Source organism: Brassica napus, chromosome C1 (genome assembly GCF_020379485.1).
Source record: "Brassica napus cultivar Da-Ae chromosome C1, Da-Ae, whole genome shotgun sequence".
NCBI classification, from domain to species: Eukaryota; Viridiplantae; Streptophyta; class Magnoliopsida; order Brassicales; family Brassicaceae; genus Brassica; species Brassica napus.
In genome coordinates this window covers 44922789-45037932 of record NC_063444.1, presented here as the reverse complement: position 1 = coordinate 45037932, position 115144 = coordinate 44922789, and the positions used below count along the sequence as shown (strand labels likewise).

Below are 115144 nucleotides of genomic sequence, written 5' to 3'. Positions count from 1 at the left end.
TAGAGTGGCCCTCCCTCTGGATTTCTCTGTAGGTGGGTCTATGCTGTGATGTTTCTTAGAAGTGTTGCTCATTAGCATCTGGGACTCTGTTCTCTCCCCTAGGATAATACGATCCAGGTCTGTGATCATACTCATGTCTTCTTGGGTCGTGTTTTGTAGCTCTATAGGAGACATTCTTTTCCTTCCAGACTCTGTGCTCCCTGTTCCGGTCCTGAGATAGTCGGTTGAAAGCAGAAGGCCGGTCATAGTGTCGAGTAGAGTCTGATGTTCGTGATCGGTAGTGAGAGGTAAACTCTTCCTTGCTTCTTGAAGCTGTGAACCGGAAAGGTTTAGCTTGCCTTTTTGTTGTTGATTCAGGAACTCTCCTATTAGCTGTTTCCTCAAGTATGATGTTTTGTTCTTTTTCTTTAGCTTTTTTCTCTGCCCTTGCATCCAGACAGTCTTTAATCTCATGTTCCAGTTGGAAACATTTTGAGCAGTGTTTCTCTAACTTCTCATATATCAGCGTGGCGGTTACTTCTTCTCCAGTTGAATAGTCGATGACAGAGGATGTTATAAGGGGTAGTCGGCCGTTTATCTGAACTCTCATACGTACCGAGGTGGGAGTAATCTCGTAGGTTTCAAAGATTCTGATATCCTCACTAACGCTTTTGATTGTACCTTCTTCCCAGAGATGTAAAGGTATACTTTGAACTTTAATCCAAAAAGGTATCAGCGACGGAAAGGAAGGTGATATAGTAGGCTCCCATCGTTGGAGTATGACCATCCATGTAGCATAGTGGTATGGTCTTTTCTCAAGAACAGCTAGTAGGTCTGATTTCAGTTCAAACTGGAACTGAAACATGCCTTGTCCGAGGTCTGCTCCTATAGGTCTAACTTCAGTGTTCCAGTGTTCAGTGAAGAATGGGATTAGAGACCAGACCTTTTGCACCGAAGGGTTCGTGACTTTCCCAATCAAAGTGAGGGAGTGCTTAGCTATCAGGTTCGTGGTGTCTGGGGCTTGAATCCTGACTCTGGCCTTTCGTGGTGGTTCATGGCTATCCAAAGCTACAGCCTTTCCTTTTTCGGCTGTTTAGAGACGTCTTGCCATTGTTATGCTTCGGTCCTTTTGGGGATTTAGAGGTTTGTTCTAGATTTTGGGTGTCTCCTTGCTCAGTACACACTGAGAGATTGTAGAAAGGTTGGATCCGTTTAGAAAATCTTTTCTAGGGAAACCTCCCTTAAAGATTATAAGCTCCTGGTCTCAGCCCCTTCCATCTTGGGCCAACGCGTTTAAGTGCTTCGTCATAACAAGACTGCTTGCCATTGAAGGGAAACCAGAGGATGTCGGAGCTGTCGCCGGCGGTCCCTCCGACCCGGGTCGGGGGAAGAACCCGGTGGTTAAAGAGCTGTTTCGATTAGTGGCTGGTGGGTAAAGCGTTAAACATGAAAGAATTTGAAAAAACCCTCGAAAGTTTTCTGCAAGAGTTGCCTAGAACGGTAAAGTCTGGAGGGTAATTGCAGGTGGTAAGAAAAGTTTACTGGATAAAGACTCTTCTTGACTTACGTGCCTGGGAGAAAAGTTCCGTTCGTATAGTCCCTTTGAATTTTGCACTTGTATATTCTTGTTTGACCCGTATTCGTAGCCTAACTCTTATAGGTGGAGATTCATTGCTAGGAAAAAAGGATAAAGCGAGATGCAATGAATGAGAAATCATGGAAGCATTTATGAAGGTTGTTACGTAACGCTTTGGAAGATTACAAAGGCAATTAAAGCTTGACACAGAGGTTTTTCACGTCGATTTGATTCACTTTTTTTTGAACACCCGTCGATTTGATTCAATCAATTCATCATATCTCCTCCATATCTGGTGTAGATCGAAGAGGACATGAGCTTTAATTTTTGGTCACGCCATCGGGGAAGACAGCCTCTCTTCGTTGGGCCAATTAAATGTTTATAAGTCCATTAACATGTGAACAAACGAAACATAACTCGATTAAATGAAACGCAGAATTTTACTTATCTGAACACGTGTCAGATCCAAAACGCATGATTTTCTGACGTGCCATCTTAGGTGGCAGCATAGGAGAGAAGCAAACATATTTATATATATATATATATATTAATTATTAATTTATGATTTTGATAAGACTATATATTCACATAGGATTTTCTAAGAAAATATTATCTTATTATTTTATCAATTTGTATTATAATTTTACCTGGCTTAATTCGGAGCCAAAAAACATTTATTAATTTAGCGTGTTTATTAATATATCGAGTATTAGTTTATAGAGTTTCTACTGTATGATAGGAATTACTACATGTGGCAACACAATTTTGAATAAAATCACAAACATATTTAAAACGAACAAAAAAAGACCAAGAAAATTACATATTCACAAAGACAATAACATATTTTTATAAAGTAATAAAGTTAAAACCAACCATGGTAATGTTTGACTAATGTTTTTCTTTAAAGAGATGTAGTGACAAAGAAATGTCAAAAGGTTGAAGGTCATGCATTTTACCCCTTACGAAAGTTATAGCCAATATTCACACAAATTCAAATTTTCTGATAGACAGAAATACATTCATGCAGATGTAAACATTAGTCAAAAATTTACGTATTCACAAAGACAATAACATATTTTTATAAAGTTGAAAAGTTAAAACCAACCATTGCTAATGTTTGACTAATGTTTTCTTAAACAGATGTAGTGACAAAGAAATGTCAAAAGGTTGACGGTCATGCCTTTCCCCCTTACGCAAGTTATAGCTAATATTCACACAAATCCAAATTTGCTTCTTGTGCAAAACATCAAATATATATGACATCAGTGGTGAGGTCATCACCACATTCATGCATATATATAGATCCCGAGAATGCCATCAGATTATCTATCTATCTCCCTCTCTCTTCTCTAAGAACGAAAATGGAAGCATCAGCTGCGTCAGTAACAGTTTCAGTAGCTATAGCTGCTGTATTGTGGTGGATATGGAGAACTCTAAATTGGGTTTGGTTTAAACCAAAGATGCTTGAGAGTTACCTGAGAAGACAAGGTCTTGTCGGAACTCCTTACACGTTACTTGTTGGAGATGTGAAAAGGGAATATAGCATGACGACGGAGGCAAGGTCCAAACCCATCAAACTAACTGATGATATCGTCCCACGTGTCTTGCCCTTCCCCTCTCACATGCTCAAGACTTACGGTAGGTTTCTTGATTCCTATATTTATTTGCTAGGAACATATTAAAGAACAAAAGGTTTTAATTTTTGTATCTGTATGTGGTTGGAACAGGAAGGACTTTTTTTACATGGCGTGGACCTATACCAACCATCACCATTACGAACCCCGAGCAAATCAAGGAAGTGTTGAACAAGATTTATGATTTCCAGAAGCCAAATACATTCCCCTTGAGCAGACTTGTAGCCAGTGGACTCTTTAGTTATGACGGTGATAAATGGGCTAAACACCGAAGAATCATCAACCCTGCTTTCCACCTTGACAAAATCAAGGTATTGCTTTCATTTTTCTATAGTCCCTAATCACATTAGCGTACTTTATGTACATAGCTGGTTCTAGACACACTCTAATGAAACATTCGGCTAAAGAGTTATTATACATAGGTTACATGATCTTCAAATTATCAAAAAAAAAATATTATTAAGATTGACCTAAAAATATTTATGACTTTCTAATCTCAGATTCGGCCTTGTTTAGGTATGATACATGTATGTATGTTGGTTGCTTTGGATCTGATCCAGTTTGTGCCTTGCGTTTCTGTGTATAGAATATGGTACCTGCGTTCCACCAGAGCTGTAGCGAGGTAGTTGTCAAATGGGACAATATAGTCATGGACAAAGGGTCATCCTGTGAGGTGGATGTTTGGCCTTGGCTTATGAATATGACTGCAGATGTGATCTCTCGTACTGCTTTTGGCAGCAGCTACAAAGAAGGACATAGGATATTTGAGCTCCAAGCAGAACTATCTGAGCTCATCATACAATCTTTTCGTAAAGCTTTCATCCCTGGATATAGGTATTGAAAACCTCAGCTAACCTGGTTATAAGACTAGGCCTCTAGATTTTGACTAACCATATTTTTTTCTTCTCTCAAACGATTAGGACTTTATTAAAATCAAATACGGTTTAACACATTACATGAAATATAGCTTACAACACATACATTTTTAATTTTAAGAACTATTTCAAACTGGAAAAAACAATGATACGTGCTAACTAACTCATCCGTGGAATAAACTGATTCACTAACTTTATCCATCTTCGTTCTCAGTTTTATAACTTGATTACCCATGTGGTTTCATATCTCTGTTCTTTTGTCTATGTAGTTATCTCCCAACCAAGGGTAATAGAAGGATGAAAGCAGCAGCTAGAGAAAGCCAAGCTATACTGAGAGGGATCGTTGACAAAAGGTTAAGGGCGAGAGAAGCTGGGGAAGCACCAAGCCAAGATCTGCTAGGTACACTTCTTGAATCGAATTTAGGACAAGGTAAAGGAAACGGAATGAGCATTGAAGATGTGATAGAGGAGTGCAAGTTGTTCTACTTTGCTGGACAAGAGACAACTTCAGTACTTCTAGTTTGGACAATGATTCTGCTAAGCCAACACCAAGACTGGCAGGCTCGTGCTAGAGAAGAAGTCAAGCAAGTTTTTGGTGATAAAGAACCCAATGCAGAAGGCCTGAACCAGCTCAAAGTTGTAAGTAGAACAAAATTAAGAAAACAAACTTGAAGTGACTTCAGTACTCTGGTTGTATTATGATTATTTTTGCTGAATGTTTCCAACAGATGACGATGATATTACAAGAGGTCCTTAGGCTATATCCTCCAGTAATCAATATGGCTCGAGCCATTCACAAAGAGATGAAGCTAGGCGGCGTGACGCTACCTGGTGGTGTCAACATCACTCTACCTATTATGCTAGTCCAACGCGACATCCAGCAATGGGGTAACGATGCAGCAGAGTTCAAACCCGAGAGATTCAAAGATGGCATCTCAAAGGCAGCAAAGAGCCAAGTCTCCTTCATTCCATTTTCTTGGGGGCCAAGGATATGCATAGGCCAAAATTTTGCCATGTTGGAGGCAAATATGGCAATGGCATTGATTCTACAGAGATTCTCCTTTGACCTTTCTCCTTCCTATGTCCATGCTCCTTACACGGTGTTCACCCTTCACCCACAGTTTGGTGCTCATCTTATCATGCACAAGATATAGTTCCATTCCATAACACGTGTGATGTCTTCATATGAGCTTATTATATGTAAGAGAAATAAGATTAGTCAAGTTATGTTCTAAAACCATGCTTTTAAGTTGAAAATGCGTCTCTGACTATTATGTCCTTTCAACCTCTGAGTTTCCTTGTGGGTTACGGCAGATATTTAATCATCTTTGTCTCTATTCTCAGTGGAACTTGGTATTAAAACTCTCTGTGGATTCTCTGTTTCAAAATAAAAGAATATGCCTTTTGGACAAGTACACGACATACACAATTGTTGATGTGCCCTAAACCACATGCAACTTCTACTGCCACTTTCACAGGACCACTATGGTATGCATTATATTTTGATTTTATTCACATGATGCAGCATCCTCTATTGTCTTATTTTATCAACTTTATGTGTTTGCATTATTGTTGTGTATAATAATATATATGTATTAGACTGAAACTCAGCAAAAACTGTATAAATAACTTATGGTCCTCTGTATATTTTTTTTTTGGTAAAGATCCTCCGTATATTTCTGGTGTAGAAGATTGAAAAGGATGTTTTGGTGTTATGCGTAAATAGATATTTTCTTTTATTTGATGTAACAGGCGACAAAAACTTATTAGCGTAATGATTAATGTTAATTGATAAGGATTTGTTTTTAATATTGAACACTGATTGAGCTATGAATTAGGTTCGTTGATTCTTTTTGAAGGCTACCAAACAAAACTAGAAAAAAATCTGCATGTCTGAGATATTTCGACTCTTGCAATTACCACATTTGAATAAAGATAAAACGAAATGTTTTTCATAAAACAAGAGTTATGTTTATCATGTGGTAAACTTTCTCCTTGGTACTGTTTTGATAGTCTTAAAACGGCCATGTGGATGAAAACAAGTAAACAAAAAAACTACTCAATCTTAGTGAATTTTCTGCTCTACTTGTTGATAATGTTAGTATTAGTTTAGATGATTAAGAAATTTTGTAATTAACGTTTTCCAATCAAAGGAGTAGCAAGAAAACTGAAACTATATTTGCGGTTTACCTTAAAAATGAATATGTCAATTCATACCCAAAACAAATGAATATATCAAACAACACGATCTAGTATTTAAAATCCGTACTAAAAAGAACCTCAAGAATATTAAAAATATTAAAAATATGTCAGGTCGCCTAAAAGTTTGGGTTGACTTCTATGTTATGCTGAAAGCTAAGCCTAAAATCTTTCTGCAAGTTTGATATATTATATGAACTTGTAACATGTTATTTTAAGCAATGATCAAATGTATGGAACAATTTTTGGTTACGGAGGCTTTTATCAGTTTGTGCTGTGATCCAGAGATACCGACTTTAGTCACTTTACACGTTTCCAATACAATGTAATTATTAAATAGCTTAATGACTTGGTATTCCCTATATATTAATTGAATAACATTTGAAAAGATGTAACTTCAATTTTGTATTAATTAAAATAGGTCCCAATGCATAGGTGGCACTCAATTAAGTAGTCAATTACATTCAATTGAAAAATAAGTAGGTCCACATTCGATTTTTATATGTTGTTAGATACATAAGTTGGTCAAACTATATGATATAATGATATGATATGTTATTTTCTTTCCTTAAATCAAACCTACGGAATTACCATAAATGAATAATATATATATGACAATTAATGATTTTAATAATAAAGATTTGATAACAATTTATATCTCCTCCATCATTTTTTGTTTAATTTTATTTTATTAAAATAAATTAAACAATCAAATTAACTATAAAAGTAAAATTTAGATTTTTTCGTATATGTTATATTTTCAATTTTTAAAAACGACAATAAATAACTAAAACTATTAAAATTATTATGTTAAAAATTAATGATAAATGGTTTAACATTTTTATTATAAGAAGATACACATGATTTTAAAACCATATGAGTAAAAAATATCATTTAATAATAAAATAAATATATATATATATATATAGATTAAACACTATATACCATAGGATTACATAAATATTTTAATATTAAAAGTTTCAATGAATTTTCAAGAACATTTATAAATTATAAACATATTAAAGATTTCAGATTGAAAATTTTGTTACGATGATTTAAATATTTTGTTATAAAATGATATGAATGATCATAGAACCATATGATTATAAATTCTTATTTAATAAATAACTATATAAAATATACTATTCTTAGAAAAATAGGTTGGTCCATCTTAACTTATATTACACTTTTTATTAAAATAACTATCAAATTGATAAATAACGTACCAAAAAATGTTTTGCACTTTCCTTAAATAAAAACTACGAAATTACCTAATATGATTAACATATATGTGAAAATTAATTATTATGAATAATAAATATTTGATAACAATTTTTGTATCTTAGTTCTTTTTTAAAAATTTATATTATTAAAAGATATTAAAAATCACATTAAATATATAATAAAAAGCATTTATATTTTTTTATATGTTATATTTTGAATTTTTCAAAACGTCTATAAATTATTAGAAATTTGAAGATCACCACTCTTAAAATTTTGTGATCAATAGATTATTTTTTGTCATAATAAGTTACAAATGATCATAAAATTGTATTAATATGAACTTTTATTTAATATTATAAGAAGATATACATGATTTTAAAACCATATGAGTAAAAAATATCATTTAATAATAAAACATATATATATATATATAGATTAAACTATATACCATAAGATTACATAAATATTTTAATATTAAAACTTTCAATGAATTTTCAAAAACATTTATAAATTATATACTTATTAAAGATTTCACATTGAAAATTTTGTTATCGATGATTTAAATATTCAGTTATAAAACGATATGAATGATCATAGAAGTGTATGATTATAAATTCTCATTTAATAAATGACTATATAAAATATATTATTCTTAAAAAAATAGGTTGGTCCATCTTAACTTACATTATATTTTTTATTAAACTAACTATCGAATATTCGAATTGATAAATAATCTACCAAATATTGTTTTTGCACTTTCCTTAATTAGAAGCTACGAAATTACCTAATATGATTAACGTATATATGAAAATTAATTATTATGAATAATAAATATTTGATAACAATTTTGGTATCTTAGTTCTTTTTTTAATTTTATATTATTAAAAGATATTAAAAAAAATCACATTAAATATATAATAAAAACATTTATATTTTTTCTTATATGTTATATTTTGAATTTTTCAAAACGTCTATATATTATTAGAAATTTGAAGATTCTTACTCTGAAAATTTTGTGATCAATAGATTATTTTTTTTGTTATAATAAGTTACAAATGATCATAAAATATAACGCATATAAATTTTTATTTAATAAATATTCAAACTAAATAATATATATATATATATATATTTATATATATATATATATACTAATGATTTAAAGCAACAAGATTGGCTGATCAATTTAGTTGTCCAGTTGAAATCTTTGAAAAGTACGTGAAAGATTAAAGTCAAAGTAAATATGGATTTAGAATAGTAGTTATATTTTACTAACCAAAATACAGAAAAAAAAATCAAACCGAATCGAAACCAACGCGATATCTGGATTGAACACCTCTAATCCAAATGAAGCCAAACTATTGTTTCATTCTCCAAAATATAATAAAAATAATAATTTAATTCCGCGCAAGGCGCGAATCTTATCCTAGTATATTTTTATTATTAGAAAAGGTCACCACAACGATGAAAGTGTGATGCAAAATGAAAGATTAACTTTAGTTGAAATGTTTAAATATTGCCACTTGACACCTTGCCCTACATTGATATATTAAATGATACTATTTATGTGGCTTAAGATTTGAGATTCTTTTAGATCCGTGATATTGTATGCCTTTTTCATGCTTTAGTTAATGGACCGACTTTGCATCTCACCCATATGTTAAAATACCTCAAACTATATTATTTTGAGTACAACTGTATATATAAACAGATAACTCAAGTTGTAAAATAAATGAATTACTCAAAAAGAAAGTTAGGAACGAACGTTAATTTCTATAATTGACATTTATTTTCCACAAGTATCATAATGTTTTATATAATCATTTTTCTTGAGACTGAGTCAGAGAAACCAATGAGAGACATGCAATTTTTTTTTTCCAAAAGGCTTGAGACATGCAAATCTTATTTGATGATTTTAATGTCGCTTGCGGAAATCGTCATCCTATAGTTGCTTGACACTTGAGTCTTCTCATTATTTATAATAATTGTAATCACGATATTTGGTGTAAATGTTAAGATTTATACCGGGCTTTTATGATTTTTTTAAGATTGTGAAAATCCACTCGTTACAAAAAGAAGAACGCAAAAAAAATAATAATAAAACAAAGTTAACGAGGCTGATAAGTGAAGAAAAATAATAGCTGGATTGAAGGAGAGATGGAAAGGAGCCGATCCTGGATCATCCGATCAACACGCGAGATCACCCCTTCTTCTGAAGTGGCCACCTGCTTGAAGATGCGAGAGGTCCTCTCTCACCAGATGCAATAAACAATAACATGCATCAACAATTTGATCACCACACGCAACCGAAGAGAGACAGCTATAATATCTACCACATCAAGCATAGAAGATAGAGCAGCTTGCCAAGCGCTTCCAGAGAAGTGAGACCAGAGAGGTGAGACATATGGGCACAAGAAAAACAAGTGTTGTTGGGATTCCTGTCCATAAGAGCACAGAACGTAAAGCGTAGGAACATTCATGCCCCACGAGGAAAATCTATCTTTTGTAAGAAGCCGGGAGAGTATTGTCATCCAAGCCACAAATGAACATCTTGGAATCTCTTCTTTAAACTATATCAGATCAAACCAAGGGACCTCAAGAGCTCTCTCCCTGATATGGTGCCATGTTGCTTTAGAAGAAAACTTTGGAACGAAATGGTCAGCCCCATCAGGCCAAAGATACTTGTCTTCACCCCTATCCGAGTGAGGTGGGGTCATGGTTGAGAGCACAATCTGCAAAGTTTCGGCCACTTCAGATCTTGCCGGAGGAAAACCTCAATTTCCATCTACCGCTGCTGAGATAACCGGAGATTCAAGGTTGATCCTTAGATCATGTGGACCTTTAGCGCACAAATCCAAGATCAGTGGCCCTAGATCTGTCCAATAGTCGTACCAAAAGCTTGCGGTACATCCATCTCCAACACTACATCTCAAGAACTCTGCCACACTTTCTCTTGCTCTGATCATGCTCCGTACATTTGGAGAGACTCTTTGAGAATCTGCCATGGTCCAACAGCAATGGTTAGTGAACACATTAGCCTTGAGCAAAGCAACCCATAGGGAGCCTCCATCAGAAAAATAATTCCACACTCTTTTCAACTTAAAGACCATTTGAAATTCCTCCAGCCTTCTCAAGCCCAGACCCCCCCCCCCCCCCTCTGCCACACTTTCTCTTGCTCTGATCATGCTCCGTACATTTGGAGAGACTCTTTGAGAATCTGTCATGGTCCAACAGCAATGGTTAGTGAACACATTAGCCTTGAGCAAAGCAACCCATAGGGAGCCTCCATCAGAAAAATAATTCCACACTCTTTTCAACTCAAAGACCATTTGAAATTCCTCCAGCCTTCTCAAGCCCAGACCCCCCCCCCCCCCTCCTTCTTTGGCTTACAAATACTAACCCAGCTTACTCTAGCTCCAGCTGCCAATGTAGTGCTATTTTCCACAGAAACGCAGAGCACAACGAGTAAACTTTTTCATAAAATGCTTAGGCAGAGCAAATACAGAACTCCAGAAGTTTACCATCTCATACACTATTGAGGATACTGGTTGAACTTTCCCTATGAATGACAAAGTCTTGGCAGTCCAAGAGTGCAATTTAGTGGTGATGCGTTCGAGAAATGGCTGGAGAGTGGCGAAGCTGATTCTGCTAGGATTTAAAGGCAGACCCAAATACCTAGTAGGAAACGTTCCTATGCGGAACCCCGAGATATCACTGATCACTGAAGCTTCAATCTCAGAGTAACCCCCATTTTTTTCAGACTTTTCAAGATTCATGTCTAGGCTTGTCCACTCTTTAAAAAACAGATAGAACCTTCTTAATACCTAATATGGAGTGCCTAGACCCATCAGAGAAAACCAGCAGGTCATCTGCAAAATGCAAGTGTGTGATCCTTGGTTCATGACAGTTTGGGTGCACTCGAATGTCTCTTTCATCTACTACTTTTCTAGCAGTTTTGATAGCACTTCCATGACCAAGATAAAGAGGTATGGAGAGATCGAGTCACCTTGTCTCAGACCTTTATTACCGGGGAAGAAGCCAGCGAGCTTGCCATTGATGGAAACTGAGAAGCGAGGAGAAGTTATACACTCTTTTATCCAAGTGACAAATAGAGGAGGAAAGTCTTGGGCCACTAGCAGTTTCAAGATGAAATCCCAAGAGAGAGTATCAAAAGTCTTCCTAATGTCCACTTTCAGCATACAACATCGCTGACAACGTGGGGATTTATATGTTCTTATCAATTATGAGACAGGAAGAACATTTTCACCCAGGCTTCGACCTTTAAGGAAAGCCGCTTGATTCTTGGAGATACAAGATCGCAGAATGGGTTTCAATCTATTTGTTAAGATCTTCGTGATGACCTTGTACACTATGTTATAACAGCTGATAGGCATGTATTCTTGGAGTTTACAAGCTACATTAGATTTTGGAATCAGCACAATTGTGGTTGTATAAAGGTCCTTGAGTAAACGACCATTCCTGAAGAACTCCCCAATTGCAGCAATAACATCAGACCCCACACATTCCCATGATGATCTAATGAACTCTACTGGATACCCATCTGGTCCTGGACTTTTGTTCAGAAGCATTGAGAAGATTGTACCCTGAATTTCTGCAGCTAAAACATCCATCTTCAAGTATGCTTGTTGAAGCTCTGAACTATTGAAGGTTAGCAGCTCTCTAAGACCAGCAACATCAACCGGGGAGAAAGACATGTCAGTCTCTCCAAGAATTCCCTGAAAATATGAGGCAGCATGCGCCTTTATATCAGATGTTTCACCAATAAAATTGCCCTGCCCGTCTTGGAGAAAGTGAATATGATTCCTCAAATTTCTTTGAGTTATTGACCGGTGGTAAAAGGTAGTGTTTCTGTCTCCCACATCTACCCATCTAACTCTTGACTTTTGTCTGTAGAACTTTTCCTATGCATTCAAAAGTAGGTTTAATGTTGCTATTTCCTAACGTTCCTCACCAGCCACTACCAGGTTTGGCCTAGTAAGGAGAGCTCTCTGAAGTAGCCCCACCTTTCATGTTTGCTACTTCACCCTTTGAGAAATACCGCTGAAGTTCTTTTTATTGAGGTTTCTCATCAGTGTCGTCCCAAAAAAATTTGAGGCTTAAAGCATGTAAAAAGTAGTGTGGCCTTTATAGTAAGTTAGCAAAACAATTATAGCAAAATGAGTTATGGCCTAAAACCATAGGAAAGAAGATCATTAACTTCTCCTATGTAACCATTTGAGCTGCAGTTAATTTTGAAAAATATGGTGTATATTTTATTTTTCTAATATGTGGCCTAAAGTCATTGCTTCACCTGCTTTAATGCAGGGACGGGCCTGTTTCTCATATCTTTTTTCATCATTTTCATTGTCCTTACCAGCTTGAACTGAGATGATCCCATGATAGACCCCAGATTCCACGCATTAGAAACAACTGATGCATAGTCTGGATGGTCCATGATATGATGTAAAAACTTGAAAGGCTTCTTAAACGGTCGTCTGACAGAGGAAATTTTGACAAGGAGAGTGATCAGATTGCCATGGATCCAAAAAGTCTGCATAGGAGCCTGGAAATCTTGTCGCTCATAGCTGATTTATAAGGCCATGATCAATTCTCTTCGAGATAGGGTTTTCCTCATTATTATTCCACCAAATAAAAGGAACCCCTTTAGATTGAGCCTCAAAGAGTTCGAAGACCTGCAGAGCAATGTTCATATCCTCCATACCAGCATCATCAATAACTCTTGTAGGATAACCGTAATGGTGTGAGAGTCTCAGAATCTAGTTAAAATCGCCTACAACCGCCCACATAGAATTTGACATGGCCGGTGGCCCATGAATTTGTTTTAACTCTTCCCACAGAGCCATCCTCTCCCCCACCTCGTTAAAACCATACACAAAAATGATTGTAAAGGTCAAACTCTGCGCCAAAATATGAGTGCCACATGTAACTGCATGACCAGAAGCCTTGTATATAAATACTGAGACCGAGGGGTCCCAAACCACTACGATCCGACCAGAATTATTTTGCCCATAGTTCCCAAAAAAACTTCCAACCAAACGGGATAGCTCTACGGATTCTGACTTCATTACTACTTTGAATATGCGTTTCAAGAAACGCTCCAAAAAGAGGTCTGTGAATATTAATCCAGTCTTTGACCATGTTGTGGCGTCGATCACTGTTCAGTCCTCTAACATTCCATGCAAAAAACATTGACATATTACTTATATGGATTTTTTAGCCTTGTGGCCGCTCTTCCTGCCGTAAACCAGAAAGAAATCATCGTCAGGAGCCCGACCAGACTGTTCAGAATTTCCCACATCAGATGAGGCATTATCTCGCAGCATGTTACCACTCCCGGCCGCAGACCCTGGATCAAACTCTAATTCAAAATTATCTGGAATATCGTGACAACCAGCATCGCCAACCGGAGTTTTTATTGAGCCACCAACAGTAATGCCCTAGACAGGAGGAAGTATTGGCTCCTGAGCTACAGCGGGGACCTCCCCTTCTTCCACTGCGGGGACCACCCCTTCTTCCACTGCGGGGACCTTCTCAATATTATCCTTCACTACATCGAATACATGAGGGATCACTTTGTTAGCCACTTTTGCACGCCTCGGCCTGGATCTGTTTCTAGTATGAAAACCTTCTCGAGCTGGACTCACTTATCTCTTCCTAGTGGAGTCAGATCCTGGCTTCGCGAAGCGGCATTTTGTCTGGAGGTAAACATACTTCTTACATAGGTCGCATTTCAGAGGCAGCCACAGGTAAGAAACTGAAATTTCATTTTCTTTACCATTCGAGAAGCCTGAGATTATCTTGTTTGGCAATGGTTTTGTCAAATCCACTTTCACATAAAGCTTTGCAACTTTAAAATTTAGCTTACGTTTTGTTTTGGGAGCAACATATATTGGTTTTCCCACAGCTGTAGCAAGCCTACTCAGACTCTGCTTATTGAATAGCAGGCAAGGTAGTTCTCTGAGTTCAATCGGAATCACCGCAGATGTTATCGGAGCTTCCTCAGGAGTAAACTCTGGGGACCAAGGAGCAATGAACACTGGGAAGCCTGCCACATTCCAACACGTATGACCTAGCAGGATTTCTCTTGTTTTGAGGTTTGAGATGCGCATCAAAAATTCTCCTTCACCGACGTTATGGACGAATATTCTAGGACCAGCTCTGGCCCATAAGGCGTTAACTACTCCAATAATACGTCCCATTGTAGGCCAATCCCCATGAAATCTGGCGTAAATAAATTCTTTGAATTCCTCTTTGGCAGGTGTGATGTTCTCGTCTTGAATCAGAACAAATGCCACGCCAGAGATATGTTCAGTCGGAGTTCCTAGTTCTTCCAACTGACATGAAGCTTTAAGGAGACTAGTGTAGTTCTTGACTTCCTTAGCTTCAGCAGTGTCCCCAATGGAAGAAGCCTCAGGGGGAGTAACTGTCGCATCCAATACAGAGGCTGAGACCGGTACAAGTTCAGCACAAGCCTCCTCAACACTAACGGGAGTAATTTCAACTTGAAAAACTGAGAACGATAGATCCATAGGACCCGTAGAACTGGGAGAAATGTCATCTACTGCAACCGAGCCTGAAGGATCCGAAGAGCCTAGAGAGCCTGGGAGAAAATCTGTTGAGGCCTTCAGCGAGTCAACTGCTAGCGTCAACGGCGGGGATTCGTCCAATGGAACCATGGGAGTGGCTAGTGCTGCATCAACGCAAGGAGCACCGTCGACATTGGATTTGTTCCTTAACGATTTTACGGTAGCAGCAGGTCTAGAGGCACCGAGAAGACGCGCCATCTTCGAGGACCCATGAAGGGAGTTTTTGTGTTTCTTCTTTGGAGGCATAGCCGGAAAGCAAGAGAAGGGGGGAGGTGAAGAGTTCTCGTCGGCACGGCGTGAGGCCGACCAACGGCAGAGTTAGGGTTTCAGAAGCTTTATCTCATATCGCCTTTCCTATCGGGAGAGAGAAAAAGCCTCCTCACTGAATCTGTGGCTGGTTTTAACTATAGATCCGATAGTAGTAATATTATTATTAAGAAACTAAAGTAATCGTAATTACTAGTAGTAAATTAATAATACTAGTATCTTACAGCATCTCCAAAAAGACACTTTATTATGAAGTTTCCAAAACTCTATATTAGAAGTTTAAAAGTGTTCTTCTCCAAAAGCAAAACTTCACATTTAACTTCAAAACTATTTGTATTTTATCTTATGGTCCTTATATTTTTCATAATTAATTTAAATTCATAAAATTTTCGTAAATAACTAAGCACATATATAAAAATATTACAACATTATTAACTAATAAAATATTATATTAAAATACACATTTTAAATATAAATAACATAATTAATTTTAAACTTCAATAAAATACCATATTATTCCATAAAACTATTTTTGTAATGCATATGTGATCAACTAGTGTATTTCGAGGTAAAATTTTTTAATTTGTAGATCACAAGCTAAAAATTGTTGAAATCAGGTGATCTTAAACTTGTAAATACATTAGATCTGAACAAGAAATTAAAAAAAGAAAATAAATATTGCTAAAAGACTTAACTTATATGAATGATATTAAAACTCAGTGTCGATCTGAATAAAAAATAATCTTACGAAATAGACATCAAAACAACAACCATCTTTGGTTACATAAAAATTGTTTGGATAATATTTTGGAGATTTTGTAGGTTCTGGATCAAATTTTCATGACTACTAGTGTTGCAATATTTAAATTTATGTAATAGTTATGTACTCATGTAATTTTTGAAAAAAAAAATTTGTTGTTAAGTTTCTTTTGTACTGTTGTTGTCTAAATCTAGTTTTAAAATATTTTAAATCTTATTTTAAAGTTTCATTTAATTTTATGTATAAAACTTAAATTTATTAAAAAAATTGAAATTTTTCAGAGATATGAATTTTTTTAGTATTAATACAATAAACGAGAAAATATTGAAAAATTACAAATGTGATGTGTAATTGTAGGAACTAAAATGAAAATAAAAATATGAAACTTCGAGAAGTGAAACTTCAAATATAGAGTTTCATTCCTCTTTGAAGTTTTGAAATTTCTTTTTGAAGAACAAAAAACTTCGTATTTGAAGTCATAGAACGTGTTTTTGAGACTCTGAGGCAGCTTCTAAAAAAATCCAAAAAGCTATGTACTAATTCAATTGCGCCATGTGTATAAACTTCAACGATGGTTAGGGGGGTAAGTTATACGGCTCCATTTATAAACATGTGGGATTTATCAAGCTTTAATCATATTTATTGACTGAAACATCAATGACAGTGATCAAGTCACCAACTTGACTGCCCACCCATTTTTGCTAAAATTAGAATATTACCAAGAAAAATGAACTATTTAGGGGGGTATTGAACCATATGATAAAAAGAGTGGCTAAAATTCGATTTATGAATAGTTGGATGGCTAGAATTTAAATAGTAAAAAGTGTCGCCCAACGGTAGGTTGCCTCACAACGGGTCTATCTCAAAAAGAACACCGACAGTGGACCTAACGGTAACAAAACAATCCTCAGAGTTTGTAAAGAACTACGAGAATGCCATCGTCTCGTGACCTGTCCCTCGTACGCAAATAAGTACCACGAAAATTGCTAAAATTAGATTTAAATAACCAAACAAACAAAACAAACATTTGTGAGTGATCTACAGATCTTCCCTCTAATCTTCCTCTCCTATCGCTGGATCTATAGATCTTCTCATCTCCCCCGAAGAAGAAGCCTTTTTTTCTCTGTGAAGTGCATTTAGGGTTTCGATCGGGTTTTGGTTTCTGGGTTTTTGTGATTCCAAGAATCGCCATTTTTTTTCATTGGTCACTGTAATTTGTTTATTGAGATCTCCTCTGAGATCATTCATATTAAAAAGGGTTTCTTTTTCTGGTTAAGGGTTTCAAAGTTGCTGAGTTTTGGATTTTGAATCTGAGGAAGACGATAGGGTTGTTGAGCGAACGGTAACCTTCCCCGGTTTGGTTTGGTCTAACTTACTCTTCTTTCTACTAATTGGTTGCTGAGAAAAATCACTCTGTTTTTTTATCATTCTTCTTGACTCCTCTGTTTCGTCGAATCATCTGTAAAGACTCGACCTTTATTATCTATTTCGAAGAGGATGCAGCAAGTTCAAGGGAAGAAGGTTAGTCTCTCTCGCTCTGTTTCTCTCCAACTTTGTATCTGTTTCGTTGTTGAATCTGATTAGTTTTCCTCTGTTTCTTTATGCAAAACAGAGCATGAAAGAGATCGACTTTTTCACCGAGTACGGCGACGCCAACCGTTACCAGATCCTCGAAGTCATCGGGAAAGGAAGCTACGGAGTCGTGTGCGCAGCCATCGACACGCACACGGGAGAGAAAGTCGCCATCAAGAAGATTAACGATGTCTTCGAACACATCTCCGACGCTCTCCGCATCCTCCGCGAGGTCAAGCTTCTCCGCCTCCTGAGGCACCCTGACATAGTCGAGATCAAAAGCATCATGCTTCCGCCTTCTAAAAGAGAGTTCAAAGACATTTACGTCGTGTTTGAGCTCATGGAGTCGGATCTGCATCAAGTCATCAAAGCTAATGATGACTTGACGAAGGAGCACCATCAGTTTTTTCTTTATCAGATGCTTCGTGCCTTGAAGTATATGCACACAGGTGGCTTTTACTTATTGCTTTCTCAAATTTTGGTATAGATAGTAGAGTTATGATTAAACGGATTGTGTTTTGTGTGTGCAGCTAATGTGTACCATCGTGATCTTAAACCGAAGAACATACTGGCTAATGCGAACTGCAAGTTGAAAGTTTGTGACTTTGGACTAGCGAGAGTGTCCTTCAATGATACGCCTACCACAGTCTTTTGGACGGTTTGTCTCCACCTTTCTCTTTGATTATTTATTCAGTTGTGGTAATCTCTCCAGTGTGTTTGAATGTACTTGTGTCTTTCTTTGTTTCAGGATTATGTTGCCACAAGATGGTACAGGGCACCTGAGCTCTGTGGCTCATTCTGTTCCAAGGTACTTGTGTGTGGTTGTGAATGTTACAGATATAACTGAGTTGCAGTTTGTAGATGCTCAAGAGTCAAGACACTGAGTTGCAGTTTGTATTCTTTTGTGCAGTATACTCCAGCGATTGACATTTGGAGCATTGGCTGCATCTTTGCGGAGGTGTTGTTAGGGAAGCCTCTGTTTCCTGGAAAAAGCGTGGTTCATCAGCTAGAGCTCATCACAGATCTTCTTGGCACACCAAAATCAGAGACCGTTGCTGGAGTATGTTTCATTTTTGCTTCCTCATTACCAAGTTTCTATTTTTGTTTGCTGGAGTATGTTCATTTTTGCATAAACTAATGATATATTATCTGTAACGCAGGTTCGAAATGAAAAAGCTAGAAAATACCTGGGGGAAATGAGGAAGAAGAGTCCAGTCCCCTTTACGCAAAAGTTTCCTAACGCAGATCCTTCAGCATTGCGCCTTTTGCAGAGACTGTTGGCTTTTGATCCAAAGGATAGGCCAACTGCTACAGAGGTGCCTTGCTTCTTTCCTTTCTCTTCTTGTTCATATCTCAGTTCCTCATGTGGTGATGTTAACATTGTGATGTTATTTGACAGGCGCTGGCTGATCCTTACTTTAAGGGCCTTGCTAAGATTGAAAGAGAACCTTCTTGTCAGCAAATCTCGAAGATGGAATTTGAGTTTGAACGAAGAAGGTTAACAAAGGATGACATTAGAGAGCTGATATACAGGGAGATACTAGAGTACCATCCTCAGTTGCTCAAGGATTATATGAACGGATCTGAAGGCTCTAGTTTCTTATATCCCAGGTTCTTACTTCACCTCTCAAAACCATTTTCTCATTTTTCATTTTCGCTGATAGATTGATTTTGGATATGGCAGTGCCATTGGTCATCTGAGGAAACAGTTTGCGTACCTAGAAGAGAATAGCGGCAAAAGCGGGCCAGTCATACCTCCAGAGAGAAAGCATACTTCACTTCCACGGTATTGTTTTCTCTTATGTGCAGAATGATTCAGTATGGCACTTGTGATTAATCTCTTCATGTTCATCTTTGTAGGTCTACAGTCCACTCCAGTGTAGTAAGCTCCAATGCTCAACCTGGCTTGAATGCACCAGACAGTCGACGTGTTTCTTTCGAGCCTTCAAGAAATGGAGTGGTTCCATCAACTTCAGCTAATCCAACTAAACCTTTACGACCTCCTCCAAGAGTACCATCTGCTAGACCAGGCCGTGCTGTGGAATCATCATCTGTAACTTATGCGAACAACAGGAACCTCAAAGAGTCGTCCCATGATGCAAGGACATCTTATTACAGAAGCACAGTACCCCCTCCACAGACCGCATCTCCTAACGGTTTCTTCCATCCTAACACCATGAACCAAGAGAAGCGTGGTGGTTGTGGTACAGAACCTGCTTCTCAGCCAAAACCGCAGTTTGCCCCAACACAATGCAACTCCGCAAAGCCAGCTGAGCTGAACCCGAACCCTTATGTCGTCCAATCACAGCACAAGGTTGGTATTGATGCTAAGCTGTTGCAGGCACAATCCCAGTATGGTCCTGCAGGAGCTGCCGCTGTTGCAGTAGCAGCACACCGGAGCGTAGGCACGGTTGGGTATGGCATGTCTTAGAATTAGCAGTTTGTTGGTATCAGGTGATTGATCCCCTCGTTAGTCGTTATGTAATGCAAGTATTATTGGATCAAGCCTGATTTGAACTCATCTGAGATTGTAATAATAAAAAAAAGTTTCAGTTTTAACCTCACCAAACGTCTCTATGGGAAAGCCAAATGTGCTCTTGGAAACAGCTCTGCTAATCCTGGATCGACCAGGTGATTTCAGTTTTCAAGATTGGTCCCATCTCTCTGGGCTAATAATACAGAACAATGGCCAAACAATTGTTGTTGGTTCGTAGATATTCTAATCCGGAAACAATTGTCTGTCACACAACATTATTAGTATATTATAATACTCTTTTAAGGTTATGACTAACCAAAATTAGACATAATCGTCAAGCAGCGTATACTGATGACCACCATATATATGAGAAGTCAACGGACTTAAACAAGCCTCGATAGATTCATATTCCGGGTGAGTCTTATCGCTGTTAAAGAACGTGTGAAGCTCATGCTTGACCTCAATCCAGCTACTAGCTGCTGTCTTCTTCATATTCTGTTCTTTCATTGCGTCTCTAAGGGCAAAAACTCGTTCGTATCCACCGGCTTCCATATAAAGATTAGACATTAATATATAACCGCCGCTATGCTCTGGCTCTAGCTCATATAACCGCTTTACAGCCAATTCCGCCAGGCCTATGTTGTTCCCGTGGAGACGACAAGATGCTAATATTGACCTCCAGACAACAGGATTATCCCCCACAGGCATTGTTACTGCTAACTTATATGCTTCCTCTAGCTTCCCTGCACGGCCAAGCATGTCTATCACACAAGTGTAGTGATCACTTGTTGGGACAATGTTGTACACTGTCTCCATCTCCGCCAGGAACCTTCTCCCGTCGCTAACAAAGCCTGAGTGGTTACATGCTTGTAGCAACGCAACGAATGTGATTTCATCAGGTCTGACACCTGCTTCGCACATGCGCGAGAATATATCCAAAGCTAACTCACCGCAGCTCTGGACACCGTAACCGTTAATCATAATGTTCCAAGAAGCTGAGTCTTTATTCCTCATCGAGTCGAAAACCGTCTGCGCATCTCTCAAGTCCCCGCATTTCGCGTACATGTCCACCAATGAGTTGTTGATGAATTCATCATTGGAGTTTCGGTTTAAGAGTCCGTTGACGATCATGTAGCCATGAATCTCTCTTCCCTGGTTCAACGCAGCTAAACGACCGCAAGTGGGGAGAACTGTCGTCAGTGTAACGAGATCTGGTCGGATTCCGGAACAAAGCATCCTGTTGAACAGAGCTAAAGCTCCATCATGATCACCACAGTAGTCATGAACACACAACACCGAGTTCCACGTAAAGATGTCTCTCTCGTTATCCATCGCTTCAAAGATCTTGACTGCTTCCTGTAGCCACCTACTCTTTCCATACATATCAATCAACGCATTCGACACAACGGTTCCAGAATCAAACCCCGTTTTCACTGCGAGGCCGTGGATCGATCTACCGTTATCAACATCCACTAACACGGTGAACGCTGACAAGACGCCGGTGATGGTATGCCTACTCAAGGCAACACCTTCTTCACGCATTTGACTAAAAACTCTCAAAGCATCCTCAAACTTATATATCTGAGAATAACCAATAACCAAAGCGTTCCAAAGCACACTGTCATCTCTCTCAGGCAATTCGTCGAACACCTTCTGCGCATCCTCCATCAATCTAAACTTCAAATAAGAACTCACTAACGCACTCCCTACATAGCGATCCGAATCAAACCCAAGTTTAAAAGCTAATCCGTGAACCTTCTTAACATCAGAAACCTCCATGGCATCACTTCCTTTAAGCAAACTAGGAAACGTATACTTATCGGGTAAAATTCCATTAGCTCTCATCTCTCTGTACATCTCAACAGCATCGTAAGGAAACCCATTCACAACAAACCCAGAGATAATCGCGTTATAAGCGAACACATCGCGATCGGATCCACCGGAGACGGTGATCGCGCGCCGCATGAGGCCGCACTTGGCGTACATGTTGACGAGGCTGGTGACGGCGCGAGGTGAGTCGTCGAGAAGCCCTTTTCTGACCATGAAGCCGTGAAGCTCCCCGCCGGAAACGGCGTCGTTGCGCTGCGCGCAGCGTTGCAATGCGGCGATGCAGGTAGCGACATTGTGGTGCTCGTATCTCTTCGTCTGTTCTTCGATTCGCAAAGAGAGTGTGGAGTAGAAAGATGATAAAGGACAAGGCTTTATAGCGGAGAAGAGATCTGGGTTTCGTGGGAGTAACCTCAGAGTTCCGATGGAAATTTTTTGAATCTGGATTCGAAGGAAGACGACGGTCATGTTCTTGGCTCCACGATTTGAAATTGAGCTTCTTTAGTGTTTTTTATATGGTTCATAACGTTAGTGGGCTTACTACAAATAAGGCCCATTAAAGCTGCTCTACGAGGAACGTAAACAGTCCCACATCGGTCAAGTGGCGAGAAGAAGCTCTGTTTATATTGCGGTAGAGTCACGAAGATGATTGTCCCTTCGGGGACATCCGATAAAATTGGAACGATACAGAGAAGATTAGCATGGCCCCTGCGCAAGGATGACACGCATAAATCGAGAAATGGTCCAAATTTTTTTTGTTCTTTTTTTTTTCTAAATCGTTTGCATCTTCATCGGTTCTTCTGGGTTTCGATTGCTTCACTTTCTGAATCAGACCTGACGTTTTGGATGCAAATCTACGAGAAAAAGAGTCACTACACGTTTCTGAAACCGTTGAAGTTCTAGGGTTTTTGTTAATTAGTTTTAATGGAACTGAACTTTGATTACTTAAGACACTCTGATTTGTGTCGTTGTTGCAGCTCTGATGGTCGGAGAAATTCTCGATCTCTGTTTGTTTCGAGGCGGAGGCACCAATGCCTTTTGTCAAATCAGATTATTGGTATGAGATTCCGGTTAGGTTATCAGCATTATATTTCGGTTAACATGCTCTCAAGAAAAAAACATGCCTCTTTGAATCTAATGCAATGCTTCAAACATGATTGAGACAGTAAAATGACTGAACTTGTTAAGTCTGAGTTTGAAGAGCAGAACATAACCAATTAATATCCTGATCTATCTGAACATCCGTCAGTGTCTTGGCAGTTGATAACATCTGTTTTTGGTAGCTACTAGCATCAAAAAAATTCTCACTAAACACTTATTGACCAAGTGACTAGCTTTGTACAGCTAAAAACATTTCACACTATATAGGGGGGTCAATGTTAGCATTTTCTTTGTCTCTTACACACATTAATATTAATACTAATAATGTATTATACACGGTTTTGCAATTGTTGTGGACCTGTGGTACATGAAGAATTGAGTTGGTTGTTTTGTGCAACAAACTTACTCCTTTTACATGTTTGGGACTCATGTGTTCTTTGACCCTTATCATCCGAGTGAAAAGGCTTACCAAATTATTACTAATATATTGATGGATAAATACCTTAACAATTGAATTATTTTAGTCAAATGGTATTTAATCTTTTGAGTGTACTTTGATTATTATTTTTTCTACAGTTTAACAATAAGGATGCATTTCAACAAAGTGTTTCTTATTTGATTTACGATCACAGAGTAAAGAGCAGAAGATGATCAGCATCCTGATCTATCTTCCAAAAGAAAATATAATTAATGATCCTCATGACATAAACCAGAAAAGGATACAATGAGAAAGGAATTAGATTGATCAAGCTTTAGCCTTATGCAAGTTAATAACAACAATTCAAACATAGAACATAGCATAAAACTTGCCGAGCATGAAACTTCTTGGAGTTGCAAGTAAAAGAGTTCTTCTGGCCTTCCAGCTTTCTGCAACTTGTTATCTTAATTTCTGGCAACAATCTTGTACTTCCCACTTTCCTGTTGCTGAAAAACAAAAACTTATCATCAAAAACTAATCCCTACACATAAAAACACACAGCTAAATAGATAAGTATATGATGCAGATCTTACCCTTTCCCACAGTTTAGTATGCTCATCACAGAAACCAACAACAATACCACCACTCTTCTTGCCTTCACGGCACTCAACACAAAGATCTTCCTTCAACCTGCAAGTAACGTGGAAAGCCAACTCACACTTCATCTCCGAACACTCTATAACACACCCACCTCTAATCTTGCACAAGTAACACCCATCTTCCCATCTCTTGCTCGGTATCTCGCTGCAACAAACCCCTTCCCTTCCTTCAGGATCCTCAAAGTAGACCTCCGGCACAAACAACGAGCATGTGATGTGAGCCCATCGACCATCCTTCGTAGGTTTCATCGCCACACCTTTTGTTGTACACAAGCAGCAATAGATAAGCTTTTCTCTCTTCTTTGATGCAATACACTGTCCGCAAAACCAGTCACCTTCTGGTATAGCCTTAACCAAAGGGTTACCATAGCAAGAAGCATGGACCATTAAGTCGCAACCGTCGCAGAACACGATTGGGTTCGATGGATCACCGTCTGTGCTTTGACAAACATCACACATAATCCCATCTTCTTCTTCTTCTAAAGGATCAATATTCTCTTTATCACCATCATCACCATCTTCTACTTCTAGACTCGATTCGACTAATAAAGTTCGATCATTTTCGATTACAGGAGGCGTATACTCAGCACTTAGATCAAATGGAGAGAATAGATTACCGTAGAGGAGATCTGGATCAATCGCCCAAATTCTCTTCTTCTTCGGAAGACAAGGATAGGTGGCGGCGGCGTCATCGTCGTAATCAAGACGAGACTGCTTCCTCTTCTTCCCCGGTAACTGCAACGACTTCACCTCCTCGGAATGGCTCGGTAGCTGCTGCTGCTGGTGCGCACGTTCGAGATCTCGCTGCATTAGTCTTAATTTTTTGAGAGGAGGCAAATGCTGAAACTGAGGATCCATGGCTTTCTTATTTCAGATCTGTGGTTGTTCTGTCTGAAAAATTAGGGTTTATGTCAACAGTTATCGTAGATCTCCGACATATTAAATTGGCGATCGAATGTTTTTGGAAACGGCGTGGGAAAGAACACCCGCCACGTTTTTGAAAGTCTCATCAACAGAAACTAAAATTTATAATTTTTACCCGCCATATTTAGTGGGCCTAGATTCGGCCCATCTCTGATATTAATGGGCTTCTTAGATGGACAACAATTTTATTAGTGTGGGTTGTTCAAAACTGTATGCAAACCAAAAACAAGACCAATGTTACAAAAGGATGGCTTGCTTTGCTTTAAGTTTTATGACTTGTTATTTGTCGGAGAAATGGATTACTTTGACATTTTTCATTCATGGCCTTGTCCTTGTGGTGGATATTGCTGCTGCTGCAGATCAGAGCCACCTGTCCAGGCAGCCGGTGGTCCATAAGGAGGAGGAGGATAGACTTCAACGCCTGCATCTATATATGTGCCTGAACCAGCATTGTCATCATATGAACACATTATTTTAGATATGTGTGTATCTTATAGGGTATGTGCACCTAGAACTACATGAACAGGAGATATGTATCATATAATTGTCATTCAGTTTTCTCCATGCATGATGAATCATGAAAGTCAAAGGTGAGATTAGATATCGAACAAGAACATGAACAAACAAACCTTGAGCGGCTCGTGATGTCATAAAAACTTTGTGTCCCTACAAGCTACTGAGATATAAATATTAAATATCATAGTAATGGACATTAAATAGGGTATAAATATTAAATATCATAGTAATGAACATTAAATAGGGTATAAATATTAAATATTGAATTGAGGGGAAAAGAAAAGAAAAAAAGACAAAAATAACACTAAATCAAGTTTTTGTTCCCAAACTAGCATTCAAGGTCAAAAGTCACAAAAATAGCGTTTAATGTTTTATCAATAGTCACAAACTAGGGTTTAAAGTTAAAGGGTGGGGTTTAGGATTTAGGGTTTAGGGTTTAGGGTTTAGGGTTTAGGATTTAGGGTTTAGGATTTAGGTTTTATAGTTTAGGGTTTAGGGTTTAGAGTTGAAAAATGAGGTTTTGGGGATAAGATTTCAAATTTTGAAAAATAAAAAAATTAAAATTTTCAAAGGATAAACTTAGAAAATTGCTATTTTGGTCATTTTAGTTTTTGAGTGCTATTTTGTGATATAAACTTAGAAATGTGTTATTTTGGAGATTTGCCCAAAAGAAAACTACATAGGGTATAAATATTAAATATCATAGTAATGAACATTAAATATATCGGTGGAATTCACATGAAGCTCACCATTTTTACCTATATACGTTCCTCACCCTTTACTCTCCAATAGCTCTAATAGACCCCCAAGAAGACCCCAAAGAAACAATGGAAGCCTTGTGGAAGTTGGAGGATAAACTGAAGCTAACAACGAAAGACGCGGTAGTGATCTTGGTCGGAACAGCGGCTGCAGTAACGCTCCTCTGCATAGCCGCAGCGTTTCTCAACCGCAATTCTCGAGGAAAGCAAGTAGCAGACGCGGAGTGGGCGTTTGTTGAGTCAAGAACAATGGATCAAAAGAGGAACTGTAAGTGGAGCAAAGTGAAGAGAAGGTTGATGGGCTCATTTTGTTGGAGTTCTGCAGCTAAGTGGATGGAGATGGAAACACGAACGCCGCCGCAGCAGACATTGCTTGCGGTTAAAGAAAGGAGTCTTAATGCGGTTGATCAGGTTTGGCAGCGACCGATTCTGATGGGTGAGAAATGTGAACTTCCACGGTTTAGTGGTTTAATATTGTATGATGAACGTGGCGATCCGATTCAGCATTCTCCATCTCAAGAAGAAGTGAGTGTTTGTTTACACTTATTCTACATTAGACAACAACAAAAATGTTTTTGTTTAGAGATTGATATAATTGTTCTCGTTACTGTTTTGCAGGTTAAACAAACTCCTCTGGTAAGAACAACTTTGAGAGATTTGCTTTGATAGTTGTTTTATCGAAGTTTCATGTGTAACACGTTTTAAACCCGCCATGAAAGGTAACACGGAAACAAAACATGTTTATGTAAACCAATGTCTTATGTGACGTAGAGACAAATCTTCTTCCTTTCTTGTGTGTTTATTTGTTTAGATAGGCCAAATGGAAAAAAAAAAAAAAGCAATATCTTATGAACCAATTGCTACAATTTGATGCAAATGTTCTATAACAAAGAAAAAAAATCTTATTGACAAACAAATAGAATAATCTTTTAAAACAAACAATATATGAACAAATGTTCTTCAAAATCAACCCACCAGAGAGCTTCATCACACACAAAACAAAACCCACATCAGTGAATCTTTCATGTGGTCTCACATCATTTTCAGCAATTGAGCCATCAAAACTAGCTTCTTTGCCAAAACTCACACATAAGAAACAATCAAGGGCTCTTTTGTTTCCTCCTCTACAGAGTTTCTGTGGAAGTAGCAATACAAAGATAGCTGCACAATACCAAGAACCGTTCCTATTCCATTTGGTGTCTGAGGTTTCAAAAAAGGGTTTTGTTAATACTTTTAAGAGAAATAACACAAACAACACAAACTACAATCACACTCACTGAAGAGTACAACTTACATAAACAAAGGCGTCACTGTTGAATATTCCGAACATGAAGAAGGAAGCGCTCATCAAGAAAGTCGATAGAGAGAGATAAAACGGCATGAACTCAACACTCTTTGTCTGAATCACTAAGTTCTGAAAAAGACAAGACAAGTCATGCAATCAACAACGCTGAACACATGAAACTATTTGCTTGACGTTTCTTGGAAACTTACAATAACAAACAAGGGAGAGGCAAACATCGAGACAAGAGAACCGCAGCTCATGAACCCGACAAGGTACCATCGTGTGACCTTCTCAGGTATCTGCAAACTTCCAACTACGATCAACGCAACCACAGCAAACACCACAAGAAGCAAAACAAGCATCCTCATCTGCCATGATTCAAGAATTTGATTAGAGCTATAACCAACATTTTAAAAGCAATTTTTCGTGTGAAGAATCGATCAAGAAACCTTGGTTTTCTTGTCTGTATGCAAGATGAAGAGGATAATGTAACAAAGCTGGAAAGTGGCTCCAACGCCATTAACAGTCACAAGCATGAAGTTTCTTTGGGATACGTAAGGTGAGCCATACCAAAGGCAGATCAAGCAGTTTAAGAGAGCGTAAATATAAGGTAAACCAGAGAATTGCTCGGTAGATTTGTTCCTCATGATTCTCCTAAATGTTGGCCTGAAGATAAAAACAGACACACACCCACATATAAATGAGAAAGAAACCAGTGAAGTCTATATAGATAAAGAAGAAAACTATGTTTATTACAAATAAGGAGTACAAGATTTGTTGAGATCCCACGAAAATTTAACGGGACCAACATTAATATATAAATATATAAATAGGTAAGGCTAATCTACTTCTCGCAAATTCGCTTTAAGTTGGAAGCCTATGATAATTCCAAATCCCCTATATATTAAAGGAGAAACATTTTTAAAATTTACCTTAAAAGTTTATTGGCAAGGAATGTGACTTGATGACGTGAAGCTTTTATTTAGTAAAATGCTTAGGTGTCACGCAGAGAACGTTTCTCACCAAAACTGTGAATTTAATGCGTTCACACTAACATTCCTTTAAAAGAAATTTATATCATCTATACTTTTCTCGACGAACACTTTTATGTGATAAACCTTCAGCTTCAAGTTCGATTTGTTGATTTATCAATCCTCTCAATATAATCATAGCATCAATAAAGATTCATTATTCCTCTATACTTTTATGTTAAAAACGGTAACCCATCTGATCTATCGCCTTTAAGTCGATAGATCCGTAGAGACGACAAAGCGATGAAACTTTAGTACGATGCCAAGTGTTAATGAAAGAACCCTTTTCTCCATACCTACTTTCATGCATTTAGCAGAGCACTCACGTTCTTGAGAACCGTCTCTCATTGCTGAAAGAGAACGTTGAAAATCTATTTCTAGATAAATGTGTTGTATTCGGTTTTGTTACTGCTAGATGAGGTAATCTCTGTTTCGAGGAGACTGAATCACTGTAAATCGTCTCGGCTTAGTGTATTAGTCTTCTGGAGCAAGAAATATAAGCATGCGAGTGTCACCACCTTCACCGCCGTGAGAGCTCTGCATTAGACGACCTTGAATATGAGAAGAAACTTCTAGGAACAAACCACCAGCAAGTCTCACGTGATGGTCGCATCGGGAACAATCTTTACAATTTAGAGGGTCAAATAACCTTCAATTTATTTTACTATGCAACTATGTTTTCTGAATTTAAAAGAGCTATACTTTTTTTTTCCTTTCACGCAACTATTTTTTTGCTTATAATATGTTATTGATCCACCTTTTTTGATTTTATGTGTTAAACCCCTAAGTCCATAACTACTACAACGTGATAGGCGAAATATAAAAAAATATTTTTCAAAGTTTCTTCTCAAACTTACAAACACCATATATTAAATTTTAATATTAGTGAACCCATTATAAAAAGTCTTTGGCTTCGCCTTTAATAACAATCATATCTTTAGTTCTATCTAACTAAGTATACCTTATGTTATACATAATCATAATATATAATTTCAACATTAATATAGACATCTTATCCCGCGCAAAGCGCGGGTTACTATCTAGTTTAATATAATATCAGAGTTTCATTTGTTGATTCAAATAGGGTAGTCCAAATTTTTTTTTATTATCGGTCCTAAAATGGGATCCGGTTCGGGGTCCCAATCGGATTTTGGTTTTGTCTAATTGGGTTTCAGTTTTTCTGATTTATCAAAATCAGTCTCATTTGGGTTATATGAAAGTTCGGCTCGGGACCAGTTTGGGTTCTATTGGATTCGGGTTGTGGTTAGTAAATCTTCAAAGAACTGGTACAACCCGATGTATTTCGGGTTCAGGTTCGGGTTCGGGTCCCAATCGTTTCTTCGATTTAAAGTACCTGATTTGTACCTATTTTGTAACCAAACATAAGTAAAATATCGGTTCTTTGGTATTAAAGTACCTTATTTTGTACCTATTTTGTAACCTAAACATAAGTAAAACCGATTCAAAAAAAAAAAAAAAGAACATCAAATGTGATCATTCAAAATCAAACAAAATTTAAATATAGTTAATGATAGATTTAAAACTAAAAAATGAAAGTATAAGATGAAAATCAAGTTCTCATGAAATGAGAAACATTATTCAATGAAAACAAAACCAAAATCTAAAAACTCCAATTTCAACCGCCATCTTCAACCATCAACCTTAATGTAATAGATAATTATTTTAGATGTTCAGTAATATCTTAGTGTATTTTGGATACATATTAGGAATTGAGTTTTGGTACAAGTTCTTTTTTTAGGATTATGAATGTTTCGGGTTATATCGGATATTCAGTTAGGTTCGAGTTTGATTCGTATAATACCCATAACCTGAAATAATATAAAACAAGATCCATTCAATATTTATGTTGGGTTCGTATCGGTTCGAGTTCATTTTGTCGGATCGAGATTTTTGGGTTCCGTTTATTTTGCGCAGCCCTAGGACTGATAATAGTCATCACATTTTGAGAGGGCATGCTGAAATCTCACACTGAAAGTTTGAAGGAACAGTAATATATAAAAAAAACTAGAGCCAATCAATTTCTTGCCAACTGGTTTAAGTTGGAATCCAATGACAAGTCAAATTTAATAAAATTAGTAAATGATGATGAAGAAGAAGAACTCACATCGGTGAAACAAATAACCCAAATGCAAATATGTTACCTGAAACAGAACAAACAATGCAACATTAGTGAACATCAAGCTAGAGTTCTTGTTTTTAGTGCCAAAGAAGAAAAGAGCAGACCAGAAATGGCCAGACATATCTCTTGATTTGGTGATACGCATGGCAATAAAGCCAGATCCAATATATGTATATCCATTAAACTAAAGAGGAATCAAAACGTACCAAAGAAAAACCACAGTGAACAGAATCAAAAGCAGATTAAAGTTTTTACCTGCGATTCCAGCAACATCTTTCCACTTGGAGAAAGAACCATCTACAGTAAAGAACTCCATAAGAAGCTTCTCTGTCTCATACAAAAGAAGAAAGAGAGTCTCTTTGATTTACTTCAAAATAACAAAGCTTCAGCTTTTCTTCTTTGCTCTGTTCTGTTCTTATGGAGGCAGAAGTTTTGCAAAGAAGAGAGAACTATAATACAGAGACTAACGAAGGTGATTTGTAATAGAAGATGACTTTCTTTATAGAGCAAGGAGCAAAAGATTGAATGCGTACGACCGACTATATATAAGGTCCACATTTGGCTGTGTCTACTTTTTCTACCAACAAAGTTACGTATTTGTTACAAATTACAAAATGACATGAACACGTTAAGCATGCGTATAATCTATCCAAATTTCTATAAAATAAAATTTTAAATAAAAAAGAATTTTAATAAATTGATATTTGACTAGTAAGACTTCATCGATTATTATTCTTTAAAATTAAAATTTCCGTATTGGAAATAGAATTTAGTCAAAGAGTGAATAGGCTAAGAGCAGCTCCATTGGTTAGAGACCCTTATGAGCTCTAATGAATAAATTAGTAATTAATTTTGTAATTTGAAAAGTTTAGAACTTTTGTTAGTGTAATTAATTTTTTCATCCCCAATGGGAGAACCTCACTGAGGTTCTTAAATTTTTTTTTTTTTTTTATAAGTTTAGTTATTAGATTTCGTAACATGAAAGAAAATCATACATAGGCAAAGAGAAATTGAATTGCAAGGTGTTGGTGTGAGCTTGGTTGTAGATGTAACTGAAAATGGTTGAAGCAGTATTGGAAATCTACTAGCTCATCTGATGATATACATGAGAAAGTAATGTGTGTAAAGCTTTTCTATCCCTTGCCGCTCTTACATCTGCATCCATTTTACAGCAGTTATAACAAATCTACTAGCTCATCTGATGATATACATGAGAAAGTAATGTGTGTAAACCTTTTTTTGTTCTCTCAAGCTCCAAGTAAAGGTATTTAAGCAACACAGCTTTGGTTAACTTCTGGTTTGCCTGCAGAGAAACGTTAAGTTAGAAGGATGGAAATAAAAGGTATACTAATATAGCTAATTTTAGATATGATAGTACCTCAGGTTTGTTCTTAATGTTCTTGGCACGATAGGCATAATCCAAAGTGCTTAAAGTTTCTTCCAAGGAATGAGCAGATGGTGAGATTGTAGCAATGATACAAGTCTTTGTCTTCCCTCCTAGAGAGTCTTGTAAAAGCCTTGTCAGCTCACTATCCCTACAAAGACAAAGATCTACCGTTATACTCCAAGAACACACAAATGTTTTGTAGGACAAGGGCAAGTACCTGTAAGGTATATGGGAAGAATGTTCCACAAGCGCATTGATCACACGCCCCAGCGTAAGCAAGCTCTTGTTAATCTCCCCAGCTTCTCTCGCCCTACCATCCCTCGACCCTGACCGAAAAATATTCTCGGAGCCCGCTAGATCCACAAGGTTAAGCTTCCCACATTTGATCAACTCCTCATCTCCCATAGACTCTTCCTTAATATGCACCGTGATGGTAAAAACAGAATGAGAGCGGCTGCTTCTTTTATTCAACAACGTATCCGCCGTGCGTCTTTTTGATGAGCCTCGTTCGAGAAGAGCGTATATATCGTTAGCACTGTACACAACTTCTTCCTCGAGACCGCGTAGAACCACACAGCCTTTCCCGTCTTCCATCAGAGAAACATGCTTCTTCTGCTTATCGTCAGAAGAAGATCTTGAAGAGTCTTCTTGAGCTAACAGGTCTGTGACTTCTTCGTTGTACAGCTCCAAGAACGTGACTTTCATACTGTAGTCAGCTTTTTGGGACTCGAGAGTTTCGAAAATGTGACGAACAGCTCTTGGAATCACTCCAGCCTCCGGAGGTTAATCCCCTCCCTAGACAACAACAACAACAACAACATAAATGAATCACTCCAGCCTCCGCAAGTAAATCCCCTCCCTCGAAACGCACTTGAATCTCTTCACTTCGCTTCGTTTCTCTCCGCCCTCGTGCATATCAAACAGAGCAATCGCGATCATAACTCCACATTCCTCACTAGAACGCAAAACAGAGTATCAACTCCTATATTGAACCATAAGAAAACTCAAATCCACAAATCAAAAAAAATTAAGAGTTTAGGAGAGAGGTGAAAGCAATACCATTTCTCAAAATTAAGCGCTTCCATCAGCAGCACGACGAACAGAGAAAGAAGAAGAGAGAAAGAACAACCGACGAAGAAGAGAGAGAGAGATGGGAATTTTTTTTCCCTTGGATAGCCAATACAAAATGGCCACGTATGGGTTGTTTAGTGATTCTTAAAATCCCATGTTTAACACCGGTTTTGATCTTTTAATGCATTTTTGATTTACTTTTTTTGTGTTTTTTATAAGAACCACTTTGTTAGAGCCTCCAATGGAGGTGGTCTAAGGGTTTCAAATCCAAAAGGATCAAAACTAGCTACAGAATTATGTGCGTTTATGAGATTATAAACTGTATAAGTCTGGTTTCAATCATTTAAAATAAAATTTACTATGTCATGTGTAATTTTTTTCTTTGGATATTCCAGTTTCATGAATATTCCGAAATAATATTGCAAAATGTGAAAACGACGTCCAAGGGAGACGCTTAATTAAATGTCTTCTCGATTGAGCTCGAGCTCTCGAAATATTCCACTCGCTTTATCTAGGATAACTCCTTACCAATCATTTATTTCTTGTGGATCGAGTTTTGGAACTTTTTGTGTGGTTTACATTCGACATTCCCCTGGACAAGAAATTATAAATAACAAATACTAACATTTGCTCGTTGTGTGTTCTACTATATCCAACAAGAGCACCTTACTTTTAAAAAGAATAAGAAATGAATGCTAACCGTTGTTTTGAAACCCGATCCGGATCCGCAGTTGAACCGGTAAGTCCGGTAACAAAAAAAAATCCGGTTTGAGTTTTGTAAAAATCTCAATATTTAAAAATCCGCACAAACCCGCAAAAACCCAGTAAACCCCAGAACCCGATACCGGTTGAACCATCGGTTGAACCAATAAATAACTTTACTTTTTTTAGTTTTTAATAATGTTTTATATTCTAATTAAGTTTATAATTAAGAAGTTAGGTGTTAACAAAAAAAAGTTAGGTTTTTCCTTTTCATTTTTATATTTGTGATTTTTAGATTTTGATGAAGATTTCACTATGTCACCTGAAGAAAATGAAGTGAACGATGATAGAGAGAACCAAAATTAGTTGATGTGATTTGGTGTTAGTTTATTTATGTTATTTGACAATTTATTACAACGATCTTTTACCTTTGTATTTTTTTTAGATTTGAAGTTTAATTTATTATTCATATTAGAAATTTAAGTATTTATGAATTTTATGTCTTGATTTTTTTTAGATGTCATAACTCCTACCTTGTTACAGAAAATTTTAAATAGTCCACACTATTTTTTTTATATTTTGTATGTCAAATGAAAATAAAAATATAAAAACTAAAGTTAAGTATTTTCTAAATGTTTTAAACATAAAATATATACATATCCAAACTATTATTTTATGTTTTAAAAAACATTTAGAAAACATTAAACTTTATTTTCTATATTTTTATTTACATAGATAATATATTATTATATAATAAAATTAATTCATTTATGAATCCGCGGTTCACCCACGGTCGATCCTGATCCTTCGACCCGGTAATTCGTCCGGTTCAGTATTCGGATCGAGTTTAAAAACATTGATGCTAAGTTGCTAACATATGTTGTAAAACCTTTTGTGTTTTTTAATTGATTAACTTTATACAAAAATAAGAAATGCATGCTAACATAGTGCTAACATATGTTGTCCAAAAAAAAACTTTATACAAATAAATAAAATCTTTTTTCTTATGAAATGAAAAAAATAATTCTAACCAAATTGATACTTTATCTGTTTCAAATTATAAATAGTTTTGTTTAAAAGCACAAGTATTAAAATATATTTGTTTTTAGCATCTAATCAAACAGAAAAAGTGACCAGTCAAATAAATATTTCTAAAATTTCTTTTAATTTTTTGTTTAAATATTGTTTTATCACTTTACTTTTTTTATTGGACTTTGAAAACAAATTAAATTGTGAAACAAATAAAAATCTTTCAAAACCACATATACATTGAAATAGAGGGAGTATATATATATAGGTCACGTATAAGACACGAACAACAAGTATTTGAACGTGTTTTATGATTTACCATTCAATACATAATCTGATGTAACACAGGTAAAACTAGTCGTATTGTTGTTTTGTTCTTAACCTTATATTACATCCGTTTTTGAATAAGTGTCACGTTGACACTTTTCACACAAACTAAGAAAGTAGCAAAAATATATGTAAGTTGTTATTAATTACGTCTTTCTACCAACAATATTTGAGATAAATAAAATTATTTATAAAACCTATGCAGTTTGTAATTAATTTTCAGATGAAAATAAATATAATTTGTTTTAGAATTGTAAAATGATATTTTTTGTGTAACAAAAAAATAAAACTAGAATGACATTTATTAAACATTTTTTTTATATACAAGTATAAAGTATTTGGTCCTTGACGTTGATAATCAGACAGCCATATGGACCATCGACATAAAAGTGTAACCAAGACAAAATCAATTGCGTTTAAAAATTTTGACCTAACAGAAAACCATGTTATAAAAAAACATGCTTTAAACACGCAATCAAAGATATATATCTCTAGAAATATATACATATTTGAATTTAATAAACTATACTTAATCGGTGTTCATCTAACTATATTGTGAATTTTCAGATCTTGCATACGTACTTAATCCGAATATAATTGTAATCAGTGACGTTGAACAATGTGTTCATGACCATATGCATGGTATAGATTCTAATAAAAGATCACAGTAGCGTCTTATAGGAAGCAATGCTCCGAGTATTGTGAAGGATTCCATGAAACTCATTTATTGTGTCTCCTGATTTGAGAAGGTTGATGAGCACTTGTGAATCACAGAGGAATTGAACATCGCGGAAACTTCTCTCCTCGGAAATTTACTAATAAAAAGTTAGAAATTTGTATCAAACGATAAGAAGAAGAAAACTTTTAAAAGTATGTTTAGAAAATGGCCACTTGTGAAGAAATTCGTTTGGCATGTATACTTTTTGTTTTGTATTATATTAACTAATCCATATCTTGACCAACCAAAGAAATAAAAAGCTTAATCAATGTATTAAATCAATAATAAGTTGACTACGCCATCTCGCTGATGACCTAAATTACAAACCAAGTCACGCGATCTTTATACAAACCGTTGGACAACTAAACTTTTTTTCTTTTTAAGTAACTTAACGTTACGCAAATGTCAAATATCACGAGTACTTCTCATTAGTCTTTTATTTGACTTTCTTCATCAATTTTTCGATTATAAGGTCTAAAAAAATGTTTACCCAACGTTTACGTGGTATGGAAAAATTATGAAATCTGAGATGCAATGATTAAGTATTGATCAGGTGCAGGTGTATAGTAGAGAGGATCAATAAAATGTTACGTAAACATTAAGAAGTGTATTGTTATATTGATTTGTAAACATTAAAATACTTATCTTCTCACGATTAACTCCAGTCGTAATAAGGGAATACAAAACACATAAAATATATACATGTGGACGAAAATTAATGGATACGAAAAAATGAACAAGCTCAACTCCAATACGTAACGTGCCATTAATTTGCGCCGCAAACAATGATCCTCAACTAAAGTATTATTTCCTTGAAAGGAACAAAATGTCAACTTTATTACAGTTTATATATAATGCATATCTTCCAAAACGTCAAAATGATCATGTGTAGTCTCCTTTTCTAACATCAAATTGGTCATGCACTCTAGTTATATTATTTTGAAATTTTGTATCGCCTCCCTAACCCAAATACATTATACATTATATATTACGCAGACTAGCAGGTCAAAAGATCCAGAGTAAAAAGCTTGACCTGGGAAGGTGTAGCGGCTTAAGCGGATGCCGGAGACTCTTGTCATAGTGCATCCGTAAGGTCGTCTCAACCTTCTTTTGCAAGAGAGTCAAATGCTAATGCTTCTCATCAAATGGAATCTCCTAAATGAGAAGAAGCAACTTCTGGTGTTGTTACGGTTGGATAAGATCTCCATTCCGATATATCCTTTGGTTCCAAGCGTTTTGGGCTATGATTAGAATTCTTAAGTTAGGTTTGACTGAGTGGTTAGAAGTAGTTTTTTGCTCGCCTTTTTTCTTTGGTAAAATGTTAAATAAGCTTTGTACTCTTGGTTGGGGGTTTAATTAATTAGGTTGTTTAAGAGGTAGTTTATCCCAATTCGTAGGATGAATTCGTTCTCACAGTAAAAATACAATGTTATTTATAATTATGTAGTATATGATCTTTTAATGTTTTAGGTGCTACTAGAGTTCGATATTGTAGGTGGAGTTAAAAATTTCATAAGGTTGAAATCTTGTATCTACGGATTGGTAAATGAAAGTTAATGTTTGATTCAAAAGGATCGGAGTTAAAAGATGGTTTTCTTGATTTTAACGGACCAATCCCCTACAAACATCTGGGGAGGCAGGAGTGACCCTTTTTCTAATACTTGTCAATAAAAGAGGGCAAGGCCCATAAACGATAACGGACTTTATATAAACAGCGATAATTAAGGCCCAAAGAAGATGTCTTCGTTCTTTAAGTTTACTACGAAACCGAAACTCAAGCGGACATGGTTGAAATTTCTGCGTTGCCTATATTTTCGGTTGGTAAATTAAAGAAAAAAAACCTCTAAAAGTTGAACCGTAATCGTTAAAAGCGTAGTAAGGGCAGTTTGGTAATTTATGGGAGTCCACTGGTTCTCCGTAACTGTCTCAGGGGCTTCCCTCTCTTTCTTCCTCATTTCTCCTATTAGTCTTCACTCTTATATTCCATTGTTCCCATTTCCCTCTCTTAACATCTCGAGACCTTCTCTTTAACTTTAGATTGATCTCGATCTTGATCTTGTTCGACCCGGTACGTACCCCGAGCTCTTTTTGTTGATTTCTGTGATCTGCAAACCTTGTTTATCTTTTTTTCGCCATTGGATCTGCTGCTCAATCTGAGCATTTGATAGCTACATTTTGCCATACTTTTGGATCTGGATCTGCCTTCTTCCGATCTGGATTCCTGTAGATCTTCGTACTAATCGCATAGATTTAGCTTCCTGTTTACTAAAATCTCATGAGTGTGTTTTCAAAATGATAGATCTGAATCAGTTGTTCTTTTCTAATGTATTTAACACGTGTCATCGTGTTTTCGTTTCTAGTCCATATGTTTGATTAAATTACATTTGACCCCATGAAGTTTCTCTATTCACCTTTCGCTCTATGCAATTTTCATGGTTTATTTCTGTTGTCGCTGCAGCTATAATAGCTCTCTCACATCACAATGGCTACATATAAGCCCAAGAACATCCTCATCACCGGAGCAGCCGGCTTCATCGCCTCCCACGTCGCCAACAGACTAGTCCGCACCTACCCTCACTACAAAATCGTGGTCCTCGACAAGCTCGACTACTGCTCCAACCTCAAAAACCTTAACCCTTCCAAATCCTCCCCCAACTTCAAGTTCGTCAAGGGCGACATCGCCAGCGACGACCTCGTCAGCTACCTTCTCATCACCGAGAACATCGACACCATCATGCACTTCGCCGCTCAGACCCACGTCGACAACTCCTTCGGCAACTCCTTCGAGTTCACCAAGAACAACATCTACGGCACGCACGTCCTTTTAGAAGCTTGCAAAGTCACTGGACAGATCAGGAGGTTTATCCACGTGAGTACTGACGAGGTCTACGGAGAGACTGATGAGGATGCTTCTGTTGGGAACCATGAAGCTTCTCAGCTGCTTCCGACTAATCCTTACTCCGCTACTAAAGCTGGTGCTGAGATGCTTGTCATGGCGTATGGGAGATCGTATGGTTTACCGGTTATAACCACGCGTGGGAATAATGTTTATGGTCCGAATCAGTTTCCTGAGAAGTTGATTCCTAAGTTCATGTTGTTGGCTATGAACGGGAAGCCGCTTCCTATCCATGGGGATGGATCTAATGTTAGGAGTTACTTGTATTGTGAAGACGTTGCTGAGGCGTTTGAGGTTGTTCTACACAAAGGTGAAGTTAACCATGTTTATAATATTGGGACGACGAGAGAGAGGAGAGTGATTGATGTGGCGAATGACATCTCCAAGCTCTTTGGAACTGACCCTGACTCTACAATCCAGTTTGTGGAGAACCGGCCGTTTAATGACCAGAGGTACTTCCTCGACGACCAGAAGCTGAAGAAGTTGGGATGGTCTGAACTGACCACTTGGGAAGAAGGGCTGAGGAAGACGATGGAGTGGTACACTGAGAACCCTGATTGGTGGGGAGATGTTACTGGTGCTCTGTTGCCTCATCCAAGGATGCTGATGATGCCAGGTGATAGACTCTGTGATAACTGTGACGACGACCACAAGGATGTTGCAGATGGTAATCAGACGTTCACTGTGGTTACTCCTTCTGGAGACAACAAAACACCCTTTAAGTTCCTTATATACGGCAAGACCGGGTGGCTCGGTGGTCTTCTAGGGAAGCTATGTGAGAAGCAAGGGATCCCATACGAGTATGGGAAAGGGAGACTAGAGGACAGAGCTTCTGTAATGGCAGATATTCGCAGCGTCAAACCTACTCATGTCTTCAATGCCGCCGGTGTAACAGGCAGACCCAATGTTGACTGGTGTGAGTCTCACAAAACCGAGACTATCCGAGCCAATGTCGCTGGTACTTTGACTCTAGCAGATGTGTGCAGAGAGAATGGTTTATTGATGATGAACTTCGCCACCGGTTGTATATTTGAGTACGACGCTGCGCATCCAGAAGGCTCAGGGATTGGCTTCAAGGAAGAGGACAAACCCAACTTCACCGGCTCCTTCTACTCAAAGACAAAGGCGATGGTGGAAGAGCTTCTAAGAGAATACGACAACGTATGCACGTTGAGAGTGCGGATGCCAATCTCATCAGACTTGAACAACCCAAGGAACTTCATCACGAAGATTTCGCGGTACAACAAAGTGGTGAACATCCCAAACAGCATGACAATACTCGACGAGCTCTTGCCAATCTCGATCGAGATGGCGAAGAGGAACCTGAGGGGGGTTTGGAACTTCACCAATCCGGGAGTGGTGAGCCACAACGAGATACTAGAGATGTACAAGAGCTACATCGAGCCGAGTTTCAAATGGTCCAACTTCACTTTGGAGGAACAGGCTAAGGTCATTGTGGCACCGCGGAGCAACAACGAGATGGATGGTGCCAAGCTTAGTAAGGAGTTTCCTGAGATGCTTCCCATCAAAGAGTCGTTGATCAAATACGTCTTTGAACCCAACAAGAGAACGTAAAACTCTCCACACATACACTTCCTCTCTTTTTTTCATTTCTCTGCACTGTTATATTATACTGCAGGTAGCTTCACTATAATGATTCTACTGTTATTTGATTTGTTTTTATCATATGATTCATTCACTCTCATTTTTGGCACTGTACTACGAAACATATCTTTTTTTTTAAAATCATATCTTTGTTACGTTAACATTATTACAGAAATAAATTTATTTCAGTTTCTTTTACTCTCTTATTGATTTCTATTCCTATTATAATTCTGTGTTTTCATGCTATGAAAATAATATAACAGAGAATAAGAAGTGACAATAATGACTTGCTTTAACTTGTTTCCCTTTGCTTTTAAACTTGAGTATTATTTTTGTTACAAGAACAATGTAACAATTGTCTCTCATAAATTTAATCTTTCTAATGCATAAATAGAAATTGCAAACTATAGATTAAAACTCTGTACTTCAAATCTTCACCATACCTGCAACGATGAACACCAATTCATAAGCAACAAAACACCTTCAATTTGAATAAAGATGTAAGAAAATGGGTGACTAAAAGGGTACAAGAGAGGAACAGAAGAAGCTCAGTACCTTGAACTTGTTGTTCTCTTTCACAGAGCTTGAGCATATTGTCTAGACAATGGTTGAACTTCTTGGCTCGTTATAAAATTCAAAAGGTAAAGTCAGTAGTATACTTGATGACCAATTGCTTCTAAGATATAAAGAAAGAGCCAGAGACTGTACCTTCTGCCTCTGTAGACAACCAATCATGTGCACAGAACAAAGCTTGCCTAATATCAGGGTTCAACGAACTCTTACTATCATCAATCACCGGTCTCCCAGAGTCAAATGCCGAATCAGTCCCAAGGATTGACATAGGCGTCCCAAGAATATCACGTGCCATCATAGAGAGAACAGGGTACCTCGGCGTATGAACCTTCCAGTAGTTCAAAATGTTGAACTCGCCGCTACGGGGAAAGATAGGCTCAGACAAGTACTTGTCCAAATCCGACGTCGTGTTCTGGTTCTGAGAAGTCTCGTGGAGAAACTTGTCGAATCCTTTCAGTCTATCTCTAGCGTCCATACCACCTCTACCTAACCCTGAGCCACCAGAGAAGGAAGAGTCATCACCAATAGCTGAGCAGATCGAGTACGCATCGAGAAGCTCCTTGACACCGTTCGACACTTCCTTGATATGGTCCAGAGCCGTGCTGCCGTAGATTTTAGAGTAGTAATACTCCACCAGCTTCATCTTGAACCTCGGATCTAAAATAGCAGCGATCGCTAACACGAGGCTGCATTTGTTCCAGTATTCGTCGAACTTCGCCTTCATCTTCCCGGCCAGAGAACTCAAGAAACTGTCCTGGCTCTTGCACCATTCGATCAGCTGGATGTGGATGTCGCACATCTCGGCAAAGTATACATTAGCTGTAGGACACTTGTTCCCCGAAAAATCAGCAGCGATCTCGAACACAAGCTTGAGATAACCAGCGACGGATCTTGTCCACTCCCACTCCTCGTCGGTTAGGGAAGAATCAAACCCTTGGTCGTGATCGCGCAAGTGGCAAAACGCGCCCTTGTACTCCAGCACGGTTTCAAGCATCTCATAAGTCGAGTTCCAACTAGCGAGAGAGTCAAGAACCAAGACCTTCTCAGAGTTGATCCCGGCGAGCTGAGCGATCTCGTTGAACCTCGCTTGCGTTGACTGCGAGCTCTTGACGTATCTCACGCTTCCTCGAATCTTTTGGATCACATCTCTCATAGCTTCCAAGCAGTCTTGGACGATAGCGTTCAGGAGATGAGCGGCAGACCTCAGCTCGAACAACTGCCCGTTGATCAAGACCTGGCTGCTCTGAGACATGTGGTCTTTAATCCTCAGGACGATCTCATCGCTAACAGAGAAACTATCAAAGGTAACGGCGAAAAGCTTGCTCTCGAGGCTCCACTCCATCAAACACCTGATGATTACTTCTGAGAGCATGTCTTCAGTGTGAGAAGGATCCAAGGTGATGAAGTTGAGAACGTTCCTCTGCAGCCTCCACTCCTCGTCGATGTAATGAGAGGCTAGACAGACGTAGCTAGCATTGTCTCTGGAAGACCACATCTCCACCGAGAGATTGATCTTACCGTATAAGTTACTCAGAGCGTGTTGAACTCTCTGCTTCTCTCTAATGTAAATCTCCATACACGTTTCCTCAATGGTGGTAATAGCCACAGGTTCGAACAATGGCTGGAGATTCCTAGCAAACACTTTGAAGCCAACATGATCAACCATAGATAATGGGTAACCGTGCAGTATAATCATACGTGCAAGATCAACCTGACTCCTTTCTTGACTAAACCTTCCTCCTCCGCCTGCTCCTCCGCTTCCTCGGCTCAGAGCAATCTCATCCCCTCTACGCTGCTCCTGATCAAACTTAGTAGGCCTAATGTAACCGTCTTTAGGCTGGCTCTCATCGAAACCGATGGTAGCAACTGTCACTGGATTCTCCTTCTTCCTCCTCTTGGGAGTCAGAAGCTGAGACATGTCGTGGTTGGTTCTTTTGAGACAGCGCATGAGATGGTTCCGGAGGTGAGTCGTCCCGCTGTTGCTGGAACCGCTGAGTTTCTTGTTGCACTGAATGCAAACAGCGTAGCAGACATCAGCCTTTCTCACCCTCTCAAAGTAGTTCCACACGACAGACGTCAGCCTCTTTGATTTCTGCAGGATGATCTCGTTTGATTCATCCATCATACCAAACTGCACCCAAAAAAAATTAAAAAAAAAAAACAAAACTTCAGATTAAAAACAAACACTTTGAATCATCATCATCCGACAGAACCTAATCAGCATTACACGGTTATATTCAAAACCAAACACATCATCATAACAACAACAAAAGTTAGTGCAAAAAGAGATCAAATTAGTGACACAATGAGACAATTAGAGCTATAAATTCGGATCCTTTACACTGGAGAAAGAAACCCTTTTGAGATTGGCTAAGAAGACACAGTTTTTTTTGTTTCATATGAAGAGAGTGAGAAAGGTTTGAAATTTTCGTTACCTTTGTTTATAAAAGAAAAAGGGCTTTCAGAGAATCTGTGCTACAATCGGAGGATCCGAGGAGTTGAGTTTTTAAGGGTTACGGGTGGGAAGAAGCTGGATCGAAGAAACATCAGATCCGATGGGGCGATTCTTGCTGGGTTATAAAGACCCGATTTTTAGGGGTTCGGGTGGGTTTAACCGAAGATATATTAAGGTAAACCGATCCGGTTCTAAATCCGAATCTGTCTCGGTTTGGTATCATATAATTATGATACTGGATAGAGAGATCTGATTGGTGAGCCAATCTCACATTAATTCCATTATATACTATTCTTTTTATAGACCACATTAATCTAAAATCATAACGTCAAGAAAACTTTCGTAGGTTAAAAATATCGTTAGAAGATTTTGACTCTTTTTCTTATCTAATTGAGAATCTTTCTGTTACTTTGTTCATCTTACTCAACAGGTTATAATATCATCTAAATTAATCAGTAGCAGTGTATTCATTTCCTTACGATAACAATATCAAAAATGTCTTGGACCTTATAACAATTATGTTGTAACCGGTTAACTCATTTTAAGAATGTATGGAATAAATGAAATTGAAATCAATAGAATAAAATAGAATGGAATAGTGATAATTTGAAAAATTAAAGGAATGATATATATATATATATATTTGCTTTTTAATTATATTGAAATTATTTCATATCACACATTACTTTTAATCATGAACGGTTTTAAAAGTCATTCACAATTTTTTTTCCATTTATTCTGCGAGAATGTGTGGAATCAAAAATTTTGTGTTTTTCAGTAAACTGGTAATTTTTTAATACTCATGAATAACAAAAAAAAAGATATTCTATTAATAAGAAAACAACATTCCATTTACCACCTTAATGTTTACCTATTCTTAAATCACAAATTAGTACTTCAAAAAAGAAGAAACCGAAAACACTTACAAAACCATTCATATGTACATATATAATATGACTCCTAAAGCAGATTCAATTAAACTTTTGGTGCATGAAACACTAGTCGACAGCACTAACCACTAGATCATCTTCCATTGATCTACTCTAAATATTTCGAAGAAATTGGTGCTTGAAACACTGGTTTTATGAGCTTTAGCTTAAAACATAGAACCGTTTCTGCATGTACACAAAAATACATTCTGCTTATATATAAAGCAATGAAAAATCTCTCTCTCGCTCAACAATCTTTACAATTCAGGCCCCATGCATCCAGCCTCTAGGAGGCGCGGAGCTGATGCATGCATCCAAAGATCATAAATTATGTGAGCTGGTCTGTAGAGTCAGCATTGCTTTGATCCAAGGCTCTTGGATGCATCAGTGCGAGCCTCTCTTGGCTTTGATCCTCCTCCGCATTTGAATTTCATTATCTGGGATCGCGTTTGACCGTATAAATTTTAAAATAAAAGGAATGCAATTTTAATGAAAATATCCCTGTCAGATATGTATAACATACTCTGTATATCAACTAGTAAGACGTCCAACGTTTCTGATGTCATACTTATTCATCAGTGTGCAATTTATCAAGCATGTATAACATAACTTATGTATACAAAGGAGAGACGATCTGGCCAGTAGCGAATCTAGAAAATATAATGAATGGAGACAAAAACAGTGAAAAAAGATGTAGGGTTGTTTGAACCTTAGTTTAGTGGGTGCAAATAAAAGAATTTAACCAACTAAATTGTAAGATATATATAAATTCTGGTGTATTTAATTTTAGTTGTAATTTTTACCGGGGGCGGCTGCACCCTTCTTGTTCCACCTAGATCCGCCAATGGATCTGGCTCACCACACATGTTCACTCATCCGTATGACACTGAGGTAATGAAAAACGATACATAATCCTGAAAAAGTATATAATCATATATAAATATTATCCCTTTTATTTAGTTTCTATATTTCAATTTTGAATTCACTTTTAAAATTACTACCAGAATTTCTTGTTTCCTTTAAGACAGTATTTTGTACTTTGTATTCTTTTTCTTTTTGATTCGGTATATCATATTATACATTTCTCTTATTTTCATAAAAAGAAAACGTAGCTGGATACTTCACATACAGTTTCATTTGCAAAATAGTTATTCATATACGACGTATATATATATATATATATATATATATATGTGTGTATGAATGGTCTATCTTCTCAACATCTTCTAAACACAAAAGAAATAATCAAAAAGAATTCATCACTCGATTAATCATAACATTTTCTTGGTATCATATGGATCTGCGGTTTCTATGTTCTCTTTTGTTGTTTTTTGTCGCAGAAGTGACCACAACCAAGATCAAAGGTGCATACATCAAAATTATTACATTTGATTATTTTCACAGACGATGTTTTTATTAATCTCACGCTAATTCCTTTTTTTTTTGGTAAAATAAGCTTCAGGGAACACAACAGTTCCGCCACTAATAGTATTCGGAGATTCGATAATGGATACTGGAAATAATAATGACATTCCAACTCTTCTGAAGTCTAACTTTCCTCCTTATGGGAAAGAGTTTCCTGGTGGCATTCCTACCGGTAGATTTTCAGATGGAAAAGTTCCATCAGACATCATTGGTATAAAAAGTTTTATAATTCGTTTATGTTTTTGTCCCATTTTTAATTTACACATACTAAACAATGTTACAAAAATAACCAGCGAATACATTGGGGATAGCAAAGACGATACCACCATACTTAGGCTCAAATCTAAAGCCAAATGATCTTCTTAAGGGTGTAGTCTTTGCTTCTGGAGGTTCCGGTTATGATCCATTAACATCTAAACTATTGGTATAAAATATTTATACATGTTATTTTCTTTTAGTTGTTATTATAATCTTTTTTTAACTTTCTCACAACTTTTTATATTTTCCAGTCTGTAGTACCAATGTCAGATCAACTCGAATATTTTCAAGAATATTTGTCAAAAATTAAGCAACACTTTGGAGAAGAAAAGGTTAAGTTTATATTGGAGAAAAGTGTGTTTCTAGTGGTCGCTAGCAGTAATGATCTCGGCGAGACTTATTGGGTTCGATCGCTTGAATACAGTCGTAACGCATACGCTGAATATTTGGCAGACTTGGCTTCAGAGTTTATCAAAGTGAGCTTTTATTTCCTTTATTTTTAACAATAACATCTAATTAATTATAAAAGTAATTGAAAACAATATCTCTATCCTTCCAATATTTTAGAAATTATCTGGACTCGGAGCTAAGAAAATAGGAGTGTTTAGCGCAGTGCCAGTTGGATGCGTACCGGCACAAAGAACACTCTTCGGAGGTTTCAAAAGAGAATGTTATGAAACTCTGAACAAAATGGCAATTCATTTCAACTCAAAGTTATCATCTAGTATGGATGCTCTACAGAAAGAGTTGCCCAGCAAACTAGTATATATTGACATTTACGAAGCTCTTCATGACATCATGACAAACTCTTCGAAATACGGTAATCATATGATACGAGTAGTTAGCATTTTATTTTATTTTCTTTCATACATCAATGCTAATACTAGTGATATATATTGTGCATGGCTTTTGTAATTTTGTAGGGTTTAAAGTAGCAGATAAAGGATGTTGCGGTACAGGAAGAGTTGAGTTATCTGTATTGTGCAACAAACTTGCTCCTTTCACGTGTTTGGTTCCATCGACTCATGTGTTCTTTGACTCTTATCATCCAACTGAAAAAGCTTACCAAATTATCACTGATAAATTGATGAAAAAATACCAGAAGTACCTTGGCAACTGAATATGTTCAGTCATGTGATATTAGTCTGATGAATGTTCTTTTATAGCTTTCCACAGTAAGGATGTATTTCAATCAAAGTGTTTTATTTTAATTTGATTTATTATCGCAATGATTTCTTTTATCTCAGCCGACTATCTAACCATATGGCGTATCTTTTGCGATGCAATGTTAAACCATGATTTGGGTAACGTACAAACAATAACTTACGAGAGACTGGAGTTGTTTTTTTTTGGATGCTTGCCCTAATAAAATATATGTATTCTGTTTTTAATTGGTTTGATATGAAAAGATTAATAAAACTATACACAGTCGCAGATGTTTGTGTGTTTTCCTCAGCTTTATGAGAGTTGGTGGTGTATTTTTGTAACGCCCGACCGCCTAGGCTAATAAGCCACACACGTCCGCTCACTCGGTCCGTGGATCCCATCTCATCTGACAGGTGATGCGTGCAATCACTACTCGACTTTTCCCTGTATTTTGACTTTATTCGCACGGTGTCGCAAATCACTTTCACCTATCCTTTCATTATTTCAGTCCAAACATGCTTAACTCTTGAGTTCTAAACGGATGTGTGACGGAGAAGATAACTTTTGTGACATATAGTCAGGTCCGGCCTTAAGCATGTGATGAAGGCACATTTGCAAAGGCCCGTTGTAATTTTTGGGTTTTTTAATCTTACATTAGGGCCCAATTTTTTTGAAGGTAGTTTTGTATGAGGAAATGAGTCTCAAATTTTATTATAGCAGAGGGCTCATTTTAAAGTTGAGACGGGCCTGCATATAGTTAGTTAGATACTCTTAAACCTTTTTCATATACCACGGTTACAGTTTTGTTAACCAATTACCCGGTACGGAATGAATTGAGCGAGATTCCGGTTAGGAAAAAACAACTGCTTCATATAACTCACGGCCTTGACTTAGTTCCTCTATCAAAAACTGCAGTTTGGTCAGTCTATATGGAATGGCGATAGTAGACGCACATGCAGGCCCGTCCCTGAATAATTTTTAGCATGAAGCAAAAAAAGTAACAAACATTAAAAACTTATCAATAATAATTTAAAAAGAACAGAAAACAAAAAGTTTAAAATGAAGTTGAATATATTAGAACCCTCCACCGACAGTAAACCAAACTCAAGCACAAATCAACTGAGCTATTGAATAATTTGAGAGAGGTGGGCCGACAAATAGTTATTTATACAGGGCTGAAGCCACATGGTTCTCCAGCTTATCATAGACCGGCACTGCACACAAGGATAATTGTTAGAGCTGATACTCTTGCAAGTATTGGTCAGTCTTCCTTTCTGTCCAGCTTAATATATAATGCTTTCGAGTTCTGAATCTTCCTGATATACAATACAAAGAAGACAGACTTTTGTACAAAGTCTATTTCAATGTACACATGTCTGATTGTCTGAAAGAAACTGGTTTGTCCCCTTGGAAACTTATGTATAGTTTTAAGACTTTAAGCCATTAACTTCCACAAGTCGGTGGTGGACATGCACAGATACGGCTCACGCGACGTTAAAAAACTACTCAGTAGCTGTTAATTTAAAAATGATAACAGTAATAAACAATCTAAAACTTATTGACTGTCATACAAAAGTAGACAAATGTATTCATTTATTATATGTTTAATGGGTCAAAGGCAGTTGGAGTTGGATCATAGGTTTAATGAAGAGGAACGTTACAAATATATTAAAGTGAGCCAACTACGAACATTAATTAGTTTATTTAACTTTTTACCTAAGTATATCTCTTTTTTAGTTTGTTCAAATTTGACCCGAACAAACTACATTTTATCTAGAACTTGGGTTATAATGTGATAACTAAACAAAAAAGTCAGGAAAAAAAATTAAATTAGTAAACAATATTCAAAATGAATTAATTAGGGGAACGGATGCTTATTGTGAAATTGTTAGGTTCGAAATTTAAAAATTTTATATATTAAAACAAAAGTCACAACATTGATTCATGTGTGATTTTTTAAAAAATGGACCTAATTGACTTATTTCTAGAAAGTCATGTTACATTTAATCTATATATAATCTTATCATTTAAATTTTGGGCCTACCAGAAATTTTTATTGGGGTATCAATAATTGGAATTAAACAATAGATGATCCATTGGATTTATATATAATATAAATTAAATAAATATAATTTAATGTTGCAATTTTATACCTCCATATATTAATTATTTAAATATTTGTCAATGTTAACTTTTAAAATTATAAAGATTTTTTTTTTAAATAACAAAAATTATAAAGATTTTTTTTAAATAACAAAAATCATATTATCTAACAATGATTAATCTTTACTACTTTAAACCAGTGAAAACAAGTTTAAAACTATATAATTTATTTTTAAAATTAAACAAAAACTAAATGTTTAATTATTTACTCGATAATATAAATCTATGAAGCGAAAAGTTTAATTTCTTAAAAACTTTTTAAATTTGTGAAATGTTCCAATATCTTTGAATATGACAATAAAACAATATTTTACTAATCTTTATATATATAGTTAGGATTTTAATAATGAAATAATAATCCAAAAATATATATATATAAGAAGATACAAATACATGTGAAAGTTTGAAAAAATATACCGTAAACTTATTATGTTTTAAAAGTTGATAGACACATATATATTATAACATATACCAATTTAAAATTGAAAACAAAATGTTTATATAAAAATAAATGAAAACAAAAATTTTAAATAACAAATATCATATTATCTAACAGTGATTAATCTTTACTACCTTAAACCAATGAAAACAAATTTAAAACTATATAGTTTATTTTAAAACTTAAACAAAAACTAAATGTTTAATTATTTACTCGATAGTATAAATCTACGAAGCGGAAAATTTAATTTTTTATAAACTTTCTAAATTTGTGAAATGTTACAATATCTTTGAATATGAAAATAAAATAATATTTTACTAATCTTTATATACATAGCTACAATTTTAATAATAACTTAATAATCCAAAAATATAGATATGGAAGAAGATACAAATACATGTGAAAGTTTGAAACAATTTATTCAATGAAAAAATATATACCGTAAACTTATTATGTTTTAAAAATTAATAGACACATATATATTATAACATATACCAATTTAAAATTGAAAAAAATGTTTATATAAAAATAAATGAAAACAAAAATCTGCGCGGTTGCGCGGGTCGACATCTAGTATTCTTTAAAATTGTAAAGTCCCAACTCATGACTTTTGTCATGTGTGATATTTTAAATGGACAATTCCTAGAAAATTGCTTATATTATTATTTTTCTGTATTTTCATGATAAAATCCTAACAACCTATTTAATTCTCTTTTTATTCCATCAAAATATTATTAGATATGCATAATTTCGAAAATATAATATTCCATCAATAGATAAATATATTTGCATATAACCATTTATAATCTACTTAATAATAATAACATTTAATTATTCTAGAGTTTATACTTGTATATGATCTAATTAATAAAAATAATAACATTTATTATGCAAATACAATAATGTTAGAATTTTACCTTGCAAATAATAAAATCGAATCAAATATTAAAATCCTAACACTATTGTATTTGCATAATAAATATTATTATTAATTATATTATACATGTATCATTATTTATATAGGTATTATGTTAACAAACATGTATTGATAAATATATATATTCAATTAAGACAGAAACATGATCTATTGATAAAGATTATGTCCAACAATTTATTTCTTTTTATTTAAAGAACCTTTTATTATTCTTCTTATATAACTGTGTCAAATTAAATAGCCGTAAATACTTTTTATGAATCAATATATATTTGTAACTTTCTGTCCAAAATTCTCGGCTCTCACCACTTCTTTCCAATATGGCTGCTTTGCGTATACATAATACGGAATATACATATATATATATATATATAACAATTATTTTTTCCTTTTGGTTTTTTTAACAAATGTAGATTTTTAACTATAAATTACTCTATTATACCAAAATTACTCCATTATACCAAAATTATGATTGAAAACTGTTACATGTTATTCGGTTAACATGAATCATCTTTTCTGGAGAGTCTCTCCGCAATTAGATGATGATCAGTTTGCATGGATACTACGGTACATCTGGAAATGAAAGAATAATAAAGTTTTCAGCAATCTGAATTGATCCTAGGGATATGCTCAAATTGGCAGAAACAGAATCCACACTTTGGACTGAAGCGCAGATAGCAAATGAACAGCGGACAATATCACAGGTAGAGGTTACGTCATTACCGTTAATTCCAGGTAGATGGTGTTTCATAGATGGTTCCTAGAAAGAGAATGATGTTTTCTCCGGAGAGGGTTGGTTCAGTACTTTAGAAGGTTTTGATGGGCTGATGGGGACGAGGAATGTTCGAGCTAGTCTCTCTCATCTTCATGCGGAGATGGAAGCACTACTCTGGGCAATGGAATGTATGAAGAATTTACGTCAATTTCAGGTTACGTTTGCAACAGATTGTTCTCAATTGGTGAAGATGGTTTCAGAACCAAAAGAATGACCAGCTTTTGCAAGTTATTTAGAAGATATTAAAGTCCTGAAAGAAAGTTTTCTCCGATCAGAGATCGTCCATGTACCAAGAACGCAAAATACAAAGGCGGATAGCCTAGCAAGTAGTGTCAGGAAGCAGCCGTCTTTCGTCGTTCACATGGATCAACATCTCCCGGTTTGGTTTACAGAGTCTGTATGAATCTGTATAAGTTGATGACAAAAAAAAAGTTATTCGGTTACGTTTGCTCTGTAAGTATTCCACCCAAATTATTTATGTATGCTATTTAATAATCTGAACCTTTTCTGAGAATTTCAACCTTTTATTTAATTAATATAACATGTTATTACTCTATAGAATTAATTTATGTATGCAGCTACATTATTGATACATCTTTCTAAAATGATATGTTAACTACTCATTATAGTTCCGACTATAAATATAATAACTGAATATATTAAAATATTTTTTCATATATTTTTCAATAGTTTTGTTTTTTTTACCTTTTCTAAAAGCTATTTTCCCAATTTTACTTAAAAATAAATTCAAATTATTTGAAAATGAAATTCAAATACATTTTCTAAATTTAAAAGAATTGTAATTTTATTCAAAATATTCATTTGTTTATATAAATATTCCTCTACTCTAAATATTAATATTTTTATATAAATATATATCTATTCTATTAAATTAGGAACATGGCCAGTTGATATATGTTTAATCCAACTATAAAAATTCATGAATCAATTAAGATAAAATATAAATAGCTGTTTATAAGAAAATTAAATTATTTAATCTATCTATTTTATTAAATTAGGAACATGATATTATTATGGAAGTATTACTTATAAAAATATATTCTACGGGTTTTATTTTAATGAGGTTTAAATAGGTTATTCGATTAAAAATATTTATTAAATTTGATTTTACTTAAAGTTAGTGAAGACCTTATTAACCCATTTACATATATATAACAAAATATATCCAAAATTATTTTTTTAAACATTTTTCAAAAATTTTGTTCGGCTTTCGGTGTGGGTTGGATTTGATATTTGTTTTCGGATATAACACTTTAAGAACCGTTCGAGTATATAGGCCAAACTTAATAGATTATGAGACTTTGATTTTCGGGTCGATTCCGAGTTTGGTTTTTTGAATATGAATATTCTTGACTAATTATGTTAGGTAACTAATAAGAAAATATAATATGTTGCCAAACTTTAGGAATAAATTTTAAGAATAATTTCTGAAATATATATGACATAAATGTATAATTATGCAACTTTACATATTTAATATAATTACCAAAAATTATATTAAATTAAATTAATATTAAACGCAAATATGATTACAAAAAATAACACAAATATAAAAATTAAATTTTTCAAAAAAAATATATATATACCCGCTCTGTGAAAGGGTGAATCAAAATCTAGTAATATTTTAAAATACAATACTTTAAATTCAACCCTATACAGTTTTTATAATAAATCACTTATATATATACTGGAGTGATGAATTTTTCATGCGTGATTTTTTTTTAATTTGGACAATTCTTTAAAATTTTATCAACTTTGACATGAATTAATTATAATATTTTATATTTTATTTGAATACAAATAAATATTTTTTAAGAAAGTTCTAACAAAATCTTTTCATAATCAATTTAATTATTTTTTCCAAAAAGTACTCAATTTTATTTTTATTTATCATAAACTATAATTATAAATTATAAATTATTTTATTTTTTATTTATATAAAAAAAATAAAAAATATAAATATTTTAATTATATTTTAATGGTAGTAACAATTTAAACTGATTAATTTTCAAAACACAATTTCCAGATATTTTGTTAGAAAGATTCATTTCTATTTCAAATTAAAAGAAGATCTTTTACCCAACTTAGTGTATTTCTCAAATATGATATTTACTACAAAAATATTTTAAAGTACAATGTTATCGCTTCTCTTTTAAAAAACATTTGTTTTTTTAATAGTATCTCAAAGAAGATTATCTACTATATAGGTCCAATTTAATTTTCTTTCATATAAATTTTAAATTTAAAATAAAAAATAAGTAAAGTAATATTGTTAGATAATAATGTTTTCAAAAATAATATTTTTTTACAAAAATAAAAAATTTATAGTAATAATATATAAGCCACGTAAACATTGTTATTATAAAATTACATAATATATAGCACTAAATTACATTAAGTTATATGTAAATTTTGTTATACTCCCTCCTTATACAAATATACGATGTTTTAGCTTTTTTTTCTTTGTATACAAATGTATGATGTTCTATTTTTAATTAATGCAATTTACTAAAAAAAATATATATTAATCAAAATGTAAAAATGTAAGTGGTTGAATTTTATTGGAAATCAAATAAAAGTTTAAACTAACTAAACAAAAAAAAAAGTAATAGATAAAAGTAATATTTAAATTTTTTTTAATATGTGTTAACAACCCTAAACAACATATAATTGTATCAAGAGAAAATATAAGCTAAAATATTTAAGTATAGAAATAAAAAAACTTGCACGTTTGTGCGGGTATACGACTTAAAGTTTGAGAAATTTCTTGACGACATTTCATAATTGTTATTGTTCTATTTTTTTTGCCAACTGTTATTGTTCTATTTAATCACTGTTTAATAAGTTTTGAGTCCAAAATGAGTGGCTATGACTTGTTTTGAGATTCTTTCTTCGATCAAAAGGTAACGTTTAATTCAATGAACTAATGTTGATTGATAGGAAGTCTACAAAAGAAAATTATAATTTGCAGAGATGATAAGGAAACGTGTCATACTGTCACTAGTACTATTATATCATTGCGATCTTTCAGAAACATTTTGAGTTAATTCATATTTTAAGACATGACTACAAATTCATATTTCATCTGTGTCCAGTTAGGAGAAAGTCTTTTACAAAATATAAATAAAAGAAAGTTGACTAGCTAGCGATAAAGTTGACTAGCTAGCGATGAGGGAACCTTGCTCTTTCAAATAAATAATCCTAAATAATCCTAGACGGACATATTCGAAAGAAAACTATACCTAAGAAAAACTTACGTCATCCACGCAAAGCCAGTCTTACGTACATACATTTCATGGAAGCGATGAGATAACTTTATATATATTCGATCAAGAAAAGAACTACCAAGGAAAAGTAACAAACAAAAGTTTTGAATCATATATAGGTTCAATTTTCGCTACGAAAGATTTACTCTTTTACAGAAAATTAATTTAATACTAAAATTTGTGCTCCCTGTGAAAATGCACGGGATTTTGGATCAAAAACTTAAAAGGCTCTCATTGGTTTTTCCATTACCACCCGCAAATGCAGTTTTTACGGTTGGTAGCGGTTGACAGCATTTCGAAACAATCATTCAAACTGCTATATATCGCTTCAAATCGTTTCGAACCTCTTAAAATCAAAAGCTGGTTCCAGCTAGTGTTCACGGTTGCTAGAGGTTGCAGATGGATAAATAAATATAATTTTTTTTCAAAAATATTTTAAAATTTTGAAATTAAAATTTTAAAATTGAAATATTATAAAAATATATATACATATTTTATATATTAATTTAAATTCACAAATAGTATCATAATTTGTTTTATAAAAACTTTAAACTAACTAACTATTCATTAGAATTTTAAAAAATTAATATACATACATATATAAGATATACACATATATAAAACGAAACAAAATATTCTTTTAAAAGTTTAATATAAATCTTCAAAAATTAAAATTATAACTTTCTACTAATTTTAAAAATTAAATAAATAAACATAATATTATTAATCATATTATATTGATAATTATTATATTTTATTACAATAGTATATTTTTTATATTTTTATAATGTTATAATATGTTAATATTGATAATTTATTTATTAAACCGCTGCATATCTAATAATCAACTAGTCACAAATACCCGCAAACAAAACAATTTTCAAACGTTGTGCTAGTCATACAAAACGCTTAATAATATTTGAAACCACAAGCACCCCTTCCCCTTATTCTTTTTAGTTTAATGGAAATTTTTTTCCGCATCCGTAACCGGTGCGTTTGAACCGGTCAGATAATCACTAGGAAAAATATAATGATAGAACTCTAGTTCACATATTGGAATAGCACTGATCACGATTCGCGACCTAAAGTCAAAAGAAACAATCGCGACAGCTATTTCTTAGTTTCTTTATATACTTGCGAGAATTTTTTTTTTCTCAAATATTTTTTTTGTTCAATAAAATCTCAACATCAATTTTACCGACACAAATAGATAAAAGCTGTCTCTAGTGTGGGGCTTGCTGAGTTTTCCTAACCTTCTTGGCTTCTTGTAATGTGAGTCGATGACTCCATCGATTCACACCTATTAAGGGTTCTAAAAATTTGATGGTACCACAGAAGATTCATTTATGCAACACACAAGTACTGAAATACTTTGTTTTATATGGTTCATAAGCAGTTCCACAAATCAATCTAGTTCTATACATATATATTTGTAAATGCAGGTTGTTTTCTTTTCAGCAAAATATATAATAAATAATTAAATTTAAGTGGTGGAAAAGGATAATATATTTGCACAAAGGAAAAATCACAAAAATACATATAAAATATTTTATTAACAATTTACATAAATTATTATGTTAGCATGCATATAGTAGACGTTATAGCTTTAATGGAGCTATCAAACATAGACATCAATAATCAGTACCATCTATCGTGTGATGTAACGACTAGGATAAGACATGCGCTTTGCGTACAATAAATTTATATGAAAATTATTTAAAAATATCGTAAGAAAAAATAAAATTAATATTCTTTATCAAATTAAAATTTTTGGTCCTTAAATAATTTTTTAAAAACTTATTTTTGTTAGTTACATAATTTGTTTATTGATGAGCTGATCTCATTTTTAAAAATATTTTAGGTCAAAAATCACTTATCGTATAAGAACTTAACGTTTAGGCCGAAGAATTTCAGGCATACTATTTGGTTACAATGAAACTATGCCAGCTCGGTTTTATATCATGATTTAGCAATTTAAAAGTTAATTATAGTTATGAAAAGTATGCGCTCACGTGTCAATCTTATAAATCTTCAATATTTTTTCTCATATTTTTGTCGTTTTTCCTATTTTGGATATTACTCGATATAAATATTAATTTTTGAGTTTATTCTCATTTCGTTATTTTGTTTTTGCATGAGATTTAGAAAACGTTTAAAATTTAAAATTATTAAAGAGATACATACTTAGGTTAAGATATGAGCCTTGTGCAGCATAAATATTTTATATTTATTACTTATTTTATGTTTTTCTACATATTATGAAATAATAAAATAATAATTATATATTAAATAACTAAGAAATCAGTTACTATTATGTAATAAGTTGGCGTGCGCATATAAATCAAGCGACCGCTCTTGTTTATTCGCAATCATTTTAGAGTAAATAAATCAAAACAATCAATTTTAACTATCATATATGATATATAATTAAATTTAAATGATACTAACATAGATATTTAGTACTTACAATTTTAATATAAATATTTATTAAATGAGGTTTCTACTCATATGATTTTATGATTATTTGCATATTTGTGTAATAAAATTTTACACCAACGATTTTTTTAATGTGGAATGTTTAGTGGTTTCAATAATTTATAATCATTTAAAAAATAATGAAGATTTCAAAATTAAAATATTAACTCTTCAATATATGTTCAGCGCATATATCAAAATATAAGTATGTATTTTCATATGATGTATAGTTTATTTTAAATTATATGAAATTATATATATATATATATATATATATATATTAACATAAACACCTATTAAAATAAAATTATTTATTCATATGATTTTATAATCATTGTATCTTATTATATAAAAAAAATTAAACCTTGATCACAAAAGTTTATGTGAGACTTTTAGCAGTTTTAGTAATTTATACTCGTTTTGAAAAATTCAAAATACAACATATACAAAAAAAAATATAATTTTTTTATTATATGATTAATTTTATTGTGTAATTTATTTTAATAATAAATAATTAAACAAAAATGATAGAAAGTATACGCATTGTTAGCAAATATTTATTATTAAAAATCATTAATTGCTATATATATTTTAATAGCATTAGGTAATTCCGTATGTTTTATTTAAGGAAAGAATATATAATTATTTCAATTTGATAAATGAATGGTCCATAATGGACATACTATATAATATAACATTTCCTAACAATTTAATTTTGGACTAACAAAATTTTCAATTGATTCTCAAGCCGCCACGTAAACAAAATTAACATTCTAATTACGTGACAATTCAGCATAACACCTTTTTAATTGGTACAAACTACCGGTTATAACTTTTAAAATGTTTCTCTATTAATATATAAGAGATTATATCTTCTACTTTCAGTTATTTATTTCCTAAATTGTTAGAGATTGTATTTGACAAGTAATAAATTGCTAGAGATAGGAAAACAATATTACCATGGTAACATGCTAAATCTTAGTTACAAAAAAAAAACATGCTAAATCTAGAAAACTCATCTATATGACTATTTAATCATCATGAAAATGACCATCAAACACCTTGTCTCTTGAAAATGTACGAAATAAATATGATTTGTTTTTGAATCATTTTATTTTGTTCCATAACCATACCAAAGAGTATATACACACACACACATATATATATATATATATATATATATATAGATGTTTAGTAATTCTAATTGATTTAGTACGTAATGAATTGTCAAGACTAGCAGAGTGTTTAACAATAATTTAAGATAGTTCTAGGCAATTTTTTTATATATGGTTTCAAATTATCGGTTTGACAACTATTGACGTATGTTAGAAAAAAACTGCATTTTCAGTTTTTTTTTTTTAAACTTGACATACTAATAGCAACAATTAAGAAAATCTTACTAACTAAAAGAAAACACCTTTTTATAGTTATTTTTTGTTAATCACAAAGAAGCCTGGCGAAATTAAAATATCTACACCAACCATAATCATTCAATTATTTTGATGCTCAACGACTCGGTGGTCCCCTTTGCCATGCAAGTAGCAAAATTGAATCATATCCCATTGAAATAATAATAATAGAAAAAAAAAACAAATGTAGACTGATACAAACTTATTTTAATAATGTTGACTTACTTTTCATCTTTCTCTCTCTGTCTACATTTCTCAAATGTCTTTGCAAGTTTCTTTCCCATTCGTCACATAAACAAACATCACAAACCTCTTCTTCTTCGTCTTCTCCACTCTCATCGCATCTCCTTACACAACAATAATTCAGATCTTGAAACTACACAAAAACATAATTCTAATAATGTCGATGAATCGACATCTCTTCCCTTCGTACTTCCTCCTCGTCTCTATCATCCTCTCCGGCTTCGCATCCTCTCAAACATTACCAAAAGAAGAAGGTATGTGTACATATAATTATAATCATATAGGTGTTTGTACATGTTTGAGTCAGTTGTATGAGATACTTGCAGTGGATGTTTTAAGTGCCGTAGCGAAGGTATTGAAGAAGACTAACTGGAATTTTAGTGTGAATCCATGCGACGACACTTTAACCAACGGTGGTTGGAGAAACCTTAACGCCGGCAAGGGATTTGAAGACTTCGTTACTTGTAACTGCTCCACCGTTTGCCACGTCACCCACATGTTCGTTCGTCCCTTCTTCCCTCTTTGTTTTAAAAAATACTCGTTCCTAAAAGACGTAGGTTCTAAAAAAAAATTGTTTCTAAAAGATATATTTTTTACTTTTTCAATGTATGATTTTACGAAAAAATGTAAGTTTCAAAAAAATTAATGGTGTTTATTGAATTTCTATTGACTAAAAGTTATGAAAAATTGTTATTCACAAAAAAAAATGCATATTTAATGAGTTTTCATAATATATGTGAAAAATCTAGAATATGCATCTTTTATGGTAATTAATACTCCCTCTATTTTTATTGTAAGTAGTTTAAGTAAAATTTGTTTGTTTCAAAATATAAGTAAGTTTTCATAATTCAAAATAACTTTTATTTTTATTGGTATAATGTGACCAATCAAATAATATATACTTATATATGATTAGTTTAACTACGCCTAATTTATATATTAAATGCTATTTTTGGAAAAATTAATAACTTTTTTTTAATGTATGTGCATTCACGTAAAACTACCATACAAAAAACAGAGGGAGTAGTAATACTCCTTTATTTTATATATTATTTTATCTAAAGCACACAAATATTTTTAAAACATAAAAAGTTGCATTAATATAATTTGTTATACATCATCCAATAAATATAAAAGTTATATAAAATATTTATCTATTGAATTAAAAATACTTAAAAACAGTTATTAGGGATTTCATTTTTGAATTAGATTTGGTCGAAATAGTAGGGGTCTCCTTTTCCAAAGCCAAACACGTTAGTATATATTTAATTAAAGTAGGTTTAAGACTTTAATTGTTTGAATGTTGTCAAAATCTATTGCGCAGTCGCTGTTGACCTTCTCGACGCGTCCGTGAATCTAACAAAACTGTTTTTGTTTTTGTTTCTTTCCATAAAACTATTTTACTTATTTTTACTTTTGTTTTGAAAGGTTATTGGGCTGTAAATATTATGGGCCAATAATTTTAAATCGTTTTCTAAAGCCCAATATTTGTTTGTGAAACAGAGTTCTCAAGGCACAAAACCTCGAGGGATCTCTCCCTAAAGAGTTCGCGGGTCTTCCTTTTCTGCAAGAGATGTAAAAGGCCCTCGAACATTCCCATTATTACAATATCTGCCACGACCGGTATCTTTTCATTAACAAACTTAACTGCCACATTCTTATTTCTCTTGTAGTGATCTGTCTAGAAACTATCTCAACGGTTCCATTCCTTCCGAGTGGGGAACCTTGCCACTTGTAAAAATGTATGTATCTCTGTTCATATACACCTTTTGTGTTATAATATATGTATATATTGATGGAGTAAACTTTTTGGATGATGAAAATGAAAATGTAGCTCACTACTTGGAAACCGAATAAGTGGTCCTATCCCTAAAGAGATTGGTAACATTACAACCCTTACGAGTTTGTGAGTACTGTTCATTGATCTCTATCTCTTCAACAATGTTTCATACTTTAGTGATACTATCTGATTCGGTTTCTGGAACATTTGTTTTTTTAGTGTCGTGGAATATAACCAGATCTCAGGGAAATTACCTCCAGAGCTTGGCAATCTACTCAACATTGATAGACTGTAAGAATCTTTGTCCAAGTTCTCTTTTTATTAAGAGTTGTTGGTCTTTACTAGTGTTGAGACTCTGTTTTCTCTTTGCAGCTTTGTAAGCTCGAACTACTTGACTGGGGACATCCCAAGTACATTTTCCAAACTTACTAAATTGACTGATTTGTAAGTATTATTTGCTATTCCTCGAAGTTGGAAGTGGAACATATGTTTTAGTAGAGACACTAACCTTTTGTTGTTGCTTATATTGTTCTCTTGATTTATAGCCGTATAAGTGACAACCAGTTCACTGGTACTATACCAGATTTCATCCAGAACTGGACAGGACTTGATAGATTGTAAGCAATCCTTCATTTTTTCACGTTTTGATACTTGCCAACGAGTGTAATGTTGTTTTTCTGCATGAATCAGGACTATTCAAGCAAGTGGTTTAGTCGGACTGATTCCTAGTACCATAGGCAATCTTGTGAGGTTAACAGACTTGTAAGTACACCAACTTTGCATTCTGTTTTCTCCTTTCGTGGACTCACTTTCAGTGATATTTATTGTTTCTCTTCCAAATTTGAAATTTTTGTAGGAGAATCACTGACTTGAGTGGACCTGAATCTCCATTTCCCCCACTACAAAACTTGACATCGATAAAGCATTTGTGAGTTTGAGCCTTAGACTAGACTAACTTAGTCGGGGTTTCTTGAGCTTAACTTCCATTTAAACTCTTTGTGCGTTGTAGGGTTCTCAGGAACTGCAATCTTACAGGAGGGTTGCCTTCATATCTTGGGCCGAGATTAACGTTAAAAACATTGTTAGTAAACCCTTTGTTTTTTCTTGCATACATAAAATTGATTTCTTTTTAATGAAAAAGTTTTTAAGCTAATTTTGTAAGACTCATTGTGCAGAGATCTTAGTTTTAATAAACTAAGTGGACCAATCCCAGCAACATATAGTGCTCTTTCGGATGTAAAAAACATGTATGATGTTTTTATCTTCTCCACTTCTCTTCTTTTTTACTTGTTTTGTTAAAATCTGATTGTGTATGAAAGTTATTATGTTTTCTGAAATTTGCAGATATTTTACAAGTAACATGTTAACCGGGGAAGTACCAAATTGGATGATAGACAATGGAGCCAATGTGTGAGTTTTCTTCACCGATATATATATAAAACACAATTCTTTGTAATGACACAGCCGAATAACACTTTCTCTGTTTGGTTACTTAAAATTCTTGGTATCTTATATTGCAGTGATCTTACTTTCAATAATTTCTCCAATGTTCCAAGAACCTCAGAATGTCAGAAGAATGCTGTGTAAGAAGAACATTGAAAATAATCAAACTTCTTTGGCATTCAAATTCTTTATAAACTTTACAGTTTCTAGCTTCTTTTTATACACAGGAATATGTTTTCAAGCACAACCCCGTTAGTGGCAAATGACCAGTAAGTTTTTTTATTTTTGTTCTCAAAACTTACACTTTGGTTCTGACACTAACTAGAATGTTGATCTTATGTTTTGTTACAGCTCAAATGTTTCGTGTCTGAGTAGCTACGCATGTCCTAAAAGTAAGTCTTTTGAAGCTATATATAAATACAATCAGTAGATATCTAGCAGCGCATCTGATTAATCTTTCGTTACAACAGCTTTCTATGGCCTTCACATAAACTGTGGTGGCAATGAGCTAACAATCAATACGACCAAGTATGATGCTGATACAAAGGATAGAGCAGAGTACTATGATAGTAGAAACGGTTGGGTTTCTAGCAACACTGGGCACTTTATGGACGATGCTCGGTCTCCCGAAGGAGTAAACATTTGGCAAAATACATCAGCGCTTAAGATAGCAGATCCTCGTCTTTACACACAGGCCCGTCTCTCAGCCATTTCCCTCACTTACCACGCTTTGTGCCTTGGAGAAGGAAACTACACGGTTAATCTTCATTTCGCTGAGATTATGTTCAGCGACAACAACACTTACACCAATTTGGGAAGACGATTCTTTGACATATACGTTCAGGTAACTTGCTTAAATGAGAAACATAAGTAACACTTTTAGCTTTTGTCTGAAAAAACATAGCATTCAAAGAAAAAAATCTTCAAAATAACATTTATTAAGCATAAAAACATTAAATTACTCGACATCCTAAACTCTAACCCTAATCTCATCTCCTAAATACTAAACTCTAATCACTAAATCTAAACTCAAAATATATAAATATTTTTTTTTACCTTTTAATGAATGTTATTTTGAGGATTTTTCTTTTTATGTACTACTTTTTGAACAAAATTTTGTGATAGGGTTATTTGAGAAAATTTCTTTTACTTAAACTCTAAAAATGCTTGAAAATATTGTAGTGATATAAATCATTTTGGTGTGTGGGGGTAATGTGCAGGGTAAACGTGTGGCTAAAGATTTCGATATTGTAACTGAAGCAAAAGGTGCTGGAAGAGCTGTGGTTAAGAGTTTCCCGGTTACGATTAGAAATCGGAAGCTTGAAATAAGATTGTTATGGGCTGGTAAAGGAACTCAAGCTATTCCTTCAAGAGGTACATATGGTTCTCTCATATCAGCTGTATCGGTAGATCCGGGTAAGCCTTACTAAACTCTTCTTTGACTGTTTTGTTGTTGTTGTTGTCTCTTGACTTTATCTCCCGTGATATTGCTATAGATTTCACTCCACCAAAGGAAGATAGCCCTGGTGGTGGAACCTCTATTGGGGATGGCCCTGGTGATGGAACCTCTATTGGGGCCGTGGTTGGTGCTGTAATCGCTTCAACGGTGGTTCTTGTGCTTTTAATTGGTGCTATTTTATGGTGGAGAGGTTGCTTGAGACCCAAGAGTCAGATGGAGAAAGGTAAGACCTAAACAATATAAGTGATTTTGAGTTAATAATATAGTCTATAACGGTGTTTCTTATTCACCTTCAGATTTCAAGAATTTGGATTTCCAGATAAGTTCCTTCTCATTGAGGCAAATCAAAGTTGCCACTGACAACTTTGATCCTGCAAACAAGATCGGAGAAGGTGGCTTTGGTCCTGTATACAAGGGAGAGATGAGTGACGGAACCATTATCGCGGTGAAGCAGCTATCAGCGAAATCAAAACAAGGCAATCGAGAGTTCTTGAACGAGATCGCTATGATCTCTGCTCTACAGCATCCACATTTGGTTAAACTATATGGATGCTGCGTCGAAGGTGACCAGCTCTTGCTAGTCTACGAGTACTTGGAAAACAACAGTCTGGCAAGAGCACTTTTCGGCCCTCCAGAGACTCAAATACGTCTAGATTGGCCAACGAGGCAGAGGATTTGCGTTGGTATAGCAAGAGGATTAGCTTACCTCCACGAGGAATCAAGACTCAAGATTGTACACAGAGACATCAAAGCAACCAATGTCTTGCTGGACATGGAACTAAATGCAAAGATTTCGGATTTCGGTCTTGCTAAGCTTGATGAAGAAGAAAACACACACATGAGCACACGAGTAGCTGGAACATAGTGAGTTACTCAATATAAAAACAAGAAGTTTCATCTCTGTTTAGGTTTCTTGTAACCAAAGTAAACTTTTTTTTGCAGCGGATACATGGCTCCAGAGTACGCCATGAGAGGTCACTTGACTGATAAAGCAGACGTCTACAGTTTCGGCGTCGTGGCTCTAGAGATTGTTCACGGAAGAAGCAACACGAGTGCACGGTCGAAAGGCGAAACCTTCTACCTTCTTGACTGGGTAAGTTGTTATCTTTTCACCTCTAAAATCTAAAACCTTGAATCTGAATTTGGCGTGTTTGAAATAAAAACATAAATTTGATGGTGAATTATTTAAAAACATTTCTTATAAAATCAGCGGTTGATTAAAGACAATAAACTCGTCATGGACAATAGAACTATTAAGCTCTAGTTTGTGAATATTCATAGTTTTTTTTTTAGCTAAGTTTTTTTTTTTAAACTCTAAACACATTTGGAGTTTGAATCTCATTTTCTTTCACAGGTGCACCTTCTAAGGGAACAAAACAAACTGATTGACGTAGTAGACTCGAGGCTTGGAACAGATTACAACAGAGAAGAAGCAATGACGATGATCAATATAGGGATCCTCTGCACCAGTCAAGTTCCTTCGGACAGACCTTCCATGTCTACGGTGGTTAGCATGCTCGAAGGAAGCTCCACGGTGGATGTCGAGAAGCTTCTTGAAGCTTCGTTCAGCAGAGGAAACGTGAAAGACGAAGAGAGCGTGAGGGCGATGAAGAAGCATTACGCGATTATTAGTGGAGAAGAGATGACGAGTATGACGGATCAGAGTATCAACACCTATGGACCATTCACGTCGTCTTCGACGTCCACTGCCAACGCCAGCGACCTTTACCCTCTTAAGCCTGATTCTGCATATTGGAACTCTAGAGTCTAAATATGTATTATGCTTTTTTTTTAAAACATTGTTAAAATATTATTTCTTTTCTGTTTTGGTTTTTGAACTATAAAATATTTTATTTAAGACAATTAAAAAGGAATATTTCATGTAGTGCGAGTGAATATTTAAACAAAATTCAAATTAATCTTTTCTGATTTGGCTTTTACTTTTGTGAATATAAACGATATTGTGGTTTATAATTATGGTTTATAAATTTTTATACAAAGTTAAAATTAAATTTCATTCTGCTTACTGTGACACTATAGATTAATTATGGACTAGAATGGGAATTATCTCCCTCCTGTTTAGAGTCATATGCTTGTTGTGTTCCTTATCTTGTGTTGATTGATTCTCTAATGATGAACATGGGTTGTAATAATTTTTATGATTTATGAGTATGGTTACACATGGTTTATTTTATTTTTTACATCCTAACTTTTCTTATAATTTGTTTTTGGCATTACTGTATAATGTCTCCTTAAATATGATTGTCTTAGTCAACTATCCTTTCAATAATTTCAATACGTTTCATGTAACATTTAATAAGCATTATTTTCTTTTTGAAGAAAATACTAAAATTATTTTGTTTAATGGATAATAACGACTGATTTGGATTGAACAAGTAAAGACAGATTATGCTGTTGTTATTCAACATCTGTTTCTATTGACAAAATGGTTGGCGTGTATTTGTTTAGTATGATCCATCTATAGTGTCGTTTAGGAAACTACTCTATACAAAATTACAACTAAACTTAATGAAATTAATTAAATATCAATTTATAGGTCCACAAGTTTTTCAAGAACCCTTTAAAGAAAGAGACAATTGGTTGTATATAGCCAAAATTAAGTAACTACCTTTATACGCTTTAAACCCCATTTCCTGTAGCAATTTGAATGTGATCTTTCCATATTGACCTTTTCTTAGTGACAATAGTCGAGAAAAAATCTGTGACAATATCCTATGAGATCCTCTATATTGTAGCTTTCTGTTCACTTTTTTCTCTCTTCCTCGATTCTTCACCAGCAGATTTATTTTAGAGACTATTATCCTCATCATCTTGTTCAAAATCATGAATTATTGTCATCATGTGTTTCTCCTACTGTTACTATTATTTTGCTCTTTCTTATTTCTCAGATAAGTCATGGACATCCTCTCCCACTTTAGAAAAAAAGAAATCGATCAACTAGTCCCTTTCTTTCATGTAGGTTTTATGATTTATGCATTAATGGCAGATAACTTTTGAAGGTATGTACAACTAATTTTCTTCATTAGTAAATTCAGTTGTGTTTTTGTGATTTTTTTGGAGAGTGAATTCGATATTCAAAAGAAGAGAAAAAAGTAAAAAAGAACAATCATGGAGAATATAAAGCAGGGATTGGTTAAAAGTCTTTAATGTGTAGAAGAAGAAGATAAAATTGACGATAAGTTATAAAGTAGCGTTTAATATGTTATGTTACATATTCAGTATATTTTAACGGTTAATCTTCTAGCTGACTTATGTTGAACATCTTAGATAATATATAACAGCATAAGTTAGTGGGAACACATTATGTTAGCTGCAATTAGTTTGTGTTTGCTACTACCAGGCTTACTTGGTGGTTAAGTGATATGTTATCCCACAAACTAATCGATGAGTGTAAGTACATAAATTCCTAAGCTTATTAGCCGCTAAGTATATGTTATCTGTGTTTTATAATATAGCTGGCCACTCACATCTAACAAAGCCAAATAGCATGTTTATCTAAAAGAACATATCATATCTCATATATATACATGCTACCATTTTGTTTAAGGGATAACATTTATGTTATATGCTAATTCTGTGTATCTTAGACAGTATATAACAGTAGAATATAGTAATTGCACATCGTGTTAGCTGAAATTATTTTGTGGTTTTTACATATATGTATGTGAAACTTAGGCATTAATCATTATGTTAGGGTCACGTAACATATTTAATCCCACTTAATGAACAAAAAGCTGTAAACGGCAGACTCAAGAATATATATATATATGTGAGTAAGTGTTATGTTAGGTGCTATGCAATATATTAGGGTCTGCCAAACAAAATGACATCTAAACTATGAATATAAGGTGCGGTCACACTTTGGTTGGCACATGGTCTCTGCTGAGATCAGTAATAAATTCATGACTAGTATAAGCTAGGTTGTAACTGGTAAGTATCAACTTAGTATCTAACTATAAAATGTGAAAGTTATAATACTTGATACCATAATTGTTCGAATGTAATGAGAAGATCTTTCCTCATGTGGATTCAAAAAGCAAGGATCTGTTCAATGTAATAATATTTAGTTCAGTATGATTATCTCTCTCTTTCCTTTTCTTTCTGTTTTTACTCATCCCGCAAGGTCAAATCGATGGCCATTTGGCCCTCATGTTCTTCAAAACATGACATTCACACACAATTCGAACCATGTTGTCCAAAAGTTCATCATCTACCAATCAGAGTCAGTTTTTGCCGCCGTTGACATAGACTCATCATCGCCTATGATGTACCTCACCATAACCTAATGTTTATGTAAAAATACAAAGTGAATATAAAAAGGTAGTAGGTAATAATAACAGTTACACAATGACATAATATATATTCCTCTGCTTAACAGTCCATGAAAATAACATGTCGTGTAAGCATTACTCAGAGATACTAAGATATAAATTAACACTTACGATGAATCTTACAAGTTAATATATATTATCTAATCAGTTTAACTATAAAAACGTAAAGAAAGAGCAACAAATCATATGCCATCCAGTTAGACTAATTTTAATATTAGCGTACAACAATAATTATTAACAACTAGCTTTTTACTTATCATGTATTTGTTCTAACAGACAAATATTGGTGAAAAAGCTATTACGAATCAGTTCCTCTAAAAACTCAATACCTTAACACCTTGTTCAGAGGCCGTTCAAAAAAAAAACACCTTGTTCAGATTCTTTTGAGAAAAATGATTGTAATCATGTTTTCTTCCATAAATCCAAAATAACAATTAGCTTTTAGTCAACAAATATTGTAATTGTGATAAAAAAAAATGTTGTTTTTTCTACCTTCTGAGACAGTTGCATTAAACATGATGGATACGAGAAACAAATCTGGTCAAGTGACGGTGAATACGATGTCGATGTGATTAGGTGAGATTTCGGTTTTCGGAGATGGTGGTGGTGAACACGATGTGAATAGTTTGAATTTTTGACAGTGGTGGTGAGAAGAGAAGGATTTGGTGGGGAATTCGTTCGATGGAAGTGCATTGCTCCACCGTTTAAGGTGTCTACCTCTTCTTTGTTGTGCTGCTGAAACAAAAGATTGAAAGAAGAAATGTTTAGAGATCTCTGCACGACAAAATTTTTATGAATCAAGGCCTAAAAGAGTAATTACGTGTGTAGGATGGATATGTTCAAAAGCTTTCGTTGTGAAGGATGTATATGATAGACAAGAACTGACAACTAATCTTGGCTGAGATATTTAGGTGTGTAGCTTAGTAGGGGTAACGTTGTATTATTGAAAGTATAACAATGTTTGAAATAGTGGAATAGTATCTACCTAATATTGGCTTTTTTCAGGCATATGGAGCCTAAATTGGAAACATAGATAACGTCTTTCACAATTTATCTGTGGTGCGAACAAACCGATTATTTCATGGAAAGATAATTTACGCATGATCACCAAGCAAACTGTATGAATAAATATTTCAGTAAAGTCATATCATCAGTTAGGTCTGGGCATTTTAACCTGGATCCGAAGACCCGAACCGGAACCGACCCAAAAATACCCGACCCGGAACCGGACCGAAAATTTACAAGTATCTTATGGATCTAAATTTTTTTACCCGAAAGAACCGGAACCGAAAAGGAACCGACCCGAATAGACCCGAACCCGAAAAGAACCGACCCGAATAGACCCGACCCGATAAGAACCGATTTGTATTCGACTTAAAAACATGTATATCTAAAACTATGATGTTTTTGTGTTCTATTTTATATATATTATTTTATGATTTAGTTGAAATATCTTTTGTTAACAACATTTGTTATTATTTTTTAACATTTTTAAAGTAATATAAGGCTTTAAAATGTAAAATTTAGAGTTTAAAATGTTTTATTTTAATTATTAATAGTTTCATTTAAGTTGTTTTGTAAAATTTTAGATATATATGACAAATATTCAACTAAAGTTGATGGAATTGGGTATATCATGCCTTTTTCAGATCCTAAATACCCGAACCCGACCCGGACCCGATATGGACCCGAAAAATTACGGGTATTTTATGAGTATTTTAATTATAGACCCGAACCGACCCGGACCAGAGAAGAACCGACCCGAACCCGAACCGAAAATTTCTAAATACCTATTGGGTCTAAATATTTAGGACCCGAAAAAATCCGGACCCGAAAAGAATCGGTCCGAACCCGACCCGAAGATCTATCAGTTACAATTTTTTTTAATAAATTCATATTATTAAACTTATTGACCATTTTACTACAATTTCAGAAAAGAAAATCAAAATCATAAAAAAGAAACTTTATTAACGAATCATGTCATTAAATAATAAACACACAAAAAGAAATGTGAGATTTGATTTCAGTTTATTACCAAAGCAAATGTAATAATGACTATCGTTCATATATATATGACTCATAAAGCTCTTGGTGGCTTTTATGAGTCATATATATATACATAACATTTATTTTTATAAAAATCCAACAAGTTATTTTTAATATGACAAAATTATATACACATAACATTTATATATAGATGCGTGGGTGTATAAAAACGAAGATGCGTATTTGAATCTTTCTCTCTCTCTCTCCTCGGCGCTGAAATGGGTTCTACCGATAACACCATTTCTTGTGGCTCTGCATCAGTGTTATCGCTGCTTCTTATTCTTCCTCTTCTTTACGGAGCAGAGGGATGTGATATGTTCACGGGACGTTGGGTGGAGGATGCATCCTACCCAATCTACGATCCCTCCACGTGTCCTTTCATACGACGAGAATTTGCTTGCAAGAGAAATGGACGGCCTGATCTCGATTACCCTACCTTCAGATGGCAACCTCAGGGCTGCAAATTAGCAAGGTATCATCTATTACTCCTATAACTTTTATTTTTTTATTTTGTAAGTTTTTTGATGTTGTTTCTAGGTATATTAAATCAAGGCGTCGTTACGAATATAAACGCGCACCGATTACAAAAAAAAAGATCCACGGCCAGCTAATTACTTATTATTGCTTTGATTCTAGATTTTCTTTTAATATATTCGTCAGTTTTATATCCGTGGAAATATGTTACATTAATGAGATGAATGAACAAGAAAGAGTAATTACGTTTGTAAAATTGTCGGTTCCAAATTATTTTTGAAAAGATAATAGTTCAATAGCGTGAAGAAACCTAATCTCATCTCATCTCCTAAATACTAAACTCTAATCACTAAACCTAAACTCAAAATATATAAATATTTTTTTTACCTTTTTATGAATGTTATTTTGAGGATTTTTCTTTTTATGTACTACTTTTTGAATAAAATTTTGAGAAAGTGTTATTTGGGAATATTTCTTTTACTTAAACTCCAAAAATGTTTGAAAAGATTGTAGTGATGTAAATCATTTTGGCTTGTATGGTAATGTAATGTACAGGGTAAACGTGTGGCTAAAGATTTCAATATTGTAACTGAGGCAAAAGGTGCTGGAAGAGCTGTGGTTAAGAGTTTCCCGGTTACGATTACAAATAGGAAGCTGGAAATAAGATTGTTGTGGGCTGGTAAAGGAACTCAAGCTCTTCCTCAAAGAGGTTCATATGGTTCCCTCATATCAGCTGTATCGTAGATCCAGGTAAGCTTTGCTAAACTTTACTTGACTGTTTTCTTTTGTTGTTGTTCTCTCTTGACTTTATCTCCCATGATCTTGCTATAGATTTCACTCCACCAAAGGAAGATAGCCCTGGTGGTGGAACCTCTATTGGGGATGGCCCTGGTGGTGGAACCTCTATTGGGGCCGTGGTTGGTGCTGTAATCGCTTCAACGGTGGTTCTTGTGCTTTTAATTGGTGCTATTTTATGGTGGAGAGGTTGCTTGAGACCCAAGAGTCAGATGGAGAAAGGTAGACCTAAACAATCTAATTGATTTTGAGTTAATAGTGTCTATAACTGTGTTTCTTTTTCACCTTCAGATTTCAAGAACTTGGATTTCCAGATAAGTTCCTTCTCATTGAGGCAAATCAAAGTTGCCACAGACAACTTTGATCCTGCAAACAAGATCGGAGAAGGTGGCTTTGGTCCTGTATACAAGGGAGAGATGAATGATGGAACCATTATCGCGGTGAAGCAGCTATCAGCGAAATCAAAACAAGGGAATAGGGAGTTCTTGAACGAGATCGCTATGATCTCTGCTCTACAGCATCCACATTTGGTTAAACTATATGGATGCTGCGTAGAAGGTGACCAGCTCTTGCTTGTCTACGAGTACTTGGAAAACAACAGTCTGGCAAGAGCACTTTTCGGTCCTCCAGAGACTCAAATACGTCTAGATTGGCCAACGAAGCTGAGGATTTGCGTCGGTATAGCGAGAGGATTAGCTTATCTCCACTAGGAATCAAAACTCAAGATTGTGGACAGAGACATCAAAGCAACTAATGTCTTGCTGGACAAGGAACTAAATGCAAAGATTTCGGATTTTGGTCTTGCTAAGCTTGATGAAGAAGAAAACACACACATGAGCACACGAGTCGCTGGAACATAGTGAGTTTAACTAATCTGTCATAAGAGTTTCAGCTCTGTTTAGGTTTCTTGTAACCAAAGTAAGCTTTTTTATTTTCTTTCGCAGCGGATTCATGGCTCCTGAATACGCCATGAGAGGTCACTTGACAGATAAAGCAGACGTCTACAGTTTCGGCGTCGTGGCTCTAGAGATTGTTCACGGAAGAAGCAACACAAGCGCACGATCCAAAGGCGAAACCTTCTACCTTCTTGACTGGTTAAGTTATTATCTTTTACACCTATAAATTATAAAACCTTGAATCTGAATTCGGCTGATAGACTTTGCTTATCCGTAACTGTAAACCTCCACACTCTTATTGATAAACGAAGTACAAATGTGTTTAGCTTCGAAGTACGATCTCGAGCTTCACTCTCATAACGAGCTTCACTCTCAATCTCTCAATCTCATAACGATCGAGAAGTACAGACTCATAACGTCTATAACAAACTATAACAAAAGCATAAACCATCCTTAACGGATTACAACTCTATTTATACTTCTAACTGAATAACGGCAAACACTCAACTCGATCCAGAGTGTCTCAGCTCTTCTTTTATTTCAACTCCTCAACTCTCTTCTTCTACTACTTCTTTGCCTCTCCTCTTCCTCATGTAAGCTTTCTTGAACCTATAAATACTTCCCCCAACGAAATCCAGCTTGCCCTCAAGCTGGTAAGAAGGAAAACAAGCCAGGAACTCCTCATACGACATCCAAGAATTCTCCAAAGAAGACTTTCCCTTCCATTGGATCAACAGCTCCAAACTACCCTTCGTGTCATAACGTTTATCCAACACATCCTCCGGTTCAATAACTTCGTCCACATCCGTAATGCAACCTGGAGGAAGCACTGCACTCTGTTCGTGCTGTCCCAATGCAAGTTTCAACTGGGAGACATGAAAAACAGAGTGCACCCGAGCCTGAGGAGGAAGTTGAAGCTTATAAGCCGTCTTCCCAATACGCTCAAGTATGGCATACGGCCCATAGAACTTTGCTGCGAGCTTCTGACAGACACGTCGCACCACCGTTTGCTGCCTATAAGGTTGTAGCTTCAAATACACCATATCACCCACATTAAACTCTACTTCCCTTCTTGACTTATCAGCCTGGGCCTTCATTATCTCTTGTGCTCGTAACAAATTCTGTTTGAGGGACTCCAGCGCCTCATCTCTGTCACGTAACGCTCTATCCACCTCAAAGTTTGTAGTCGAACCCGGTTCAAAACGCAAGAGAGGAGGAGGGTCACGGCCATACAACACCTTGAACGGAGTAGTCTGTAATGATTTATGATAAGTGGTATTATACCACAGCTCCGCCCAAGCCAAATAGGAATGCCACGAACGAGGATGGGAGGAAGAGAAGCAACGTACGTACGTCAAAACCTCAGATTTACCATCTGTTTGAGGATGAAAGGCAGTACTGTACTTCAATGTCGTCCCCGCCAAACGAAAAACTTCAGTCCAAAAAGAGCTCAAGAAGATGTGATCCCTATCAGACACAATACTCTTTGGAAACCCATGGAGCTTAACTACTTCGACAACAAACTTCTTAGCCACATCTAGCGCGGTGAATGGGTGTTTGAGACTGATAAAATGCGCGTATTTACTCGAACGGTCAATCACCACCCAGATCACATTAACGCCATTAGAGGTGGGTAAGCTGATATCTCATGTTTTTATAGACTTTTAACATTTCATTTTATTGCATTTTGATCATTAGAATGCATATTAGGTGTATATATTGCACTAGAGTGTTCATTTGAATATTCTAAGGTTTGGAGTGTCCAATTGGAAGTTTTCGGCAATATTGGAAGGTTATTGTTGCAAATCAGATACTTATGGGTCATAAATGAAAGAAGGCAAGAATTCAGGGACCGAAGTTGCAAATTCAGAATTCGCCGGACTAGACTGCACAACTGGAACTTTGGGGTTAATTCGAGTGGACGTTTCTGCACATTCGATAGTTTTGGGGTCAAAGAGTAACTATATGAAAGTTGAAGGGCCAGATATGCAATTATTCTAAAACCCACCATTGGAGGTTACGATTTTCTTCCGACAGATCTCTTTGACGGCGACGACGAGCTTCCACGGTGGATTGCGTGGAGGAGAGCTCCGATTTGGAGCCGTGACGGATACTTGACGACAATGGTGGTTGAGCAGAGGTTGGTCGTGACGAAGCTTGAAGCAAAGACCTCCACGAGCGCCAACAGCGATGGCTGGTTCCGGCGACGTGACGGCGGAGGCTGAGAGCACGACGGAGAGCTCACCACGGCGAGGACGAGCACGACTGCGGAGACTGGCAGCGGAGGCGCCGATGCTGACGCCGTCGGAGCTCGACGAATTGCAGAGGCGGATCTAAGAGGATGGTCGCGGAGGCTGTAGATCCCGACGATCCCGACGGCGAGAAGAGCACGGCTTGAAGAGCCACAGTTCAGATCGACGGCCATAAAGAAGAAGACGATGACGTTGTAGCGATCAATTCCAAGCCTTGGAGCAGGTTACCATAGCGACATGGCCCAACCGCGCGCAACGTAGCGAGCTCGGGAGCGGCTTAGTGGAGCGGGGAGAAGTGGCCGCGCGCTTCGATGATCCATTTGCGAAATTAAAAACGTTGACCGGTTTAATCCGGTTTGACCCGGTTTTATCCAATCGAACCAGGACGAGTTTAGACTTCTTATAAATAGTTTTAGCCTCCAAAAACCCTAATTTATCTCATTTTCTCTCAAAACTTTATCTAAACTTGTAAAAACTTGAATCTTTTGATAATCTAAGGAAGTATTTCATCTTATATTTATAATTTTCTTGCTCATTAACATGATTAGCCTTGATCCTTACATGGGTTTAAGGTTTCTTATGGAGATTAGTGAGCAGTGAACTTGATATTCATGGGTTAGACAGATAGGTGATTAAGTGGATATTTAAGATGTTTATTGCTTGATTAACAATGTTCTATGCTTGTTAAGTGTTCTTAATCTAGACCTTAAGCTATTTTACGTCCGGAAGGTGTTTGTTAAAATGCTTGAATGAACTTAGCATTGTCTTTTATATATTTGGCCAACGACAGTTGATGTCCGAGATGTTTAAGTGGTTAGTAGACTTGTGATTTATGCATGCTTGAATGTGTTAGCCAACGGGAGTTGATGTTTAATGCATGACTAGCATAGGGATTATTATCACGGGAGAGGATTAATCTATTTTGAATGAGATCTAGACCTATAGACTTGTTAATTGTTTTGTTTGAACATCCTAAATTGAACTTTGATCACATTATATCAATTATCTTTGCCCATGGATCCATCCTTAGCATTTGATTGAAAGTTCTTGCACTTATTTCTTGATTGGATTTAAGATCACCTTGTTTATATTCCTAGGACATTAGCTTGTTAAAAAATCATTCATATTCTTGTTTGCTTAGATTAAGGAAGCTTGTATATTCTTGGTGTTATAGATCATTAGTTCCTTGTGGATTCGATCCTAAAATGCTACAATGATATACCATTCGATTGTGGTATTGTTGGCACATTAGGTTAATTGGTGTGTGCTTAAACGCATAATCATAAGCCCTAGATAAAATCCATGGTAACATCTTCCCACACAAGATTCGGAACTGGTAGAGGCTGCAACAACCCGGCAGGTGAGAGAGTCGAGTGCTTATGTGTTTGACATATCACACACGAAGCCACATACTGCTGAATCTGCTTATACATTCCCTTCCAGAAGAACGAACACTGAACCCTCTTCACTGTCTTAAGCACACCTGAATGGCCTCCCATCTTACTATCATGCGCCTCCAGTAAGATAAGTGGGATGTACTGAGAAGATTTAGGTATGACCAAACGTTTCTTATACCACAGTCTCCCATCAATCGCTTGATACTTACGAGATAACAAAACACCCGTCAAAATTTTTTGAATAGTCCCCTGTATCATTGTATCTTCTTTGATCTCTTTATAAAGATCTTCCCATTGCAGGACCGTAGGTGTAGTTAAAGCCAACAAGAGTGAAGATAATTACATTGAACGCGATAGACCATCTGCTGCTTTGTTCTCCGGTCCAGGCTTGTAAAAAATTTCAAAATCAAACCCCAAGATCTTCGTAAGCCACTTCTGATACTCCAAATTCACTCCTTCTGTTCCAGCAAAAATTTTAAACTCCGTTGATCAGTATGCACATGGAACTTACGGCCAAGAAGATAATGTTTCCATTTTCGAATCGCCATAACTATAGCCATAAGCTCCCGTTCATACGCTGGTTTCATCTGCTCACGGGCGGTCAACGCATGACTGAAGAACACGATAGGTTGCTTGTTCTGCATCAATACTGCTCCTAACCCCACTCCAGATGCATCAGATTCAATGACAAAACCTGTTGAAAATCCGGGAGAGCTAATACTGGGGCGTTAACCATAGCAAACTTCAAGTTATCAAACGCAATTTGTGCTTCCCTGGCCCAACAAAACTGATATTTCTTCAAAAAAACTGTCAACGGACGAGCAATGCTGCCATAATCTTTGACAAAATGTCTGTAACAACCGGTTAACCCCAAAAATCCCCGTAGCTGCTTCACTGTTTTCGGAGTTGGCCATTCACTCATTGCTGCAGTCTTCGCGGAATCTGTAGCTACACCTTTACCTGAGATAATATGACCCAAATATTCCACTGCTTCCACCCCAAAGGTACACTTCTTCTGATTCGCAAATAAACTATGTTCTCGGAGGACTTGGAGAACCAACCTCAAATGTTCCTCATGCTCCTCGTGATTCTTGCTATAAATCAGTATATCATCAAAAACACGAGGACAAAGTGGCGTAGTAAGGGCTTGAACACCTTGTTCATCAACGCTTGGAATGTGGCAGGTGCGTTAGTGAGACCAAAAGGCATCACTAAAAACTCATAGTGTCCTTCCACAGTCCGGAATCCTGTCTTCGGTATGTCCTCTTCTAGCATTCGTATTTGATGGTAACCTGAGCGTAAATCCAATTTAGAGAAGACAGACACTCCATTGAGCTCATCTAGCAGCTGATCGATAACTGAAATAGGATATTTATCCAGCACCGTAGCTCTGTTGAGTGCTCTATAATCCACACAGAAGCGCAAAGAACCATCCTTTTTCTTTGCCAGCAGAACTGGACTAGAGAATGGACTTGTGCTTGGGCGAATTATTCTCGTGGACAGCATGTCAGTCACCATCTGTTCCATTGCCACTTTACTGGCGTGTGGATATCTATACGGCCGCACGGATACTGCTGATACTCTGGGTTTCAGTATGATGGCGTGTTCCTTTCCTCACAAAGGTGGTAAGGAAGTAGGAACAGCAAACACATCTGAGAATTCATGGAGTAACCGTGAGAGTGTTGGACGAACTTCTGGAGTTGACAATGTTGCTATAGAGGTATTAAGAAACGCTTCCCTTCCTATCTTACTACCCGTATAGACTGGTGACAACGACTTGAAAGAGAATTTGGTACAATGCAGTTGCTTCTCCCCATACAAAGTTACCTTATTCCCTTCATAGACAAACGAAAAGCCTGCTCCTTCCAGTCTATTTCGCAAATGCCTAATGTTTCAAGCCATTGCACACCGAGTATCACATCGACATTTCCCAGTTCAAGAGAGATGAAGTCACTTGTGAAGTTGGTCTTATTTAATTGGAATATAACTGATCGGCACACTCCCGTAGCCTTCACAGTTACACCATTACCCAACAACACATCCAAGCTACTCTCCACATAAACTTTCAAACGTAGCTTGTCCACAATTTCAGGTGAAATGAAATTGTTGGATGCTCCACTATCGAGCATGACTATCACCTCTTTATTGTTGATATACCCCCTCATCTTGGTTGTCTTAGGGGAATCAATTCCTAGGTAAGAATTGAGCGATAATGTGTGTAGAACTTGATTGTCTTCTTGAATAAAGAACTTCTTTTCTTCGGTTGAGTCAATAACTTCATGTTCCAAACCATTAATCACTGTAAGAATCCGAAGTTGTTTGTTAGGACACACATCTTTGTGAGCAGGAGACCAAGGAGCTTTGCAACGAAAACAAACTTTGTCTTTCCTCATGCGATCCAGCTCCACATCTGAATATTGATGTCTTGATCTCACTGTACTCCCCTTCGGCCTTGTATTTTCTTTGTTAGACGCAGCGTCTGATTTCAGAGGCTCGCTCTGGTGCTTTTGTGAAAAACCAGAGGAACGAACTCCTGAAGCATATCGTTGATTGTTACCACCAGCTGATCCAATTACTTTGCAAAAAGCCGTGCTCTGCATCTTCAGCTGCGAGCTTATGATCAGTAAGGCTAACTGGTTCTTTCAGTCGAATCACTTCTTTCATTTCAGGTTTCAAACCATTAAAGAACACCTTGATCAAATTCTTCTCATCAATTCCCGTGACCTGGTTGAGTAAGGTCTCAAATTCATTCACATAGTCGACAATGTCACCCTCTTGACGCAAATAGAACAACCGTGCTGCAGGATCGTTGTCTATCGGTCCCCCAAATCTGTCTAACATCCTCTGAGTAAACTGCTCCCAGTTGACAAACGGATCGCTGATAACCTCACCGTTGAACCATTGCAACACCGGACCTTCCAAGCTCAATGAAACCAAATGTAGCTTCTCTTCTTCATTATAGTTACCAAAACTGAAAAATCTTTCCACACGAGAGATCCAATCGAATGGCAATGGACCAGAGAACACATGCATTTCAATTTTCCTCAGCATCTTATCACGATTCACAAGAGTATTATGAATTCCCCGATAACCTAGCTGTGTCGGAGATAGTTCCGGTTCAGAGATAGTTATCGGTACCTGAGGGATCTGAGGTTTTGGTGACGAAGCAATCTCTTTCCCTTGCCTTTGAGGAAGCACTGCCGTTTCTTCAAATCGAGTCAGTAGATCCGTGATAACAGTCATCTTCTTCTCTAAGGCTTCAAATCTTGTCGAAGTTTCAACTCCAATCTTCTTTTCCACTGAATCGACCTTCGTCGTCATCGCTTCGACTCGATCTTTCGTAGATCTAACGTTTCGAGCTAGTGTGTCGTAGTTGAGCTTCGTCAAATCCATCTCGTCTTGTAGCCGTTGAAGATCCATCGATTTCGTTGAATCCGCGATCGTCTTCTCTTGATCCCTCCGTTTCGTGTTTCCACCATCTCGTTTCTGTCGCGTTGCTTCCGAACCGTTTCGTCGCACCAATGATAGACTTTGCTTATCCGTAACTGTAAACCTCCACACTCTTATTGATAAACGAAGTACAAATGTGTTTAGCTTTGAAGTACGATCTCGAGCTTCACCCTCATAACGAGCTTCACTCTCAATCTTTCGATCTCATAACGATCGAGAAATACAGACCTATAACGTCTATAACAAGCTACAACAAAAGCATAAACCATCCTTAACGGATTACAACCCTATTTATACTTCTAACTGAATAACGACAAACACTCTACTCGATCCAGAGTGTCTCAGCTCTTCTTTTATTCCAACTCCTCAACTCTCCTCAACTCTCTTCTTCTACAACTTCTTTGCCTCTCCTCTTCCTCACGTAAGCTTTCTTGAACCTATCATCGGCTGTTTGAAATGAAAACACGAATTTGATGGTGAATTATTTGAAAAACGTTTATTAGAAAATTAGCATTGAATAAAAACGAACTCGTCACGGACAATAGAACTAGTTTTTGTGCCTATTTTTGAGTGTTTGTGAATACTTCTCTTATTTATGTGTTTTCAACTATTTATAGGTCGAATTAGCCGACTTATTTCATTTTTACTTAGCTGATTTGACTTTTTCAACTGTTTCCCTTCATGTTATTGGGCCGAGTTCATTTACATGATAGACGAGGAACATAGTCCATCTCAAACAAACCTCAAACCCTAAACACATTTTGAGTTTGAATCTCATTTTCTTTCACAGGTACACCTTTTAAGGGAGCAAAACAAACTAATGGACGTAGTAGACCAGAGGCTTGGAACAGATTACAACAGAGAAGAAGCAACGACGATGATCAATATAGGGATCCTCTGCACCAGTCAAGTTCCGTCGGACAGACCGTCGATGTCTACAGTGGTTAGCATGCTCGAAGGAAGTTATACGGTGGATGTTGAGAAGCTTCTTGAAGCTTCGTTCAGCGGAGGAAATGAGAAAGACGAAGAGAGCATGAGGGCGATGAAGAAGCATTACGCGATTATTAGTGGAGAAGAGATGACGAGTATGACGGATCAGAGTATCAACACCTATGGACCATTCACGTCATCTTCGACGTCCACTGCCAACGCCAGCGACTTTTACCCTTTAAAGCCTGATTCTGCGTATTGGAACTCTAGAGTTTAAGTGTTATTATGCTTTTGCAAAAAAACATTGTTAAAATATTATTTCTTTTCTGTTTTGGTTTTTGAACTATATTTATTGTATTTAAGACAATTAGAAGATTACTTTTTGTAAACAGAATATTTCATGAAGTAATGCAATGAATATTTATACAAAACTCAAATTAAACTCTTTGGCTTTTACTTTTCTGAATATAAACGATATTATGGTTTATTAAATTTTATATTAAGTTAAACTTCACTCTGCTTATTGCGATACCATAGATTAATTATGGACTAGAATGAAATTTATTTCCCTACTGTCTGGAGTCATATGCTTGCTGTGTACCTATCTTGTGTTGAGTTTCTAACGATGAACATGCGTTGTAATATTTATTTATGATTTAATTATGAGTATGGTCCCATGGTTTATCTTCTTTTTTAACATTCTAATTTTTCTTATAATTTGTTTTGGCATTACTGTATAATATCTTCTAAAAATGATTGTCTTAGTCAACTATCCTTTCAATAATTTCAATACGTTTCATGATACATTTAATAATAATTATTTTACTTAATTGCTAACCATAACGATTGATTTTGATTTTTGATAGAATAAGTAACAGGCAGAATATATTGTTGTTCCTTTTTTTTTTCAACATCGGTTTCTATTGACAAAATGGCTGGCTTGCATTTGTTTAGTATGATCCATCTATAGTGTCGTTTAGGAAATTACTCTATACAAAACTACAACCAAACTTAATGGAATTAATTAAATATCAATTTATAGGTCCACAAGTTTTTCAAGAAGTATGCCTTTTAAACAAAACACAAAGAACGTCTTCACAATTTATCTATGGTGCGAACAAACCGATTAACTCAGGGAATGTCATCACAATTTTAAAATCAAAATCTAAAAAAAATTATCAGCAAATCACGTCATTAAATAATAAATACACAAGCTGTCAAAAAAAAAATACACAAAAAGAAATGTTGAGATTTGATTTCAAAGTTTGTTACCAAAGCAAATATGACAATAATTATAGTTTTTTTCTTACCAAAGACAATAATTATAGTTATAAGCCGCCAACAAGCTTAAAAAACAAATACAACAAGTTATTTTTAATATGACAAAATTATATACAACATTACATATATATAGATGCGTGGGTGTATAAAAGCCAAGATGCGTATTTGAATCTTTCTCTCTCTCTTTCTCTCCTCTGTGCTAAAATGGGTTCTACGGATAAAGCCATTTCTTATGGCTCTGCATTAGTGTTATCGCTGCTGCTTCTTCTTCTTCTTCCTCTGCTTCACGAAGCTGAAGGGTGTGATATGTTCACGGGACGATGGGTGGAGGACGCTTCCTACCCACTCTACGATCCCTCCACATGTCCTTTCATACGACGCGAGTTTGCTTGCAAGAGAAACGGACGGCCTGATCTCGATTACCCTACCTTCAGATGGCAACCTCAGGGCTGCAAATTAGCAAGGTATCATCAATTACTCTATATTACTTTTATTTATTTATTAGATTTTAGTTTTGTTGTTTCTAGGTATATTGAATCAAGAGATATCGTTATGCATATATATATCACACGCGCAGCCAGAAAATTTCTTGTTCTTGCTTTTAAAATTCTAGATATTCTTTTAATCTGTTCGTCAGTTTTTATCTGTTGAAATTATGTTAAATTAATGAAATGAAGGAAAGAGAAAGAGTATACGTTTATGCAATTGTCGGTTTCAAAATTACTTTAAACATAATAGTTCAATTGTTCGAAGAAATCTTGATTTGATTCATATAATTTACAAGAAAATAGAAAGTATGTACCTTTTTGCAAAGTACTTTTGAATGAGCAGCCAATGGTAAAAGAGAACGCTATTTATATATTTGTTTTGCCATAATGGACTGATGTGTGTTGGAATCTCTAAACTGCACGAGACGTAAACGAACTCTTTTGTCCATAATATCCCAACTGGTGGTTTTTTCGTGCATCACACGCGCCACCAGTGAGATTAGGACACCCACCAAACTCACAAAGCACATAGGCAGACATAAATTCCCCCACACGTGGGGACACTAACTCAAACTCTGGACGACTTTGGCCTGCTGCTTTTTTTTTTTTACCGTTAATATATCATGTCACTGCCTTAACACGGCACCGCTATTTATTTTTATTTGTGTAAGGTTCAATGGAGTGGAGTTTTTGGAGAAAAACAAAGGGAAGAAGATAATGTTTGTTGGTGATTCACTTAGCCTAAATCAGTGGCAATCTTTGACATGCATGCTTCACTCTTCTGTTCCCAATTCTCCTTACAACATAACAACACAAGGCACTATCACAACCTTCACATTCCAGGTAATAATAAAAACCAATTCTGCATTAATTTGTTTTAGGTTAAGTAAAATGTTTCTTAAACAGGAAAACTGGGATGAGTTAAACCGAACTAAACCAGAAATGGTTAATGTTTTCAGGAGTATGGAGTGGAATTGAAGCTTGATAGGAACGTGTATTTGGTAGATATAATGAGGAAGAAGATTGGGAGAGTGTTGAAACTTGATTCGATCAATGACGGACATAATTGGTCAGAAATGGATACATTGATTTTCAATACTTGGCATTGGTGGAGCCGTAGAGGTCCTTCACAACCGTACGTTGAATGTTCTTCTAAACTAAACCATTCAATTTGCTAACAAGATAATGTTCAAAAGTCGATTTTTTTTTGTAGATGGGATTATATCCAACTAGGAAGTAACGTTACAAAGGACATGAACCGTATGAAAGCATTTAAAATCGCACTCGGGACTTGGGGCAAATGGGTCGATACTGTTGTGGATGCTCAGAAAACTAGAGTCTTTTTCCAAGGAATTTCACCATCTCATTACAAGTAAATTGTTATACATTTTACGAAAGATCAATACCTATAATATCTGTTTGAACTTTAAACATTGTTTTTTTTGTAGAGGGGCTTTATGGGGTGAACCAACGGCAAGGAGTTGCGCAAAACAGAATGAACCACTTTTGGGGACAAGTTATCCAGGAGGATTGCCAGCTGAAGTTGGAGTTCTGAAGCGAGCACTTGGGATAATATCGAAACCGGTGACACTGCTAGACATTACAATGCTTTCATTGCTTCGCAAAGATGGCCACCCTTCGATATACGGTCTAGGAGGCCGAACCGGCAATGACTGCAGCCACTGGTGTCTTTCTGGGGTACCAGATACTTGGAATGAGATTCTTTACAACTATATGGCTTAGTAAAAACATTTTAAACATAGAAAAAAAAACATAGCATATTTGTTAATGTTTGATTCTGCATTTGAATCTTAATAAGAAGGTACGGCTATTAAAAGCATTAAACGTAATTTGTGCATACGAGTGAAATTAAAGAGAGGTGGTAGTGAGTTTGAGGAAGGGGATGGTGTGCGTCCCAAGAAAGTAAATCAGATAATGTGAATTCATGTAAAATATCTGAGTGGTTGGACAAATCTGAGCAGGGTTAGAGGAAGACAACTGAGACTTGAGTTAGTTAGGAGATTTTTTCTGTCAACAAAGTACATATCCAATTACTTGAGTCTCAAGCAATCTCTTCGTTAATTAGATAACAATGGAATTGAATGGGATTTCAAGTTGTTGTTTTTAAAATGGATCAAGAATCATATTCGTAAATTAGCTTAAATCTGGAAGCCAAACAACCTTGGAGATCTCACAATGCTTTTTCGTAAAATCAAACCGGTCCTTACCTCAGTGCTTGAGCATTTGAGTGCACATAAAGAGGTCACGGTTCGAACCGAGTAGGGCACTTTATTTCTTTTTTAGAATTTGTAATCATTTTAATACTTAAGGTAACAACAAAAAAAAAAAGCAAATAAGAGGTTGAAACAAAATCAACAATCCTTCATTACAGTACATTAACCTTGTTTTCTCTAAGTAATTTCTGCCAAAGCAATGTTCATTGAGGTCTGCCTTTTGATGAGTATGTGATTTGTGTTTCTAGAATCGAAATGGAGTTTCAGGTCCGTACGTACTTGTCGCTCCTCATATTGAACTGATCAAACTTTGAACTGTTACTATACTCTACAGGCTTCACCGTCTCTTCTCCTGCTGTTGTCTTTGGTTCTGTCTCTGTTGTTTTATCTCTATGGCGACGCCTTGATCTTGATCGCTCTTTATGTACCTTTGGTTGGAGAATCTCTCCCGAGGCATAGAACTGTGCATACTCCTGGAGTTTTGATGATGACCGGTGGTGCTTAGACGATGGATCCTTCATTGCACTACTTGATCTCAACTTCACGGTCTTATGTTCACTCGGTTTAGGCAAGTAGTGGGCATGTCGTGACTCAGAGACTGGTACTGGTGCAGTATGATGCCTTGGGAGTAAAGGTGGTTCTTGTTCGTCTTCAGGCATTTTGAGTCTATCTAGTGGCCTTAGATTGGAGCTGGCTTTGAAACGGGATGGGACTATGTGGTTGGCGAAAACCTCAAGTCCGAGCTGAGCTGCTGTATAGCATATGGCTAATGAGAAGTGAAACAAAGGCGTGAAAACAGAACACATTGCATCCTCGCTTGGTCCATCTCTGTATCCATCTAACATTTAATTTTCCCCCAGCTATTGTAGTAACCCCTGAATCACCAATCTTTCGGATGGCAAGATTCAAAGTGTCAGCGACGTAAAGATTGCCTTTTATCATCCACAGTGACTGACTCCTCTGGGATGATTAAAACGAGCCTCGCTTGGATTTCCATCTGCATGTCCTATCAAAACCAACCATATATTCTCATCAATTTATGGAGTAAAAGATCTAATGAAAAAGACATGACTATGTGAAAATGAGTGAAAAAGTAGAACTTGTAGTTGTAGATCCTCTAATATTGTCAGATAAGTCAAAACCTTAAACTTGTAGAACATTCAATGGTCACGAAGGTCATTCTCATTGTCCTGGAAAAGATATTATTAAGTTTGTCAAAAAAAAAAAATGTTTTGATAGATTTCTTGGCTTGAGGTTTAAAGGTCATTCCTCTGAAAAAGAAATTAACTTTGCAAGAAAAGAGGAGTAAACAGATTAAGAGCTGAATTCAATCCAAGAACCTTCTGTTTGGTTTTCTCTTCCTAGTTGATCGCCTCCTCGTCTCAACAACATGTTGATCGTTATTTTCTTCTCTCCCTATCATCGAAGAAGAAGCACTAGCAACAACAGTCAAAGGTGGTTCTTCTCTTGCTCTATTACTCTCATACTCAGCATCATCTGTCCGAAGCTGGAACCTACAAACAGGACACGAGTTTCTTGTCTCTAACCATGGCAAGATACAATTATCATGGTAACAATGTCCACATGGCAGCTTTTTCCCTATTTCACCCGTCACCATGGCATCTTTACACACAGCACAAACCAAACTCATCCTCTCTCCTTCCTCCACACAAGTAGAACCAATCTCGAAAGTCTCTAACGCCTCAACAGCTGACTTGGCAGCTGGTGGTGCTCCTCTCCTTCTACCACCACCGTTGTCTACTTGCAGTATATTTGGAAGAAAAGCGACGTCGTACCCAGCTAACCTGTCGATCATTCTCAGTATGTGTATTTCCCTTTGCCGACGGAGCTCGTTCAGCAGCTCTTCAAATCTAATTGAATCTTGGGGAAGTGGTGGCGGAGGCTCCGGAATCGCCTGGATTGACCTGATGAAACCTTTGTTGCATTCGCAACACAGGACCACGTGTTCTAAGGTTCTAACGGCGACATGTTTGTCGCAGTGGTAGCACCAGTCTGACTCTTGAGCTTCGGACATGGCTCTTTCTTTTCGTCAAATCGGGTTGGTTTTAGGTTAATGATTTGAGTTGTGTTTTCCGAACCATAACAGTAAACAGTAATAAGGTCATCATGCTATTTATACACAACTAAAATAACTCTTTGCCCCGAGGCGAAAAGGAATGTCCGAGGCGAAACGGAAACTACATAAAAAGGAAATATATGAATAAAAAAAAGGAAATAGAAGAATAATTTAGATCAATATAGTAACTTTATTTAGAATTTGTTTTTTCTTTCTCTTGGTCCAGATTCATTAATAGCTTTTCATTGTAGAGATTTACGTTCTTTTCACTTCCAAAAACTATAGAATATGTATTTTAGCAAAAAAAAAAAATTATAGAATATGTTCGTACCCTGAAAGATACAACTGCAAATTTGAAAAGAGAGACACGCACTATCATTTGATCTCTGCTGGAGTTGGATTTCACACACAAATTCGACTCACTGAAAAGCCCATCCGGATCAAGAAAATTTTGAACATTCACAGCCGAATTGATTAAAAACCAGCTGTTTCTCATATTTGTAAGGCCTCTTAATTCGAACTTGATGTGGCGAGCTCTAAAACAACAAAAAATCAGATAAGACCGAGTCAACAAAAAATCAGTTTCCATGGAAAGTATCTATTAATGATCTGAGGAGTTAGATGTGGCATGTACATCTAAGTATCAAAACTATAAGTCTATGAAATATTGTGAAATCCCTGTGTATATTCCTTTAGTTCAACGTTCATATATATACAAGACTCTTTCCTATTTATGATCCTATCGTATCTCTACCATATCTCTTCATATACAGAAACATAAATTAAGCCCAATATCTCTCTCCTCAAGTTGGTGATACGAAATTTCGTACACCCAACTTGGACATCAAATATTCAAATGTTGGTCGTGGTAAAGTCTTTGTGAAGAGGTCTGCGATCTGGTCCTTTGTTGAAATGTGGGGCGTGACAATGAGACCATCTTGTACTGCATCTCTTACTTGATGACAATCAACCTCTATATGCTTCGTTCGTTAGTGAAAGACCGGGTTTGCTGCTATATGAATTGCAGCCTGGCTGTCGCAATGAAGAGTGATCAGACGTGGATGATTGAACCCGAGTGTCTTCAGTAATGCTTTTAGCCATTTGAGTTCACGAAGAGTATACGCCATTGCTCTGTACTCGGCTTCTTTGTTTCTTGTTTCTTTGTCTTCCACGAAATTGGAGAACAGTCCAAGTAGACAATGTATGCTGACAGTGAGCGACGTGTTCTTGGACAAGCTGCCCAATCTGAGTCGCACTAAGCTGTGATGTTGAGATCGCTGTCTGACCGAAGGATGGTTCCTTGCACTGGTGAACCTTTAAGATAACGAACAAGCCAGAGTGCAACTTCCCAATGAGCCACTAACGGTTTCTGCATAAATTGGGACAGGATATGGACTGCATAACTGAGATCCGGTCTTGAGATAGTCAGGTAAATGAACCTCCCCACAAGACGCCGATATTGTTCGGGGTTGGCAAAGAGATGACCAGTGGCTGAGCCGAGTTTATGATTCAATTCGATGGGAACTGCCGAGGGTTTTGATCCAAGTAAACCTGCTTCGGCGATGATATCTAACGCATACTTGCGCTGAGAGAGACAAAACCCATAAGATCCTCCTCAGACTTCAATGCCTAAGAAGTATTTCAACTTGCCTACGTCTTTCATGTGGAAACATTTGTGCAGCTGAGCCTTAAATTTCTGAACATCTCCCAATTCGTTTCCTGCAACAATAGAATCGTCTACATAGACAAGAACATGTAGTATTGTTGGCATTGTTGCACCATTCTTATACGAGAAGAGTGAGTATGCGGTAGCCCAAATCGTTTACATAGAAAAGAACATGCAGGATCGTATCTCTACCATATCTCCTCATATATGGAAACATAAATCATAGCCCAATAGTCTATAAGAAGGAAGAGTTGAGATCATAAAAGATGAGCACTTACTTTTGGTATAAATCACAAACATTTTTTATTGAAAGTTCATTATTGTATTATTCAATCTTATCACAAAATATAAATCCAATTCATCGGTTCATTCTTAATAAAAAAATTGTTCATAAATAACTCGTAGAAGAATAGTATAGACAGACATAGTAACTTCATTTAGAATTTGTGTTTTTTTCTCTTGCTCAAATTCATTAATAGCTTTTTATCATAGGAGTTTGTGTTTTTCCTCTTACAAAGATTAATCATGTTGTAATAATGTTGTCTAGATGGCAACTATGAGCCCGTCAAGGCATCAAAAAAATCATGGTTCAAGCGATTTCTTATAAGTTCGATTTAAACTGCCTAAATCGGATTTAATTATTCTAAAATAGTTCAAATCGATTTAAATTGGTGTAAATTGATATAAATTGATGTAAATCAGTTAAGTTCCTAAAAATAATTTTATAATCATACTCAAAAAGTAAAAATATATAATATAAATATCTATAATATAATATATGAAATAATTTCGTAACGCCTCTAAGTTCCAAAATAATTGGCCTAGTTGCTAAGTCCATACATAACGTATATATACTATCTAGCGATTTCTTGAACATTATAAGAAAAAATTTGCTTTAAAGAGGATAAATAAAAGATATATTTCTATATACATATGCAAAGATGATAAAAGATATATGCATTATAATTTGAGGCTGAGCATTGGAGTTGGATTCACATGCAAATCCGATTCACTGAAATCCATTCCAATTAAGCCGACTTTAAATATTCACATCCCAATTGTGTAGTAGAGTCTTATCTTTAATACTACAGTCGTAACTAGGCCTTTTACATCGCCCATTAAAGTTCCTACCTTCGATGCGATTCATGGGGCCGTCGGATGGTGCTAACTGCTTACCACTATAAGTCCCGGACAAATAACCACATAATTAGAAAACACGAATAGATGATTAAAGATTCATTTATTCATTTATGTTTTTATGAATTAAATTTTTTGAGTCAGTGAATCTAAACTAAATATTTAAATATTTAAAATACTTTTAGCTTGGTGTAAAAAATAATATCAAGCATCGATTTTATAAAACAGTTCAAGAAGATGTATTCAGACGTAAATCTTTCTAAATATACACATAGATTTACCGGATATAAAATTATCCATATGATTTTTTATATCTTATTAGTATTTTTGTGACTAGCTTCTTATAAAGAACATCTGAAAGTGTTTTCACTTAAAAAAATTTCACATGAAGATATCTCTTAATAAAATGTTGTTATTTTGGTGAAAGTTCTACGTGCAGTGGGAGATATCTTTCCAAACTTCTCACCATCTATATTAATAAAAAAAATTAAAAATGAAAAGAAAAATGCAAAATGAAAAGAACCTACTATTTTTTATTCTGACACACACGGAAGGAACTTAGACCATGTTTAACCCAAGATTTTTAAATTTTTAGAGTGGGGTTCTTAGCGGAAGTTAAGAAACAGCTTGTTTAATTTCCGCTGAGAACATCATTATCCAAGTCTTAAGAACATCATTATCCAAGTCTCTTGGATAAGTCTCTTAACATAATTATGATTAAAAAAAAAAAATTGTAAAAATACAGGAGACGTCTCCTAATTTGGTATTACAAGAGACGTCACTTCCTCTGTCTCTTTTTCTCCATCTCTACCGTCTCTCTAATCTCTCTCTCTCCTTCTCTCAGTTGGATTCTTGAACTCATCTTCCCCATCCACAACCATGACTGAGGTAATTCAAAAACTCACATCTTTTCTTGATTGATTTCTTTCCAGGAATCTATTCGAATTACCAAAATCTTAAATCTTTTTGGAAACTGTCTTATCTTGTTAATTTGAAATTGATCTGAAGTCTTGTAGAGAGAGGAGAAGTCTTCGAAGTTGAGACCGGCGTTTCCAGGCTGGATGTAGGACTCGACGGTGGACTTGAGGTCGGAGAGATTGGCGTTGAGGCCGAGACGAGAGAGAGCTTGGCTTAGCTCCTCGAGGGTTATGAAACCGTAGCCGTTGTGATCAATTGATATAGCTCTGAGAAATTAGACAAAGTTTTGACATTTTTTGGTTTATAAACCAGTCAAGGTCAGGCTATTGTTAGATCACAGTAATCAATTTGGCTGATTGTATCTTCTCCTTGCCTGTTCTCATTCTAATATCTCCTTTTACCAATGTGACTACAGTAAACTTAGAGTTGATTAATAGATTTTGAGCTTGCTTTTGAGATATTCGCTTTGTGGTTTTATGATCGAGGCTCAAGGCCTTGTAAAAGAAAGAGATCTTTGTCCTAGACTTGTTTCGTTCTTCTCGACTTGTTTCTCTTGTTGCACCGATCAGTTTTTTTCTAGGTTCTGGTCAAGCTTAATATTGAGTTCTCTTTTACTTTTTCTTACACAGGCATTCTTGCTTGCCTTGATGGGTATATGAACATAGCAATGGAGCAGACAGAGGAGTATGTCAACGGCAAGCTCAAGAACAAATACGGTGATGCCTTGGCGCTTAGAGATGAGTACTTTGCTGTTGATGATGATGTGGAGCAGACAGAGGAGTACTTTGGAGCAGACAGTTGGAACAACAATTGCAGGAGTGTATATTCTAGTGGGAACAGTAGCTAGACAACACACAGGACCTGCTCTTGCTGTATCGTTCTTCATCGCTGGAGTAGCAGCTGCTCTCTCCGCTTGTTGCTATGCTGAGCTTGCTTCTTGTTGTCCATCTGCTGGCAGTGCTTATCATTATGCTTACATCTTCTTGGAGAAGGGTATGTACTAGATAGGATTCTATTGTCAAGCTTTTACTGAAACGATGTTTAAGCTTCTTGTGGACTTAGCATCACGTAAGCTTCTTGTGCCTTTCATGCATTCTTGTCATGATCACAGTTACACATACTCAATGATTGTTGATCTGGAAATCTTATTAACTCTCTGTTTCTTGTTCATGTTTATAATTTTTTTTTTTAAGAATCCATAATTAAGAGACTTGCAATAAACCATTTAAATGTTCAAATCTCTTTCTAAGTCTCATAACTCACTTTTACACTTTAAAAACTATTAAAAATTAATTAAGAAACCCTTTAAAGAGTTTTGGGATAATGATGCGAACAACCTCATTGGGGTTTTTTGCTCCTAGATTCTTAAAATACATATATGTGTATGTATATATTATATATGCGTATGTAATTGCGGGATTCTAAGCTTTACGGAAAACCCAACCCCGCAATTACATACGCATATATAATATATACATACACATACATGTATTTTAAGAACCTAGGAGCAAGAAACCCCCAATAAAATTGCTCTAAGAACTTCATACTAAGAATTCCGGATTAATCATGCTATTATATACAACATGTGTCACTTTCCCAATTAGTTTATATTTTATTTGTTTTAAATTTAATGGCACTAATAGTATATATTAATATTAAATCCATTAGGTATCCAATTGAGAAATGGTTCCTTGCTGATGTTGATGATCTAAGTACGAATGGCCTAAAGTGTCTTTTTGAATATTTTATCCAGAAAGAAAATAAAGGTGCACAGTAAAACTAGCCAATACATTGCATTTATTAAAATATAATACAGAACTTAAAAATTTATTTAATGCAATCTTTCTCGATAGAGTCCTTTAATAGTACTTAGTAGATTATGTTAGTCAGTGATTAGTCTCTTAAGTTCCCAACAAACAATCATTATCCAGCTTACAAGAAACATAATTAACTTAGAAGATCTTCTGTTTCCTTGGATCCTTAACTTTTACATCATTACCAGACACAGACAAAAAAAAAAAAACGTCGGTCAGTCATACGATCATGGCCTCTCTTCCTCCACTCATCTTCTTCTTCACCCTCCACTCTCTTCCCACCCTCTCCGTCGCCGATCACCGCGAAACCACCAGATCGCGTTTCAAACCACCACATTTCTCCCCTCTCCTCATCTCTCCTCCATCCCAAAACGCCACCTCACCTACTCGCTACCTCGAGGTCAAAAAGCCTCCCGTCCTCCCCGATTCTCCGCCGCCACCGTGCTCTCACCACATCCTCCACCACGAGTTCGCCTACACCTACGGCAAACCTCCTGTCCTCACCAACTACACTCTCCCCTCTCACTGCCCCTCTCTCGAATTCTCCAAGATCGTCCTCGAATTCAAATCCACTTGCAAAGGAAGACAATTCGACCGCATCTTCGGCGTTTGGCTCGACGGCGTCGAGCTTCTCCGCAGCTGCACCGCTGAGCCTAGGTCAAACGGCATCGTTTGGTCTGTCCAAAAAGACGTGACTAGGTATCACTCTATCCTCGTCAAGAACCAAACTCAGACTCTCGCTGTTTACCTCGGTAACCTAATAGATAAAACCTACACTGGCGTCTACCACGTGGATGTCATCTTCCATTACTATCCTTCTTCTTCTGGTTACATCTCTCCTCGAGCTGATATGATCCTCCCCGTTTCAAGAAACCTTCCCTTAAACGCTGGACTATGGTTTGAGATCGTTAATTCTAGTTACAAGGAAGTAGTGATCCCTAGGAATGTGTATAGAGCTGTTCTCGAGGTTTACGTTTCTTTCCACGAGAAAGATGAGTTTTGGTATGGGAATCTTTACAATGACTTTGTTACCGCAAACAATCTCAGTTCTCCTGGTAACGGACCTTTTAGAGAAGTTGTGGTTACTCTCGACGGCGAAGTTGCCGGTGCGGTTTGGCCTTTCCCCGTTGTTTTCACTGGAGGGATCAATCCTTTGCTATGGAGACCCATCACAGCTATTGGCTCTTTTGATTTGCCGAGTTATGATATCGAGATGACGCCTTTCTTGGGGAGTTTGTTGGATGGAGAGGCTCATAAGGTGGGGTTCAGTGTGACTAATGCGTTGAATGTTTGGTATATAGATGCGGATTTGCATCTTTGGTTGGATAAGGAGAAGGAGGTAGTTGAAGGGAAGGTGTTGGAGGTTAGGAGAAGCTCTCTTGAGGTTAGTTATGCTTCAGACTTCAAGGGTTTGAATGGTAACTTCACAACCAAGGCGAAAAGATCGGTACATTCGACAGGGTTGGTGAAGTCCTCTCACGGTGACATTATAACCAGTGCTAGTCAGGAGTTCACCTATGTAAACAAAATGGTTTTAGGTAAAGATGGGAATATGCAGATTATAGATCAGTTGATCCAAGCTGATGACCGTGTTCACGCCGAGAGAGAGTCCAGAGAAATCTACACGGCGAAATCCATCAAGAGTTTTCCTTTTTACCTATACTCTGACTATTTGGAGGGACAGAATCACACGTCGAAGGAGGTTGCGAATGTCACGATGGGATTCAACGAGGAGAGATCATGGAGTGACGATGATGGATTGATGAGAATGTTCAAGAGTAAGCTGGAGAATAAGCAAGAAGCGCAAGGGGTTATGGTGGTGAAGAATAACTTAGTGGTCAGTGGATATGGGGGCACGCAACAAGTGTATAACTATGTTGGAAGTGACCAGTGTTACTTCCGGAACATTAGTAGCTTCAACTACACCTTTCAATATGATAAGGTTGAAACCATTTGCAAGAAGAAAACATCGGATCTGACTTGACATATGAGAAGAGACAGAGGCCTTGTTCTTGCTTTGAATGAGTTCAAGGAAGGAAACATCACAAATAAGTTTTAAAAAAATAGTTTCCTTATGTTTCTTATCTTATTTTCAGACACTATGTCTCGGTCAGAATTTCTGAATTAACTGTCTTCCCCATCAGCAAGGCTTATCATGTTCTGACTTCTCTGGGAATAAACACATGAGTAGCAATGGAACCGGTTGAACAGGGTAAATGATTTGATAAACCTATTTATTTGAAGTAGAAGAAGTCAGTGCGAAACACTCTGGTTGTGATAGTAAACCGATCAATTTGAATAGTTATCAGATTCAACCGGTGTATAGTTATTTAGATTTTGAGACGATCAAGCTCGTTCGAATCACATAGTCCACATGAATAGTTATTAGATTCAACCGGTTTATAGTTATTCAGATTTTGAGACGATCGAGCTCGTTCGAATCACATAGGCGGCAGGCCACATGATGTGGACAAGGTTGGAACTCAAGAAAACAAGAAGATATCCATGGTTTAAAACTTTTCCATATGATTTTCTATGTTTTGAAAAGCCAAACAAAACTATTATCTCATAACTCAAATGAACATCCTTTCAACTAATTTAGCACTCCTTACTTCTTTTGGGCGATATTAGACTTGTGATTCTTTAGCCTAACCTACATATAATCATAGGCCGGTAGCACATGTACCTGATTTTATGATATTGGGATTTTTTAAAAAAAAATTATTTATGTAAGCATTTACCCATATATTAAAATGTGCTACACCTTTTTAATATAATTTTAAATTTTCTTTTTGAAATGGTATAAAATTAATATTTTAAAACAAAATGGAAAGGATTAAGGCCTAATTTATACGTTGTAAAGACAATTGAAATAGCAACATAAAAAGTTATTCCCTCAGTTTCACAAAGAATGTTTCTTAGACATTTTTCACACATATTAATAAATTGATTGAAATGCATTTATGTTTTCATTATTATCATCTATTTAACTAATAGCATTTTAGATAAATAAATTTAGAGTTAATTAGCTCAAAACCAATGAAAGACATGAAAATTAGGTGTATACCTAAAACAATACAACTTTAGGCTGCAGAGTATTTCAGAGTGATGCTAAATGACTTTTCTATCTTTTTGTAAACTACTTTCGTTTTGACCATTAGGAAAGTAGGTTTCTAGGTGTGCAGCAGTAGGATTTGAAAGATATTTTATAGATTTAGTTAAAATTTTGTTTATATTTTTTTGGAGAGAGAAAGAGAGAGAAAACCCATGTAAATAATCGGCTGAACTTTTTGATATCTCTTTTTTTTTGTAAAAGAACTTTTTGATATCTTTTCCTCAGTTCTTTTTTCCATATCTACTCCTCCGTCGTGTTTTTATCCGACAAGATTTTTTCAGCAATCGCATGGAATCCTTAACGACCAAGATGGCACGGCAATGCACGTTATTGTGTTAAATTCTAGGAGAAGCTTTGTCATTTTCCTTTTATTAACAGTGGCCACAATAAACATTAAGGATTATGATCTTTTTGTTATTATTGTAAGTTTATTTTTCCGCCCAGATTCCTCGTTTGTTCATCGTGAATAAGGGTGTCATAGGCATCAGATTTGAGCTTTTCTTCCTATTATAACCAATAATTTTATCCAAAGGTAAGAACCTAGATCAATGATTATCGCTGCTAGTTTTTGCTAGATTTAATTCATGCAACTTCTTTGGCAGTGTAGCTTTTTGTGGTAGCAGAAATTTTCGGTGGTTACGCAAGTACACATCAGGAATTGATAATGAAAGACATATGTATGGGTTAAAAGCTTGCATATAAACGATATTAAGGGCCAATAACAAAAGGTGGACGACTAATTATATATTTTCATTGCTAACATATTATTTACACATATATTCTAATATATAACCGTGTATAAAATATAATAGTACATATCAATAAAAAGTTAGGTAAATGAGGCAATATAAAATATGCTGGTTACAAGCTAGTTAAAAGAAGTTTAACATTCAAAATACAAATATCATTTGTAAATTGTATTAGAAAAACATATGGATAATTTCAAACGTTATACTAAGATGGTATAGCCGGCTAAAATTTTTAAGTGTTTTTAGGCATAATACTAGTTTCAACAAAAGGATATACAAATATTTGAAAATGTAGTTAACTGGATAAAATAGGCAAAGCTCAGCTAAAATTAATTTTTGCTTGCAATAAGAAAGGTTAGACGTCTAAATGACTTAGTATCACCAAAACGTGTTTTACCTTAGGCTGTGTACAACTAATTTAATATTTGCCTTGCTAACACATTATTTAGCTTATGAAATATAATTGTAGCATATTAATTTATAATTAGTTAAGTGACTTATTATAAGATACGCTGGTTATATGTTAGTTAAATGAAGTTTGATTGTTCAAATTAGAAATATCATTGTAAAGTGTATTAGGCAATCATATGACTAATTACAAATGTCATACTACATGGTGGTGTATAGTCGGCTAAAAACATTATGTGTCTTTTTGAAAGATTATATTAGCTTTAACAAAACAAAACACAAAATACTTGAAAATGTTGTTAACCGGATAAAACAGACAAATCTCAACTAAAAATATTAACTTCACTTCAATGATACATGTTAACTGACACTATAATACGATACACAATTATACCGAGACACAATTAGATCTTAAACCATATAGACAATTTCATTAAACCTAAGACATGATAGATGGAGAAGAAATATAAGCCAATTATTAGATGTCCAGTTCTCCTTGTGGATAGTTACAACATTTTTTGGATGGCTAACACAATTAATGAATAAGTCAATAATGAGATTAGCTATAAATTACCATACCTTTACACTTTATAGTTTTCACCATAAATTGAAACTCCTAAACCTCCTACAGTCTATGATGTAAGATTGCTTGTTAAGTTTGTAGTTAGGTGTGTAATTTGTTTAATAGCTTGTTAACGATAATGAGAAACCAAACTTTCAATTATCCAGAATTCACTGTTATGATACAATAATTTTCTGACTATCCATCTAATAAATTTTACGGTTAATAATTTTGTGAGCTGGTCATAAATTTAAGCATCCAAATACTTCATATACAATAATTATTGCCTTTAGTTACAACTAGAGAACCCACTTCTTTGTTGTTATAATCAAGATTAAATTTCGTACTGGTTTAATTGCAACTGTGAATATGATCAATTTCTTTGGGTTAAGGGCGTTGAGAATTTGTAGTTATCACCAAGAGCATGGAGGCTACCAAATGTATCAGTCCGCTGCCGCGCCGTCAATTGAAGACACATGAGGAACAAATCACACGAAGAAAAGCCACACTTCCAATTAACTCCAAAGATAGAGACTTGCCAGGAGTACCTCAAAGATCAATCCAATTGAAAGACAAATACTGTAAATTGGTAAAACTCAACTATGCTAGATAAATTTACCAAAACAAATCAATTAATATGGAAAGTCTCACCTCCAGTTTTATGTAGATCTGAAGACAACAATGAAAAAACTTGCACTAGTTCATGAAACGAATCAAGAAACTTTAATTTCTGATTTTTTTATTTTTTTTCTTTTGAAGGAAAAGAGAGATTTTGCAAAGTATTACAATAAGAAAATTTATTTGGTGTGGAGCAGGGTGGTGGCTGCACATTGTGTTCTCCATTTTTTAGATGAATCGGCAAGGAAAGAAAAAAGAGAGGATAGTAGAGATGAGAGAAGAAGAGAGATGAAGATTTAAAATTTTAAAAATATTATGACAGAAAATAATATCTTCACGTATCTAGCTTTAAGATTTTGGCTACAGTTTAGAGCAAAAAAGGATTGTTGTATTATACGGGTAGGAGGGTCATACACAATTGTGTATTGTTAGAAAATAGTAAATTTTGGTAGATTGCTATAAATAGGTTAAAATCCGTTGGTGTGAGTCCTAATTTCTCATAAATTTATTTATAAGATCATTGCATTTTATAATTAATATTGAGCTGAAAATAAGTATTAGCATTAAAACTGTAAAACTATATTTTTTGTGTAACAAAAAAAAAGTAAAATGACACTTTTTTTTTTTTTTGACAGCTTAATATGAAAGAGTGAGAGTAGTTCATAGCATAATGTTTGCTTGTTTATCACAACTCACCACCATGGCCTCACGACTTTGCTTTCGTGAATCATCCCACTTCTACTCTTTTGTTTACTAAAATTCAAAACAGAGGAATGCCCTCTTAATGTTTCTGATAAATAATGTTAAGTATCATCTAATAAGTCAACCGATTACACCAAAAAAAAGTCAACCGATTAATCATAACTTTATAATAGTTTTAGCTATCATCCAATATATTATCCAATAATTGAACCTTGTTATTTATTTACTCTATAAAGGAATATATGTAAGACTGTAAGCTACAGCCTACATATGTTTTCTTTTTGCTAGAATTAGTTCAGAATTGTTGCTAATTTTTAAATTAAGAAGACATCATTATACATTCAATCCATAAAGAAATACAAAAGGGTCAATGATGAATGTTCGAACGAATCAGTCTACCAAGAGCCATTTTTCTAATATCTTCAAAAACAACTCATAAAACTTATACAAATCATCTAAAATAGACAAGAACCCACATTCGTTAAAAAAAGGACAAGAACGTAGCGATACATATCATAAACACTTTTTGTTTCTTTTACAAATACAAACTTGGTTGACTTGCGGACATATTGTAATGACGTATTCGATGAGTTGAAATTTCGAATTTCTATTTATAGGTAAAAGAATTTTAAAAATGTATTAACCGTTCCATCTCTTTTTTTTTTGTCTTTTTACAGAAGGTATTCAACTTGAGAACAAGTATAGAACTATGACTTTCTGTTATTAATTATAGTTTCAGAGAGATTTAGGGATATAAATCATATACACTTAGAAGCTGAGAAACATGTTGACAATTAATGACCGCATAAGTTTATTAGCCTTCTCGTGATTTTCATATCTTCATATTCTCATAGCAATTACTAACCAAAAAATGCTACGGTATACCAATTTGTTTTTATAAATAACCTACAAAATATTTTGTTCAAACAAAAAAACCTATAAAATGTTTTTTTTTTTTTTTTTTTTTTTGTCATCAGCATTACAGACTCATGTTGACTCTGTGAACCAAACCGGGTGAGCTGAATCCATGTGAACGACAAAAGACGATTGCTTCCTAGCACTGCGTGCCAGACTATCCGCCTTTGAATTTTGCGTCCGTGGTACATAGATAATGTCTGCTCTTATGAAGCTCTCTTTCAGGATCGTGATGTCTTCTAAATAATTTGCAAAAGCTGGTCATTCTTCTGGTTCCGAAACCATCTTCACCAATTGAGAACAATCCGTTGCAAACGTAACCTGAAATTGACGTAAATTCCTCATGCATTCCATTGCCCAGAGTAACGCTTCTATTTCCGCATGAAGAGGCGAAAGACTAGCCCTGACATTTCTCGCCCCCAACAAACCATCAAACCCTTCCAAAGTACTAAGCCAACCTTGTCCTGAGAAACTAACACCCTCTTTCCATGAGCCATCTGTAAAACACCATCTACCTGGTATCGACGGTAATATCGGATCTATTATTGATGTTATCATCCTCTGATCGATTGCTATTTGTGCTTCCGCCCACAGTATCGATTCTGTTTCAGCCAGTTTAAGCGTATCCATAGGGTCTATATCCAAATTACTAAAAACTTTATTATTCCTAGCTTTCCAAATGTACCAAAGTATCCATGCAAACTGATGATCTTCCATCGACGGGAGAATTCTCCAGAATAGATAATCCATGTTTGTAAAGAGGGAATTTGTTGGAAAAATAGTTGGATTTGATGGTATCTTCGAAAGAGCCCAAACCTGAAGAGCTGGCGGACATTCAAAAAAAACATGATTTATCGATTCCTCCACAGCTCCACATCTTACACAACATATATCTCCTTTAATCCCCCTTGCTTGTAAATTCTTCCGCACTGCAATGCATCCTGTCATTAATTGCCATAGAAAATGTTTTAATTTCGGTGGGCACCGTATTTTCCAGCAGTGAGCCTTTAAAACATCCACTGTAGGACCAATCAGTAACGGTGGTCTATCTCTATCTGGGTAGATACGTTCTACCTGATATCCTGATTTAACCGAAAATTTTCCATTTTTTGTAAAGTGCCATCCATCTCTATCTACCCGTTGAGTCCTGCCCAGTGGTATACTTTCTATAAGTTTTGCATTCTGAGGATCCACCAACGCACGAATTACCTCTAAATTCCAAGTACGCGATGTAGAATCAATGAGGGATTCTAATTAAATTGATTATGCTTTTGTTTGACCGGAAATTTGGAGTATATATGATTTTATTCTCTTCATTTATAGAAACATTTAATTAGTTAGAATGTAGCCCAATAATTTGTCATAAATGTTGTTGTGTTATCATCCAAATTCAAAACTTTTGACGTCAACTTGATTGCCTGTAAAAGTGATAAATTTGTGCATGTTCGTGCATAGACAAAATGCAGGCACGAGCTCGCACGACCTGGTTCTTTTCTGTTTTTTTCACAAGTTAAAATCAACTAATTTCTTCCAAAGCTAAGAATTAACCCAAAAACAAAAGTTAAGATTAATATCAAACCCTGTTAAATGCAATTTTACAACTCATGTTCCACCTACATTTCCCAAGTTGGAAATCAAGAGGGCCGTGCCTGAATATTGTGGGCCCTTAAGCAGAAATTTTTTTTTGGCCCATAAATTATTAATTTCAGGAAAATTTTTAAAATTCTATAGCTGGGTTTGAACCCGCGACCCTAAAGTAATAAAGGCCACGGTTACCAACTGTGCCGATGCGCCTCAGTCCATGGATCAGTACATGGAACCGTACCATGATGGAGATCAGACCGTTCAGGACAGCTCAGCCGAGGTTCGCCTTCCTAGCCGTACCGCCAAGGACGATCGAGCCGTGTACCGCCTCGACCCACTTACATCCAGAATGAAGCTTCGACCAAGTCCACGTCCTGAAGACCAATCTGACCGAACCAGTACGCGTCCTTCCCAACCATCTCGACAAGCCAAAGTTAACAGCCGAGCCAGACTTGAGTTGGATCATGCAAGACTTGACTTGGATCATGCCAGACTTGACATGGATCATGCCAGACTTGACGTGGATCATGCCAAACTTGACTTGGATCATGCCAAACTTGACTTGGATCATGAGGGTTCCCAAATTAATCGAGACTTCTCTTTCTTGGTCCGTTTGGCACGAACCGACTGTTCCAATGATCGAGCCAATGGACTAATCCTCATGTCCGACTCCCTCTTGGACTTCTATCATTCAGATTTCTCTAAGGCACGAATCATCCACTATCTGAAGACTTAGACCATCTGCATCAGTGAACTCCATGGGGAGTTCACACAGTTTTCGAAAAAAAAAAATATGAAAATAAACAAAAGCAATGAACCTGCCTCTTGGGAGTTCACTGCACTGAACCCGGATCATCACTGTAGCGCGGGCCCCACGACACGTGACGGCCCGCGATTGGTTCGATTAATAATATTTTTTTTTTAAAACAAAAATCAAACAGAAAAAAAATAATAATAAAAAAATACTTTGTGAACCCCTTTGGCCACATCAGTACACTGCTTGATCAGGCCACGGACTGTCCAGACCGTCCGCGTTCGTCCAGCTCCTTACCGCGGCGACTTCAACTTGATCGAATGAATCTAGAGATCAGCCGAAGAGTCACATCGACCAGATCTGAAACTGAAGAGTTTCTTGACTGACCTTCCACATTCTCAGTCAATTTTGTTATTTTCTAAGTGTTTTTATTAATGTCTTTCATTTACCACAAGTACTATAAATATGTAAACTCTTCTTCATTATCAACCAATCAATTTTCCCCTTAAAGTTTATGAGTTTATCTCTTTGTTTTTTGCTTAGAACAGTTCTTGTTTCTTGTCGAGTGATTCTCCAAGTAAACAAATCTTTCCTTGTTGGTCTTGACGTCACATTCCAAACCACAATCGAAGCCGGTAGTATCATAAGGCCTTTCCGCAACCTTGTGTGTCGCCTATCAAACCATCAGATCTCCCTACTTTGGCGAGTTCATATCCAAAATCCTGTTGAGTGATCCTTGTCCGAATCTAGGACGTATCATGTGCTATAGGCGACTCATACTACAAAATTGACCCCTAAAATTATTACTCTGATTTTTAGCTCCAAGTTGATGCTTGACTGGCCTATAGCCAGGCACGGCTCTGGAAATCAATATCTGCAAGGCATAAAGATGTTCCTTAAAGGAAGAGAAAACACACATAAGAAAGCAGAATCCACTACATTAGTACTTTGATCACTAAAACTTAAATTCAAATCTATATTAATTAATGCTTTTAACTTAGAAAAAAAAAATTAATTAATGCTTTTATATTTCGAATCTAGATAATCAATCAAATTACTATCACTAATAGTATTATTTTCTCAATTTCCAATATCTAATTCTATTGTTCGATACAATAATACAGACTCCGAAAAATAAGTAACAAACCCTGAATTACAATATGAAATAGAATGAAATTAATAAAAAATATCTCATTTCTGTATGTTATGTAATCTGATTGTAATTATATTTAAAAGATGCAGAATATATGTGAGTATAATTCCTTTACATTACAAAACAAGATTTTGACGAATAATGTTTTCACTAGATAATGTGTTTAATTAGCTTTGTATTGTGCCAGATGAAAATTGTGTGGGGTCTCTCTCTCCTTAGTGAGAGAATTTTCTCTCTAATCCTTTAACCTTCTTACCAAATTTCATCTTTCAGAAGATTAAGAGTTGATTTGTGGGAGAGAGAGTCCGTCATTTTTGTGTACCGGTTTCGGTGTTCCCGGCCGGTCTTGGACTCCGGCGTTGCATAAGCTCCTCCGATGAACGTCCGGCTTTGCCTCTGGGAAGCGGTTGCTTCCATAGCACCGTCTTTGCCGGCTTTTGTCTCCGGGAGGTGATGGTTTCTTCACCATCGCTTTCGCCGGCTCTCTTCCGGGGTTCTCCCGATATCACGATCTACGATTCCGGGCTTTTCTGTTTTTCCTGCCTCTCGATCTGATACTCCGATGGTTTCTTCATCCCCAATCGTTTGGGTTGTTGCATCTTCAAGCTTAGATTGATCTATAAAGGTGTTTGTACTTCCATGCAAGTAAGTCGGAGGTTTGAAGATCGATTGTAGGCGGTTAATATCTTCGTCGATTCGTAGATCTGCCACATCTGACTTCGCGGCTCGAGCTTTAGCGTTGACCGTTCTGGTTGAACGGTTCGTCTCGTGTTCGTCTTCGCCGTCGACGGTGATCTGTCGTGTCTCCTTGCTGGCTCCGGGAGAAGATAGAAGGCTCTCGTTAGGACGCGTGTTCATTGGTCGCCGGACGACCGGACACGTGGTGGGGTGAGTCGGATTTCTTCTTCAACGGTTTTTCTCTTAGGGCTTACGGCCCAAGGATGTATTGTACAGTGGTCCAGTTGTTCTTTTGGGCTTTCGGTTTTATGTTGTATCGGACTTTGTCCCTTCTGGTCTTTCTCCCGATAATAAAATTACTAGTTGACAAAAAAAAATGTGTTTAATTCACGAAAAAGAACTCAGAAGAAACTCTAATAAAATGATTAAAAAAAAGTGTAACTCTATATATAGTTGAGCCTACTTTCTCATTCTCTCATCCTTGAATCTGATTGGCTTCTGTCCCCTATTACCCGCAGATATCATTTTAAGGTTTATCTCAGTTCTGTTTTTAAAGTTTGATTTTTTTTTTTAAGTTTGTTTTTCAGTCTATAGAATCCCGGTTCCATCGGTCCAACAGAATTTACATTACTTTTTTGTTGATTTAGTACAACAAAAAACATTCTTTTGGGTTACAAAAGAGTTCATAAAGCGTCTGGGCTAGTGGAGATCGGTCTGATCAGCGATCATAGCGGGTCGTAACATAGAGAAGAAGGCATCGATAGATGCACAGCTTCAGCAACTGGTTCCTGCTAAAATGAGTGAAGACGATAAGCTTATCGAGTATGATGCTCTTCTCCTCGACCTCTTCCTCGACATTCTCCATGATCTGCACGGTGAAGATCTACGTTAAACGGTAGACAATAGCCTTTTTGAATCGATTACCCATTTTCTCAGATTGCACAAATGTCAAACCTTTTTTTTTGTTTCCATGAATCTTTGTTGGTTAATCTGCAATAACTTGTGAGACACGGAACCTTGATATTGATCATGTGCATATAGATTCAAGAGCTGTACGAGCTCTCTGCTAAGTACGAAGGCAAACATGAGCCTAAGAAGCTTGAGGAACTAGGGAAAGTCCTTACCAGTTTGGACCCTGGTGATTCCATTGTTATCTCCAAGGCTTTTTCCCACATGCTTAACTTAGCCAATTTGGCTGAGGAGGTCCAGATTGCTTACCGCCGCAGGATCAAGAAGCTGAAGAAAGGTGATTTCGTTGATGAGAGCTCTGCAGCTACTGAATCTGATATCGAAGAGACTTTCAAGAGGCTTGTTTCTGACCTTGGTAAGTCACCTGAAGAGATCTTTGATGCATTGAAGAATCAGACTGTTGATCTGGTTTTGACTGCTCATCCTACTCAGTCTGTGCGTAGATCTTTGCTTCAGAAGCACGGCAGGTTAGTTTTCTTACTTTCTAATAGTGTTATAAAAATTGATATAGACACGCCGAATCGAGTCTAAACAAAACAATTTTTCTTGAACGATTTTTTTATAAAAAAAAACGGCTTATTGTTCAAAAAATCGGTTTAGACAGCCTGCCTAAACAAAATACTTTATAAGGTGCCTTACCACCGCCTACCGATTTCTTGAATATTGCTTTCTATTGAGATATCAGTGAGACAACTCTTTTGACCTTAAAATGATTTCTCAGGATAAGGGACTGTCTTGCTCAACTGTATACAAAGGACATTACTCCTGATGACAAGCAGGAGCTTGATGAATCTCTGCAAAGAGAGGTAAGTATGACTTGATGAATCTCTGCAAAGAGAGGTAAGTTACTCAACTTCACTGAGTTCTAACATCTTGATTAGTGGATTTTTTATTTAAAAAAACTCTCAACTCTTGGTTTAGATTCAAGCTGCATTCCGCACAGATGAGATAAAAAGAATGCCACCAACCTCACAAGATGAAATGAGAGCATGAATGAGCTATTTCCATGAGAGAATCTGGAACGGTGTCCCTAAGTTCCTTCGCCGGCTCTGAAAAACATTGGGATTGATGAACGTGTTCCTTACAATGCCCCATTGATTCAGTTATCTTCATGGATGGGTGGTGACCGTGATGGTACATGTGTTTCCCTTTTGTTCACCCTCTAACCATCTTAAATGAATTTCAGGTAATCCTAGGGTCACACCTGAGGTTACTCGAGATGTGTGCGCTTGTTGGCTAGAATGATGGCTGCCAATCTCTACTACAACCAAATCGAGAATCTCATGTTTGAGGCTTCTTGCTCAACAAGATACAGCTTTTTTCAACTCTCTCAAGATTCTATTGATTTATTCATTTTTTCTTCTTGGCAGTTGTCTATGTGGCGTTGCACTGATGAGTTCCGTGTTGCGGCTGATGTGATCCACAGGAACTCAAGGAAAGATGCTGCAAAGCATTACATAGGTTTGAATCACAAAACTTTTATGCAGATTTATTTTTCCTTTCTCGCAAGATCATAAAAAGAAACACATTCTCAAGTTATATTTTCTAACTCGATGCAGAGTTCTGGAAGACAATACCTCCAACTGAGCCATACCGTGTGGTTCTTGGTGATGTGAGGGATACACTGTATCACACACGTGAGCGCACTCGTCAATTGCTGAGTAATGGAATCTCTGACATCCCTGAAGAAGCCACTTTCACCGATGTGGAACAGGTAAGAAACATGTACTAAGTTGTTGTCTGATTCCAACATGTTAGTGTGCGTACTATAATTTTTTCTGTTTATGTAGTTCTTGGAGCCTCTTGAGCTATGTTACCGATCACTATGCTCATCTGGTGACCGTCCAATAGCTGATGGAACCCTTCTTGATTTCTTGAGGCAAGTCTCTACCTTTGGACTCTCCCTTGTGAGGCTTGACATTAGGCAAGAGTCTGAACGCCACAACGATGTCTTGGATGATATCACCAAGCACTGAAACACCGGTTCCTCTTACAGAGACTGGTCTGAAGAGCGCCGCCAAGAATGGCTTCTAGCTGAGCTAAGGGGCAAACGTCCACTCTTTGGACTTGATCTTCCCAAAACCGAAGAAATAGCTGATGTCTTGGACACATTCAAAGTCATATCTGAGTTGCCTTCTGACTGCTTTGGAGCTTACATTATCTCCATGGCAACTTCACCGAGTGACGTCCTTGTTGTTGAGCTTTTACAGCGCGAGTGCCACGTGAAGAAGCCACTTAGAGTTGTTCCACTCTTTGAGAAGCTAGCTGATCTCGAAGCAGCTCCTGCTGCTGTTTCAAGACAGCTGCTACTCTTGAGCATGGGATGAACCCTCCAGTTTCGCCTAAACCCGAGTGGCGCGCTTTGCTTGATGGAATGGTTGTTGTTGCTACCGAGGAGTATCGATCTGTGGTCTTCCAAGAACCTCGATTTGTCGAGTACTTCCGCCTTGTAAGTATTCACGTTTGTCCCCAAGATTTATAGTTCAGAGTGTTATAACCGGTTGGTTTTGGTTTTGTTAGGCTACACCTGAGCTGGAGTATGGACGTATGAACATAGGAAGCAGACCATCAAAGCGAAAACCGAGTGGTGGGATTGAGTCTCTCCGTGCGATCTCGTGGATCTTTGCTTGGACGCTAACGAGATTCCATCTTCCTGTATGGTTAGATTTCGGAGCAGCTTTCAAGTATGCTATCAAGAAAGATGTGAGGAACCTCCACATGCTTCAAGACATGTACAAACACTGGCCGTTTTTCTAAGTCACCATTGATCTTATTGAGACCCTAGAATCGCTGCATTGTACGACAAGCACCTCGTCTCAAAATATTTATGGGCCTTTGGAGAGAAACTCAGAACCAACTTTGAAGAAACCAAGAGCCTCGTCCTTCAGGTATAAAGAAAACAGAGTCCTCTGTTTATGACTAAAATCAATTTTGTTGCAAACTGCTGGACACAGATACCTTGAAGGAGACCCTTACTTGAAACAGAGACTCAGGCTGCGTGACTCTTACATTACAACTCTGAATGATTGAAGAGAATCCGTGATCAAAACTACAATGTGACTCTGCGGCCACACATTTCCAAAGAGATCATGCAATCAAGCAAATCAGCACAAGAGCTCGTTACGCTTAACCCGAAGAGTGAATACGCGCCTGGTCTTGAGGACACTCTCATCTTGACCATGAAGGGTATTGCTGCAGGATTGCAAAACACCGGTTAAGTGAGTTTGAGTCACTGAGAGAAAAACAAAACTTTTGAGTGTCTTTCTTTTATATCTGTCCTTTTTAAGAATAATGTTATTACGGTTTGGATTACAGTTTACTTTATGTATCCACCGTTGGTTGAAAAATGTTTTAATTTTCCTGGTGTGTGAAACTCTAATCACGGTTCTGTTTCTTGAAGTGGAAAACAAAAAACAGAGACAGTGATTGAATATTAAATTTTATCTTTGTTTGTCTTTTTGTTTCTCTTCTCTGTTTCGCAGTACCAGAATCATTAACAGTTGTTGATACGTTTCTACAACACGTGTAGTTTGCATGCACGTCGTTTAAAGTCTGAAATGTGGTCCCTGTAACCGGCAGGAATGATTAATCGAACCGGGATGTTAAAGAAGGGAGGTGCACGAGGAAACGACACGGTTTTTTGTTCTATTTAAAACATTCGGCACGTACTTCCGTGTCTACATGTATGGTATACAGTTCCCACACTCTACTCCTCCTGCTAAAGATGCAAGTCAGGAGCGAGTGCTAATCACGCGTCCTTAACCATTCTGTTTATAGAGGAAAAACCATAGACTCAGACAAAAATGTTTTAACAACATGAATGAATGTCTCTCTCTATTTATTTTCTATGGTTCCATCACCTTTAAGTAACAAAAAAATTCTGTATGTGCAAATGACTCCTAAACCGAGCAATGAATGAATCAAATCTGTAAACCTAATCCTCTAGACTCTTGAGAGATTATTGACAAGTTTTCCTCATTTTTAAATGAAAATAGTAACGTGTTTGAGAGAGTTTGCTAAAGGCTATAGTGCCTCACTGAACTCTCCAGTGCTTCCTTGCTTGGGCACACAATCTCCTTCATCCGAGTCCCAAGTTTGTAAATCTTGAATGTTGGTACAATTCTCACTTTCTCTGCATCACCTACTCCAGGACATCTCTCAATGTCCACCTATTGAAACATCACATATAAGTTTTACTTATTTACATAAATATATATGTTCAAAGTTTTTGTTATTTACCTTGAGGAAATGTAGAGATGGGTAACGAATACATAGTGCGTCCATGAAAACAGACATCTCTTTGCATTGTCGGTCAGAGACTTTCATAAAAAGTACAACGGAAACTCCTGCCACCATTTGAAATATTTAACAAGTTAGTAAGGAAAGTTCTCTGACTGTAAACAAGTTTGAAAATGTCGCGTACCAGGACGGGTTAATGCAGCTTTGAACTCTTCGAGGGTAGATATCTCCTCAACTTCACATCCAAACTCCATGTTTAGAACCACTCCACCGCGGGATCTCTTCAATGCAACTTGGGCGTGAAACAAAGATTCAGCTATTTCTCTGTCGTAAGATAGTTCCTTTCTTAAGGCTTCATAGTCGCTCACTGCTTCATCCCATCTCTCCAGCTACAACAGTTTCACAGGAAGAAACTTTTAGAACAAGTAAAAGATCAAAAATTAAGTCATACCACATATAGATGTTACCTTGCTGTATGATGCAGCCCTTTGACGACGAATCTTTGTGTAACTAGGTAAAATGAGCAATGCGTGGTTACAGTCTTCTATAGAGCTCTCCCAATACCCAACTTTAAAGAAACACTCTGCTCTATAACCTAGTAGAGTAGCATTGTATTGATCAAACTTGAGGCCTTCTGTATAAGCTGCGATTGCTTCAGTGTATCTTTCTGATTCATAAAGTTCGTTACCCCGGTCACGCGCCCTAACTATCAGTCTAACGTTTCTATACAATGCTTTAATCTCACTGTTTCGTGGATCGATCTCTGAAGCTTTCTCTGTGAATGTAACTGCGTTTTCAAACCTACAAGAGTTTTGGCATCTGCTTGTTATACTTTTTTTTCAACTCATTAACATAATAATAAACCAAGATTCAATCAATATCTAACCTTCCTAGAGCCAACTCAATCTGAGATTTGACAAAATATATGTAAGCTTGGGAGATCATATCGAAAAACCGAATCTTTAAGAAAGATGCTGGCAATAGTTCCATGTTGGGGGAAGATGCTAGTATTGTTTGAGCCTCATCAAGCCGTTGGAGTTTCAGTAGTGCTTCAACTTTACACATAACTAGCTGCAGTTTTTGAAATAAATATGATTATTGTTAAGGTTACGTAAGGTTAATACAAGAATATTTGTTTTATTTACCTGAGGAGACATATCAGCTCCAGACTCCATTGCTGCACTTGCTTTTGTCAAAACAACATTCCATAGACCGCGTCTTCTTGCTTCTGCGCATTTGTTCAAATGTCTATCAACTTGTTGAAGCACCTTCACCACCATGGGATCTGATGGTTCCTCCACACAGAACAAGTGCTTCCCGGCACTATCAACTTGACCTAATCTGCAACCAAAACAAATACTTCAATATCCTTTCTTGATCAAGAATCTATTAGGCAATTCAATTTTACCTAATAAGCAACGTGGCTAAACGATGATGAGCCCTTGCAAGATTCGGATCCAATTGAATAGCTTGTTCACACTCAATCACAGCTTCACCAATCCGACCAAGACCAGACAATGCGGCTGCCCGGTTGCTATGGTACTTCGCATTGGTCGGTGAGAGCTTTAATGCTCGGTCGTAAAACTTCAAAGCATCAATGAAACAACCTTTCTTGAACATTTCGTTTCCAAGTCTCTTTGCTTCTTCTGGGTTCGGACTATTCATCACTCTTTGCCACGACGTATCTACCTCGGAGCCACCGGTAGAGCTACTAGCGATTACAAGTGTACCGGAGGAAGAAACTGACGTTGTCGGAGAATAGCTGTTTCCTCGGACAACGCTGCCGTATCCGTACGATTTGGAACCTGGTCCAAGTACCATGCTTTTGGTAACTCCTTGAGTCATCCCTGTAATATGAACCTTCCCGGACGGGATAATATTCCCGGCGGGAACGATTTTGACCGGCTGCGGCGGCGTAGTGGAGCTTTTACCCGGTTGTTTTACTGTAGTCAAAGCTGAGTCTGAAACTAAAGAGCTCCGACATGCTCTCGGATTCCCACTCGCGGTCTTTGGGATGTTAATGCTCGACCGAACTTTAACCCCGGCGGAGGTACTGCTCGACCTCCGATGTGCGGCGGCGGGGGGAACGGCGGACTTTAAAGATTTAGCGGCGGAGGAAGCGGCGGGCTTATAAGATTGCGCGGCGGATGTACAGCTCAACTGAGCGGCGGCGGGATTGTTAGTCGCAGATTGAACGGCGGAGGAAGTGGAAGGCTTACATTTCGCGGCGGATGGATTTGACCGGCGGGAATCGGTTTTTGTTGTGACCGGAGCATGTCCACCACGGCCCGTCACCGATTCAGACGAGCTAGAATTGAAACTACTGGTGCTTGTGGTGGTTGCCGCCGAGGTGAGTCCACTCGGCGGGGACCGAAGCGGAGTTATCGGTGATCCACGATCCGCATTAACAGTTTCTGATTTATTATTTTCGAAATGCAATGATCTGCGGCGAAGCTTATCGGCGACAGTGTCATGTTCGAGAACATGTTTGATATGCTTCAACATTGTGTGTCCTCTCCAAGGTGAGATTATGAAAGGAAGATCGCTTAAAGTCTCAAACTTTCTCTATGGATTCAATGAAAAGTAGAGAAATCAAGAACAATGACCGTCAATGGCTGGACACGATAGAAGCGACGGTGAAGATGCTCCGATCAATGCACCGCCGGGAAAGCAGAGAGAAGGAAAAAATGGAGAGCTCGCTATGTAACAGGATCGAAGCAAAAGAATGAATGCAATTGTGTTTCTAGAGAGAGAAAGAGTTTCAGAGGAGAATAGAAGAGGACGGAGACGAAGAAGAGAGAGTGAAACAAAAATAATAATAAATCATTTGTTTTTATTATTTTGTGTGTATTTCAGCGACTTGACACACACACAGATAATATCTGATTTATCTTCTCAACTGTTCTTTTAAAGAAAAATCTTACACCGTACGAAGATATTTAAATTTGATATTCGTTTTTTTTCCATTGTTTTAAACTAGATTTTTGCCTAGTCAAATGAAAACTAATGTCGCTATTGATCTAAATTAAGATTTGGTTATAGGCTTATAGCTATTTTTTAATATTCAGAATCCAAAGTCTTGACTAAATCCTTCTCGTGGATTGCGCTCGGCTATGTCCACGCAACACTGAACACTCTACTATGCTTAGTTATAGGTACTCAGACTATATTTGATATGAATAATCTATAGGAAATATGATTTTGTATTAAATGTCGACAAAAATAGGCTAATTCTTTCGAATATTTCTAATGGTTAACTTTTTTTTTAAAAGAATTTGAAGCTTTAAAAAAAATAAAACAATATGTTCTCCAATAGTTTGCTTCATGTTTTTTTTTTAACTTCTAAATATATTTGTATCATCACTGTATAATTAATTATTAACAATATTTTATATTTTTTCAAATTTACTAATTTTATCCATCTATTTTGCTTTAATTTTAATTTGACATGATTTCTAATTATTATAAGTTAAAAAATATTATATGATACAATTATCACGTATAAAATAAATAAATAAATAAATAAACGAAATTTTTTGGATTTTATAAAGAAACATTAAATACATATATCTTTTAAGTGATTAGAAAAAGTATTTTAAAACAAATAAAATAAGTTTATTTTATTCTAAATTCTTGTAAATCGAACATAAAATTCTAAGAAATTAATAATTTTATGTTCTTCGTTATTAACATTCAGTTAGATAAAATAATAATATAAACTTTGAAATTAATTGAATGACGTTTGCACTTCTAAATTGTTTAACTACAAAATAACAATAAATAAAAAATTAAGAAAAAATAAAATTACCATTTGAGTAAAAACGAAGTAAAAAATAAGAAATGAAGCACCATTTGAAATGTTTTTATCTCTCGACTTTGGCTGCCCTACTTTCACGAGCCAGGCTTCTAATTTTTTTTTAATGTTCTATTTATCAATTTCGAAGGAATGTCTTGTCAATAAAATATAGCAGTGTGAAGTAAATAAATGATTGAATAATCTGCGTACTTGGCTTTCTTTCAATACTGCTAGGAATGTCAAACAGGATGATCCAACCTGTCTCATCCCGTCCTGTACCGCAGCGGACTCGTCTTCGAGTGGGTCACGGCAGACCAGGTCCGCGCGGACCGTGGTCCTTAAAATGGCTGACCAAACCCGTATCGCAAAACATGTAGGTCTTTGCGGATCGGTCCGCGGGACATAGAATTACAAACGGACATATGACTCCTGAACGCTTCAAGATATGATTCAAGGCGCTTTATCAATTTCATGATGAGTGAGTTTAGTCGATGATTGAACTGGATAAGGCAATACACTTGTTAGTTGAAGATTTTAGTTAGATCAAAACACTAATTTATTTACTTTTGTTATACTCCAAACATTTTAAAAATAAACAATACTTTAGTTGCTGAATCCAAATATTATAACTCATAAGTTCATAACAAATGTTTTAGTTTTCTGAATCCAAAATTATATTAAACCAACACCAAATCAAAGATGCTAATCCCAAAAATAAATAAAAAGAAAACACCAATCACACTTCTTATTCTTCATCTTTATCACCAACAAGCGACAAAAAGATAGAAATTTATCTTCTTCACCATCAACTTCATCTTCTGCAAATAAGAATAATAGAAGTCACTTAAATATATATTGAAACCTAAAACTCCAAAATGTATGATAGTGTGAACAAATACATATAGGCAAAACTATGAAGAACCCATTGCGGGAACTAGATCTTCTTCTTCGGTGGAAAGTGAGTTTTCAAACTTCTTATGATGACTCGAAGAAGCTCCACAAGTGCAGATCGAAGGCGCTTGGGAGACCGGAAGCATCATCGACCCTGAAACCACCATCACCGGAGCTACATAACGTCGAATCGCCTTCTCTCTCTCTCTCGCTCTCTCTCAATGTTTTAGGCGAAAGCAAAAATGGGGACTTAGGGTTGCGGGCCTTTAAAATCCCGCAGGTTAAGCCCATCCCGCTTTCGACCTGTCCCGTTTTCGACCTGTCCCGCTTTCGACCCGTCCCGTTTTGAACCCATCCCGCGAGGCCCGCAATTTTGCGGGCTTACCAAATGGAGGCCAATCCCGCCCCGCAGCAAACCTTTACGGGCCAGGCCCGCGGTACAAGTCCTTGATTGTCATCCCTAAATACTGTCGTCTCGTTTTTTCTTACAACATCTAAAAGACAACTCGTGTGCTTTGAGAAGTGACATCCACGCTCCTCCTTAAACCAAATGTATTAAGTAAGTCATTAAATTAATAAATTATTTATTAATTTACTCAATGAATAGACTAAAAATCGTTCAACAAACATATTTTATGCTGATCATATATGAATAAATGTAAAAATTTCGTAATTCGATTAGTTGTTTTCATACTAACTAATGAATTAAAACATAATTTTAACATTAAATAAATAAATATATACATAACTAATTTGAAAAATATAAATATTCTATTTTATTTTCCAATTCTAAGTTACTTTGAAAATTTAATATATTTATAATTATGTTATTAGCTTAAAATTTCTATTAATAGTAATACATCTAAGTTATTGTTATATTTTAAAATTTTACAAAAATGTAAAATATCATAAATAAAATTTGACATGTAAGTGATACATGTCATGATTTACATCAAGCCATGTTATTTTTTTCTTTATAAATAAATATGGCAGTGACACATAAGAAAGTTTAAAAAAATTATTCATAAATAATTTCTAAAAGATTCATACATATAAGACCATAAGAAAATTTTTAAAAATTAATTCATAAATAATGTCTAAAGGATTCATAGATATAAGACGATGAATATCAACTGTAATTAATATGTGGATATTTTGTAATAAGAGTAGATAAATACGCACTTAATTCTTTCAGAGAAAAGCACACACTTAATTGTTTAATACTATCTTTGTTCCTAAAAGATAGTTTTTTTAGTATTTTCATACATATTAAGAAAACACATTAAAATATCATAATAAATGTATCGTTTTCTGTAATTTTCAATTTTTAATAACTTTTAACCAATAGTAATCCAATAAAATCAAGTAATTTTCTTGAAGTTTACCATTTTTCATAGAAATCATAAAAAATACATCTTTATGAAACGAACTTTTTTTCTAAAAAGTCTATTATTAAAGAACGGAGGGAGTATAGTATTCCAGCTATTTCGAGCTATATCATGGTGCTCTGATAGAATACATTTTACACGAAGACAAATTATTCCCGCTTTTGTATGAACATTTTACACGAAGACCACTAATTATTTTAAATCAGTAAAATTAAGCATGGACATTTTAACCTGGAGCCGAACATGCGAACCAGAACTGATGTGCTCCGGTTCGTGGATCAGTCCATTGGAGCCAACCAGCATGGAGATTAGAGCGTTCTGAATAATTTGACCGAGGTTCGTTCATCCGACCGTACCGATCAGACTGACCGAGCCATCCCGCGTGCGTCCCGATTGGAGCTTCGGCTGGAACCACGTCCAGACGACCTAACCGACCGAACCACAACCCGTCTTCCCTGACCAACTCGACATTCTAAGACCCACGGTCGAGCCAGACTTAGCTTGGGTCGTGAAGAAACCGAAGACGGACATGCATTCTTATCCGGCGGACTATCCGGACAGTCCCGCAAGCGTCCTTATCTTTACCCCATGCATCCATCTGGTTCGGATGAACCTGGACATTATCTGAAGGGCCATCTTTGACCAATCTGCATGGAAGAC

General features: G+C 36.0%; 16 protein-coding genes, 1 long non-coding RNA gene, 1 other non-coding gene and 2 pseudogenes across 25 annotated transcripts; 11 read left to right on the top strand and 9 right to left on the bottom strand.

Annotated features, from left to right (window-relative positions):
• Window positions 1–2808: 2808 nt before the first annotated feature.
• LOC106349151 (cytochrome P450 72A15) lies at window positions 2809–5428 on the top strand. Its single transcript, XM_013789071.3, has 5 exons — window positions 2809–3193; window positions 3283–3500; window positions 3776–4023; window positions 4334–4703; window positions 4793–5428. The coding sequence occupies exons 1-5, from the start codon at window positions 2812–2814 to the stop codon at window positions 5216–5218; spliced, it is 1644 nt and encodes a 547-aa protein (XP_013644525.3). The 5' UTR covers window positions 2809–2811; the 3' UTR covers window positions 5219–5428.
• Window positions 5429–10261: 4833 nt separating this feature from the next.
• Window positions 10262–11263, bottom strand: LOC111201806. The gene is made up of 2 exons (XM_022694133.1): window positions 11009–11263; window positions 10262–10525 (listed from the first exon to the last, which is right to left on the bottom strand). The coding sequence occupies exons 1-2, from the start codon at window positions 11261–11263 to the stop codon at window positions 10262–10264; spliced, it is 519 nt and encodes a 172-aa protein (XP_022549854.1).
• A 5768-nt stretch (window positions 11264–17031) lies between these two features.
• On the top strand, window positions 17032–20257 carry LOC111202403 (mitogen-activated protein kinase 19). 2 transcript variants are annotated; one of them, XM_022695235.2, is made up of 10 exons: window positions 17112–17463; window positions 17589–17642; window positions 17734–18142; window positions 18224–18351; window positions 18442–18501; window positions 18604–18753; window positions 18854–19009; window positions 19093–19304; window positions 19378–19479; window positions 19554–20257. In XM_022695235.2, the coding sequence occupies exons 2-10, from the start codon at window positions 17619–17621 to the stop codon at window positions 20122–20124; spliced, it is 1812 nt and encodes a 603-aa protein (XP_022550956.1). In that variant the 5' UTR covers window positions 17112–17463; window positions 17589–17618; the 3' UTR covers window positions 20125–20257. The 2 variants fall into 2 exon arrangements, with proteins under 2 accessions (XP_022550955.1, XP_022550956.1); XM_022695234.2 differs by having other exon boundaries at window positions 17032–17642.
• A 122-nt stretch (window positions 20258–20379) lies between these two features.
• LOC111202402 (pentatricopeptide repeat-containing protein At3g14730-like) lies at window positions 20380–23536 on the bottom strand. Its single transcript, XM_022695233.2, has one exon. The coding sequence runs from the start codon at window positions 22462–22464 to the stop codon at window positions 20491–20493; it is 1974 nt and encodes a 657-aa protein (XP_022550954.1). The 5' UTR covers window positions 22465–23536; the 3' UTR covers window positions 20380–20490.
• LOC125581180 lies at window positions 22648–22750 on the top strand. The gene has a single exon (XR_007318888.1). It is a non-coding gene; the product is annotated as a U6 spliceosomal RNA (small nuclear RNA).
• A 195-nt stretch (window positions 23537–23731) lies between the features above and the next one.
• LOC111201805 (protein Jade-1-like) lies at window positions 23732–25204 on the bottom strand. The gene has a single exon (XM_048744945.1). The coding sequence runs from the start codon at window positions 25030–25032 to the stop codon at window positions 24043–24045; it is 990 nt and encodes a 329-aa protein (XP_048600902.1). The 5' UTR covers window positions 25033–25204; the 3' UTR covers window positions 23732–24042.
• A 1088-nt stretch (window positions 25205–26292) lies between these two features.
• Window positions 26293–27786, top strand: LOC111202401. Its single transcript, XM_022695232.2, has 2 exons — window positions 26293–26897; window positions 26991–27786. Exons 1-2 carry the CDS (start codon window positions 26442–26444, stop codon window positions 27036–27038), a joined length of 504 nt encoding a protein of 167 aa, XP_022550953.1. The 5' UTR covers window positions 26293–26441; the 3' UTR covers window positions 27039–27786.
• On the bottom strand, window positions 27217–31386 carry LOC106349243 (bidirectional sugar transporter SWEET2). Of its 4 annotated transcripts, none has more exons than XM_013789179.3 (6): window positions 31084–31386; window positions 30814–30850; window positions 28107–28323; window positions 27867–28025; window positions 27667–27786; window positions 27217–27572 (listed from the first exon to the last, which is right to left on the bottom strand). In XM_013789179.3, the coding sequence occupies exons 1-6, from the start codon at window positions 31142–31144 to the stop codon at window positions 27456–27458; spliced, it is 711 nt and encodes a 236-aa protein (XP_013644633.2). In that variant the 5' UTR covers window positions 31145–31386; the 3' UTR covers window positions 27217–27455. The 4 variants fall into 4 exon arrangements, with proteins under 4 accessions (XP_013644633.2, XP_022550950.1, XP_022550952.1 ...); XM_022695229.2 differs by having other exon boundaries at window positions 30933–31110; XM_022695231.2 differs by lacking the exon at window positions 31084–31386 and adding an exon at window positions 28590–29225 and having other exon boundaries at window positions 30814–30829.
• Window positions 31387–31806: 420 nt separating this feature from the next.
• LOC106351838 (kinesin-like protein KIN-5B) lies at window positions 31807–33734 on the bottom strand. 2 transcript variants are annotated; one of them, XM_022694331.2, is made up of 5 exons: window positions 32684–33029; window positions 32433–32503; window positions 32207–32363; window positions 32062–32131; window positions 31807–31983 (listed from the first exon to the last, which is right to left on the bottom strand). In XM_022694331.2, the coding sequence occupies exons 1-5, from the start codon at window positions 32918–32920 to the stop codon at window positions 31913–31915; spliced, it is 606 nt and encodes a 201-aa protein (XP_022550052.2). In that variant the 5' UTR covers window positions 32921–33029; the 3' UTR covers window positions 31807–31912. The 2 variants fall into 2 exon arrangements, with proteins under 2 accessions (XP_022550052.2, XP_048600900.1); XM_048744943.1 differs by having other exon boundaries at window positions 32433–33734.
• A 4164-nt stretch (window positions 33735–37898) lies between these two features.
• Window positions 37899–40761, top strand: LOC111202400 (trifunctional UDP-glucose 4,6-dehydratase/UDP-4-keto-6-deoxy-D-glucose 3,5-epimerase/UDP-4-keto-L-rhamnose-reductase RHM3-like). Its single transcript, XM_022695228.2, has 2 exons — window positions 37899–38130; window positions 38521–40761. The coding sequence occupies exon 2, from the start codon at window positions 38545–38547 to the stop codon at window positions 40531–40533; it is 1989 nt and encodes a 662-aa protein (XP_022550949.1). The 5' UTR covers window positions 37899–38130; window positions 38521–38544; the 3' UTR covers window positions 40534–40761.
• Window positions 40762–40850: 89 nt separating this feature from the next.
• LOC111198491 (zinc finger BED domain-containing protein RICESLEEPER 1) lies at window positions 40851–43736 on the bottom strand. Of its 2 annotated transcripts, none has more exons than XM_022695227.2 (4): window positions 43572–43736; window positions 41272–43267; window positions 41119–41179; window positions 40851–41006 (listed from the first exon to the last, which is right to left on the bottom strand). In XM_022695227.2, exons 2-3 carry the CDS (start codon window positions 43259–43261, stop codon window positions 41139–41141), a joined length of 2031 nt encoding a protein of 676 aa, XP_022550948.1. In that variant the 5' UTR covers window positions 43262–43267; window positions 43572–43736; the 3' UTR covers window positions 40851–41006; window positions 41119–41138. The 2 variants fall into 2 exon arrangements, with proteins under 2 accessions (XP_022550948.1, XP_048600899.1); XM_048744942.1 differs by lacking the exon at window positions 43572–43736 and adding an exon at window positions 43478–43564.
• Window positions 43737–45814: 2078 nt separating this feature from the next.
• LOC111201804 (GDSL esterase/lipase At3g14820-like) lies at window positions 45815–47323 on the top strand. Its single transcript, XM_048744027.1, has 6 exons — window positions 45815–45884; window positions 45977–46156; window positions 46239–46369; window positions 46455–46679; window positions 46771–47023; window positions 47127–47323. The coding sequence occupies exons 1-6, from the start codon at window positions 45815–45817 to the stop codon at window positions 47321–47323; spliced, it is 1056 nt and encodes a 351-aa protein (XP_048599984.1).
• An 11736-nt stretch (window positions 47324–59059) lies between these two features.
• Window positions 59060–65685, top strand: LOC111202397 (probable leucine-rich repeat receptor-like serine/threonine-protein kinase At3g14840). Its single transcript, XM_022695225.2, has 22 exons — window positions 59060–59328; window positions 59401–59572; window positions 60578–60649; window positions 60748–60816; window positions 60909–60980; window positions 61074–61145; window positions 61227–61298; window positions 61400–61471; window positions 61545–61616; window positions 61711–61782; window positions 61864–61935; window positions 62030–62101; window positions 62199–62264; window positions 62375–62437; window positions 62525–62566; window positions 62649–62689; window positions 62768–63141; window positions 63518–63713; window positions 63794–63979; window positions 64053–64620; window positions 64699–64849; window positions 65111–65685. The coding sequence occupies exons 1-22, from the start codon at window positions 59232–59234 to the stop codon at window positions 65525–65527; spliced, it is 3090 nt and encodes a 1029-aa protein (XP_022550946.1). The 5' UTR covers window positions 59060–59231; the 3' UTR covers window positions 65528–65685.
• A 1658-nt stretch (window positions 65686–67343) lies between these two features.
• Window positions 67344–69251, bottom strand: LOC111202399. Of its 2 annotated transcripts, none has more exons than XR_002655395.2 (3): window positions 68929–69251; window positions 68601–68843; window positions 67344–68059 (listed from the first exon to the last, which is right to left on the bottom strand). It is a non-coding gene; the product is annotated as an uncharacterized LOC111202399 (long non-coding RNA). The 2 variants fall into 2 exon arrangements; XR_002655396.2 differs by having other exon boundaries at window positions 68601–68840; window positions 68929–69248.
• Window positions 69252–71463: 2212 nt separating this feature from the next.
• Window positions 71464–80766, top strand: LOC111201803 (annotated as a pseudogene).
• A 947-nt stretch (window positions 80767–81713) lies between these two features.
• LOC111202396 (protein trichome birefringence-like 41) lies at window positions 81714–83962 on the top strand. The gene is made up of 5 exons (XM_022695224.2): window positions 81714–82093; window positions 82789–82960; window positions 83077–83252; window positions 83331–83489; window positions 83566–83962. The coding sequence occupies exons 1-5, from the start codon at window positions 81834–81836 to the stop codon at window positions 83858–83860; spliced, it is 1062 nt and encodes a 353-aa protein (XP_022550945.1). The 5' UTR covers window positions 81714–81833; the 3' UTR covers window positions 83861–83962.
• A 1716-nt stretch (window positions 83963–85678) lies between these two features.
• LOC111201802 (E3 ubiquitin-protein ligase CIP8) lies at window positions 85679–86386 on the bottom strand. Its single transcript, XM_022694131.1, has one exon. The coding sequence runs from the start codon at window positions 86384–86386 to the stop codon at window positions 85679–85681; it is 708 nt and encodes a 235-aa protein (XP_022549852.1).
• A 5707-nt stretch (window positions 86387–92093) lies between these two features.
• LOC111202394 (peptide-N4-(N-acetyl-beta-glucosaminyl)asparagine amidase A-like) lies at window positions 92094–94129 on the top strand. Its single transcript, XM_022695223.2, has one exon. The coding sequence runs from the start codon at window positions 92193–92195 to the stop codon at window positions 93945–93947; it is 1755 nt and encodes a 584-aa protein (XP_022550944.1). The 5' UTR covers window positions 92094–92192; the 3' UTR covers window positions 93948–94129.
• A 10017-nt stretch (window positions 94130–104146) lies between these two features.
• LOC111201801 lies at window positions 104147–107777 on the top strand (annotated as a pseudogene).
• A 210-nt stretch (window positions 107778–107987) lies between these two features.
• On the bottom strand, window positions 107988–111248 carry LOC111202393 (TPR repeat-containing thioredoxin TTL2-like). Its single transcript, XM_022695222.2, has 7 exons — window positions 109818–111248; window positions 109555–109750; window positions 109296–109480; window positions 108877–109210; window positions 108594–108798; window positions 108410–108516; window positions 107988–108339 (listed from the first exon to the last, which is right to left on the bottom strand). The coding sequence occupies exons 1-7, from the start codon at window positions 110912–110914 to the stop codon at window positions 108187–108189; spliced, it is 2277 nt and encodes a 758-aa protein (XP_022550943.1). The 5' UTR covers window positions 110915–111248; the 3' UTR covers window positions 107988–108186.
• Between the last annotated feature and the right edge of the window lie 3896 nt (window positions 111249–115144).

Bases quoted from the DNA above. Each gene is read 5' to 3' on its own strand.
- LOC106349151 (XM_013789071.3), top strand. From the start codon at position 2,812: ATGACATCAGTGGTGAGGTCATCACCACATTCATGCATATATATAGAT. The intron at 3,501-3,775 runs GTATTGCTTTCA...TTCTGTGTATAG, and splicing joins TCCACCTTGACAAAATCAAG to AATATGGTACCTGCGTTCCA. The intron at 4,024-4,333 runs GTATTGAAAACC...TTGTCTATGTAG, and splicing joins GCTTTCATCCCTGGATATAG to TTATCTCCCAACCAAGGGTA.
- LOC111201806 (XM_022694133.1), bottom strand. From the start codon at position 11,263: ATGAATCTTGAAAAGTCTGAAAAAAATGGGGGTTACTCTGAGATTGAA. The intron at 10,526-11,008 runs GTAAACTTCTGG...GCTTTGCTCAAG, and splicing joins CCTCAATAGTGTATGAGATG to GCTAATGTGTTCACTAACCA.
- LOC111202403 (XM_022695234.2), top strand. From the start codon at position 17,619: ATGCAGCAAGTTCAAGGGAAGAAG. The intron at 19,010-19,092 runs GTGCCTTGCTTC...GTTATTTGACAG, and splicing joins ATAGGCCAACTGCTACAGAG to GCGCTGGCTGATCCTTACTT. The intron at 19,480-19,553 runs GTATTGTTTTCT...TCATCTTTGTAG, and splicing joins AAGCATACTTCACTTCCACG to GTCTACAGTCCACTCCAGTG.
- LOC111202402 (XM_022695233.2), bottom strand. From the start codon at position 22,464: ATGACCGTCGTCTTCCTTCGAATCCAGATTCAAAAAATTTCCATCGGA.
- LOC111201805 (XM_048744945.1), bottom strand. From the start codon at position 25,032: ATGGATCCTCAGTTTCAGCATTTGCCTCCTCTCAAAAAATTAAGACTA.
- LOC111202401 (XM_022695232.2), top strand. From the start codon at position 26,442: ATGGAAGCCTTGTGGAAGTTGGAGGATAAACTGAAGCTAACAACGAAA. The intron at 26,898-26,990 runs GTGAGTGTTTGT...ACTGTTTTGCAG, and splicing joins ATTCTCCATCTCAAGAAGAA to GTTAAACAAACTCCTCTGGT.
- LOC106349243 (XM_022695229.2), bottom strand. From the start codon at position 31,008: ATGGATATACATATATTGGATCTGGCTTTATTGCCATGCGTATCACCA. The intron at 27,787-27,866 runs GTAAGTTTCCAA...TGTCTTTTTCAG, and splicing joins CCTCTCCCTTGTTTGTTATT to AACTTAGTGATTCAGACAAA. The intron at 27,573-27,666 runs GTAAGTTGTACT...TTGAAACCTCAG, and splicing joins ACAGTGACGCCTTTGTTTAT to ACACCAAATGGAATAGGAAC.
- LOC106351838 (XM_048744943.1), bottom strand. From the start codon at position 32,920: ATGAAAGTCACGTTCTTGGAGCTGTACAACGAAGAAGTCACAGACCTG. The intron at 32,364-32,432 runs GTACTTGCCCTT...TTGTCTTTGTAG, and splicing joins TCTTCCCATATACCTTACAG to GGATAGTGAGCTGACAAGGC. The intron at 31,984-32,061 runs GTTTACACACAT...AAATGGATGCAG, and splicing joins GCTTGAGAGAACAAAAAAAG to ATGTAAGAGCGGCAAGGGAT.
- LOC111202400 (XM_022695228.2), top strand. From the start codon at position 38,545: ATGGCTACATATAAGCCCAAGAACATCCTCATCACCGGAGCAGCCGGC.
- LOC111198491 (XM_022695227.2), bottom strand. From the start codon at position 43,261: ATGATGGATGAATCAAACGAGATCATCCTGCAGAAATCAAAGAGGCTG. The intron at 41,180-41,271 runs GTACAGTCTCTG...TAACGAGCCAAG, and splicing joins GTTGTCTACAGAGGCAGAAG to AAGTTCAACCATTGTCTAGA.
- LOC111201804 (XM_048744027.1), top strand. From the start codon at position 45,815: ATGGATCTGCGGTTTCTATGTTCTCTTTTGTTGTTTTTTGTCGCAGAA. The intron at 45,885-45,976 runs GTGCATACATCA...TGGTAAAATAAG, and splicing joins GACCACAACCAAGATCAAAG to CTTCAGGGAACACAACAGTT. The intron at 46,680-46,770 runs GTGAGCTTTTAT...CCAATATTTTAG, and splicing joins TGGCTTCAGAGTTTATCAAA to AAATTATCTGGACTCGGAGC.
- LOC111202397 (XM_022695225.2), top strand. From the start codon at position 59,232: ATGTCGATGAATCGACATCTCTTCCCTTCGTACTTCCTCCTCGTCTCT. The intron at 63,980-64,052 runs GTAAGACCTAAA...ATTCACCTTCAG, and splicing joins CAAGAGTCAGATGGAGAAAG to ATTTCAAGAATTTGGATTTC. The intron at 64,850-65,110 runs GTAAGTTGTTAT...TTTCTTTCACAG, and splicing joins CCTTCTACCTTCTTGACTGG to GTGCACCTTCTAAGGGAACA.
- LOC111202396 (XM_022695224.2), top strand. From the start codon at position 81,834: ATGGGTTCTACGGATAAAGCCATTTCTTATGGCTCTGCATTAGTGTTA. The intron at 83,253-83,330 runs GTACGTTGAATG...TTTTTTTTGTAG, and splicing joins CGTAGAGGTCCTTCACAACC to ATGGGATTATATCCAACTAG. The intron at 83,490-83,565 runs GTAAATTGTTAT...TTTTTTTTGTAG, and splicing joins ATTTCACCATCTCATTACAA to AGGGGCTTTATGGGGTGAAC.
- LOC111201802 (XM_022694131.1), bottom strand. From the start codon at position 86,386: ATGTCCGAAGCTCAAGAGTCAGACTGGTGCTACCACTGCGACAAACAT.
- LOC111202394 (XM_022695223.2), top strand. From the start codon at position 92,193: ATGGCCTCTCTTCCTCCACTCATCTTCTTCTTCACCCTCCACTCTCTT.
- LOC111202393 (XM_022695222.2), bottom strand. From the start codon at position 110,914: ATGTTGAAGCATATCAAACATGTTCTCGAACATGACACTGTCGCCGAT. The intron at 109,481-109,554 runs GTAAATAAAACA...CAAAAACTGCAG, and splicing joins GAGCTGATATGTCTCCTCAG to CTAGTTATGTGTAAAGTTGA. The intron at 108,517-108,593 runs GTACGCGACATT...AAATGGTGGCAG, and splicing joins AGCTGCATTAACCCGTCCTG to GAGTTTCCGTTGTACTTTTT.